Here is a 144,179-nt window from a genome sequence, read left to right on the forward strand (position 1 = left end):
CACACTCAGTTAGATAGTCATGAAACTCATGGCTAAGGTATTCTCCACCTCGATTTGATCGAAGTATCTTAATACTCTTGCCAAGCTGGTTTTGTACTTCATTCTTGAATTCTTTGAACTTTTCAAAGGATTCTGACTTATGTGTTATTGGATACACATAACCATATCTACTGAAGTCATCAGTAAATGTAATGAAGTACCTATAACCTCCTCTGGCAGCGACATTGAAAGCGCCACATACATCGCTATGTATAAATCCTAACAAGTCAGTCGCTCTCTCGCTGTGTCCACTAAAGGGAGTCTTGGTCATCTTGCCCAGTAGGCATGACTCGCATGTCTCATATGATTCAAAATCAAATGAGTCTTGGTGTGTCCACTAAAGGGAGTCAGTCACTCTCTCGCTGTGTCCACTAAAGGGAGTCTTGGTCATCTTGCCCAGTAGGCATGACTCGCATGTCTCATATGATTCAAAATCAAATGAGTCCAGCAAATCATCTTTATAGAGCTGGGATAAGCGTTTGTCATTTATATGACCTAAGCGACAGTGCCAGATATATGTTTGGTTCATGTCATTTGACTTAAACCTCTTGGTACTAATGTTATAGATAGGATTCTCTAAGTCTAGAATATAGAGTCCGTTCATTAGAGGTGCACTATAATAGAACATATCATTTAAATAAACTGAACAATATTTGTTCTTTATTATAAATGAAAAACCTTTCTTGTCTAAACAAGAAACTAATATAATGTTCTTAGTAAGAGCAGGCACATAAAAACAATCATCTAATTCTAGTACAAGACCAGAGGGCAGAGATAGAGAATAAGTCCCTACAGCAACATCAGCAACCCGTGCTCCATTGCATACGCGTAGGTCCACCTCGCCCTTCGTCAATGCTCTGCTATTTCTCAGCGCCTGCACATTAGTACAAATGTGAGAAGCACATCCGGTATCTAATACCCATGATGAAGAAATAGATAGATTGACTTCTATAACATATATACCTAAAATGGAAGTCTCACTTCTCTTCTTCTTAAGATCTTCCAGGTACACTTTGCAGTTCCTCTTCCAGTGCTCGGTCTGACCGCAGTGGAAGCAGGTAGCATCCTTGGCTACCCCTCCTTTGGGTTTCAGTGTCTTGCCTTTGTCCTTGGCTTGGAACTTTCCCTTACCTTTAGGCTTGCCCTTGCCCTTATGTTTCTGTACCATCAGAATGGAGTTGGGCTTAACCTTCTTAAGGTTGAGCTCAGCAGTTCTCAACATGCTAAGCAGCTCGGGCAGTGGCTTGTCAATTTCGTTCATGTTGTAATTCATGACAAATTGATTGTAACTCTCCGGCAAGGATTGCAAGATCAAGTCAGTGGCCAGCTCTTGGCCAAGGGGAAATCCCAATCTCTGTAGGTTTTCTATGTACCCAATCATCTTGAGTACATATGGACCTAAGGGAGTCCCGTCTTGCATCTTGCACTGAAACAGTGCCTTAGAGATCTCGAATCTCTCGTGCCTAGCTTGTCCTTGATATAGTTGACGGAGATGTTCAACCATATCATAAGCACCCATCGACTCGTGTTGCTTCTGAAGCTCAGAGTTCATGGTCGCGAGCATAAGACAGGACACATCTAATGCGTCATCTTGATGCTTCTTATAAGCATCACGGTTAGCTCGTGTGGCAGTGGCAGGAGGTGCCTCGGGAATGAGCTGCTCCAGGACGTACAGTTTCCTTTCCTGAGTGAGAACAATTCTCAAGTTCCTGTACCAGTCCAGGAAGTTAGCTTCATTGAGCTTGTCCTTATCAAGGACAGAACGCAGGGAGAAGGTGTTCATGTTTGACGACATGGCAATCTACAATAGAAAAATGCAAAAAAATAAATATCATATTCCACTAATCATTTAATTAGGCCTTTAACTAAATGATGCTCCCACTGAATTATAGAACTTTTGTAGAATCAAGTTATGGATGTGGTCAAACCACACTTACTAGATTCTAACCAACTAGCTATAATTCTTATGGGACAAGATCCACATCATACTGTGCCTTGAGTTAGCTTTGGCTAAATCGCCCAAGACTTAGTATGATCGGTAGATAACTAATTACCAATTACATCTCTATGCAACTTTTGTTTATAGGATCAAGATCCGCATTTATATTAAAACGTGAGTTAGCTTTGGCTAAATTGCCCAAGAGTTAATATAAATGTGATTTTATCCTATTTACCGACCATTGGAAAATACCTATAGTTAAACCCGATCCAATTGAGTTTAACTAGTTTTACTCAATCTAATTGAGTTTGTACTCACTCATGCGTTGATAGGCGGGACCAAGATTGTCTCTCCGTACCCTACCAAGATAATATGTGTTGCTCTGCTTTGGCAGATTCAACAACAACATGTGATCGAGGTAGTGATGGGTATCACGGCATAGTAGGCATTTCGAGTTGTCGCGATTAAGGTCTAATCTAATCACTGATGTGTATCATATACGCAATTTAGATCTAATCTAATCGTGGTGCATCATATACGCGATTTAGATCTAATCTAATCATTAAAGCACTAATTAATTACTCTACACTAGCATGCATCACATACACACACAAGCAATTAATTAAATTTTGTTAGGTCATGGCCCTACTACGATCTTCTCAAGCCAATGAGAAGATCGGACAGTCAACCTAGGGTCAACAGCTTCTCGAAGCTCCTCCCTTTGACCGCCATGTGTTGCTCGCACCCTCCTCGTAACTCCTCCTCGAGTGGACCTTCCACCGCTTCAATTTTTGTACATTACAAATTTGAAACTCGAGTTACATTCGAGTCTAAACTATTTACAACAGGAATATAAAATAAAGGAAGGCACGACGCGTAGGTCGCGATCATATACAACACGCACAAACACACAAAATGGCACGCAGGCCATATTATGAATTACAACATAATTTTTTTAATCTAATTGGGGTTTTGGGCCATGACCATCACAAAATTATACATAATACTAAATTATGTATTTTCCATAAATTTCTATAATTTTTACTACTATTTTTACAATTTTATGAGTCAAAATTTTTCGACGGTCCCGTTTAGCGATTTTCGGGCGTGATCGCGGGACAATGCCCCTTGCGGGGTTAGGGGTGTTAGCTAGAGCCCTAGAGCCAATCATTTGATGATTGTATTTTTAAACTTATTGTATCATATTCTATATAAATAAAGGCATTTGGATTTTGGTTATTATACTTACTTGTATTAGTGCCAAATAAACTAAGTATAATAATGTCCTTGAGTAGATGGTTCTCACCTATATCAATCGATTAGTTGAACCGATAGTGAGATGATATAGGGAACACTACTCAATCATTCCTAGTCGAGTATTAACATTCAGGGACAATGTTAATGCAATAAGACTAACATGTAGGTCAACTCGATGACTTGATCTCACAAGTCATGGATATAGAGATATCAAGTTGACACATGGGTATACATTAGAGAATGTATACTGAATGACCCGCCATGAGAAAGTATCATGGATCGTTATATGAGTGTCATATACTTTCTCATGTGGCTATTAGTATGACTACTAGTCCTTAGACCTGAAGTCACCATAGATCCCTACATAAGGAGTTATGTACTTTGGTTTCGTCAAACGTCACCCGTAACTGGGTGGACTATAAAGGCGATTACTGGGTATATATCAAATTATGCAAAGGGATGTGAGTGATGTAGATGAGATCTATCCCTCCTATATGACGGGAGAGACATCGGTATTTTTGATAGAGTGAGACCACGAAGTGCATGGCCATGCCCAAATGAGTCAATATAGGATATTGAGCTCATTTGATTTAGTGAGTCTACTTGGAGTTCAAGATTTAGATTGGTCAGAGGATGACACGGTGTATGTCTCACAATGATCAATCTAGATGTCTAGGATAGAAGGACACTTGTCATATATTGTGAGGAGTCACAATTAGTAGTCACAAGGTGATGTCGGATCTCGACATTCTTGTAACTTGGGTACTAATGATGTGTTGCTAGATACCGCTCATTACTTATGCTCCTAAATGGGTTTAGGGCATTGCCAACGTTACAAGAACCTATAGGGTCACACACTAAGGACAATTAGATGGAGATTAGGTTCATATGATGAACCAAGAGGATTAGATTCATTTGATAAATCAAATTGGATTAAGAGTAATCCTAATTGGGCTAACTTGAGTTGGACTCAAGTTGATTCATGTGTTCAATGAGTCTAATTTAGATTATGACTCATTGAATCAATTTAATTTAATGAATTAGATTCATTATATATTAAATTGGCTTGAATCAAATGGTTAGATTAGATCAACCATGGAAGAGATTTGGTCAAGTTTGACTTGACTTGAGAGGAAGATTAAAAGTCTAGTTTGACTTGACTTTATGACACCTCATTGGTGAGTTGGCATTGATGTGGACTAATGATGTTACTCCACATCATCATGGTTGCCACCTCATCGGAGTTACTAGTGAGTGCCACCTCATGGAGGTTACATTCTCTCCTTGATGACAACTTAATGCATTAATGAGGGGAGTTACACATGAGAAAGGTGGTCGGCCACATTTTGAATGGGGTGTGAATTGATTTTCAAAATTCATTCAAGTGTGGAATTTTGCATCTTCTTCCTCTCAAGCTCTCCCTCTCCTCCTTCCTTGGCCGAACCACATAGGTGCTAGCACACCTTGGTTTTTGGTCACCTCCACCTAGTGTGTTCGTGTGGATACGTGTAGAGAGTTGTCTACATTGACAACTTCGAGATCCGGCGTACCGAGGACGAGCGGGATACGCAAAAGGGCACGCAACAAGGGTAAAGATCTTCATCATGTAGATCTAGAAGTTTTGTAACTCGTACTTGTATGTTTTCGAATTTTTCTTCGCACGAGATCCGTTGGCTAGGGTGATTCGGGATTTCCGCGACGCGAAAAAGCGATTTTCGCCGCCCGAAAAACCCAACAAGGGGTAGCGCCCCTTCTCGTAAAATGAATATCACGAGTGTCCTACGACGATCTTACAAACCTTAAGCCACTGTCCCAAAACGATTTGGACGAAACCTTGTCGTTTCGGAAAGGTTTTCTCGGTAGTCGAAACCTACAAGTGTCCAAACAGTTGTTGCTTCAACTATACGAGAAAAATACCCATAAAATCTATAAAAATTGTAAATATACAGAAATTTACATATCTGAATGTTTTTTATAAAAACAAAATTGAAACTCGTACACGCTTCGCACGTGGCTCTGATACCACTGTTGGGATTTTCGAGCCACAAAACCGCTTTTTGCGTTGCGGAAACCCCGAAATCTCATGCCATCGGATCCGTGCGAATATTAAATTTTACATGTACAAGTTTTCTAATCCTAGATCTACACTAGATCTACATGGTAAAAAAGTTATACCTTTGATGCGAAGCCCTTCGCTTATCCCGCTCGTCCAAGGTTCGCCGGATCTCAAGGGTGTCAAGTGAACACCCCTCTATGTGTATCCACACGAACAAAAAGGTGGAGAAAAATACCTAGAGTGTGCTAGCACTCTTGGATGTTTCGGCCAAGGAGGAGAGGGAGAGAAGAAGAATCAAGGAGGAATAATGATGATCGATCATGAAAATAAGAGTAAAAAGGGGCTTAAGTATTTTTATCTAATGAAAATACTTAATGCTCATTAACACCATTAATGAGCCTCATTAATGAGCCTTAATGAGTATTTAATATTCTTCATTAAATGATCATTTTGAAACTCATTCGAAATTTGAATCTAAAATTCAAATTGAATTCCATTTATCATTGAATTCAAAATTCAATGAATATCATCATTAAGCCTCACTTGAGTCTAACTCAAGTCTAGCCTCACTTAAGTCTAACCTCACTTGAGTCTAACTCAAGTCTAACCTCACTTGAGTCTAACTCAAGTCTAACCTCACTTGAGTCTAACTCAAGTCTAACTCAATCGAGTCTTACTCAATTAATTTAATTTGGATTACTCTTAATCCAATTCGGTAAATCACATGAACCTAATCCTCTAAGTACATTAAATGAACCTAATCTCCATCTAATTGCCCTTTATGTGTGATCCTATAGGTTCTTGTAACGTTGGCAATGCTCCTAAACTCATTTAGAAGCATAAGTAATGAGCGGTATCTAGCAACATATCATTACTACCCAAGTTACAAGAATGTTGAGATCCAACATCACCTTGTGACTACTAATTGTGACTCTTTACAATATATGACAAGTGTCCTTCTATCCTTGACATCTAGATTGATCAATTTGAGGCATAGACAGTGTCATCCTCTGATCAATCTAAATCTTGAACTCCAAGTAGACTCACTCTAATCAAATGAGCTCAATATCTCATATTGACTCATTTGGGCATGACCATGCACTTAGTGGTCTCACTCTATCAAGAATAACGATGTCACTCCCGTTATATAGGAGGGATAGATCACATCTACATCACTCACATCCCTCCGTATAATTTGTTACATACCCAGTAATCGTCTTTATAGTCCACCCAGTTACGAGTGACGTTTGACGAAGCCAAAGTATATAACTCCTTATGTAGGGAATCATGGTGACTTCAGGTCCAAGGACTAATAGTCATACTAATAGCCACATGAGAAAGTATATGACACTCATATAACGATCCATGATACTTTCTCATGGCGGGTCATTCAGTATACATTCTCCAATGCATACCCATGTGTCAACTTGATATCTCTATATCCATGATTTGTGAGATCAAGTCATCGAGTTGACCTACATGCTAGTCTCATCGCATTAACATTGTCCCTAAATGTTAATACTTGACTAGGAATCATTAAGAGTAGTGTTCTCTATATCATCTCACTATCGATTCAACCAATCGATTGATATAGATAAGAACCATCTACTCAAGGACGCTATTATACTTAGTTATTTGACACCAATACAAGTAAGTATAATAACCATAAAGAAATGCCTTTATAAGTATATAGGAATATGATACATCGAGTCCATACAACAATCATCATATGATTGACTCTAGGACTCTAACTAACAACATATACATATATGCCAATTGGGACTATGATGCCTACACATATGCATATTGAAAGAAATTTTATTTACAACACAACAATCAAATTAGTGTTGATTTTAATTTGTAAATTAATGGCATTTGGCTTTTAAGAATTCTTACACTTTCTATGATCACTATAGGACCGTGATATGTTAGAGAAGTTTCATGGAGAAAATCAAGCATCTACTCTTTATTTCCAAGATTATACAAATGCTCGAAGATCTGTATTTGAGTGGTACATGCAACGATTACTCTTTTTATAATTTGTTAATTTTATAACAAGAAGATAAAAAATAAAATATAAGATCACTTCATTTAGTGTGCATCCAATGTTGGAGGTGAAATTTTTTGGTGTTGCTTTTTCTTCCACCTCCTTTTATGCTTTCTTTGGTTGAGAAGTGCTTTGCTTTCACTAACCTCATGTGAAATGCCCATTCATTGTCGTGTGGTACTTGTGCTATTCTCTATAGTCACTAATACTTTTTGGTTTTATGAGAGACATAAAGATAGTTTGTTGTATAAATATTTTCCACTAATGGATGTTTGGTTTTTTCCCGTCTTGGATCATTTTAGAAGAAATAATCATGGGTTTTAATATCTCATCAATCACAAGTTCATCACAAAATCTTTATGTTTGGCAAAAGGAGTCCTGAAACAGTAAAGTACAAAAAAGGCATTCTTATTAGTTTCATTCAAAATGATTGCATTCCATCACATTGCATTGCTGAGTTATTCCATCCTTGTGAGGCGACATATCAACTTTTGTTGTCTCAGTTCTGGAAACATTTCAGAATTTAAACATGTACAAATCAACTAATTAATTATTATCGTGGACTCCAGTTTCAAAATATTTTTTGGTGTGTCATTGTACAGATTTTTCATCACCATCCTTAATATTACAGGTGGAAAATTGTACTAATAGATTTATGAGATTTATTAGAACACTTATACTTCTTTCTATTGTTTAGTGAATGGATCAATGAAATTGTATGTAGAATTATGCACACAACCCTGATTTCTTAGCTTTGGTTCTACATATTTCCGACTGAGTTACTGAGGAAATTAAGAATAGAGTGCCTTGCCATGCAAAATCATAAAGTACGTTAATTTAAACTATATGATCTTTATTCTCTTCTTCTAAGAATGGTCATTTTATTTTAAATTATTTTTTAGGATGTTAGACACAGACGTGTCACCAAACACAAAGTGAGAGGACTTTATTTTTCAACAGAAGAAAGCTAGCGATGAGAATTCGCAAGGTGAAAGACTTGTGGTGAGAGGTAATCAGGAGCATGGTAGGAGCAAGACTTGATATGAGTCGGGTAGCGATAATAAGACCTAATCTAAATCGAGAAGGAAGAAGGAGATCACATGCTATAAGTATGGAGTAAAGGCTCACTTCAAGAGAGAGTGTCTAGAGAGAAAGAAAGTCAATGCAGAGAGTAAAGATGATTCATCGAAGTTTGCAAACATAGTGGAGGAAGAAAATTTAGAGAGTGGCGCTGGTGATATGCTTTTTGTCTTGTCTAGTTCAGAGCAATTAACAGATTTTTGGATCCTGGATTCAACATTCTTATCACATAATGTCTAACAAGGTGTAGTTCGATACCTACAGGTTGGTTAATTCTAGTTCTGTTTTGATGGGCAACGATGCATCCTGCAAGTCTTTGGAATAGAGGATGTCATAATCAAGATATTTGATGGTGTGGTCAGAATGTTATGTGATGTTAGACGTGCACCGGCTCTGAGGAAGAATTTGATTTCATTGGGCATGCTGAACGGTAACGGTTGTTGTTACAAATCTATGAGCAAAGTAATAAAAGTTAATAAAGGTGCTTTGACGGTAATGAAAGAGCTGAAATTAGTAGGAATATTATAGATTGCTCGACACCACAATTGTAGATGGAGCGGCTGTCGTAGAATCTGAATTTGATAATACAATCTTGTGGTATATGCGGCTGAGTCATTTGAGTGAGCTCTGAATGTTGTAGCTTCATAAAAGAGGTTTATTCAAGGGTGTCAAAGCATGCAAACTCGACTTCTGCGAGTATTGTGTTCTTGGAAAATAAAGTAGAGTGTAGTTCAAAATAGTCACACACAAGATGGAGGAAATTATGGACTATGTTCATATAGATCTTTAGGGACTAACCAGGGTAGCATCATGAGGTGGGCATTTGTATTTTGTGAGTTTCATCAATAATTACTCACGAAAAGTATGGGTGTACTTCATGTGTCAGAAGTCAAAATCCTTTTCGAAGTTCAAGATGTGGAAAATTGAAATAGAGAATCAGATGGGAAGGAAACTTATATGTCTGAGATCAGATAATGAGATTGAATACACAGATTCAAAGTTCTTTTGTAAGCAACATGGTATCAAGAGACATTTCATGGTTCGCAGGACACTACAACAAAACGATGTAGCAGAAAGGATGAACATGACAATAATTGAGAGAGCTCGATCTCTCAGATTAAATCCAGGCTTGCAAAGAAATTCTAGGCAGAGGGTAAACATGATGTGCTTCTTGATTAATTGATTACCGAGGACAACACTAGATGACAAAATATCAGAGGAGTATGAACTGAAAATTCGATTGATTACTCTAGTTTGAGAGTGTTTGAATGTCCAGTCTATATGCATGTTTCTAGTGAAGACAAATCAAAGCTGGATGTGAAATCAATATACTGTATTTTTCTGGGTTTTCAAAAAAGAGTGAAAGACTTCAAGGTTTGGGATCTGAAGGCAAACAAAGTGATGATCAACAAAGATATGGTATTTGATGAAAGAGCCATGTTACAACGTTCTCGGGGGAAGAGAAACAAATACTAGAAAACCGCGACAACAATAAGCATATTATGCACGTGGAGCTAGAAACACATGGTTTTGATGGTGGTAGCTCAAAGGACATGGAGCATTGGACTATAGCCGGAGAATGGACCAAATGCTCAATCAAACCACCTACTCAGTATGGTTTTGAAGACGTGATTTCTTTTTCACTTGTCACTAGTAGCGAAGATCTTAATACTTTTTAAGAGGCAGTACACAGCAAAGAGAATGACAAGTGGATGAGTGTTATGACAAAGGAGATAGAGTCATTACATAAGAACCAAACGTGGGATCCGATGGAACTTCTTGAAGGAAAGAGAGCTATAGGATGCAAGTGAATATCTAAGAAGAAAGAAGTCATCTCAGAAAGGGAGGAGGTAAAGTTCAAGGCTAACAAAAGGGTTACTGGAAGGAGTTTGACTACGATGAGATATTTTTTTCGATGGTCAAACATACATCTATCAAAGCTATATTGGCTTTGGTAGCATATCATGATTTGCAATTGGAGCAAATTAAGTGATTTGGAGGAGCATATTTACATGTCACAACCACAAGTTTTAGTCGGCTCGGGCAAGAGCACTTAGTTGGTAAATCGAAGAAGTCACTTTATAGGCTAAAACAATCTCTAAGATAGTGGTACAAGCGTTTTAACTCTTACATGCTTTAGAACGGATACAGAACATAAGAGTATGATTGCTGCATTTATGTGAAGTGCCTTGACGATGATTCACTTATCTTCTTGTTGCTATATGTGGATGATATGTTGATTGCTGCAAAGAGCATGAAGGAGGTCAATAAGTTAAAGATGCTATTGAGCAAGGAATTTGACATGAAAGATTTGGATGCGATAAAAAAGATTCTTTGGATGAAGATACATAGAGACAAAATCTCTAGAATACTATGATGGCGGAGTTATGTTGAGAAGGTCTTAAACAAATTCAACATGGGAAATGTGAAGTCTGTAAGTACATCTACGATGCATCATTTCAAATTATCTCTACATAGTGTCCAAGGACGGATGAGGAGATCCAAGACATGCCAAAGGTTTTATATGCTAGTGCAGTTAGTTATCTGATGTATGTCATGGTTTGCACAAGGCCTGATTTGACGCAAGTTGTAAGCATGGTGAGCAAGTTTCTTTTAAATCCTGGTCAACAACATTAGGACGTGGTCAAGTGGATTTTCAGATACTTGAGAAATACTATAGACCAAGGAAGCGTTGTGACTTGCATGGTTAGGTGTTCAACAAGGTGAAGTTGAGTTATATTGCTATAGCTAGAGTGCTATTTATTTGACGAATAATCAGATGTATTATGTGAGGACCAAGCATATTGAAGTGATGCTTCGCAAGATCAGGGAGCTGATACAGAGAAGTTCAAGCATTGCTTGAACTTGATCCATTTCTTTAGTTGCTAAAGGGAGGTAGCCCGAACTCGACGTCTAGGTGGAGTTTTCACAGATGGTCGTATTTCTCCTAAGGGATGGATATTCGCCAAGGTGAAGATTATTAGAGCATGACTCATATAATGAGGATGTTGGACACGGGCGTGCCATTGGACATAGCAAACCCGTGCTTGCTACTTGAACATGGCGAGAGTGTGACATGGCCATGCTTATAATTATCCAGAGCATGTGATGGAGAGTGTCCAACGGTGAGAGTGTGACACGACTATGCTTGGAAGTCACTGTTGGCTTGGGCATACCCGTGGCACTGGTGTGCCACTGAACATGGCCTGGCCATGTCCGAGTATGTTGGTCGTGCTTGGTGTTGAAGACGTCGAGAGTTATAGGATTTATGGTATTACTTGATATTTTTGGTCCAAAATACTATGTATTGTCTGAACTGTATAAATAGAATCATTGTAATTCTAAATCTATTTTTTAATAGAAAGTTCTTGGTCGTTCGGTGGAGTAGGCACATAGCCAAACCACAGTAATTTCTCATCTTCTCTACTCTCTCGATTCTTTTTCTTTTTCGTTTTCTCCTTTACGATTCTTCACTATTGTTGTGGTGCAATCTTAACCTAGGATCTTGGGAAAAAAAAAAGAAGGTATATATTACTGTACTTTTAGTTATTTCATCCAATTTTATCCTATTTGAAATGTTCACTGTTTCAAGAGCTTTTCTTTCTACTATATTGATAATCTCACTATTTATTGCACTTCTGTATCCCCTGTTTGGGAGGAGGTGAGGGAAGGGGAAGGAAGAGGAAATAAGGGGAAGGGAAACTTTGAACCTTGTTTGGGAAGGAGTGAGGAAAGGGAAGGAAAGGTAAGGTAAGGAAGGGTAAGCTTTAACCTTCGTTACCTATGGAAAGAGAGATTTTCTTACACCCCAAATTGGGGTCTAAGGAAGGGGAAGAGAAAAAAAAAAAAACTATTACAATTTTATCCCTATTCTTAATAGTTTAAGAAATATTCCAATTTCTAATTTTTCTATATCGTTGGAGTCCAATTTCCTCACCTTCTTCATAGCTCGCTTGCTGCCAAATCATTAGAGGGGATCTGACATGTCTTCTAACTGAATTGAAAAGAGAAATCATTTTTATCGTCAAAATTTAAGAGGATATCTACTATTTTTTAATTTTTCCATCAAAATTTAATAAGTTTTTAAAGAATAAGAATTCTCGTTATCAAGCGTTATCTTTTAAATTTTTTTATTTAAGGTTTTTAAAATCATTATTTTCATTATTTCTCATTTAATTAGTTGATTATCGATAATTCATTATTTATTATGAATAGTATAAAAAAGATTAGTTTTTATTAAAAAATAATTAATTTAAATGATAATATAAAAAAATTAATTTTATTATTAAAAATATCTAATTTATATTTATAAAAAAATATTAATATTATGGAAAATGTCTAATTTAAAAAGTGAGAATATTTTTATAACTTTATCTATTTAACCTCCATTCCCCTTCCTTTCCTCCCAAACAAAGTAACACATATTACGTTAATGAACCTTCCCTTCCTCCCAAACAAGGAGAAGTTAAATACTTTACTTCCCCTCCCTTCCTCTTCCGTTAATGAACCTTCTCTCACTCCATCCAAACAGAGGGTAAGTTACATATATAGGCTGATCACTCCATTTTTGCAGCCTAACATTTCTTTTTTGTGTTGAACTCTTGCAATTATTGCAAGTTTGGCATATCGCCAAAAAAATTTCTAGGTAATGCCGCACTCTCAAGCTTTTTCAGAATTCTGACAACATCGAAGGATGAAAACGGTAAGGTACCATAATGTGTCATATGCTTCTGCTGGAAGGCGTAACATATTTGACATCTATGCCGACACATATTGATTTCTTACAATGAACTTTTGTCCCTTTAACTTTTTACAAGTTTAGGTTTACGTTTCAACTGTTCAAGCTTATAACTATCCTGTAACTGACTTCCAGTGGCATCCAGAGGTAATCATAATCACCACGCCAATTTTCTTCGTATCATCAACATGCAGTTTCTATCCCAATGTATTGATTTTCCATATGAACTTTTTAGAATCAAACTTCTACTTCTGATTCTTATAATTTACTCTTCAATATTTATAAATTCAGGCAAAACATTGGGTCATCTTTCTTCCTTCATATATCATTAAACCTTAGTACAGGAAACAGATTACGAGTATAACTAAACATTTGGATTCCTGCAGAAAAATGCTTTTGAGTGGGGATTGTCGATGATTCCCCATAGTGAGGATGCAGTGCAGGTAACTCAACATGTTGCAACTACTTCATCAGGTTCTGATTGATTCAACACTGTTTCATTCCCTATTATTGCAACTACTTCATCAGGTTCAAAATTATCCTACAATGCTCTATGGAAGTTTGGTGGTAGATTTAAAGTGTATGGAGCCCAACAACGCAAGGAACAGCCGAAGAAAACTGTCAAGTAATAGCACTAAGAAGGAAGCAAGAAAGAAGAAGGTTAATCAATTTATATGAAAAATGCATGAAGATGAATGATAGGATGCCTGAGCCACACAAACCATGCCGATGCCATCGTCTCGCTTTCTTGGTGAGAGAGATGGATGGGGGCGGGACACTCGTGACGTGTCTCGGGACACTTGTGTCGTGTCTGTTGTCGTGTTGCTAGTCCACAGCACGTGCGACCTGCGACTGCTCCACATGGACGTAGTGGTCAAATCGAATTAGCCGACATGCATTCTAATTCCGGAGGACAATTTTGTTTTTATCTAATTGAATGATATATATATATATCTTAATTTTTTATGAAGTATAATATTTATTAATAACTTCTTATTTTAAAAATAAAATAAAATGAGTCAATTAAGAAGGCTAATGAGTTGAACTTATCAACCTAATTAATGAATTAGGTAAAAAGTAGGTTGAGCATAGTAAATAGATTGAATTAGTTAGACTAGTTAGGCTTGTGATAGGATCAATATGGGGTTAGGATTGAATTGGTAGGATCGAATCTAATTTTTAGGATCTAGGGCTTTTGGATTAAAAAAAAAAGACCACAAGATAATTCAGTCAAGGTCAATTGTCAAAGAAAACCATTATTAATTTATTCGAATTCATATATGAATATGAATATCAAAAATAATCTTTTAAAATATTTTTATTCAATTAAAAATAAAAAATATATATCCAAAATATATAATTTTGGAGAAAGAATGAAAAAAAAAAATTTTTTGATGATAGTTAAATATCAACTAAATAAATATTTTAAATAATCCCAAAATTTTAACTATGTAAAAGATGGAAATAACTTTAAATATCAAGTATGAACTTTTAAAAAGATTTTAAACGATATTTTTTATATTCAAGACTGGTTGTTAAGAGTTATGACCTCTTAATGTGTTAAGTTTCGATTCTACTAATCTTAATTGATCCTATTGAGACTTTATTAAAAAAAAATAATTCCAAACGCACCTAGATCATTTTGGTGTTTTCGGATTGTATGATCTTACAATCTGAATATCGTGATTTTATGAATCATGTCTCAATAGACTAGCCAACATGGTTAGGTTGGGAGTAAATCGATCAAAACGATCATGAGTAGACAAATTACCTGAACCAAGCTAGTTAGTTGAGCTAACATATCAATTGAACATACCGTGTCAACAATATTCATCCAGCTATCCTATCACTTGAACCATAAACCAATCACCAATTTGATTGGAACGCTTGGATTGTCTAAGAGGAACACATCGATTAAATTATCATCCACTCATTGGTTCAAAGATTGTATTTGATTCCAAGTCAACCATTGTGAGCGTTTCTAAGTTTGGTGGAAAATTTTTGTGAGATTGAATTGGTCATTTTCAGAATTAATCGGTATAAATTGGATATCTATCTTAATTATAAATAAATAAATAAATAGAATATTCTATTTGATTAAATAATTAGTGGCATAATGATTGAATAATATTTTTGGCCAAATCAATATGAAAACCTTGATATTTTTGCTTTATGTGCCACCCAATTAATTAACTAGTTGATGGACTGCGTGGCATATGTGATATGTGTTGTGGCCAAAGCCATAGCTTTTTGCCTTTCCTTCGCGGTGATCGCATTGACTCACCTCCAGTACTTTTCCTCGTCATAATGCAAACTTTTGTATTGAAAAGTTGAGTGTCGATAGAGATGGGCACACACACGCCACACCATATGTTAGTTAGATGGGGATCGTCTTTTCCTATCCAATTTAATGCTTAAAAATTACATCTTTATCACTTTAACTTATCTTAAGAGTTTGTTTCTCATCTTTAATTGGAAAATGTCCCTAAGCAATATTAGAGACAAGAGTAATATTGTCATACACATTTAAATCTTTTACCTTTACTAGGGAGGATAATGGATCGGATTCGAATATGATTTTATATCCTTTATCTCCATACTTATCGGATATCAAATATACATTCTCACACTCATACCTATTACAGGATCATATATTTTCTATACTAATAATTTTTCTTCTTTCCCTCCAACTATTATTTTTTAACAAAAACATGATAGAATTAACATCACATTTTATATATATTTATATAGCCTACTCGACAAAAATAGTTAGTAATTTTTTATAAAATATTTTTTTAATATATATATATATAATCTGGTATTCGGATCCAGGGGCGGATCCAATGGGCCCGTCGCCCCCCCCCCCCCTCTATCGGCGGTGGAACCCCTAGTATTATAGGGTTCCATTGGTGGAGATGGAGGATACCGTTCTTTGTTCCGTGTAAAAATCACCCCTTCAATCTTAAATTGTTAGATCCGCCACTGTTCGGGTCTAATATCAGATATTAGTAGTCCCTCTATGTTCTTCTCCATTTGAGTCAGATATCAAATTCTCCGTCGAATTCGGAAAAAATTATCATCCCTAAAGAGAATGTCCTCTTATTCTAACTCACTACTAGATTAAACAACTATTGTTAGTTTGGTCCTAAGATTTTGAATCAACCATTCATCAAGAGTTTCATGAACCTTGTCGTCCTCAAGGTGTAGCGCAGACGATAGATACATGACTTCTCTAGCGTAATGGTTAGAGGTCGATTCTCATGAACTGATGACATGAGATTTACCCCATCATGTGCCTCTGGCCTGTGTACCTACATATACATCCCTTCATATTCATGAGACCGACACTAGAAGGACCTCTAAAGTAAAGGATTTACTTTTTTTTTAATGAACCTTACTACGAGAGTGAGGTTGCTCGAGTTGATTTGCATCGATTAATTTAAATGATTTTGTTAAAGCTATTTATTGAGGGTTGTGTAGTTTCTTGAGATGATTGTTGGCTATAAAATTAAAGCAACCTATAGTCATCTTCGACTAAATATATTCCTCCTTTCAATGTATCTACACATTTAGACATTTTTGTGGGTAACTTTCCATTGAATATGTCCTTTATCATCCATTAATCATAAGTTAGGTCTCCCATCTCTTTTAATGCATTAATACTCAAATCATAATGCTAATAAAGATCAATGATGTCCTAACTAATTCACTAATTATTATTAGAGCTATGCTAATTGGCTCGTTTAACATCTTTTCCTTCTCTTAGTGGAGGTTGCTCACCCTTATGACTTAATGATTGATGAGTATGAAAGGCATTTTTTTTTAAAAAAAATAAATATATAAATTGTAGGGCACTCATCCCATGATCATTGTCTAATAACTTGCTTAGACAAACATCTAAATGAATCAATAGAAAATTGTATTGATGTAGTTTGAAATCTATTTAATTTATATATAGCTTATTATGTGTTTTTTATTAAGCACGTTGGGTAAATCTTCTATTTTTTAAGTAAATTTAAATTAGTAATTTTTTTAAAAGTAAATGGCGCTTAAGATAATTTATTAATTTAGAAATTGTAAATGGTATATTTGTGATTGCATACCAAAAAAAATAAATCATATTAGTCTATATCAAATAGTTATAATAGGCAACACGTATTTATGATTTTTTGATTGTGTTCATCAATTAGAGTGCGTTGATTTAGAATTATATCTTTTTTTTCTTTTTATAAAAATATATTTCGGTGATATGTCTATTTCGGTTTGGAGTAGAATGTCAACGCATTATTTTGAATCTAATTCGATTTCATTTTCCATATATTTTATGCCTTCTCACTTTAAAATTATATATATATTTTTTAAGAAATAATTTTTATTCCATATCAATTAGGTTAACTTAATCACGTCGTTGATTACAAGTCAACGTAGTCAACGTTGCCCGCGCGGCGGCCGCGAATTCCGCGGCGTGGCATCGCCGCCGTCGCCGCCGGTCGCCAAAACGGAGACCGTGGAATTGGAATTTGACCGGGTCGGTTCATTTTTTTAAACCGGACCAGATCAACGTGCGCTATTTCGAATTTATTTGTTATTTACCCACGCAAAGCTTGCCAAGCTGGCCGGGGGCTCCACAAGACGTGTGGCCACGACCGCCACGTTCTCCACCGGGCGACGAGTCGGGTATGGCAGTGGGTGGGTTTGGAACCGCGTGAATCCAGCTCACGTCCGCCGACCTTATCCTGCTTCCTTGCACCCACCCGCTCCTATATACTTATCCATTGTCCATCCCTCGCCTTTAACTTTTCCCCTTCCGTTCCTTCCCCGATTGGATTCTTTTCTTTTGCCTTCTTCCTCGTCTCGACGCCGCCACATCTGCGATCCAAAGGGAGCGCCGTTTCCTTCTTGATCTTCTTTGATTCATTTCTTAGACGGATTGTACGCTTACCTGATTGGTTTCTGTCCTTGCATTGGTTCCTGGTAAGGATTCTTGTTTATTCGATCGGGCGAGTGCGGAGTTGATTTTGATTGGGGTGTTTTGTTCTTTAGGAAAGATGATGTCGAGATCGTATGCGAACCTTCTGGATCTGGCGTCCGGGAACTTCGCGGCGTTGGGGATGGGCGGGGAGCGGGCGGCGCGGCGGATGCCGCGGGTGATGACGGTGCCGGGGACGCTGGCGGACCTGCAGGAGGAGGAGGATCGGGCCAGCAGCGTGGCGTCGGACGTGCAGTCGTCGCCGGCGCAGGAGCGGATCATCATCGTGGCGAACCAGTTGCCGATACGCGCCCGGCGGCGGCCGGATGGGCGCGGGTGGTCCTTCGGGTGGGATGATGACTCGCTGCTGCTCCAGCTCAAGGACGGGCTGCCGGAGGACATGGAGGTGCTCTATGTCGGCTCGCTGAGGGTCGATGTGGAGGCGCACGAGCAGGAAGACGTCGCGCAGACGCTGCTTGAGCGGTTCAAGTGCGTGCCTGCGTTCCTGCCGCCGGATCTCCATGACCGGTTCTACCAAGGCTTCTGCAAGGCCAACATCTGGCCGCTTTTCCACTACATGCTCCCCTTCTCCGCCGACCACGGCGGCGCCGGTGGCCGCCGGTTTGACCGTGGTCTTTGGCAGGCCTACGTGCTGGCCAATAAGTACTTCTTCCAGAAGATCATCGAGGTGATCAACCCCGAGGATGACTACGTGTGGATCCATGACTATCATCTGATGGCTCTCCCCAACTTCCTCCGCCGCCGGTTCAATCGCCTCCGCATGGGCTTCTTTCTCCACACCCCCTTCCCCTCTTCCGAGATCTACCGCACCTTCCCTGTACGCGAGGAGATACTCAAAGCACTCCTCAACTGCGACCTCATTGGCTTCCACACATTTGACTACGCCCGCCACTTCCTCTCCTGCTGCAGTCGCATGCTCGGCCTCGAGTACCAGTCCAAGCGCGGTTACATCGGCCTTGAATACTTTGGCCGCACTGTAGGCATCAAGATCATGCCCGTTGGCATCCACATGGGTCAGCTCCACTCTGTTCTTCGCCTCCCCGACCTTGAGTGGCGGGTCAACGAGCTCCACCAGCAGTTTCAAGGTAAGACCATCCTCCTTGGCATCGACGACATGGACATCTTCAAGGGGATCAACCTCAAGCTTCTCGCTTTTGAGCACATGCTTAAGGTCCATCCCAAATGGCAGGGTCAGGCTATCCTAATCCAGATAGCCAATCCAGCTAGGGGCCATGGAAGGGACCTCAATGAGATCGAAGGTGAAATTAAGGAGAGCCGTGACAGAATCAATAGTGCCTTCAGCAGTGACGGTTACACCCCAGTCATCTTCATCGACCGCACTGTGTCCGTCGTTGAACGGATTGCTTACTACACTATTGCAGAATGTGTTGTGGTTACAGCCGTCAGGGACGGGATGAACCTCATACCGTATGAGTATATTGTATGCAAGCAGGGGATACCCAAGGGTGATGCTGTCAAGCTTGATAGCCCAAAGAAGAGTATGCTGGTGGTCTCGGAGTTCATTGGTTGTTCGCCTTCACTGAGCGGTGCCATTCGTGTGAATCCGTGGAACATAGAGACTACAGGTGAAGCAATGAATGAAGCCATATCTATCTCTGATGGGGAGAAGCAACTGAGGCATGAGAAGCATTATCGATATGTCAGCACACATGATGTTGCCTATTGGTCAAGAAGTTTCATGCAAGATTTGGAGAGGTCTTGCAAGGACCATTTCAAGAGAAATTGTTGGGGAACCGGCTTAGGATTTGGATTCCTAGTGGTGGCACTCGATCCTAATTTTAGGAAGCTTCATATTGATGGGATTGTCTCTGCATATGAGAAGGCGGAGAGTAGGGCAATCTTGCTGGATTATGATGGAACATTGGTTCCACAGACGTCTCTCAACAAAAAACCCACCGCAGAGGTTATCAGGATCATTAAAACTCTATGTGCAGACAAGAAAAATGTTGTGTTTATTGTTAGCGGGAGAGGGCGTGAAGGTTTGGAGGAGTGGTTTATGCCTTGTGAAAATCTCGGACTTGCAGCAGAACATGGTTATTTCATTAGGTATGATTCTTCTACTTGCTTTTCCTTCTTGCTTTTCCTTTGCAATATTTGTTGGGCAAATTCTGTGAATTAGATCGACAGACAGCAATGCCTTACAAGATATGATGTTAAATACATATGGTTGTAGTTTTTCTACATTTGTTTTGTAAATAGAGTTTATTACAATATATGATATGCCAGCAAAAACACTGTCAAATGTTCAGGAATAAGCAATCTGATTAATTCAAATAGTTGTTATTGTGTATATCTTAGAAGAGAGCTGAGTCTTCCATTTGTGAATCATCAGTGAATTAGATCAAGAGAACAAATATGATGGTCTGGTTTTTAATTTACAGGTGGAAGAGAGACCAAGAATGGGAAACCTGCCACCAGAGCACTGATTTTGAATGGATGCAAATTGTTGAACCAGTTATGAAATTATATACTGAGTCCACGGATGGGTCTTATATAGAAACTAAAAAGAGTGCCTTAGTTTGGCATCATCAAGATGCAGACCCTGGCTTTGGCTCTACTCAGTCTAAGGAAATGCTCGATCATCTCGAAAGTGTACTTGCAAATGAACCAGTATCAGTGAAGAGTGGTAATTTCATTGTGGAAGTTAAACCTCAGGTATGTTTTTCTTTTTGTGTTGATTTATTTATTTATTTTTGAATGCCACAGTATCCTAGATGCTTCTTGTTTGTTCATCTGGTATCTCTTAAGACAAACAACTTGTGTGACGACAGAAGCCACATTAATAGCTTGTGGCATAATAAGCCCTATTGCAGTTATGAAGTTTGAACACTGTACTGGCTATATGATGAATTTCTTGTCCAGTTAAAAAAGATCTTGTCTTGTTCCAATCTAACTTGCTCTTCTTGCTTTTACAGGGAGTCAGCAAAGGTCTAGTTGTGGAGAAGATTTTATCCTCAATGATGGAGAATGGCAGACAAGCTGATTTCGTGTTATGCATTGGCGACGATAGGTCTGACGAGGACATGTTTGAAGACGTCGCAAGCATAGTATCGAAGAATCTAGTAGCTCGTCGCTCATCGATATTCGGCTGCACTGTGGGGCAGAAGCCAAGCAAGGCGAGGTATTATCTGGACGACATAACAGATGTCATACACATGCTTGGAGCACTTGCAGATGCCTCAGAGGACTCACCCTCCTTCCCTGATGCTCCCGATGTCTCTGACAAGCCTACACTGTCTCTCGAGTACTGATCCATTCGTAGGTCGAAACGTAATGGATGGATCATGGATCATCCGCTCTAACAGCATGCTTTTGGTCAACCAACACCGATGATTCTTTGATGGTTTCTCGACTCCGTTGTAGATACTCCGAGCAAAGTTTCAGTCATGAAGTAGAATTGTCGAGGGAAGCCATCTGCTTCTTCCTACAAATTTTTTTGGTGGTTTATATCTTATACATCTTTAAGTAGTTTAATGTCACTGATAAAAGAAGATTGTCTCTGCCAAAAATCAAATTTCTTTCAATCTTTTACATCAATTTTCGTCATCAGTTGTCATTGCACGTGAGATCAGATGTTTTTATTATTTATTTTGAAAAAAATTATATATATTTCTAAAAGGAAATCTATGGATGACTGGATGAATGCAACCATGGAATTCTCTAAAATTGTATCAATGTTTGACTTCATTAAAACTTTCTCAACTTTAAAATGTTGCTACAAAGAGTTCTTGGTTTAGATTATTAAAATTAGAGTTGTCAATTCGATTATGTTAAAACAAATATTTTATTAAAAAAAAAATCTGAATTAAGTCTGCACATAACTCAAAAATCTTAAATCTGAATAACTGAATTAAAAAAAGTTTTTTTAAAAATAATTCATCACTTTTATTTCAAAAGGTTAGATTGATGGGTCAGATTTATTCTTAACCCGTAATTGAAATCTGAATTGTTTGCAATCAAATCTATATAAAAATCAATAATTTTTTTATAAACATTTAACATATTAAAAAAATCATTTCAATTGCAAAAAATAAAAAAAAAATTAAGATTTAGTTTGGATAAAGTAATCTTGTAATCTCTATTCACCAAAAAGTTTAAATTTATAAAAATAACTTTATGAACTAAAATAATTATAATAGTAAATTTTAACTTATAAAATATAATTTTATAGTTTTAATAAAGTAAAAAATAATAATTATGTCGAGTTAACTTAGAAATAATTTGGAAAAAAAATCTTGATTTAAAACGCCCTAAGAAAAATTTAAGAATAAACAATTTTTTTAAAAAATAGAAAGATCTTTTTGATTTTTACTTAAAATTAAAGGAAGATTTCATATTAAAACTAAGATATAATTTTGAAAAAAGATGTTGGAGTTTCTTTTAATAAGAGGAAAAAATTAATTGCAAACTTAAAATAAAAAAATAATTAATTAAAAATTTGAAATCCAATAATAAAGAAAAATCAATTAAACAATAAAACCAAGTAAAATAAATATTATTTATATTTTATGTATAAGTTAGTAAACTCATGATATCAAAGAATTATTTCTAAATTTAAATAAAAGAAGAGAAGAAAAAAAAACTACTTGCAAATTTTAAAATCTCATAATTTAAGGAGAGAATCAATTGTAAATTCAACACAAAAGGAAAACAAATTGGAATAAGAGGAAATTAATGATTCGAAATAAAAAGGAAAGAACTGATTGCAAATTTAAAATTTAAATAAAAGAGAGGTAAAGGATAAATTGTAAACTTGACATGTAATAATTAATTAAAAGAGAAAATTAAAACGGAATTAAGTAAATCCAAAAGAGAGTTAATTAAAAATTAAATTAAAATGTTCACAAAGTAATTAAACAATCCCTAGTTTGTCATTAGTACTTAGCACTTTATTACTTGGATTTCGGTCAAAGACATCATTAACGTTAACAATAATGATTAGGCCATAGGACAGTGTCAAACGAGAAGGAACATATTCACATTCCACAATTTCATTTTGCCCCTTATAACTCACTGTTTTTATAAATAACCTCGAAGATTATTATTATGTTTTACTAAATTAGTGTTTGAACATGATTATAAATAAAATCCAACGGGCAAACATCAAAAGACACCTCTTATTTTCATTATCATAAAAAAAACATCTTATATTGCAAACAATGTCAAAAAAAATATTTCATCCTAATTTGTTTCTAAATTATTATATTTTTTATTCTTAATTCGTTAAGCAATGTTGTAGTATTTTGGATAAAAACTATTATAATATTGAGGAATTTTAAAATTTTAGTTAAAAATATTCTAACATTGGTTAAAATTACTCGTATTAAATTGAAATTATTTAATCAATATTAGAGTAATTTTAATTAATATGAGAGTAGTATTTGTCCATGTCAAAGCAATTTTATTTATGTTAGTATAGTTTTGACTAATGCTGAAGTAATTTTCATAGGTGTTAGAACAATTTAAATTAGTATTAGAGCATTTTTAGCTAAAATTAACAGTGTTGGACTAGCTTAGTAAAAAGAGATATTTTGAGATGGAAAATTAGGATGGAATTTTTTTGTGATAATTTTTCAATATACAATTTCCTTTTTGATGATCATAAAATTAAAGGTGTTTTTTTAAAATTTTATCCAAACTTAAAACATAGGGGCAAAGTAAAAATTTCCCCAAACATCAACAAGCAATCTAAAATTGGATGATAATTGTATTAATTGGTATGCAATAATTAAAAAAATTCTTTAATTAAAAAAAACTTTTTTAATTGGAAATAGATAAAAATAAGAGGTTGGAACTTGGGAACCGACTTTTTTTTTTGAATATTTTATTTAATGAAAGAAATAGAAAAGGCATGCAATTGAGACCTCTCTATTTTAAAAAATTACATGGAAGGACCTCATTTGGAACCATGCCAGCACGTGACGCGCAGACTCACAGAGCTCGAGACGCACGCGCTTCGATGTGAGTTTCATGCACCAACAAAAATGACCGAGAAAATTGCATTTCACCCCCTTTACTTTCTTGGGATTTCAACGCTGAGTGCATATTGTCGAAACATCATCTTTTGTAATTTCAGCATTGTCTGGGCACTTTTGTCGAAGATTGCAAGGTGCGTGGTGGAATAGTTACCGGGACCACGGTTCGGGGATTCTGTCCAATAAATGGGAGCCACGCATTCAATTCACGAAAGAGAGCTGAGATTTGGATGCCTCTTCCTATAATTGGCAAGCATTTATGGATTTATCCCAAAAAAACATTGGCATTTAAGGCAAATTACATTTGTAGGGTGCGGTCTAATTATCAATCATTAAACTCACTGGACTGATAAGATACCCTTTCAACCCGATCCAAGATCCCAAGATCCATGATCCAATAGGGGACGGAATTTACACTACTAACAATCCGAGACCCAATAGGCCGTTAGAGTTTAAGAGTGCATCTTTAATACAGCTAGAGATGATAAAAGTATAAAAGGGGTTATGTATCAAACCATAACTTTGTCTTTTTTATATATATAATTATTTAGACTTGACTTAGGCATAAGACCTCCTCTAATAATAGCTCCGGTCCTTCTACAAAAGGGGTCCGAGGTAAAAAAAATAAAGTCCAAAATAAATTTAGGCCTCAACTATTTAAGGTCCCAATTACATATCTAAAAAGATAAAAGTAAAAGACAATATCATAAGATTCTGAAATATGAATTTGGATCCAACTATTCAAGACCATAATTACATGCTTATAATATATAATACTAAAAAAAAAAAAAACTAGACCCTCTCAAATTATGGGCCCAGGGTCATCGTTCAGTGTCGTCCCTCCTCCAAGATCGGCCTTGTCTAATAACTTTCGATGAGCCCAAAAAAGACTTTGGTCATTTGATATAAGTAATAGATTCCACAACCACATTTAACTTAACATATTCAATAGAAAAATATTATATGAAAGGATTTTAAGACAAATATAAAACGAAGGATAGGGAAAGGAGGAGAAACGAGGGACCTACTATGATGTGGTACATGTTTAACATGTTGGAAAGGAATTTAGAGTAACATATATATCTAAAGAGAAGATAGCGAAAGAGGGAGAAAGAATGCCTGCTTGTCGTTGAATAGTCAGTACATATTAAGATATTTCAATTAATAATGATTATTGCTGTTCATAATAACAGTAATTATCCTAAAATTTTTAATAGCCTCAGTCCTTGCATTGGAAAAAATTTATTCCTACTCCCTCCATATAAACTCCCTTTTAACTATGCACATTGATTTACCTAATTATCTTTATTTTTTTAAGTGCACAAAGTTTAAAATAAAATATAATTTCTTCTAAATGTAATACATTTAAACTAAACACATAGTATTTTTTTCTATCCAATTGAACTTATTCTTTTTCCTCATAATTAATTGATTGATACACTTGATTTTAGTTAAATGATGCTAAATTTAGAATAAATTGTACATCATTTTAGATTTTTTGTACCTATAAAAAATAATAGAACACTACAAAAATAGTTGGCCTGTCGCGAGCAGTGCCCTGTCGCGGCCAGCCTGCGACAGGCAGCCTGCCGCGAGCAGCGCCAGCGGTGGCCGACCTACCGAGAGCAGGCGCCTGCGGCAGCTGGCTTGCCGCGAGCAGACGCCTGCGACGGCTGGCTTGCCGCGAGCAAGCGCTTGCAGTGGCCGACTTGCCGCGAGTAGGCGCTTACAGCGGTCGCCCTGCCGTGAGAAGCCGCCTAGGGTGGCGGGTCGGCCATGAGCAGGCCCTGCGATGGTCGCGCGTGTGCGTGAAATGGAAGAGACGAGGGATGAGCAACGACGGATGCAGGGGGGGCGCGAGGGGGGTGCGGAAGCACCCCCTTGCTTTTGACAAAAAATTAAATTAGCATGCAGATTAAGAAAATCAAGAAAAGATTGTTCTTAGCACGGAAAAAGATGATCTTGGTGTGGAAAAAGACGATCTTGGAACAACGGCGCAAGATATCACCCCAAACCAAAAATGAAAAGGAAGAGGCTAATACCTCTTGCTAAAGAGAGAGGCCAAATGAAAAAAACTAATGAATTTAAAAATAAAAGGGAAGTATTTGGCCGAATAAAAGGGAGGATAAAATTGAGAGGCATGTCTCCTTGAAAAGGTGCGTAAAACATGAGTAACTGTGACAACTTTATCAGATTTCAATTAATGGAAGCACAGATTTTAAACAAAAATTAAAGAAGAAATGACCTATTGCTGTATTATTAAATTCCATTATTGCTAGTGGCAAATACAACAAAATTGTGTAACCACAGCCAACGTTGTCAAAACATATAGCCAGTCAACATTACCAAAACAGAACAATAGGGTAAAAGTGGAGAAGCAATTGAACTAACAAAAAAACCAGATCAAACAAAAACAAACTCGTGCCTATACAAGTAACTCCATTTTTTTAGTTTCTTCTTTGAGCACCCCTCTAAATATTTGTCTAGATCCGTCATTGGGGATGAGAAAAGCTTGCTTGAGTCACCGGTTGCCGATCGTTGAGAACGGGAGAGGACACGAGGTTGCTGGACATGGAGTGCTAGACGCGGAGAGCATGGAGGGGAGAGGATCGTCGAGAAAGCCGAAAGTTCGCGCGGAGAGAAAAGGGAGGTCGCATACCCTAATTCTAATCGAGGTTATCGACGGAAATGTAATTCCATCAGTACGTATCGATGGAATTTTAATTCCGTCGGTAATTTGTTCAACCCAAACCCGTTTACCCCCTGAACTCGTAAACTAAAGGCATTTAGGGTTTATAATTACCGACGGAATAATGATTCAGTCAGTAATCCCCTTAACCCGTTAACCCAGAACTTCTAAACCCGTTTGCCAAATTGTCGATTACCGATTGATATTTTTTTCCGTCGGGAATTACCAATGTAAATTGTTATTTAGTTGATAATTATCGACTGATACAATTTCCGTCTGAGAATATCGACGGAATTGAAATCTATTAGTAATTACTGACTAAATTTTATTTAGTTGAGGATTTCGGCATTATTTGTAATATTTTTTGTAGTGAAAATTCTGTTTATAAAAATAGTAGTATAATTCATCCTAAATTCAGCACCATTTAACTAGAATAGAATATATTAATCAATTTATGACGAAAAAAGAGTCATACTCAATTTGATAAAAAATATATTAGATTATAATTTAAATGTGCTAAATTTATGAGGAATTATATCTTATTTTAAATTTGTTTATATAAAAAATAGGACAATTAAGTAAATTAGAAAGTTGAAACAAATAAAAATAATTTTTACGAGGAATAGATTTTTTTTGACATAGGGACACGTAGGAAGTTAAGTTTATATAGAGGGAGTTTAGGATAATTTACTCTCCTAATAATGCTTAGGCGATGGTAAATCAATAAAATCAAATTAAGCTTTTAACTAACTCAAATCTAAAATTAACTAAGCTACTAAAATAGTTGTTGGAAATTATTTTTTTCGTTTGATTGTTTGAAGAACAGGACTTTTTAATTAGGGATGTAAACGAGTCGAATCGAGCCGAACAGTATTAGGCTCGAGCTCGAATCGAGCTTTTATCACAAGGCTTGAGCTCAATTCGTTAGAGAATTATCAAGCTCGTGAACAGTTCGAGCTTGGCTCGTTACGAGCTCGATTATCAAAGTTAACGAGCCTAACTCGTTAAGCGAGCTCAGACGCGTTTTCGGACTCGTTAGAGTTCGTTTTTGGCTCGTTTTAAAGCTCGTTTTTTTTGCTCATTTTAAAGTTTATTTTAAAGCTTGTTTTAGAACTTATTTTTTGGCTCATTTTAGAGTTTATTTTTTGGCTCGGTTTAAGGCTTGTTTTAAGGCTCGTTTTAAGACTGATTTTTTTTTTGTCTCGCGAGCCTATAAACAAACATGTTCGCAAGCTCACAAGTCGAATATCCTTAAACTCGAGCTCGGCTCGATAAAATAAACGAATGAACTCGAACGAATTTTTTATCGAATCGAGCTCCGAATAGCTCGTGAACCGTTTGGTTCATTTACATTTCTATTTTTAATTATATTAAAAATTATTGGAGAGTTATTTGAAAATAATATTTTTGAAAATGAGTCCTTCCATAATGCTAAATTAATTAATGCGGTTACGGATCGGGGCGTTATCTATTTCTCGATGCGGCTCTTTAAATTATTCATTGATGTAATGATTCCCACTAAACGACACGTCACTCTCCAAGCCGAAAAACTGTCCCCGATGTTTTCAACCCACCCCCGAGAGTTTCTCCGTTGTCATAATGCTCCCTGAGCTATTAAAGAATCGAGGGGCATCGGGATGAGAATTCTAATAGTAGGAGTGTCGCTCTGAGAACTGAGCACCTTAGGAGCTGTGCGAACTGCGGGGCGAAATGTAAATATGATTTTGTCGTTTTCTCCTTGTATTTATTAATTATTTATTTGTCGTCCTAATAATTTACTGCTAGTACAAAGAGCACTGTACGGGGACTGCTCTCGCCTCGGAGGCGCTCACCGCGCTCATACAAAACGACGCCACCGTCTGCGGCCGCAACGGTTCTTTCCACCCTTCCACTTCTCTCTCTCTCTCTCTCTTTCTCTCTCGATCTGCTTCTCGTTGCTACGAGGAGATCGGGTGCGAGGTTCATGTGACGGGGGTATGGAAGCGGCGGAGATCCCGTTCTGCGGTTGTTGGGTCGCTCGATCGGGTCACGTGTGTCGGTTCTCATTCCCCACCGTTTCTCCCGGCGTTGGATCTCGGGATCGACTCGAAGTAGGGGACTTACTGGGTTAGTCCTCGCACTTGGAAGTCCTGCGTGTGGAAAAAAGTGTGGACGGGTAGGGAACTAAGGTCGCCGGAGGCATCGAGTGGTGGTTGCTTCTTAGGGTTCTATGTTTGCTTCCGACTACGGGTGAGGTTTCGTCTTTTCTCCTTGCATTTCTGGTATATTTTGTTTCACTTTTTTGGCTATACGCTTATTAAAAGGATATTTCTGGGGTTAACTTGAAACCGCTTGAGTTTGAATTCTAACTCACCTTCGTTTGCCTTTTCATTTTCTCCTCATTTTAAAAAAAAAAGAATATTGTTTATTGAGTGTTTGCTTGTTTACCATTTCAGGTGAAATCTGTACCTCGCTTTATGCTGATATGGGGATTGTGTAAAAGATGGATTTTTTTCTCCGGCACTAGGGTTTATTTGGTTGTAATCAACTGGGCATTATGCCCTAGAATCATCTTCCAGCTATTGGTGATGTGAAGCATTTGTTCATGTCTTTTTTTGCAAATACAAGATTTGGTTAGTCTTTGATCATGACTAAGGCCATCCATAGAATTTCCATTAAAGATGAAACAGGTAGCAATATTAGCAGCCATCTAAAGGAAGAGTATGGTGCCATCAGCGATCATCTTCGCAACCATGTACATCTGACCAACTGCATACATTTGAAGAACCACATGCACCGTCACAGCCCCAACTCAGCAGAGAGGTCCCTGATGAGGGATCTCATCGTCTTCCAGAAGTCGAGGTCGCTGAGAGACCCCTCAACTAGCCCTCGTTCACAGATTTCCCCTTATGTTGTTGGAGGTTTTGCTAGGAAAATTACAAAGGATGGTTCTACCAATAGCAGGAGGAGGTCAACAGAGGAGATGAGGGGATGAGGTTGTCCATAAGTTCACCACTTATAGGAAATACAGCAACAGCAAAGGTTACTGCATTGGAAGCGTTTGATGTTTATGATTTAGATGAGAGAGGTAAGTATAAGGAAGTAGATAAAGGAGAAGAGCTTAGTAGAAAAAGTCACAGAAGTGATAGATTGTCCATGAAACATGCTGCTTTTAATGATACGTTGGAGAAAGTGGATACTCAATCAATGGTTGGTCAAAGTACTAATGAAGAGATTGCTCGACCTAAGAAAGTCGTAGAACAAACTGAAGGAGTTCAAAAAGATTCTAATTATCTTGAGCATGGTAAAGGGAGGAATGAACCAGTAGAAAGCATTCACGAGCAAAATCGTCGATCATTCAAAGGGAAGAAGCGCAAGCTGAAAGGATCAAGGCGAGCACGCGGCCCTGTTTGTACTCACAATAATTTCCCTATATCAAATTCAGTAGCACAAGTATCAAAGAAAAAGAAATGCCATCTGGAGAATGTTAAAGAAGAAACTGAGCTGGAGGTTTCACAGAATCATAGAAATGTATGTGGAATCCCTTGGAATTGGTCAAGGATTCATCATCGAGGTAAGTCATTTCTTGATATAGCTGGGAGGAGTCTGTCCTGTGGGCTATCTGATTCTAGAATGAAAAAGGCTGAAGGCCCTGTTCCACAAAGAGAAGGAAATAGTTCGAATGTAGCCACTGCATCCAATCACCTTACTCCATCAACAAGCTCAGATTCTGAAGTTTTACCATTGCTAGTTGAGGGACCAGAATCTCGGTACAATGGTGCTGTCCATTTATCACCAGCGGATTATTCAGGAGAGCTTGAAATTTTCTCCAATCATAGTTTGAGGCATGACAGAGACTCTGACCTTGCATCTGAATCAAGATCAGGACACCATAGACCTAGACGGTTAAACCATTTAAGGCACAAAAGCCTAACACAGAAGTACATGCCAAAAACATTCAAAGATCTTGTGGGACAGAACTTGGTCATTCAAGCTCTTTCCAATGCCATTTTGAGAAGAAAAGTTGGGTTGATTTATGTATTTTATGGACCTCATGGGACAGGGAAGACATCTTGTGCTCGTATTTTTGCTAAAGCTTTGAATTGCCTTTCTGTGGAGGTTCCAAAACCTTGTGATGTTTGTAGTTCCTGCATTTCAAGTAATCTAGGCAAGAGCAGAGATATATTGGAAGTGGGACCATTTGGTAATTTTGATTTTGAGAGCATTAAAGATGCCTTTGATGTGATGTTGTTACCAAGGTCATCAGTTTATAGGGTTTTCATTCTGGATGATTGCGATAGTTTGCATTCTAATTTATGGAGCACCATCTCAAGAGTTATTGATCGGGTATCACGGCATGTAGTTTTTGTACTTATCTGTTCAAATCTTGATTGTTTACCTCATATCATCGTATCTAGGTGCCAAAAGTTCTTTTTCCCGAAAGTGAAAGACTCTGATATCATATCTACTTTACAATGGATTGCAACCAGCGAAGGCCTTGAAATTGAACAGGAAGCTTTGAAACTTATAGCATCAAGATCTGATGGTTCTTTAAGAGATGCTGAAATGACTCTTGATCAGTTAAGTTTACTTGGGAAGAAAATTTCTGTTCCGCTTGTGCAGGAGCTAGTAAGTTTCCATCACCTTGGTGCTCGAGTGATGAATGCTGAGTAATTTATTTTTGTTTATAATGAGATGTAACTCTTGAATTTGTGATGCTTAACCCTTATGAATGAAGACACGGTTGGAGAATATCTGTCATTGTCTAGTTCTGGGATATTTTTTTCTAATTAACCATATGATCTTACTGCAATGGTCAATGCCATTATACATTTGATCTTCTGTTAAGAGTTGAAAATTTGAAAGGTGAATGAATCAGAAGTCATGTTTTCTGTTCATCCCAAATATAAATTTCAGATTACTGAGTGTTAGTTTTCTAGTTTCTTCAACCCTTCCTTATTATTATTATTATTAGCTGTTTTCAGCCTTTTGTTAGCATGTTATGCAAACAATGATATGCAATTATACCTTTTTGAACTTGGAAATTTTAGCAGTGCATAGAACATGCGGTCCTTTGATATAATAATTTATTCATGCGCCCGATGTAACACCTGACATTTATGCAATAACTATCCAGGTTGGTTTGGTGTCTGATGAAAAACTGGTGGATTTGCTTGATTTGGCATTATCTGCAGACACTGTGAAAACTGTCAAGAGCTTAAGAGGGATTATGGAAACTGGGGTAGATCCTCTTGCATTAATGTCACAGCTTGCAACTATAATTACTGATATTCTTGCTGGTAGTTATGTCTTCACAAGAGAACGATTGCGGAGAAAATTTTTCCGCCAGCCAACTTGTGAGTAAAACCTCTCTATGCATTTGGTATCACCTAGTTATGTGACCTGATCAAGAGAATTGACATTGTATAGTAGATTGTTATTTTTGTTAGGAAAAGAACTTGTACCAGGTCATATGAATTTGCTTCCATTGTGAAACACCTAGTTCTGGTTTGTGGTCATTGAAAATCATTAGCAGTAACTCAACCATATTTCTGTGTTATTTATTATTTATTGGTTTCAGTATCCAAGGAAGACATGGAGAGGCTACGTCAGGCCCTCAGGGCACTGTCTGAAGCTGAAAAACAGCTAAGGGCATCAAGTGATAAACTGACATGGCTAACTGCTGCTCTTCTTCAACTTGCTCCTGATCAGCAATACTTGCTTCCTAGTTCTTCGACAGACAGAAGTCTAAATCACAGTCCAGTGGTGCTAAATAATCAATCCATGAGAGAGAGATATAGGGACTCTACGAACAAGCAGGGAGATATGCAACTTGTGCACAGGAATTTTTCACAAGGTGTTCGTCAAGGATACACCAATGACGAATGTGCTAATGATGCAAAACAACATATGTCAGTTACTGATGTAAACTGGCAGCATGGTGATCAGGCCTCACATAATATAATACAGTCCAGTGATGCTATTAAGAAAAGTGACATATATAGCACCATGAAAAGAGACAGAGATACTCAAAAGATATGGCGAGCAGTACTAGATCATATCCCAACAGACACATTAAAGCAGTTCTTGTACCATGAAGGGAAATTAATTTCAGTTAGCTTAGGTGCTGGTAAGTTAAAGCCCAATTTTTAGTATACCAAATAGCAAAGTTTTACTATAATATTCTTGATGTTCTTATACAAAAAAAGTCTTTCTAAAGTTTGAATTGCACCTTTAGCATTGCTTTTTACCATTATATGATATGCATGAATCATATCAACACTTGCACAGGTTATGTGCCTCCATTGACCATCTCACAAAGAGAAGGGAGTTGTAGAAAATTAAACATCTTAATAAAAACTTGAATGAATGAAACAATAGTAGGTCTCTTTATAGACCCTATGATAGCCTAGTCTTGGTTTAGCTTTTGCTGAGTTTCCTAGAACTAGTAAAACAACAACAACAACGTCTTATCCTACTAGGTGGGATCGACTATATAGATTCTTTTACGCCATTAGGCTCTATCCTTTATTATATCATCATCTATATTTAAATACATTTTATTTTATTTTATTATTGCTAACAAGTTTTTTTTGTCTTCTTCCTCATTTGATGTGCATATTTGTCATAGTTTCACATCGCCGGAGCATTTATTGGTCGTCTAAGTACATGCCCGTACCATCTTACTTATCTTATCCATCCTCGTATGCCCACACATTCACCTTAACATCTTTATCTTTGCAACTCTCATCTTTTGTCATAGCGATCGCATGGAACACCACACCTTATGCTCTCCTCTATTTAAATCATCTTTTTTGTATTTAATGTAAGACCTCTCTCTCAATTTCTCCATCTTTTTGCAAAAAAGATCCTAAATACTTTAAGCTCTTAGTTCTACATAATTCATCATCTCCTATTTTAACAATTGTCTCATTATGTTTAATATTGCTAAACTTAAATTCAATATATTTTGTCTCTACTCTACTAAGTCTAAAACTATTCACTATTAGTATCTCTCACTAAGATTTGAGTTTAATATTTACTCTTTTACTTGTCTCATATAACAAAACAATATTATCTACAAACAATATGCACCATGGTACCCTGCCGTGGTAACTAAATGCTTTTATTAAATTTGAACAAATGAAGCAATTGTAGAGGATCTCTTGATAAACCCTATATTAGGCTAGTCTCCTAAGAATTGGTCTACCTTTTACTAGGTTTCCTACAACTAGTAGAATGAAAACGAGGGTAATTTTCAAAATGGCCTTACAAAGTTTAACGAATTTTTCAAAATGGGCCTTAAGAAATGTCAAAAGCTCCCCTAACACTTTCATTTTGTTGTCAAAATATCCTTGGTTTGTTTAGAAGGGCAAAAGAAGTATCTTCTAGAGAAGGGGCATTTTGACATCAAAATAATAAACATCAGCGAGTGTTCTGACATTAACGAAACCATGGGGGATTTTGAAAAAACTATTAAACCTCAGGGTATTAAGGCATCCTACATGACTAGCATTTTGAGTAATCTAGAAAATGTCTGTAGAGTTAGTTGCTGATATTTTATGGTATTCACATTCAAGTCCCCAGGTCCATAATAGATGATAATCTTATACTGCTAATGATTTAACAATCTTTTCCATCATTTAACTGTATCAGCGTTAAAATTGAATTTCTTTGAGAATGTTCAATGTGGAGGTGGTATACAAATGGAATTTGTCCGGCATGCTGCTTCTTTGTGATTTATGGGTTATGACTCCTTTAATAGTGCTTGTTTCTGTTAGAAATCTCAACACTTGGAGATTATTGCCCAATAAGTGTATGAAATTGAATTTCTTTGAGAATGTTCAATATGGAGGTGGTATAGAAGTCGAATTTGTCTGGTTTGCTGCTTTTCTATGATTTATGGGCTTATTATTCATTTAAAAATGTTTGTGATGGTTTGAAATTCTCAGCACAGAGAATATTGCCTAATAAGTGTTAAAAATGATGCTTATTAGGCTATAACTCGTTTATAAGTTCTTGTTTCTTCTAGAAACCTCAACATCTGGAGATTTTACCCAATAAGGGTGTGTCAGTGTGAAATTGTACTTTGAGAATGTTCAATGTGGAGACATACAAGTGGAATTTGTCTGATATGCTGTTTTTCTGTATCGGCTTGTTACTCATTTATAAAATGCTTGTGTTTAGAATTTGTAAGCTTGAACTACTAGACTACCCATGTTTGAATTGATGGTTGCCATACATTTATGTTTGAAAGAAGAATTCTCATCTAAATAGGGTCTTAGGTTTCTTTAGCAAAATAATTTATTTGACTGATGTTATTCCATTCTCCCAATGTAGCTCCTACAGTGCAGTTGGCATTCAGCTCAAATGCAAATAGATCAAGAGCCGAAAAGTTCAGAGGGCAGATTTTACAAGCCTTCGAATCTGTTCTTGCCTCTCCTGTAATACTTGAGCTCAGATGTAAATATGAGAACAAATTTAGGCCAGCTGCCCAAACTGCTCCTCTTTTGCCTGATTTGGAGAGTGGTTCTTCTAAGATGCCAGCAAAGAAGAAGTATGTGAAAAATCAAGCTACTGTTTATTCAGGCCCTGCAAATCTTACTGAGAAGCTTATAGAAGAAAGTGTTCTTAGGAGGGTTGGCTCAAGTCATTCTAGATGGCTGCACACTGGTCCCCATGTCATGACAGAGGATGATATAATTGAAGTTGGACCTCATGAACATGAGCCAACAAGGAAGTCTGTGGGATCAAAGGAAAAGGGAATTGAACATATATGGGAAGAAGCATCCACTTCCCAACAACAAAATAATTTGGTTCCGTTCTCTGGAAGGAATCAAGATGACCAAAATCGAAGAAAAAGCTTAGTTCGAGGAAAGGTATCTCTTGCACATGTTATTCAACGGGCAGAAGGTCATTCTCAGCAAGGTGGATGGTCAAGACGCAAAGCAATCTCAATAGCTGATAAACTTGAACAGGAGAACTTGTGAGTAATATGTCTTTCTTCCTAGTGCTTTTACCTGTTTGTTCTTGTAGCACAGTCTACTATAATAGAGATGTTTCTCCGATATAGGAACCATTGTACACTTTGATTGTCTATGTTTCACATATACAAGTAGTAGTTTTCAAGACATTAGCTTACAGCTCCATGCATTTGTTTTAAGATCCATGTTTCGAACACAGGAAGTAATTGATCAGTGAGGTTGGAGCAATGGAAATCAGTTCACTAGTATCCGTTCCTGCATTTATAAACATGCGGCACGAATATTAATCACAAGCAGTTCATTCACAAATCTGCCTATAGTTGTAATGCATGCAAATATATTAACCTGAGTATATTTGTTAACTTTGTTTGCCATAATCATTGGTTAGGCAAGATTCAAGTTGTTTTTTGACATGGAATTTTTAAGGCAAAGTTTCCAAAGCACACATTGAAAGTTGAAAATTGATCGCCAGATGCACCTAGATGACCTAATGAGCACACCTCTCTAGAATAAAATCCCAAAATAGCTTCTCCCATTTCACCTAGTTATCTCATTACACGCTAGGTACCATCTATTTCAATTGAATAAACATGTTGACATAAATTTTTATATGGTGAAATGATCATTTTCACCTAGATGGACCTGCATAGGTCTAAATTCAGAAACCATTTCACTTTGATGGACTTATAATGGCCAAAATGAAAGTTTTAAGGGTATAGATGAGTTCCTAGGACCTCCAGGAGTATATTGGTACTTTCATACTTGCATTTCAACCTATGCATGCCCATCAAGGTGAAATGATCAATTAGTTCTTGGAGCTTTCAGGAGCATAGTACTAGTTTCATACTTGCATTTAGAGTTTTAGACCATTATGGATTGATCAAGGTGAAATGGACCATTTCACCTTGATAGACATGATATGATGGGCATGCACTAGTGGTTTCATACTTGCATTTTTAGTAGTAGAGGTTCATTAAAGTGATGAACGTACACTACACCGCTCAAAAAGCAAGTGTTAAGAGCATGTATAAGTTCCTAGGAACTCCAAAAGTACAATGATGGTCTTAGGTTTCATCCTGATGGACTTATGATAGTTTAAATGAAAATGTGAGGACATGAATGAGTTCTTGGGAGTTTCAAGAGCACAATGATACTCTCAATCTTGCATTTTGACCAATGGATGATTATCATTTCACCTTGATGGACATCAACAAATTGAAGTGGAAGCGCAAGACCACCTTGATAGATGTTTATAGGTCATATTTACTCAAGGAAGGTGCACTCATTGGACATTTATGAAATTAGGCGTGCCTAATATCCAATTCCCAACTTTGCCTAGTTTGAAAAGTTTAACAATTTTCCAATCATTCCATGAACTTACCTGTATATATGTAGCTTCAACAGGTATCATCCAAATATTGAATATGCTTAGTGTTCGTCTCTGTACTTGTTTGCATGGCAATATTTTGCAACAAATTTCTCAAATTTAATTCAAGAATCTCCTTTATCCTGCAGGAGATTGGAGCCTAGATCAAGAAGCTTGCTTTGTTGGAAAGCTTCTAGGACACCCCGAACCCAGGTAATACTAATTTGTGAACTGTTCAGCATCTGCGGTTGAGAGAACTGGCATGGTGATTGTTACTTTCAAGCTTCAGATTTCTGCTCCCTAAAGAAATAACTATTTTCCCTAAAACCTTTTGTTTTGTTTTTTACCTGGAACAGATATATTTCATTTCCATTTAGTTCAGTTATGGTTCCTTGTATCTTAAACAACCTCTTTGCAGCTGCTCAACGTCAAGAAGAAGACAAGGAAATCCCGGTCTCTGTCGAAGCTAGTGAGCTGTGGAAAGTGCCTGCGCAACAAATGATCCAAGCAAACTCCTTCAAGAGCTACCTACGGCCAGCCGGTTAGATTGTTTTAAGGCGTTACAAGATTTGCCAATGTTTCTCTTTTCTAAGTTAGCATTCTTATGAAGGAAGCATTGTATATTGTTCAACAAGAATCTCATATAAGTCTCGCATTCTTTCTGCGTCATGTTTGCTTCCTGAATTATTGCCGTCGAGTTACATGCACATGAGACATGCAGTTATTTTTTCAGTAAATAAATTGGATATTTTTTAAAAAAGATTTGATTGATTATGTGCCATTGTATATTTTATTGAGGCTGATACAGAGTTCTTTTAAACACTAATTATTGTACTTAATAAAAACTTGATTGAGACCATTAGTAACTGATGCGGTTATAAGTTATAAGGAGGGACTCATCTTGGGAAAAGGTTTTTGTCACAATGGATGTCAAAGTTAAGACGGTCAATCAATGTTCCTATCACTGATCGGACGGGTGAGTGGTTCGTCAGAGGCCCGATCCGATATCATCACTAGTTCGACCACTAGCTGGTTAAGACGCTCAAGACAGGAATGAACGTCAAGTGTCTGCAAAAGCAAGCTGAGCGACTATCTCGATCGGCCTTACATCAATGCCCAGATCAACGGAGTAGAGTCATGGTCGAGCGGCTATCCCATTCGATCTAGATACACGTGCAACAATCAGACAGTGAAAGTATCGATCGAGCGGCTACCCCGCTCGACCAAGTAGTAGATTCATCAACCAGACAACGAACTCCAGACGAACGACCATCCCGCTCGGCCCAGTAAGGGACGACACTGGGACAGGGGACTTTTAGCCGAACGTCCATTCCGCTCGGCTGAGCAACAAACACAGCAGGATATCCTTCGACATTTTTTTGGGAGTTAGTGCCGCCGACGGGCGGCTTGGTCAGACAGAAGATCATACGGCGGAAGTTTCCACTGTCATTTCAGAGATATGCTTGGCCTATTAAGGTACTGTGTCAGGGACACTTTAATGACATGTCTCTTCAGGGAAAGCTTGGGATGACGTGTCCGTTTTAAGAAGTGTGCACACACACACTACAGTAACCTATATAAAGGGGGGGGGGGGGTCCATGCATCAGCGGAGTTATGCTTTTCTCGCGATCTCTACAGTTGCACTACAGTTCTCTTTGCTTATTGTTTCGCCGGAGACTGACTTGAGCGCCGGAGGACCATCGTCGGGGATCCCTTCTTTGGCTCGGCATTAACGTTGCTTGTGTTGCAGACGAGCGCAAAGTCCCTCGAAGGTCAACAAGAGCGCTATGTCGCAACATCCACCTCCTCGACTTTCGAACAGAGTCAACTATTAATATCATGCAAATTCTAACTTGATGTTGTGAATTATGTTTATATTAAGTTGTAAATGAAGTAAATGATTGTAAGTAAGTCAATTAAATAAATAAATTTAAACAATTTATTAAATTAAATGGATAAATTTGATATTCAATTCATTAATATTCATAAAAAAAATTAATTTGTGAATAATATCAAACAACAATTTTAAAATATTAAACTTAGTAAAATTTCAAATAATCAATAAATTTGAATTGGATTTAAATAAATGAAGTACAAACTAAATTTGAATCAAGTTCAAACTTATAAAAACAGAGAAATCTAGACAAATTTGAAGAATTTGTTTTGACATATTAGTTCATTTTAAACTAGCCTGACTATATTTTTTCATTGAAGAAGTTTGCATAGTATAAATTTTGACTGATTCGTTTATCTTAATAGTTTAGAGAAATGTCTTCTAATCTTTGCACTTTATCATCCTTCAATCTCTTTTTTGTATTATCTTTTGCTTCATTAACAAACAAATATCAAATCTATTTCTAACAAATAATTAAGTAATTTGTCAAATATCAATATGAAATTTTAGGTGTATATTTGTTAATACTGGAAGCTCAAACTTATTATTATTAATACTTTTAATTTTGACGGAGAATTAATCCGTTGTATTTACGGTTAATCTGGTCCAATTATTTATTGGGTTTGGATTTGGTCGAATAAAAGGATGAAAAGACCGCTGTGCCCCCTCGCCATGTCCTGTGGTTCACTGCCTCGCCCGCACCACCACCACCTCCGTCCGCGCATCTCCTCCCCCCTCTCGCCATCGCTTGCCGGTACGCTCCTCCTCCTCCTCCCTCTCCTCCCTCTCCTCCCTCTCTCGATTCTTCTCCCTTCCCTTCATCTCGTTGTTGTTCTATTCCGTATCCCTTCCCGTCGCGCGCCTCAGCGGTGGCTCCTGGAGGAGGGTGATCAATATGCCGACTCTTCACCATCTCATGGGACCATCTCGATTGACTTGTGATTGAGGAGCGAGTTGAGGCGCTAGTTTTTTTGCGTGCCGGGTCGCTGCCCGCCTTTGTTTGGTCTAACCCTAAAAATGTTATGTTTTTCCTGATGTTGTATTACCTTGCTCGTTTCTTTTTGCTCCATTTAATATTCAATAAATAAGGTCTGATATAAATCTTAGGTCCCGTTTGTTAGCTGTTTCTAGTTGTCCAGTTGTCATGCTGATTTGACGTCTTTATGGAATTTTATTGCTATAGAATCTGTGTGTTATCTTTTCCATGTTATTAACATTTCGATAACTCATCTATCTTTGATTTCATCGTGCTGTTTAATTATAGGGCTTGGAATACATTATACTCTCTTTACTGGATTTTGAGGATGTTTATATGGTCTTCGGTGCTATAGTTAAGTTTCTAGGTATTTGAGGATGACCTTGTTAGTTAGGTATTGAAGATAATATTTCATCATTGGTGCAAAAGAAGACTTTTTTTTTTTTTTTTAACATTATCACCTGCTTTAGGTGAGTTAACTTGAGAGATTCCCTGGTATTTGCATGAATTATTGTCCAAATTTAGATTAGTAGCTGGGTTCCTGATTGTTTCTTGTTGAAATGTCAAAATTTCCCAACCTCTTTTAGAGGATGCCTTATACCATGCACTGGAAATTATGTGTGGGATTCTGTTGTTCACTGGTTTTGCATATGCTATTTGTTAGGTTGCAGTATTTTTTTTTTAAATTTTAAATTATGGCGCCTCATTGGTAAAAGTAGTTATAGTGGGTTTGATTATCAGTTGTTTATACATCCAAGTCATTCTAATATTTTCTCAGCGTTTAACTTATGATGGTTCCATGTGTTTAGGTTGTTTCAATATAAATTGATTTTTCTGGTTGGTTACAAGAATCAAAATTCAGAGAATGAGGTTAGTAACACTGAATTGATAGCAACCTGTGTTGTGTTGATTCTTTGCTGTTTATGTTAAATTCCTTGGTCGCCTTCCAGATATGGATACACTATTTATGCGACGCCAGCAGTCTTCACATACCAAATTCTGACAAAGATAACCTGTAAAAATTGATATCAAGAATCCTACTTGAGCGTGATGGTTAGAACATAACTGCCTTTAATTATAGATAACACATAGTGCCCTACTATTTAATGGTTTTTGCGGCTACTCAAACTAGGGATTGAGATCAAATAAACATTTTAATCTCTTGAAGTTATCATTATTGTTTCTCTAAGCTTTAAGCATAATTACTATTATTTTTTCAGCTTTGATCAAGAATTAAGATATTATTGATAGTCTGGTTAATATTATTAAATTAGTGATCTGGAACCATAAAAGCTTGCCATAGTGAGTCATCGTATGGGAAAGCTATAGCAGGCTGCAGGGAGAGGTTAAGAGGAAGCTTTAGCCCGGGGTACTGGATATGGAGAGGAAGCAACTTGAACACTTTCCCAACCCGAACTACTGAATCTTCATGGCATGTAGCCTCAAACAAAATTCCCGGCGAGTACTTATTTCATAGTTTCATCCAGGTTAGGTTCATCCTGTAGGAACTTTCGAGCCGTAAAAATCGCTTTTTGCGTTGCGAAAACCCTGAAATTCTTAGCCACTGGATCCGTGCGAAGACAAAAATTTCATGTACATAGTTTTCTACTCTAGATCTACTTTAGATCTACATGATAAGGAGTATACCTTTGAAGCGAAGCCCTTCGCAAATCCCGCTCGTTCAAGGTCCTTCGGATCTCAAGTGTGTTCAAGCGTACACACCTCTAGTAGTATCCACACGAACAAGAAGTGATTCTCAAACCACTCTACATGGAGAAAAGAGCACCACAAGTGTGCTAGCACTCCCAAGGGCTCTCGGATGGGATTGGAAGAAGAAAGGAGAAAAGAAGAAGAGAGAATAAATCTCATACACTTCTCTAAAGCCCTCTATGTGACTTTCACTTACCCTTTCTTCTTTTGAATTAAACTCACTCACCTTCACCTTTCTTGCGTGGAACTCTCGGCCAAGAGAAGATGGGGAACAAGAAAGAGCTAAGGAGGAAGAAGACATTCATCACACCCAAATCAATGCCAATGAATCTCTTATTCATTTTTAGCCGACCACACATGGAATGCCAAGGGTCTTTGGCTCTTGGCATTCCATGCCTCTTGCTCTCCCTAGATGATGTGGAGATGATGTGGCAAGGATGTATTGGTTAGTCATGCCATGTAGAATGAGTCAACCTTCATCAAGTGGCATTTGGTCAAGTCAAACTTGATGTTTCAACTTCCCATTTGGTCAAGTCAAAATTGGCCACTTCTCTTCCTTGTTGAGTTAAATTCAACCTTTGATTCAAGTCAATTTCAATTTAATGAATCTTAATTCATTAATATAAATTGACTCAATGAATCAACTTTAAATTAGACTTGTTCAACAATTGAATCTAATTGAGTCTAACTCAATAAGTCTAATTTGAATTAATCCTAATCCAATCTTTGATGCATCACATGAACCTGATCCAATTGGTTTATCATATGAACCTAATCTCCATCCACTTGTTCTTTGTGTGTGACCCAATAGGTTCTTGCAACGTTGGCAATGTTTCTAATCCTATTTAGAAACATAAGCAATGAGCGGCATCTAGCAATATATCATTGCTACCCAAGTTACAAGAATGTTGAGATTCAACATAACCTTTGTGACTACTAATTGTGACTCTTACAATATGTGACAATGTCCTTCTATCCTTGACATCTAGATCGATCAATTGAGACATAGACCATGTCATCCTCTAATCAATCTATATCTTGAACTCCAAGTAGACTCACTCCAATCAAATGAGCTCAATATCTCATATTGACTCATTTGGGCATGACCATGCACTTAGTGGTCTCACTCTATCAAGAATCATGATGTCACTCCCGTCATATAAGAGGGATAGATCCCATCTACATCACTCACATCTCTCCGCATAATTTGTTACATACCCAGTAATCGCCTTTATAGTCCACCCAGTTACGAGTGACGTTTGACGAAGTCAAAGTATGCAACTCCTTATGTAGGGAACCATGGTGACTTCAGGTCCAAGGACTGATAGTCATACTAATAGTCACATAGAAAGTATATGACACTCATATAACGATCCATGATACTTTCTCATGGCGGGTCATTCAGTATACATTCTCCAATGCATACCCATGTGTCAACTTGATATCTCTATATCCATGACTTGTGAGATCAAGTCATCGAGTTGACCTACATGCTAGTCTCATCGCATTAACATTGTCCCTAAATATTAATACTTGTCATTAAGAGTAGTGTTCTCTATATCATCTCACTATCGATTCAACCAATCGATTGATATAGATAAGAACCATCTACTCAAGGACGCTATTATACTTAGTTATTTGACACCAATACAAGTAAGTATAATAACCATAAAGAAATGCCTTTATAAGTATATAGGAATATGATACATCGAGTCCATACAACAATCATCATATGATTGGCTCTAGGGCTCTAACTAACACATCCAAATTCAATTAATTAGCAGGTGCTGATGCGGGTGAAGGAGACAAAACCTCACTTTTCCATTACGATGCCTAGTCTTCTTCTTTGCCACACATGCAACTGATAGTTATCTCTGCTCACAAACATCTACTGAAGAGGACACCCCACTATCCAACATATTAGATCCAATCGATTCCCAAGCAGCTCAGTTTTTATACCTTCACTGCACCACTTTGACGTAAAAACAATTAAAACTCATCATAGTTACCTACTAATCCTACTTGTTGATTGGATTCATTGCCCATTTACAACTTCAGAGTACACTACAGCCTAGAGCAACTCTCTGCAAGTCTATGATTTCCATTTCATATAGAGTCCATTGCATAGAACAAGGTCAGGAACCTGCATCATATGCAGAACTGATCATTCAACCATTGAATCCTCTAAAATTAAATTGATCTGGGTCTTCAATCTCAGAGGACCTGCACATGGATAGCATGATTCATCAGCTCTAAAGATTTGGAACCATCATCAGCATCAAAATTCTATGAACACATTTGCATCTGTCCTCAGGCCCATAGATCTAGACACAGAAGTTAACATATATAAAGAGCTCAATTGTTGCTGTAGGCGCCAATCTATATTTGATTGATTGACCAGCCATGATGAAGATCCAGTCCTGACACCACCACCCATTAGTTTTTTTTCATTACTCATTAAAATTTTCCTTTGCTACTATAGCTCGAGGGCAGCATCGCTCTCGTCTAAGAGTTTCAACCCACTAGGTCACAGATGCTCTGCTGACATCATCCAAACACGTACATCTAAGTAGCATGGATCTACCTCGACAACATAAGGATGCACCTAATGATATCTAGCTGTTTCTGTCAACTAGAAACGTGAGGAGGAAAGACTCACATAAGAGGGGATTTCGTTGAACATCGCTGCTGCAGTATAATGTCGCTCTTTTTCCATGAAAAATTGATCTCTATAATGACATGGTTATTGCCTAGACCATGATAAATGGAAAAGTGTTGCAATAGGAGATCAAACTGTTGCCTCCACTTGCTGAGATTGCCACTGGAGAAATGACACCAAGCACTCGAAGAGGGAAGGTCATACAAGGATTGGAGATAAGAGAACATTGGAGGAGAAGGAGAAGTAGATAAGTGTGGCTTTAAGTTGAAGAGAGCAGGGGCTTTGAGGGGTTTAAAATTCTAGGGAAAAGAAAGAGTTGAAAATGAGGTGAGTGGTATATCAATTTGGAAGGGAGGTGGGGGTAATCAGATGAATCAGTTTGGTTCAAACATAATGGCATGTGTTTCCTTTCCAAAATAACTGAAAGTTAGTATGATTTAGTTGACATAATTTCTGCTCTTTAGTTGTTTTACTTGCTCATGCAGGATAACAAAGTGAGACTCAATGATAAAAAAACACTTTCATGAATAACATCCCTCTATATTTATCCTTTTACATATTCTTTCCTTGTATTGCTAATATATGTGCAGTACTTCCTGAAAACGAATTCAGTTATGTTCCTGACGTATGAATTCATCAAATGACCACACCATTTTGTTTTGTTTTGTTATTTCCATTCTAGAAAGGGTAGGGTTAGATGGAATCAAGAAAACTTGGATGACATTGAAGCAAATAAACCAGTGAGGCAAAAAATTACTGAACCCAAGACACCTTTCCACCATATGATTGATGACGATGGTATATATTAAACATTTAATTAAATTTTATAATCTCTTATATTTCTTTTGTAGTGTTCGTTGAGTAGTAGCTTGGGTGAAATGTTTTGATTTGTAGGTTCTCTTTCACCAAAACGAGCCTTTGATGAATGCATGGATAATTCTGCCCATGCAGAAGCTCTCACTACTGCTTTGAATGATGTAGCTTCTTCAAGCAGAAGCTCAAATGGGGATTGGACCTCTTCTGAAGAAGAAACTGATGCCATGGAAGAAGATGATGGTTGGAATTTTACTTCTTTATCCTGTCTTTTATTTTATCTTTTCATACTTCTTTTACAAATTGGTCTTATTTCTTCAAAAATGTGAATGCCTGACTACCTGAGTCTTCAAAATAATGGCCTGTTGGAAAACCATAAGCCAAAACGAAAAAGGGTCAGAAAATACAGATACCGACCTCCAAGGTTACAAAAGGGAAAAAAATCCCACAAACTGAAGATTAAACTCCAGAGTATAAAGTGAAACAGATTTGATAAATAAATATGCATCACAAATTTCTCCCAAAAAATATCAAAGGCTTGGCGAACACACAAACATGAAACTGCCAAACATGAAAGTCAGACCCATTAATCAATAAAAGGATGAATCCAACTTGTCCCAGAAGCTTATCACCATTGTTATGCCCATATTCATGATCGAGGTGGGGTTGTGGTGGGTGGTGAAATAGAGGGATTAAGGCTAAGAGGATCCCAAAAACTGCAAAATTTTCATCTATGAGAAAGCTATGTGTCCTAAAATCTGCAAAAGTTCACTAGACAAACTTGCAAAGGTAAAATACTAGGTAAATTATTTTAATTAATGTCTAATATTCCCCTCATCTAATCTTTATTCCATAAAAAATATAAATCCGGCTATAGAGGGGAAGGTGCACGTTGTTACACTCATCAAACTCAATTATATCTTACACCATATAGACGAGTACAATATCAATTCTCTAGACATGCATGCCTTATATGCCATGATAATACATCTCAGTGGAACAGGGATAATCTCTAAGCATGCATAGATAGAATTTCAAAGCATGATAAATAAAGTAAGCATATCATAACATATACATATTAAAGATCTAAAATCATAAGAAACGACTCAAGAAGATTAGCAAAATGGGAAAAAGCGTGCCAAACTCAAAGGCAACCCATAACCTATGACTCTAGAAGCCAAAACCATCTTGACACTAAATAAGGTAAACACTACCCATGACCTTTCTTTGGATTTTGACACAAATTGCCCTCTTGAAATTCTTTAGTGGAAAGGTTAAAATCTTTAGCACTTTTACCTATACCATGAAACTTATACATCTTCCTCTTGTTGGCTATTGAAAGGAGGATCCCTCTCTCCTTATTCTCCACCTTTGCTCGCCGGTATTGGAAAGAGAAGAGGAGATTGATGACTGAGGGGAAATTATTAAATCCATTATGATTTTTTTTGTCATTTTATCTTTGTTTGAAGTTTTTTTTTAAAAAAAATTCTTCCCCTCTATCAATCTTCTCTATTTTCTGCCTGCCTTGGAAAAATATTGCCTACAAGTCGTCATGATGCTTGCTTGCTCGCTCTTGTTTATTTTAGACCACTCTCCTACTGAACTAAAGCACCAAATTAAGGTAAAACTGACTTTAACTGATTTAATTTATTCTTATTTTGGGTAACACTGATCTTCTTTAATCTTTGTTCATCCTTTTTATCTTTAAATAAATAAGAGGGATCTATCTTTCCCTACATTTGAATCTTCCTTGGGAAATATGGCACATAAGTTATCATGATGCAGCACCTGCTCTGTGCATGAGACTTTGCCTGCTAAACAGGGTGCTTGTCATGCAGCGCAAAAGTAAACATAATGTTGATTCTGATGATAAATAATTTGATCCCTCGACACTTGCAACTGGCTCCGTTATATATCTTTTAGCTTTTACCTTTCAAAGATAGTAGTTTTTCTTTAACATCATATTTTTATCTTTATATCATTGAAAACAAGTCCTTTTTACTAAAGAATGGTTATGATTTGCCTACTAAGTTCGCAAATGCATATTGTTGTAAATATTCTTTGCCTAGTTTGCATTTGAGCCTGCATTAAATATATGCATCTACAAAGTGATATATGCTTCATTAAGCATTGCATATGTTCTCCTGTAGAATATGTTTGATATGCAGCCATTTACCTGCACACCTTGCATTTTTTTTTTTTTTTGAAGAAAAGAAGATATGGTAGAAAAGTGTCAATACTAAAAGAACTATTGGTACCAGTATACGATTGTGAACAACCCAAGACAAGAATAGGGGATCTTTTAAAATAAACTCCTCTGGATACACTCAATTAACTGCCCAAAATTTGAGTTGAGTAAATACTAAAAGAAGCAAGAGTAAGGTTGCTTTGAAAGAGGATGATAATAGATTTGTACTTTTTTGGTTTTGCAGTGTTCTTGGATAAAGCATTTGCAATTCTACATCCTCAGTAGGTTGTGCGATTTGTGCTTGCCTCCGACAATTTGTTTCAATTGTCTATGTATCCGTTAGTCTCACAAGGGTTTCATATTACTGATACCAATCTACAGATGCTTATGCATTTATGATTTTTACATAATTATTTGTGTGCACCACGATGCATAGATGAAGCAAATTCTCTTTTCCTCGCTAGAAGATTTGTTAATATGTTACATATGACCAGATCCTCTAATCTGCATAGCACTATCTATCAGATTCTGAAGCAGATGCTCCAAGGCTAAGTTTCAACGACCACCGGAAAGCTCACTATGACGAATTCCATAAGGTCAAAGAACTCTTGAGAGCAGGATCTTTCGCACAGGATGACGAAGAAGACGCTGGTGAAGCTAATGGTAGCCTGGACAATGACAACGAGAGAGACCATTCAACTTCTAGCCAACACACCCCCCCAAATTCCATGCCAAACAAACACGCCTAATGGATTATGGATGCTGCTCCCCCTGAAAATAATTGCATGTGAGAACTCGAGTGAGATGCCTTCCTCATTGATTTCTACTGAAACAAAATTCATGACTCCATAGTCTGTTGCATTCCAAGTTTGTATAAAATATGTTGACATCTCTCTTTCTCGTCCTCTCTAATAACTGTTTTTTTTTTCTGTTATGTTTCAATTTTCTTCCATGAACTTCAATTTTATCATTCTTTCATGAATCAACTTCCCATTTGCTAATTAGACTGCCAGGAAGCAACTTGTCCATGACGTCATGGCAAACAGATGCAGTCAAAAACAGGACAATCAATCCCAAAGACCGAGGCAAGTCTGCCAAAGTGAAATCCCCTCCTGATCATCCATCATTCAAAGATGGATTTCATCAACCAACCCTAACCCTCAGAGAGGAGCAATGAAAGAAAGATGGTGTTTGTGATGTGTGCTCTGGTTCCGAGAAGGATGTGTTGTTGGGGTAAAGGGAGGCAGTGGGGATCCTCTTTGTGGATTCTTTTGGATCCTCCATGATCTCTGTTCCTCCCATCTTTTGTTATCTTGTCTGCGGCAGAATCCTTGAGTCAGTGGTCAGAGGATCTACTCCGTGGTCACGCAGATGGTGATGCTTAGATTTTTTTCCCCCATGCTTTATCTGTTGAAATCTAATTCAGCTATCGTTTTGTTTAGGTGCAGAGGGTCGTGACTGTTCCTTTGTTGGGGGAAACATGATCAAAAGCAAACGTTAGTAGAAGTGTACTGAACAAGGTGAGTATTGCACCTGATATCTATCTGTTCAGTTTTGTGCCCATTGGGTTAGGCCTCTCTCTCTCTCTCTCTGCTGGTCTCACTGTGTGTGGGTCCCGAATGACCTGACCTGACCGTTCGACGACGATTGGGATCAGATTGACACATTGACTGCCTTAGCTAAGTTCAAATTGAACCTAACCAATTTAGTTCAGATTTTCTTTTCCACCAAAGGAAAAAAAAAATGAAGGATGTGAATATTTGTTATGCAATTTTGTGCCACATAACATGATTTAGTGCCTAATTTGTCATGAGTTGCACATAATTAAGATAATTAATGTGGCGAATTTTGAATTCGTCCACAATTGTCATTGATGATAAGACTTTGGCTTGATTTTGTTAGCCTAGAGATTACCTGAGAAATGTGGAAATTTAGTTACTAGATGACAAAGGCCTCACAAGTCACTTCCAAATATCTTAACCTAACTTGTCCCATCTTAAATGGGTTGATCAAATATCTTCGTATGGCTTTGGTAATTGTAAATGTTTGTTCCACGATGGAAAAGAGCACTAGTAATGAGTTACCTGTTTTATTTACCCTTCTAAGAAAAGTTAATTTACCTTTTTTTCCTTCATAGCACCACTAGTGGGTTCAATATGTCATTCTTTCCTTATGAGAGATAAATCATTGTATTTGATGTATATTTATACATCTGTTGATCTTTGAGATTGAGTATAGGTTGCTGGGTTATGAAATCCTCACTAATTGAGAAGCAAAGCATGAATGATGGTTTTGACAACCACAACTATGGACAATAATCTCATGGTTGTAGCTGGGGGCAATGGTAGGATTCGAATTCTCATTTAGACGAATTAATAGATGAATTTTTTTAATGGGCAGTTGACCTAAGAACATTAGGTTGATAGGTCTCCGGTTGTGGCACTTTTTGATTTATTTTGATGGTAGATGGAAAATTTTTATAGGATCCGAGTCGGTCATTTCAGGATTAATCGATGTAAACTAGGCATTTAATATCAACTACAAAAAAATAAATCTCATGATTGCAATATATAAATGTTTTTTTGTCATACCACCAAGAATAAAAGGGGATCTCTATGTGGTGAGTGTGCTTCAAATAATGGAGTATGATAATCACTCAAAGTTCTTAGAATGATTTGAGATTTTCTATGACTTTTTGCACAAAGTTGTAGCTAAACTCAACCCATTCAATGATATCACAATCCTCTGGTCAATGTAGCACTAATCACCTTCTTTGTAATTCTAGAGATTCAATTGTTTTCTTCAATAATTATGAAAATTTGAACAATGCTAAGAAGATTCTTAATAAATAATAATAATATTGTTATTTCAACCAAGATTCTACTCTAATTCTCTAAATTCTTGAGCTAGCATATGTGAAATTTTTATAATGGTAGTCCTCAAGCGCGTGTCCCTACCGAACTACTAAATATATACATCGAGATAGAGAAGAGAGTTATCTAATAGGGTATCAATCCAACGGCGGGGACTCCTCGTCCTCGACAACACTAACACCCACCACTTTATTCTATATGGTTAAAGCCTAAAGCCATGCTATCATTAACTTTTTTTTGTGTTTATTATTATTAAACAATATCCTTGCATATATATTTAATTATCAGTTTATTTTCCTATATAAATATATATGGGTGTTATTTATTTTGTTATTTTAAAAAATATAGATAATTATACATTATCTTTAAATCATTAACACATGTGCAAATATAAGTCTTAATTCAAAAGGGAATGGTCAAATTTAGAGAAAGAAGTTTGGTGGCTTTGCACATAGGATTTGTTCATCTTAGTTAATCTCTTATAGTCGACATTGTTTTCTTTTGTTCTTAAGTTTAACATGGATGATATAGCTAGTTAGAGAATGTTTGATTTACAATCTAATTAAATATTATTTTTATTTCTTTCTTTTTTTTGGTGGGAGGCAAGAATTAGTGAGTCGATGAGCATGGGTAACATGTTTGAAGCATGTAATGTGTTAGGTCGCATAAAATCTCCCCATGCTTGCCATTTATGTTCACATGTGGGACCTCAAACATTTTGTTTGTTCCATGGCCATCTTATCATCGAATTAATATTTCTATTATCATGTTTTAGTTGAAGGAAGGTTGTCCAAATAATTATCATATTTAATCTTACACATTTGCATATTGAATGATATAGTGTTGGGTTATATTAAATTAAACATTTCAATTATATTATTGTGGTAGAAAATTAAGTTCATACATGAGAGAACATATAACTTGATTGGATCAAACATGGGCCACTTACCTCGAATAGGTCTTGGTTAACCTAGTTGCAAATGACCTTGACTATAAGTAGATTGCGACAGCAAACACTTCATAGTAGGTATTCTCCTCCTTGGGAGGAGTTGAGCGACTTAGAGATTGGCTAGGGAGGTCCTAACTTTGTGAGGCGACAACAATAGTGAAGGAGGAATAAGTTGGCTTGTCTTAGAGGAATCTACTGAGATTAAGCTCGATCTAGATCCCATCAAAGAGAGCGAAGGACAAAGAGACACCGGAGGCTATAAAGAAATTAGATGATAAAATATTTTTTTATTATAATTTTAAATAACTATATCTATGTTTATCATTAAGAATGAGGATCTCCTTTTACACATGAAGAAAAGAATAAAGTTATTATGCATAGGTCAACACCTACCTTAAAAAATTTATAGCTAACTATAAGATTGTAAAGAAGCTAAGTTTTATAGTGTTTAAATTTGTTTGATAAAGTAACTCATTTAAATTGAGCTGAGCTTAAAATCAATCAAACCGTTAAAATTATTGTTCAAATTTGACTTAGTTTCTTTTTTATAATCTTGAGCTTGGTTCGTTTGGATGTTATGGAGCTCTTAATTCAAGTTTGTATGATTGTTTGAAACTTTTAAATTTTAAGATTATTTGATTAGTTATTAAGTTTGATAATATAAATTTATTTGTTTATTTTAAAACATTTTTTTATTTATTTAGCAAGTTGAAAATTTTTTTATTGATGAACTTGGTTTACGACGTTGTTCATGAACATTATTCATGGATGTTGTTCGCAAACGTCATTCACGAATATGTTCATGAATATTATTTATGAACGTTAATGAGTTGAACACATGTGTTCAAGTTTGTTCGTTTAGTTAAATGAATTGTTCAAGCTTGTTCATTCAATTGATCTTGTGTATATTGAACAAATATAAATAAATTCTTATCAAGTTGAATATCAAGTTTATTCACGAATGTTAGATTCATTTACTGTCTTAGCTAAACATGCTTGTTGCTTGAAAATCATTATTAGTTTAGTAAATTTGATTCATTATTATCTATAAACAAATTTACAAATTTTAGTTTATTTTTATGTTTTAATTCACATATGAAAATATAATATTCGTATTTATAATACTATTTGTATTTATCATATAATGTGTTGAAAATACAACTAAAATAATTTAAAAGATTAGTTTATAAACTCTTCTAATAAACCCTCATTATTATGCACTAATCCCCATTTCGTTATTATTATTAAAATAATAAACTATTGTGTGTCACTTTCATTCGTCTTTTTTAAAAGAAGAAAAATATAGAGATGGCAATTTACTTTTCCACTAAAGAAAAAGTTTTTAGGGCTGTACAACACAATTCAAAAACACGCAAATTAAATCAATGATGAGCGATTAATCCACTAAACTAAAAAGAAGATATTAATCGATCAACATCAATTTAAAATGTGTTTAATTAATTATATTAAATGGATTAAATACTTTGCTTGGTTGCTAAGGTAGCAAATGCAATGGTCAAAACATAATTAATCTTAAATTATTTTATTAATTAATATTAAAGTCATGCATGCACGAGAGCCCACTTTATGCACCGTACAAAGTTGGTCCAATATATTTTTTTGAAGAAAAAAATAATAATCAATTAATTAATTATTTAATGCACATGAGCTCATGAGAACTTGTGGAAAGGCTAATTATTATAAATTAATTAAATGAAATAAAATGATTATTTTAATTATTTCTTGGTGATTAATTGATGAAAAAAAATAATTTTATTTAATTTAATTTTTTTGGGGCGATGGCAAAAGATGCTCAACTAGGGAAAGTGGCTTTTTGAACAAAAAATTGTTCATAAAAAGAAGGCATATATGCTTTCTCAATGCAACAAAAAAAATGTGGATTAAAAATTTTGAGTTTATGATCTGTTCTACACTATCTTTCAGAATAATTCAAAGTAATTTCGACTAATCTAATTCGATATTGATTGTAAAACAATGTAGTATCATCTCTTCTTTTTTTTTGTTAATTATAAGTATAATGTGTTTAGAACTTAATCCTTAAACAAGCTCAATATATGCCGCAATATTAAGGATTCTCTAGGCCCAATACGATATACTTTATGATCTTTTGGATACAAAAAGATTGAGGAAAAAGACCTTGTTGAATGTGGACCAAATGTTCATGAAAAAGAATAAAAATGAGATCTCTTCTCCTTTAACCAAATCTTTTTTGTTGGGCTAAACTCGCAAACACAAGGAACCTCTTCCTCCTTTAATTTCTCTATTCTTATCCTTGGTCTTTCCTTCATTTTCTTTTCTTTTCTTTTACCCGTCAAATATATGCAAAGGATTCATTAATAATTGGGAGATTATATTGCAATCCAATAAATTTATTTTTACCTAGTTTGTGGTGGTACTTTTCTCCTTTTTGCCTTTGGAACCCATTTTGCTTAGTTATAATTTTATTAGGTCTTTTACCACATTCCTTTTACATTGATAGCAAAGAGATCACACAAACGAAGGAGATAACCTCCTTATAATATTAAAATTTGTTTATGTCGTTGTAGTCTCGGGTTGTTTAGTTTAGCTGTAAGTTAGTTATTATATCTCGGTGACTTTTCGTTTAGAGTCAATTATATATAACTCGATATCAAGGAGAGATCAATAGGGTGAGAAGGCGATATAAAGTGTACATAACAATTCGGGTCACTCTATGACAATTCATGAACAACATGGAAGCCATTCAAAACCCTAAAATTCCAAGTCCCGTTAGTTCGCATCACCTACCTTTTTTAAGTTTGCTCCATCATCCAAATATGAGTTTGATCAGCACTTAAATTGAAAGAACAAAGTTAAACCTTCATTTTAAAACCAAGTACATTTATTGTTTGTAGCTCGATCGATCGTTACTAGGGTTTGGGCATCACATTCCTACCCTTTTGGCATTGAATCGATAGCGGCTCGTTGTCTGATCTAGATAGCGTAGATGTCTTCATCAGGGTTGGAATTTTCTTTTTCATGTCGCATCTCGACATTGGAGCTATGGTTTAGATGAAGATGATGATAAGAATTGCACAAAATATGTGAGGAATATGCTTGTTGCTATCTCTTTCTTCCTTATATTCCAAAGCCATTTGCATATGTCACAGTGAGAGCTTTAGGAATATGGAGGAGCGATCGTAAGCCTTGCAATCGCTTTGTGGTGTGCTTTTATTTAACGAAAAGCTAGACACCCTGCCATGCATATCCTTTTAGTTTTGGGCTAATATTAATGTTTTTGGAATCGACAAATCGGGACCGGGGTTGGACCGAATTAGACCGTTAGGGTTCACGAGAGTTTTCTTTTGTAAACCCGATAAGTCATCGCCCGTCTAGTAACACTTCATCCCATGTTCTATGGGGTATTCTCATTGTATGGTAAAGAGAAATTTTCAGAGATGAAATTTGCCCACCAAAAATAATTCAAAACAATCTTAGTTGATAGAGAGACAAAGTGCCTCAAATTAACAACTAGATATTAAACCCTTAACCTTATTAATAGTGTTATTATTCAATATAATACATTAATTAGTGTTTAGATGAATGATTGATTTTGTAGATTGAAATTAATTATTTATATAAAAAAATATAAATAGTTAAAAAGAGTAATTACATTTACTTTAAGTATGTTATTAATTGGCTCCTTATATTTCCTTTCATTGTTTACTCTTTCTGTATGGGAAAGATTATATATATATATATTGAAGATTACCCCTTAAAATTGAATGATTCTAAAATATGACCTTGTTGGATAAAAGTGTAATGGGTCGAGGGTAAAGTTATTATCGCTTCTAAATTGTGAGATTATTTTAAAATTTAGGGGTAGAATAAAAGTTTCCTAAAGAATATATAGAGATGTATATAAATTAGAGTAGGATCGTGTCGAGACACGAGTGACTCTTGCATGCTCTTGTCCGCAGCGCTGCCACGGTATAAAAAGGGGGTTCAAGGATCGGTGTCACTCGATCAGTTCTCTTCTCGCGCAAGGGCGAGGCGGGAGGCGGGAGGCGACGAGAGCGGGAAGAAGAAGTAGGAGGAGAAGGCAACGAGAAAGCGGTATTGGAATCTACCTCTCTTTTTTGGTATGTATGTATGTATGGATGGATGGATGTTGTGTATGTGTCTTTGTTATGGTTCCCTCGTCGATCGTGGCTTAGGGCTGGCTGTAAATCTGCAACTGTGGCGCGTGGGTTTCGATCGCCATGAATGACCATTGATTTGTGTGATTTGGTGCCAACGAGTTGCATGCGCTCAGTGCGTGGTCGAATAGAACAGGTGAGGTTGGAGGGGTGAGTTTCACGAGGGACCACCGCGCTCCGCACCACCACTGTTGGCCCAAACTCGTTTAATCTCGCTTTCTTTATGGATTTTTTTTTTTTTTTTTTTTTTTTTGCAATCACATAGCCTGGACTAGGAATAGTACCAGGCCGAGGAGGAAAAATGAGACCTTGCGATGAGTGAGGGGGTAATCTGCGGCTGACCGGAGTGTGTGGTAATGGGACCACCCAAAGGCGGCATCTTTGCGTGACAGGCCGATCGCCGGGGTTCACCTGTCGCCGGATGATTTGTTTGTTCGCCGGCTAATGGGCCTTATCACTGTTCCAATGCAGGGCGGTAGCAATCTGACTGTATGAAACCGGTGTCCGAGGAGTCGCCTGAGGAGCAACACAACATGCATGGGGGAAAGTATGGCGGCGGCCGTAACCCTACCACTCGGGTCGAGCGGCTGCTCCGCGACAGAGAACTCAGGAAGATCAAGAGAGCGATCGTTCAGGACGAGGCAGGAAGCAGCGGCGATGGCGGCGAGGAGGCGGAGCCACCTGAGCATCCGTCGGAGAACGGAACTGGGAAGGAAGCCGGCGGCGAGCCCGATGATGAGATTGTGTATGGGCCTTCTACTCCGGTAACCATGATTGGAGCGAGAAGCAGGAGCAACAGGGGAAAGCCCATGAAACAGCGGTTGCTGGTAGTGGCGAATAGGTTGCCCGTATCTGCAGTTCGCAGGGGGGAGGATTCCTGGTTTTTGGAGATCAGTGCTGGTGGGCTCGTCAGCGCTCTGCTTGGTGTGTTCTCTGCTTCCAAATGCTTTCTGGCATATTAATATTTGCCCTGAAACGATCTCCTGTTTGCTGCTGCTTCTTAAGAGCATTTCTTGGACTTATGTTGTAATATGCTAGTGTGGACATATGAATCATGCTAGTCTCACAAAATTTCCATCCATATTCAGTTTGAGTAGTAATATTAGTATTCTTTCATTTATCTTCTTGATCATGCATGCAAATAAGAATCGTGATCAACATGTCTGTTAGATGCACTATTTCATACAATACATGTTCAGCAGACAGGGAAAGATTATTTTACTAGCTTCTTTGTTGATGTAGGTGTAAAGGATGTTGATGCCAGGTGGATTGGATGGGCTGGTGTCAATGTACCAGATGAAGTTGGCCAGAGGGCTCTTACTAAGGCATTAGCTGAGAAGGTCCATTTATGTTCTTCGACATTTTCCGTGTCTTTTGACACCTTGATAATTCATTCCTTAAGAATCTACAATAAAAAAATGGATTTTACTTAATTGGATCATCATGAAGAATGCTAATGTTTTCTTTTGGGCATATTGAATGTTGTGTTTTTTCCTTGATAAAGGAAGAATGTATCTCTGCCATAACAAGTTGTTTATCTCAAGCAGAGATGCATTCCGGTTTTCCTTGATGAAGAAATCGTACATCTATATTACAATGGCTACTGCAACAACATGCTCTGGCCTCTCTTTCATTATCTTGGGCTTCCACAAGAAGATCGGTTGGCAACCACTCGCAGCTTCCAATCTCAGTTTGATGCATACAAGCGTGCCAACCAGATGTTTGCTGATGTTGTGAATAAGCACTACCAAGAAGGCGATGTTGTTTGGTGCCATGATTACCATCTAATGTTTCTTCCTAAATGTCTTAAGGAGCATAATAGCAAGATGAAAGTTGGTTGGTTCCTTCACACACCTTTCCCTTCTTCAGAAATCCACAGGACCCTTCCATCTCGGTCTGAATTACTAAGATCAGTTCTTGCTGCTGATCTTGTTGGGTAAGCATACTTTTCATTTCTATTATTTGGAGACACATGTGGAACATACTTAGTCACTTTCATACGTTTTGTGCTACATAACTCCCACAATGATGTCATAAGATATTTTGAGACATCAAGTGTGTTTTCTCTCTGTCTCTTTTTGTTTTATTATGTTAGGATGTCTAGATGTATATTCTTTTATGGTCAGTTTGTAAATAACTTTTGTATCACTGTATTCAGTGTTGGTGTTGGAATCCACTATGCTGTGACAATGCATAAAATTGCAATTAAATAATATATGAAAAATTTGCTAAAGCTTTTAAGTTTTGAAAGCTTATGCATGTAGGAAGCCTTCAGGTCTTCAAGGTGCATATAGAGCTATAAAAATATAATTGTTAAGACCTTATTCTTGATAAAATACATAAAAGATAATTTATGCTCATCGTGTAATGATTGAAAAATACAAATAATAAATTTCTAACAATTATAGATGTAGGTATTTATAACTTGTAAGTTATGGTTGTCATTATCATCATCATGCCATGGTAGTCCCAACTCCCAACTATTTGTAAAATGTAAAATTGCAAAAAGCTCTTTTTTGTTTCATATCATTACATAACTATTGCTTTTATACAGCAGCTTATTTAGTAATGATTCTTCTTTGGATTAGATTACAAATAAACCAGATAGCTATCTTCTAGTCTACACTTTTCTTATGTATTAAAGTTTGATCTAGTCATGTAGTTAAGTAAGTTGAAGATTAAAGAAACTCACAACTGTGTATGAATATGAGGCCATATACAAATGACTGGATGAGCTTATCTTCATGCAGTGATCTGATCATTTAAATGCCTACTGTAGGTTTCATACATATGATTATGCAAGACATTTTGTTAGTGCCTGCACTCGCATTCTTGGACTTGAGGGTACACCTGAAGGGGTGGAAGACCAAGGAAGGCTTACTAGGGTGGCTGCGGTATCATCTAAATGCTCATTTCTAATATCATTCTCATCATCATTATTATACATTATTTTTATCTATTTCTATTTTCATGGTTAACCTTTATCTTTTCTTTTCTTTTCATTTTTTTAAGAAAAGGAGAAAGGTGATGCATCAAAATTGTTGCCAATCTTTCTTACCTTATTTTTTCTTTTTGTTCTCAGTTTCCTATCGGAATAGATGCAGATCGATTTAAACGAGCACTTGACCTTCCTGCTGTCAAAGAGCACATCAATGAGTTGACGAAAAGATTTGCAGGCCGAAAGGTAGGTAGCAAACTCTCTTCATTAATGTAGCTTTGTAATATTGCTGTTGCTTCATTTTATTAATCAATCATTTGATGATAGGTAATGCTGGGTGTAGATAGGCTTGACATGATCAAAGGTATTCCCCAAAAGATTTTGGCATTTGAAAAGTTCCTAGAGGAAAATTCAGCATGGCGTGACAAAGTAGTCTTGCTGCAAATAGCTGTTCCGACAAGAACTGATGTCCCTGAATGTATGTATCCTGTCCATACCTAGTGTTTTTTTGTCAGTTTTTGATAATGTGATTCATTAAACTCTTTATTATTGGTAGCACTAGCAGACCATCTGACACCTCTATTGATTAAGATTTTTTTTTTTTTTTTCAGAAATAGCTTCATCATAGATTTAATCTCACCTATGTCTAATGCTTTTTTTCTTTTACATTCTTGGCAAAATTTGTGTAAATGCAACTTAGTATCAACTTGTTCACAAGAATGGGAATTTATGTGTTTGTATTTTAGTAATTTGTGAAGATGCCTGAATCAATCATTTGTGAATTCCATACAAAAGACCAGTTATAGGTCAATGGTTTTAGTTCAGAAACTGGCTAATGCATCACATACTTCTTTGTGCATTTGGTTCTTCAAAGTTTAAAGCACAACTGAGTTTATGATGCTTCCATCTTGTTTTAGCCAGATTTCAGCGAAAGGATTAGCTCTACTCTAACCTTGCCCCATAGTAACGTTATTTGTTGAATTTTTATACTGTTCGCTCAATTAAATACTTTTACATGTCATTCTCACGATGGCACATAAATGTCTGCCATTTCCATCTTGCTTGCAATGTCATTGGATATCTGCTAATTGATTGTTAATTCAACAAAGGGAAAACAATTAATTTCTCTGTCTACCTTTTCCAATATAAAATATTCTTCCACTATGCTTAGTGTAATTGTTTTTCTATATTGATATCTACCTTGTTGTCACAATAAAACATTAGACAACAATGAAATACTGAGGTTGTGGCTCCATTAAGTTGCACTTGATAAACAACCATCTTTGCTATAGCACCTCTTTTTCCATGTCCTCCCACTTCTGTGCATTGGATGTAGACAGATGTTATTGAAAACATGCTCTGCCAGATTTTTTTTTTAATGATTTGATAGGTTTTCTTTTATTAAAATAAATTTAAATAAAATAGGTATTGTTGTGAATTAATTTTGCTTTCATATAAAAAAGTAAGCATTAAAGAAGGATATTTTCCTCGTGTGTCTTTTCTTTTACCAGTTGCTAATGTAGATAAAACATTATCTTGTGTTAATTAGAAGAGAAGCTACTTTATTGATTGATGAAACAAATTGATTAAATTCTAATTTTACTCCCTTATTTTTCATAGATCAAAAGCTTACTAGCCAGGTTCATGAGATTGTGGGTCGTATAAATGGTCGATTTGGAACACTTACAGCTGTTCCAATCCATCATCTGGTCTGTCTCAACTGACCATCCTTGTAGTTTTCACTATCTCATTTTTGTGCAATCTTCTCATACAATTTAACTTTGGCAGAAGCACAAGTGTTTCAATAGCATAAACACTTAACACATATGCTAAATATTTTTTGTTTTTGCTTACTGCTGTAGCTGATAGCTGTTAATAAGAGTTCACTTGATGCTAGATTTCTTGTTGATTAAAAGCCAAAAATGCCAATTATAAAATTGGTTGACAACTTTTAAGAACTAGTAAAATTATTTCGTCAATGACATGATATGCCATCTGGTCTTGAAATGCATGATAGTACAACAAAAGAATCAATGAAGAGTATCCATGGGGATGCACTTTGGATGACTATGCAGCTATATGTTATGCCATCAAATACCATGGGCTTCTCAGAAATTTGATCAAAATTCATTCTAGCAATCCAAGCAAATAAAGGGTACATGTTACCAATCTCAAGTATATAGCATGTGATTTTCAAAGATAACTCATTTGCAACTTATCACTTACGTGATATTCAAACTTTTTTTTATGTATAGAAACCTTTGATTATGAAGCTATTTGTTGGTCATGATAGTAAAATGAGATGAGCAATAAGCAATTCATATTCTGTTATTGATGATAAACTTTGTTTAGAAGCTTATTCTGCACAAAACATAAAAGGTTGCTGCCTGTTTTATGTTCTACAGATAGATAAATACTGCATTTATAGATAGTGTCATCACATTATTTTAAGATTTTTAGGTAGTGACATCACAATATTTTAAAATTGTTATTCTCATATCCAACAGTTGACTTGTTCCTGTTAGTAGTTAGATATCAGAGGCTAAGACTGGGTAGCCTAATTAGTCATGACAAATTTTTTGATTGATATAGCAAGGATACTTGACATTAATTGGAGTTGACTATCAGAGAGGTAGATTCCCCAAGGAAACCAGATTATGATTTAACAAGCACTAAATTTTATTGGCTGGAACTTGTGAATTTCTGAATTATACATAAAGACTTTTGCAAAGGCTTTGAATTTATGTTTATATAAAATATTTAGATTTGCATTATAGTGCAAACTGTGGAGATTTGCTGTCATGCTAAGTAATTCAGGTTGGCCCATCTCTCCAGTTTAAGAAGATAAAAGATGCAAACTGCAATGTCTTGAACAATTCTTGATCATACATGAGTGATGTTCCTTTATATGCATATTAAACATTTTTCTCTTAAATTTTGTTCATAGTTATTAGCTTCTTTGCATTGTAAAAATATCAAATCTTCTAATGGAAGTTACCTTCTTGCAGGATCGGTCCCTTGATTTTCATGCATTATGTGCTCTATATGCAGTACTGGTGATTGTTTTTGCTCTTCTGTTCTGTTTATTCTTCAAATCATTTTATTGTTCTCATAAACTATGAAGGATGGATAAGAATATCATGCTGATGCTAATCAAACATTTATACTAAATCACATTAATTCTGACATAAGTTCACATTTCATTTTAAAACTACTTACCATGCATTTTTTTTGTTGGAATAGCTGAAATAAATTTACTTTATATTAACAAAATTAATTATGTCCAGCCATTGGTCTGGCTTTGAACCATTAACATACTAGTGATGCTTAAAATTAAGTAGACGTGTATGACTAGCAAGAGCACTAACTATATTATTTCCTTGGCTCGTAGTTCCTTTTGCTATTCACCATGATGTGGGTTGGACACATCATGAATTTTCTTCCTCCATTTTGCTTTAGATGAGGCCAAATAGTTGTAATACCTACATTTGGATGATATAGTTTCTTTACTCTCTCTTTATCCTGCTCTCCTTTCCCAGACCTTCAACTCTAATAAACTTGTCTACGTATGTAATGTATCAGTTGTTTTTGAGCAATTTAACTTCTTATGTTTCTACACAGCTACACCCAATTGTGGATGGGAAAAAAAATCTTTGGCTTCACTATTACCTTTTTCTAATTCCAACCAAACTAAGTGACCTTAATTATTTTCTGCTGTTCCTTTTTTTTTCATTTAAGCCCATTTGACCTTTTTCTCATTTGTGTTTCTTTTCCTCACTTCAGATGTGGCTTTAGTAACATCATTGCGAGATGGAATGAATCTTGTAAGCTATGAGTTTGTAGCATGTCAAGGAGAAAAGAAAGGAGTTCTCATTTTAAGCGAAGTAATTTCTTATCTTGTCTGTCTAATGTTAAAGTGAATATATGATAGTTTATTTGGCTCGTTCCATTTTAATTTATTATGTAAGTTCAAGCAATAGAATCACTGTTTTGTGTGTCTTTTACATGCCTCGTGCCTTTTTTTTTCTTCTAACATTTGCAACCAACTGAAACTACATTCAAATTTTATTAACAATGCATCATTATGGTCACAAAAACTTGGTTGAGCATTTATATTTTAAGTTTCCAAGTCTAGAATACAAGTACTAAGACATCAAAAACACAACTCATTCACATGTTATCATTTTTAATCTTTGTGGATTGATACTTTTTTCTTCCGTGAATGCAAAATATGTTTCATATTGCACGATTTATTTCCTTAGATTCAATGTATATGTTAACTATGATTAATTTTTCCTTCTTGTTCTCTTTATCCAGTTTGCAGGAGCTGCCCAGTCACTTGGGGCTGGTGCTCTTTTAGTTAACCCATGGAACATCGCAGAGGTTTCTGCTTCTATTGGATATGCATTGAACATGTCTCCTGATGAGAGGGAAAAACGGCACAGGCACAACTACGCACATGTGACTACACACACTGCCCAAGATTGGGCAGAAACCTTTGTGAGGTGCCGTTCAGACTAACTTTTAAACTCTTACTACTTGTTTTGGTGGCATAAAAATATTACATAATGAAGTAACTTAAGGACAAGCATGCTAGTTCTAACTCAAAGTAAATCTAACAGGCTTCCATTGCCATGACTACAAGTTAAAGTATATGATTATAACTAAGAAAGAAAAAAAAAGATTGTTGTATATTATGAACTCCTTGATTTAGTTAACATGATGTTCTAGAAGATATTGGTACAATGTAATAACATCTTTCCTACATTAACTTGTAGGTTACTTTCGAAATCAGAATGTTCCACGGGTAATTTGAAATTTTTAATATTTTTACCATAGTAGCTTCATCAGCACTACTGATTTGAAAGAACTAGTGGAAAGGAAACTTGTCCAATGTGATGTGATCATATGATTTATCTATAAATTTTTGGTTTATTCATGCATGCAAAACCTATGATTCTCTGTAAGCTTGATCTAGAACAAGCGGTTAATACATGCATGGTTAATGCACGGGGACTACTGTGATGCAGGCATCATACCTAGTTTGCCCAAGGCCTGTTTTTATGTGAATTAAATCCATTGCTTTCTTAACTAGGGTTCTAACGAAAGAATCATATTGTATCATTTTTTGACAGACTGATTGTTGTTCTCTTGCTATAATGTTCTATAGCATTGATTTTCTTCAGTTGCTAAGGTAGATGGAGTTAAATATACACCTTGAGTTATTTTGACCATTTCCTTTTATGATATAGTGAACTCAATGATACTGTTGTCGAAGCTCAACTTAGAACAAGACAAGTTCCTCCTATGCTTCCTACAAATATAGCTGTGGACCGGTATTTACAGTCTATGAATCGATTGGTTATACTGGTATTCTTCTTCTTGAAACAAATAATATGCTTGTAAACTATTTTTCTGCTTTTGTCCCTGTATTTCTATACATTGACTATCGATTCATTTTGCTCTATGCTTGTTATTTTATGAATTTTTCTGGTTACAAAAATGCATCCATTAAGTGTTAATAAGGATCATTGAAGATTCTCAAGTGTAAAAGTTATGAAGTTTCATTGTCCTTCTCATGGAACAATGAAACAATTAGCTCCACCATGTGTATGCCATGATTAGTTTTCGTTAATAAAATCGTTTGTTTATTTGTTTCTGTTCCTTTGATGTTCTCCGTTGCATCATTAAACAGTTTGTTTGTATGATTTGGCGGTACTTAGGGATTCAATGCGACATTAACTGAATCAGTCGAGTCTACTGGAAGGAGAGGAGGTGACCAGATCAAAGAAATGGAGCTCAAGTTGCATCCGGAGTTGAAAGTGTCACTGACAGCTCTGTGTAACGACACACGAACAACAGTAGTTGTCCTCAGCGGAAGTGACAGAAGTGTCTTAGATGATGTGAGGAAGCTAAAGTTGTCTCATATTTCAATTAATCAATTTTATAGATGTCTTTCTTCGCAGAACTTTGGAGAGTACAATATGTGGCTTGCTGCTGAAAATGGTATGTTTCTGCGCCACACGGGTGGAGACTGGATGACGACAATGCCAGAGCATCTTAATATGGACTGGGTAGACAGCGTAAAGGTAGTCATACTGATCGAGTTTCTGTTTCTTGCTGTGCATTTTTGATGTTCGATTGGATGCTAACTGAAATTTTACAGCATGTCTTCGAATATTTTACCGAGAGAACGCCTAGGTCTCATTTTGAGCATCGTGAGACATCTCTCGTTTGGAACTATAAATATGCAGGTTGTTACTCAGCATAACTTCTGATAACCAAAACATGAAACTTCTTGTTGTTTTGTTTGATTTATTTACACGTCCTTGATGTTTTGGCCAGATGTTGAATTTGGAAGGCTTCAAGCGCGAGATATGTTGCAGCATTTGTGGACAGGTCCTATATCAAATGCAGCTGTTGATGTTGTCCAAGGTAGCAGATCGGTCGAGGTTCGATCTGTTGGAGTTACCAAGGTATGAATCGATAGATACCTATTCTTGTTGAAGGGCTCGTACCGACATTTCTGGGTGCACTTTTGTAGGGTGCTGCGATTGATCGAATATTGGGAGAAATAGTTCATAGCAAAAGCATGGTTACACCGATTGACTATGTTTTGTGCGTTGGGCATTTCCTCGGAAAGGTAAGAATTTCTTGAATTCTTAGAATTTGTCGAACACTACCAAACTTGAAGATGCTCAAACTACAAGGACTTTCTATTGCAGGATGAGGATATCTACACTTTCTTCGAGCCAGAACTTCCATCTGAGCCTGCAAATTCCTCGAGAATGAAACTATCTGAAGCCAGCAAACCGACCCCGGACAAGAGACTCACCGGAAGATCATCGAGTATCAAGAACAACTCGAGGGGATCACATGTAAAATCTCAGAGGGTTCCTGTTGGATCTGAAAAGAAGATGTCTGCAAACCATAACATCCCTGCCGGTTGGCGATCTCCTCAAGAGGCAATGTCATGGCGCGAGGGGTCTTCAGTGCTGGATCTCAAGGGCGACAACTACTTCTCTTGTGCAGTCGGGAGGAAACGTTCGAATGCAAGGTATCTGCTCAACACATCTGATGAGGTGGTGGCGTTCCTCAGGAAGTTGGCTGAGGCAGCTTCTCTAGGATTCGCGGGGAATTCTGATACTCTTTAGGTGATACATTTCAGTCGATCAGTTAGGTAGCTGTTGGTATGTGCGATCTCTCTCCCTGTCTATATTGTTCTTCTTTCAAATCCTATCCATGTAATTCATGTGCTAAGTTATCCTCGCGGAAAGCATTTGTACATGATATTTATTCATATAATTGGAACTCAAGGAGAGATAGAATAACGGGCTGTTCATCGACAAATTCTTGCGGTTTCGTGTATATTTTGGTGCTCAAGATGTAGTGTCATGCTAAAATGATCGTCGACTCAATTGTCATGCTCGCTCGAGAAGGAGAAAGCTACCATTTCAACTCGAGTGAGTATAGTAGTTAGTTACTCAAAGTAGAAGAAAGGAAGCGAAGATTCTATTTCTATATATCGAGTGAGTCATGCTTGCCATGAGGCTTCAATTTATAGCAATTTTAATTAATAAAAAGGGTAAATTAATTTAATTATATAATATATAGAGCATTCTTAATCTTCTAATCACTTAGTTATAAACTAAACAAAGAAAAAAATCATCTAAATTGTTAAAAGAATTACCTTGTTATTGACAAATATTTTGGGCAAATATCCAAATTAATGCCACCTTTTAAAAATATTAAAGTAAAATTTCTCTATATTTTATTTTTTTAAATTAAATAAGAGGGTTTAATTTGTGTATTTTCAAAAAGAGAAGAGCAAACTTAATATGAGATTTTTTTTAAAAATATAATGAAGAGGCCGATTTAGATAATGACACACACAATATTATTATTCATGAAATGCGATAAATATAGACAATTTGATGACTAATTATTTTACATATTATTTAGTTGAAATATTTTAGGATAACAAGTTATCACTCTTTTTTAGGCTTTCTAATTCCACGGGCACGACAAATCGGAGACGGATCGCGCAGAATTTAAATCAAGATTTCCATACAAATCCAACCAATTAGATTCCGCCACGTAGATGAGTTCGATTCCGTGCCGGCCGATAAATAGTGGAAGCGGAGTTGCATCGACGGCGGAAGACGACGGTGAGGCGACTTGCGATCGAGGAGAGGGAGATGAGCTCTTGAGGGGAGACAGCGGCGGAGTTCGCCGAGGGGCGGAGTCGGAGTTGGGCGCCGCCGCACGTGGTGGCGTCGAGGCGGTGGGCGGTGGCCCGGCTCTCCGGCGAGAGGCGGAGGCTGAAGGGGAGGGATATGCGGCACGTGCCGCGACGGGTCCTGCGCGTGGCCGAGGTTTTTTTGAAGGCGAGTTGGCGTGCAGCAGCACCGCGCCAATTATCAATTAATTTTAAAAATAAAAATAAAAATAATTTGCGAACGGAATACTTGAGAGTCAATCTACAAATACTCGTATACGAGTGTTCTTTTGGTGAATTTAAAAGTTTAAAGGAGTATTTTTGAAAAAATTGAATTCCTGATAATTAATAAAATTAAGTTCCTTGTTTTCAGATGCTGCTCAGCATTTTCTGGAAGAAGTCCAGTGCAACATATTTGATCTTGATCATGACCATGCAAATTTAAAATTTTGATAGCTAACCAACAGTGACAGAATAGTTCGTTGTAAAATGATGATTTTCATAAAAAAAAACACAAAAAAAAAATTCGTCGTTTTCTAACTTTGTGAACCAAGTCAATACCTTGTCTGATCCCTCACTATAATAAAATTGTCCATTAGCGATCAAATTTAAACTCGGTCGCTAAAGGCGTCTTTATATGTCCATCAGTGATCCTCGATGAAAGGTTGACCACCGGCGAGATGCCTTTAAAATTGACTAAAAAAGACTTGGAAGGAGAATAATCTCAAGGGGATCACCTGCAAGATCACACAATATGGATGAGGAAGAGTGTTAGTAAGTAGACCAAGGGACCCTTGACACAATCAATTTGACGCTCAAATTAGTGAAGTGGAGAAAAATATGGAAGATGGATAGTAGAAGAATATGAGATGCGTGCGAAACAAAAGACATATTTGTGCCTTGCGGAGGCGGGACCCTTTTATAATATCTTTGTGATCCCTCCGTATTAATTAAATGTCAACTCAAAATAAAAGATACGTCAAATCCGTGTATCTTTGTTATATTGTACAGTTCCATCATTCATATGTTACTTGTATCTTGTATTTTGTATAAAGATATGGTATCACGTGTCTCTGACAATTCCACACGTAATATTAATTATGAAATGAACTCCTGAGTTGAAAGACCCATTGGGCTTTCTAGGTCTAACCCAAATAGTGGAATAATGGATTAGTAAAAAGGGGAGGGGGGCCTAATCTTGGTGGCCAATCTCTGTTCATGTGCTGACGGGTCTACTTATATGTCTGTCAATCTTATAGGGAGTTGAAAGGTGCTGAGCCCCAGTAGTTGAACATTCGACCGGGACGATGTAGGGGAGCAGAGCTTCGTGGGTTGGAGATCCGATCAGGACAATATAGGGGAGCAGAGTCCTGTGAGTCGGAGATCCGATCAGGACGATGTATGGGAGAAGAGCCTTGTGAGTCGGAGATCCACTTGGGATGATGTAGGGGAGTAAACCCTGTGAACTAAGGATCCTCTAAGCTAGCAAAGTGAAGTACGGAGGGAGAGAGGGAGTATGACCTGTGGGATTAGGGTTGTTCGATCGGATGGTGGTGTGCGGTAGTGAGGTCGGCTACAGAGGTGGCTATCACGTGGACCACAGAGCTGTACCAACAGTTGGGTTTGAAGAGAGGAGATCTGAGGGCAGCTGATAGCTAGGGAGTAGATCTAGTAATAGTCGACAGCTAGGGAGCAGATCCAGCTGAGATTTGGCACCGACGCCATCAAGAAAAGGTGACGACAACAGCGGGAGAGGGGAGTTGTCATCAGCGCTCATGCATGGATGAGGATTGGCGAAGGTGGGATGTGTTGGCGTGAAGAAATGGAGAAGAAGAGGGGTCGGCGAGAGGAGTCCCTCACGTGAGGGGGCTAGTGGCCGGGCACAAGAGAGGAGCCAACAATCTGCCTGACAATGTGGGAGGAAGGTGTAGGATCGTATAGAACGTAAGAGGGGGGGGGGGGATGTTGAATCACGTTTTTTAAAAAAACTTTCTTTTTCCGATTTGAAAATCAATGCATAGCGAAAAAATAGAATAAGAAAAAGAATCGTAGGAATTAGAACACAGTTGGTTTTACTTGCTTCAAAGCCTTTGACAACTCCTACTTCAAGGCCCATGCCCCTTTGGGATATATCAGATGGGTAATCCACTAAACAATTGAATTTCGATTACAAAAGAAAGTGTAATAAGCTACACTTTCTTATACAAGAATTATAGTATTTAACCCAAAAAAACATTACCAACACTTGTAAAGTGTGAAGACTGTAGCTCGAGGTTGGTGTTTCTCTAACTGCAACAATTGGGCATAGTAAAGTCATAGCAGAGCAGAAACACAGAGATGGTGCAACAAAAAGAGCTTGGAAGCTTGTTAGAAAGTGATATTAAAGAGCTAGATGAATCCTCATTATATAGGTCATCGGAAGCGCCTTTAATATCCACCAAGGCGCCTCCATCAAATCTGATTTGATCCCCGAGTTTCATCATTTATCCATTTGGAGGTGCTTCTAATCATTTGAAGGCACCTCCAGCGTTTCAACCTGAGGAGCCTCTAGTAACCTGAGGTGTCTCCAGCACTAAATCTTTATCCCCCTAGCTTATCTGCTCTGGGGCGCCTCCAGCCATCCGAGGTGCCTCCAGTCCCTTACTCAGGGAGCCTCTAATCAACTGAGGCGCCTCAAGCACTATTGATCTAAATTTCAATTTTACTCTTATCTCCTACAATACATGTTAGTCCAAACTAAAAGAAAAATAATTGCGATACAGAGTTAATACAAATAATAAAATTATAAATTACATTATGTCTGACACGACCATGATCTAGTCTTGATCTCAACTTAGATTTCTAAAATAAATCTAAGTTAGACTAGCACTTACAATCCCACTAGGACAGTTCCTCACTGGATTTTTCTCCTCCAGTGACTTACCTTTCTTACTACAACCATGTGGCTTGTCGTTTGATCCACTAGGTCTTCCTGTCAGATGCTCTATCGGGACTTCAGCCAGTTGTCAGGTCCTTTAGACCCAACTGGACTTCCTACTAGCTATCAAGTCCTCTTTTGACCTATCTAAGCTTCTGCCAGCAATCAGGTCCTACTGACTGTTAGAGTGTATACTAAAAGCTTAGCTTTTGTAAATATTTATTTTTGAAATAAAAGAATCACATTGGTCAAATGTCTATATTTATTTGTTGAATATAGTTGTTCAATTAATTTATAAAGTAGATAACATGGTGTATGGTGTCACACACAGAAGATCATGTTATCGGTTCTTTATAAATTATAAACAGTTGCTCACGATTAAGATGGAAAGGAACAAATCATCGGAATAGTCGTAGTGTAATTAAGTATTAGTTTATCTTGATTAATAAATTACACTGGTACACTCTAAGTGTATTGAGTAGGACCATTTAGGTAAATTCTTTTTGTACTGACTTAATAAAATAACTAGACCTTAGTTATTATGGAAGTGTGTGCTCTTAATCCTAATATAATAACAAGCACATATATTTAATATTTATTTCTTTGACTTATCAAAAGGGTGAGGTTTAGCTCGATAAATCAATATGCCCGATAAGTTGGGAAATGATATTACTTATAGTGTGTGTTGTTGATTATAGAAGGAATCTGTGTCCTAGTTATCTAGGTTGAGAATGTTCCTAAGAGGAGCTCATAAGGATTGTCATGTTAAATCCTGCAGGTGGACTTAGTCCGACATGACAATAAGGTTGAGTGATACTACTCTTGGAGCTAGATATTAATTAAGTGAGTTGTCAGTAACTTACTTAATTAGTGGACATTTGTTATTTTAAATACAGGGAGATTAACACACTCATGATAAGAAGGAGCCCATAATGTAATTTGGGATTGGTGCGGTAGTGCGGTAATAACTCTCTAGTGGAATGAGTTATTATTGATGAACTTGAGTTGTGTGTTCGGGGCGAGCACGGGATACTCAAGCTCATCGGAAGGCCAAAACCAATTTCTCCTCTAGGTCCTTGTCGTAGCCTCATTAAAGCCTCAAGTCCATCCAAATATAAGCCCATCTTGTGTCCAAGAAGGGGGTCGGTCCATTGCTTGGTGACCAAGCAATGACCGGCCACATCCTCTTCTATAGGGGCCGACCCTATTGCTTGGTGATCAAGCTAGTAGGGGCTGGCCACAATAATTCAAACAAGGAGGGGTGTTTTGAATTTTTGAAATATTCTCTTTGTAGAAAACTATAAGTTTTAAAAGAGAGATTTTAATTTCAAAAACTTTCCTTATTTGAATTAGGCCACATGTTTTAAAAGAAAGTTTAAAAGTTTTTAAAACTTTCCTTTTTTAACCATCCTCATGGTTTAAGAAAAAAAGGAAGATAAGTTTTAAAATTTAAATTTTCTATCACCATGTTAAAAAAGGAAATTTTATAAGAGAAGTTTTAAATTTTAAAACATGGTTTTAATTTTTAGAACTTTCCTTTTTTAACTCCTACTTTAGGAAAGAGAGCTTGTAAAATTTTATAAGAGTTTTTCTTCTTGTAAAATTTTATAAAAAATAAAATTCCTTTCCTCTTATGGGGGCCGAGCAAGGTGACCGGCCATGTTTAAAAAAATAAAATCATCAAATTTATTTTTGGCGATTGATTCAATCAAGAGGAAAGAAAAGGAAAATTAAAAGGGAAAAAGAAAAGCTAGAGGAAGATTTTAATTTTTGTAAAAATTCTTCCCTTATTTGCCTTGGGCAAGTATTATAAAAGAAGGGGTGAGGAGGCTTCATGAGACACAACAACTCTTATTCTCTTGCTTGGAGATCTCTTGGTGGCCGACCCTCTCTCTTCTCCCTTTCCCTTTGCTCTCTTCTCCTTGGTGGTGGTGGTGGCCGGATTTTAGAGGAAGAGGAAGAAAACTTTTGGGTGGTGTTCATCTTAGAGGATCGTAGCCCACACGACATCCAAGGCGAGGCGAGGAATACGGCAGAAGATCTCGAGGTCATTAGTTTACAAAGAGAAGGTATAATTAGCAATTATTTTCCGCATCATGCTAGTTATTTCTTTTTGTATGAATTCCAAACACAAGAGGCATTAGATCTAGTTTTTCGAATTAGTTTTTCGAGTTTGTGTTTTCTTCTTTTTCAAATTTGTGATTCAATTGTTTTTTTTGGTTAACCTAGAGTTATTTAAGGAAATTAAATATTAGCTTTCCTTAAAAGGCTTTGTCTAGGCGGTGGTGGTTGCTCCCATATCCAAGAAGGCCATGTGCCTCGCCATGCAGTCCTGGAAGCTAATTTTGAAAATTAATATTTAATGGAATTAATAACATAGGTGGATTTGAATCAATAGTGTTAAGTTTCGCTTGCGATTCAAATCTAAACCATTAAGAACAGATAAGTTAAATTTGGAATCAATAATGTTAAGTTCCGTCTGCGATTCCTAATTTAACTTCTAAAGAATACAATAGGTTATTTAAGGAAAGGTTCGACACTTGTACAAAATTTTTGTACAGTTGAACCGGTACGTTTTCCTAGGACTAACCAACACTGACTAAATTATACTTTAGCTTGGTATCAGGTGTTGGTTGCTACTCGGAAAACCTAACGGTTCCACTGTACAAAAATTTTGTACAAAGGTCTGAACCTTTCCTAGCTACCATGTGCTCTTTTAAATTAAACTTGGATCGCCTGCGGAACTTAACACGTTTGATCCAAAGTTTAATTTACTTGTTCTTTTAGGTTTAGACTTGGATCTCCTGCGGAACTTAACACGTTCGATCCAAATCACCTAGGTTATTAATTCCATTAAATATTAATTTCTAGAATTGGCTTCCAAGACTGCATGGCGAGGCACATGACCTTCTTGGATATGGGAACAACCACCACCGCCTAGGCAAAGCCTTTTAAGGAAAGCTAATATTTAATTTCCTTAAATAACTTTAGGTCAACCAAAAATAACAATCAAATCACAAGGAAAAGAAAAATAAAAGAACACAACATCGAAAACTAATTCGAAATACTAGAATCGCATGCCTCTTGTATTTGGTATTTTTACATGAAGATAAAACTAGTATGATGCGAAAATTAAATACTAGTATACCTTTTCTTTTGTAAGCAAAAACCTCTAGGTCTTCTACCGTATTCCTTTTCTAATCTCGGACGTTGTGTGGGCAACGATCTTCCGAGATGAGATACCACCAAAGCACCTACTTCTTCTCCTTGCAAGGTTCGGCCACAACAAGAGCACCTCCAAGGATGAAGAGATTCCACCAACCAAGCTCCAAGGGATGCAAGCTTTCTCTCTTTCTTCTCCAAGCTAGAATCCGGCCACCACTTGATCTCCAAGAGTGAAGGGAGTTTCGGCCACAAGGATGGAGAGAAGAGAAAGGGAAGTGCCGGCCACACCAAGGAAGAAAAGAGGGAGAAAATAATAGAGGTTGTTCACCTTGAAGGCTCCCAAAACCCCCTCTTTTATAATCCTTAGCTTTGGCAAATAAGGAAATTTAATTATAATAAAATTTCCTTAACTTTCCTTGACATGAATTAATTAAGAAAAATTAAATAAAATTTCCTATTAAATCATATCATGGCCGGCCACCTCATGGAGAGCAAACAAGGCAATTTTCAATCAACAATTAAAATTTCTTATTTGTTCAGAAATTTTAAAAAATAAAATTTCCCTTTAAAATCCCTTCATGGTTGATAAAAAGAAATTTCTATAATTTTAATTTTTCAACATGTGAATAATTTATAAAGAAGAAAAATAAAATATCCTTCCAATCTACAAATAAGGAAAGAGATTTAATCTCTTTCTTTAATCTTTTGTAGAAACTTATAAAAGAGATATTTTAATTTTTAATCTCTCCAATAAATTATATCTTCCACATAAGAAAAATTTAAAATTAAAATTCTATTCTAATTTAATAGGGCTAGCCACCTAAGCTTGGGTTCAAGCTAGGGCCGACCACCCATGGATCAAGGCTTGGCCGGCCCTAGCTTGGTCCTCAAGCTAGCTTTGCCGGCCCCCTACAACCTGGGTATGAAGGTGGGTATAGGTGGGTATAGTACTCTATAAATAAGAGTCTACGATAGGGACAGAGAGGAGAAATTGATTTTGGTCTCCCGATAAAATTAAGCATCCCGTGTTCACCCCGAACACACAACTTAATTTTATCAATAACAATTCATTCCACTAGAGAACTATTATTAAACTACCGCACCAATCCCAAATTATATTTTTGAGCTCCTTCTTATTATGAGTGTGTTAGTCTCCCTGCGTTTAAGATATCGAATGTCCACTAATTAAGTGAGTTACTGACGACTCATTTAATTAATATCTTAGTCCAAGAGTAGTACCACTCAACCTTATCGTCATGTCGGACTAAGTCCACCTGCAGGGTTTAACATGACAATCCTTATGAGCTCCTCTTGGGGACATTATCAACCTAGATTACTAGGACACAGTTTCCTTCTATAATCAACAACACACACTATAAGTGATATCATTTCCCAACTTATCGGGCTTATTGATTTATCAAACTAAATCTCACCCATTGATAAATTAAAGAAATAAATATCAAATATATATGCTTGTTATTATATTAGGATTAAGAGCACATACTTCCATAATAACTGAGGTCTTTGTTCCTTTATAAAGTCAGTATAAAAGAAATGACCTCTGATGGTCCTACTCAATACACTCTAAGTGTACTAGTGTAATTATATAGTTAAGATAAACTAATACCTAATTACACTATGACCTTCCAATGGTTTGTTCCTTTCCATTTTGGTCGTGAGCTACTGTTTATAATTTATAAGGTACTGATAACATTATCTTCTGTATGTGACACCACATACTATGTTATCTACAATATAAATTAATTGAACAACTACAAACAAATGTAGATAATTTGACCAAATGTGATTCTTTATAAATGTTTACAAAAGCTTAGGCTTTCAGTATACACTCTAACATCAGGTCCTTTAAACCCATCAAGTCCTTTACTCTGTATACTTTGTAAATACATTATATAACACATAATTTAACTTTAACCTTTTGTCATGTATCAAAACCTGAGTTTGATTATTATGTTGGTTGCTACTCGGAAAGCCTAGAGGTTCCACTGTACAAAAATTTTGTACAAAGGTCTGAACCTTTTCCTAGCTACCATGTGTTCTTTTAAATTAAATTTTGGATCGCCTGCGGAACTTAACACGTTTGATCCAAAACTTAATCTATTTGTTCTTTTAGGTTTTGACTTGGGTCTCCTGCGGAACTTAACACGTTCAACCCAAATCACCATAAGTTATTAATTCCATTAAATATTATTTTCCATAATTGGTTCCCAGTACTGACGTGGCGAGGCACACGACCTTCTTGGATATGGGAGCAACCACCACCGACTAGACAAAACCTTTTATGGAAAGCTAATATTTAATTTCCTAAAATAACTTTAGGTTAACCGAAAAGAATAATCAAATCACAAGGAAAAAATAAAACAAAAGAACACAACTTCGAAAAAACATATTCGAAATACTAGAACGTAAGCCTCTTGTATTTGATATTATTTCCATAAATAACTAGTATGATGCAGAAAAGGAAAAACTACTAGTTATACCTTCTAGAAAGACCTCTTGATCTTCTACCGTATTCCTCTTCTAACCTCGGACGTTGTGTGGGCAACGATCTTCCGAGATGAGAAACCACCAACCACCTTCTTCTCCTCCAAGCTAGGTTCGGCCACAATAAGGAAGCTTCACCAAGGAAGAAAATCAAAACACCAACCAAGCTCCAAGAGATGCTAGCTTTCTTTCCTTCTTCTTCTTCTTCTCCAAGTAGTATCCGGCCACCACGAGAGCTCCAAGGGGAGAGAGAGGTTCGGCCACCACAAGAGGAAGAGAGGGAGAGGATGATGATGACCGGCCACACCAAGGAACAAAAGAGGGAGAGAAATAATTGAGGTTCACCTCATGAAGGCACCCCCACCTCTTCTTTTATATTCCTTGGCCTAGGTAAATTAGGAAATTTAATTACAATAAAATTTCCTTAATTTTCTTGACATGATTTAATTGAGAAAAATAAAATAAAATTTCCCAAATTAAACTATATTGGCCGGTCACCACATGGAGAAATAAATTAGACAAGTTTTAATCAACAAATTAAAACTTCCTAATTTGTTTCCGGAAATTTTAAAAATAAAATTTCTCTTCAAAAATCTCTTCATGGTTAATAAAAAGAAATTTCTATAATTTTAATTTTAACAATATGTGAATAATTTTTAAAGAGAAAATAAAATATCTCACCAATCTACAAATAAGGAAAGAGATCTAATCTCTTTCTTTAATCTTTTGTAGATCTTTTACAAGAGAGATATTTTTAATTTTAATTCTCTTTAATAAATTATATCTTCCACATAATAAAAATTTAAATTAAAATCCTTTTTAATTTAATATGGCCGGCCCCTCTAGCTTGGGTTCAAGCTAGGGCCGGCCACACCAATCATGCTTAGGCCGGCCCTAGCTTGATTCCAAGCTAGCTTGGCCGGCCCCTTTAGGTGGGTATAGAAGGTGGGTATAGGTGGGTATAGTACTCTATAAATAAGAGGCTACGATAGGGACCGAGAGGAGGAATTGGTTTTGGTCTCCCGATAAAATTAAGCATCCTGTATTCGCCCCGAACACACAACTTAATTTTATCAATAATAATTCATTCCACTAGAGAACTATTATTGAACTATCGCACCAATCCCAAATTATATTTTTGGGCTCCTTCTTATTATGAGTGTGTTAGTCTCCCTGTGTTTAAGATGTCGAATGCCCACTAATTAAGTGAGTTACTGACAACTCATTTAATTAATATCTTAATCCAAGAGTAGTACCACTCAACCTTATCATCATGTCGGACTAAGTCCACCTGCAGGGTTTAACATGACAATCCTTATGAGCTCCTTTTGGGGGACATTATCAACCTAGTATCTCTAGGACACAGTTTCCTTCTATAATCAACAACACACACTATAAGTGATATCATTTCCCAACTTATCGGGTTTATTGATTCATCGAACTAAATCTCACCCATTGATAAATTAAAGAAATAAATATCAAATATATGTGCTTGTTATTATATTAGGATTAAGAGCACACACTTCCATAATAACTGAGGTCTTTGTTTCTTTATAAAGTCAATATAAAAGAAATGACCTCTAATGGTCCTACTCAATACACTCTAAGTGTACTAGTGTAATTATATAGTTAAGATAAACTAATTCCTAATTACACTACAACCTTACAATGGTTTGTTCCTTTCCATTTTGGTCATGAGCTACTGTTTATAATTTATAAGATACTGATAACATGATCCTCTGTGTGTGACACCACACACCATATTATCTACAATATAAATTAATTGAACAACTACATTTATCATAAATGTAGACATTTGACCAATGTGATTCTTATTTCTAGATAAATGTTTATATCAAAAGCTAGGCTTTTAGTATACATCCTAACATATTAATGTTGACTGCACCAATAGAAGGGGTCTCCGACCTCCTCCGATATAGGAAAAAAGAACCAAGGAAAAAAAAGGGCTTGCGACGTCGCCATGGGTGGACATGGTGTGAGGGAAGCAGCTCCGTCGAAACCTGTTGGTGCAATTTCTCCTGGGTCAAGTTGACCAGATTAACTAAGCTTGAGTTAGCTTAAGCTTGAGTATTGATGGTTGACTTTTTGATGTTTAACAATGTATGGAGATTGCAAGTACAATTATCCAATGGGGATATTGATAGTCAAAGGTTGATCAGAAGAGTCAAGTAGGTCAAGGTTGACCGGATACTTGACTGAAAAATTTTAACCGGAGGTTAGGTAAGGGCAAGACTAACGGGAAGGTTGGAAGATGAAGAAAATCCAAGTAGGTCGGTGACCGGATACTTGGTGTGAAAAGTCCTGGTGAGTGAAGCTAGACATATTGAAAAGTCCTAGTGAGTGAAGCCAGATAGCTGGAAAGTTTTGGTGAGTGAAGCCAGGCAGTTGAAAAGCCTTAGCGAGTGAAGCTAAGCAGTAGGAAAGTCTTAGTGAGTGAAACCAGATAATTGGAAAGCCCTAGTGAGTGAAGCTAGGTAGTAAGAAAAGTCCTGATGAGTGAAGCCAGTTGAAAAGCTCTAGCGAGTGAAGTTAGGTTGTGGAAAAAGTCTTGATGAGTGAAGTCAAGTGAAAAGTCCTAGTGAGTGAAGCTAAGCAGAGGGAAATTTTGGTGAGTAAAGCCAGGTGGTGAAAAACCTTGGTGAGTGAAGCCAAGCATGTGGAAATCTAGGTGGGTCAAGACTGATTGGACATATGGTGTTTAGAAATGTTGAGAATCTTGGGCAGGCTAGAAGAATAAGCGTTTACCCCAATCGTTCACTTCCTACGTATTCATTAGTACATACCAGAAAATAAACAAATAAATACGAAATACGAAAGCTAAACAACAAACACAAAAAGAGAAAACCACAACATATTCGTTTATGTGGTTCGGAGATTAGGACTCTTACTCCAGGTTATCCATAAGGTGGACGATCCGTATCCCTTGGTGGATTAATCCCCGGAACCTCTGGCTAACTCAAGCTTCTTTGTTGGGGGAGAAACCTCACAACAACTCGATCAAGATGCTTGGATCACACGAGAACTTGGAGACTCTAATTAAGTATAGCCACCCAAGCTCTACTATATAGAGCCTGGGGGAAACCTTAGGATGATTTTCCCATTACTAGTCGACTGATGTTTCCATTAGTCAACTGGTGTACCGTTGGACACATCCGACGACACTCCATAGAATCCGTGATTCTGCCAATGACTCCTTACTAGACGATTGGTCCTTGCACCATTCGACCGATGTCTTAGCTGTCGGGAATAGAAACATTCTGTTCCCTGACCTAGTTGACTAGTCCTTGTATTAGTCTACTGGTAAAATCCTAAACCTAGGATTTCCCTTCCTGAGTACATTTCTCTCGTACTCAGACTCTCACAACTCACTTGACACTTCTTCATAGCCTTGACCTCTTGCCATCAAGCATCCTTCATTTGGCTTTTGTCCCTTAGATGCATTCAAGCCCCCGGCTTGTCCCAATGTCATCCTTCGCGTATGCCTCAAAGTGTGCTTCTCTCAGCTTGTCCTTGCTGCGTTATCCATGGTCCCTTGGATGTTCCATCCTTCACCAGACTCGAAGCCATCAAGCTAAGTTATATGTATATTCTGCAAACCTACATAACTCAAATACACATATCAAATACCATGGTAAAGCTAACTCAAACCCTGTGTCTAAACATCAAAACTCATGGTCACACCAGACCCTCAAGATTGCTTTCAACAATCTTTCCCTTTTTGATGTTTGACAATACATTTAAGTTAGGGAAAATGTAATAGCAATCAACCATGCCAAGTCACACTTGGACTTACGTTACCAAGGTTATACATTTGGACATACACCGCTAAGAAAATATACAACATGCATTGGAACCTATCACAAGGCTCCCCCTACACCTAAGTGATAGGATCTTTGCATTAGGCTAGAGGGAGGGGGGGGGGGGATGGGGTTAATAGCCTTTCTTCCAATTTGTGACCTACATTTTTTAGCAAAAGCACAAAAAGGAATGAAATTGAAAGATAATAAGAAGACAAGGCTAACTCCTCGATTTATTTGGTCTCCATCTCCTTGAGGTGACTAATCCAAGGCACGCACACACCCAATCAAGCTTCACTAAGAACTTCTCCTTTTCGATCTAAGAACGAAGGTGGAGAAACCTTTACATGATGATCTCTTCTTCTCACAAGATTTAGAATGAGCTTAGGAAGAAGAGAATGAGAGTTTTTCAGACTTGGGGTCGCTTGGAGAGCTTAACAGTATTTTTGCATGAGTTGCTTTTTGTCTCTCCAAGCTTCTAACCTTATATACAGGTTGCTGAAAAACGCGATACCAGTCGACTGCTGAAACATGCAGTCGACTGGTAGCACGCAACGACTACTGTTCTCGTCCAAATCTACGAGGATTCTGTGCATCATCATCCTAACGGTATTATACCAGTCAACTGGTAAAACATGCAATCGACTGGTATCCGTAAGTGAATAGAATGTTTCACACTCCTACACATCCTCTCCGGAGTTTTCCTTGAAGCCTTCCTCCTCAGCCCTTGTCTCTCAGATGCACTCAAGCCTATAACTCTTCTTCGTGCAATCCTTCACGTTGTCTTGAGGTTTACTTCCCTTCACTCCGTTGCTCCTTGTCCGTGGTCCCTCGGATGCACCATCCTTCACCAATCTTCAAGGACCTGAGCCATAGGATGAGACTTTCCAAGCTTGTGTAATTTTACCAATTCCTGCACCACTTAAGTACATATTAGAACCAATATAAAACCTAACTTAAATTCTTTGACACACACATCAAAAACAATGATCGCCCAATTAATCCTAGGTTGATTGTATCAACGCTAAGCTCCCCATTGAGGTAGGAGTTTTACCGCAAAGGTATTTAAGGTTTTCCACTTAAACTTTACTTCTCCCCCTTTACCTAATATCAAAAAGCTTTCAACAATATCCTAATTATCAAAATTTATCATCCAAACTAACCCTAAACTCATGTATTTATCCTCAAAGGATCTCATACACCTATACGAGTTGTCCCGATCAAACTCATTGTTGAAAAACAGTTTCAGACTTATACCAGTCGAGTGCCTTAGACCCCAGTCAAGTGGCCTAGACTCTAGTCGACTACCCTTATCGAAATATCCATACAAAATCATTATGTGCTCGATGAACACTGTTACCAGTCGACTGGTAACTGAGCCAGTCGACTGACACCCTATTTTTAGCCCAAGCAATATTTCTGACCCAACTTTAGAAATGCACTAAAAGTTTAATAGACATCCAAATTTTTTTAAATTTTGTGGAGAGGTCAGTTTTACCCGTGTCTATTTGAGAAAAATATATTCAAAAATATATCTATCATGGATTATAAGATTGATATAAAATCTAAAACTATCTAAATAGTTCAATTGAACCTTTGATCAAAAGTCCTAGTTTTGACTTTCTCTTGATGTATCTGCCTATACTAAATCATAATGTATCCCTATCATTAGTTTATATGACATCTATATGCCTAAAATTAATTTTCAAATAATATGTACCCAATTTCATATTTCCATGCATGAAACACATCCCATATGTGCCAATTCTCTAAGTTTGAGACTCAAGTTTATCTCCAAACCACTTAGGCACATTTGACCTACCTAGAATCCCAAGCAATGCCCACTTGAGATCTATTGTACATAGGTCCCAAATTGACTCTTTGAGCTCATTCTAGAGCGCTTAATCTTAGTCACCTCCCTAAGTCACTCATACACTATGGTTAGGCCATATCGATGTTAGTTAGAGCCCTAGAGCCAAGCATATGATGATTGTTGTATGGATTCGATGTATCATATTCCTATATATTAATAAAGGTATTTATTTATGGTTATTATACTTACTAGTATTGATGCCAAATAACTAAGTATAATAGCGTCATTGAGTAGGAGGTTCTTATCTATATCAATCAATTGGTTGAATTGATAGTGAGATGATATAGAGAACACTACTCTTAATCATTCCTAGTCAAGTATTAACATTCAGGGACAATGTTAATGCGATGAGACTAGCATGTAGGTCAACTCGATGACTTGATCTCACAAGTCATGGATATAGAGATATCAAGTTGACACATGAGTATGCATTGGAGAATATATACTGAATGACCCGCCATGAGAAAGTATCATGGATCGTTATATGAGTGTCATATACTTTCTCATGTGATTATTAGTATGACTATTAGTCCTTGGACCTGAAGTCACCATGGTTCCCTACATAAGGAGTTGCATACTTTGGCTTCGTCAAACGTCACCCGTAACTGGGTGGACTATAAAGGCGATTACTGGGTATGTAACAAATTATGCGAAGGGATGTGAGTGATGTAGATGAGATCTATCCCTCCTATATGATGGGAGTGATATCATGATTCTTGATAGAGTGAGACCACTAAGTGCTTGACCATGCCCAAATGAGTCAATATGAGATATTGAGCTCATTTGTTTAGAGTGAGTCTACTTGGAGTTCAAGACATAGATTGATTAGAGGATGACACGGTCTATGTCTCAATTGATCAATCTAGATGTCAAGAATAGAAGGACATTGTCACATATTGTGAGAGTCACAATTAGTAGTCACAATGGTGATGTTGGATCTCAACATTCTTGTAACTTGGGTAATAATGATGTGTTGCTTGATACCGCTCATTGCTTATGTTTCTAAATGGGTTTAGGAGCATTGTCAACGTTACAAGAACCTATAGGGTCACACACAAAGGGCAGTTAGATGGAGATTAGGTTCATATGATGGACCAAGAGGATTAGGTTCATGTGATGGACCAAATTGGATTAAGAGCAATCCAAATTAGATTAATTGAGTAAGACTCGATTGAGTTAGACTCAAGTGAGACTAGACTTGAGTTAGACTCAAGTGAGGCTTAATGTTGATATTCATTGAATTTTGAATTCAATGATAAATGGTGACATTCATTGAATTATGAATTCAATTTGAATATTAGATTCAAATTTTGATTCAAATTATGAAGAGAAGAGGAGTTTTAAAATGACCATTTAATAAAGAATGAATATTCATTAAATACTCATTAAGACTTATTAATGAGGCTCATTAATGGAGTTAATGAGCATTAAGTATTTTCATTAGATGAAAATACTTAAGCCATTTTATTCTTATTTTTCATAATAAATGAATCATCATTATTCTACCTCTTTTCTAGCTCTCTCTCCCTCTCCTCCATTGCCGAGCCACCCAAGAGTGCTAGCACACTCTAAGTGGTTCTTCTCCACCTATTGTCCATGTGGATACGTATAGAGGAGTGTACGCTTGACACTCTCGAGATCTGGCAATCTTTTGGACGAGCGGGATAAGCGAAGGGCTTCGCAACAAGGGTAACGCTTCTTATTCATGTAGATCTAAGGTAGATCTAGGTTAGAAATATGTACATGATTTATTTTTATATATCTTTGCACGGATCCGCGGCAAGACTTCGAGTTTTCCGCAATGAAAAAAATGGTTTTTGTGGCTCGAAAGTCCCAATAGTGGTATTAGAGCCACGTACGAAGCATGTACAAGTTTGTGTTTTATTTTTGTGAAAATATTTTAGATCTGTAAGTTTCTATAAGTTTGCTATTTTTATAGATTTTGTGAGTATTTTTTCTCGTAGAAGCAAAGTAACAAGTGCTTGGACACTTGTAGGCTTCGACTATCGAGAAAAACCTTCCGAAACGGCAAGGTCTCGCCCAAATCATTTTGGGACAGCAGCTTAAGGCGCTGTTAGATCAAGATGGGACACTAGCGATATTCATTTAGGGAGAAGGGGCGCTGCCCCTAACCCCGCAAGGGGCATTGTCCCGCGATCGCGCCCGAAAACTGCTAAATGGGACCGCCGGGAAGTTGTGACTCATAAAATCGATAAAATCAGTAGTAAAATTATAGAAATTTATATAAAATGTATAATTTAGAATTATGTGTGATTTTGTGATGGTCATGGCCCAAAAACCCTAATATGATTGGTTAAAATGTGTTGTAATTCATAATATGGCATGCGCGCCATTTTTGTGTTGTGCGTGTTGTATTGATATGCGGCCTGCGCGTCGTACCTTCTCTTTTATATTCTTGATGTAAATAGAATTTAGACTTGAATGTAACTCGAGTTTCACATTTGTAATGTACAAAATGAAGCGGTGGAAGGTCCACTCAAGAAGGAGTTACGAGGAGGGTGATTTCAACACATGGCGGTCAAAGGGAGGCGCTTGAAGAAGTCGTTGACCCTAGGTTGACCATCCGATTTTTTTATTGGCTTGAAAAGATCGTAGTAGGGCCATGACCTCATCACAAAATAATTAGTTATCTATCATTGCTTGTGTATGTGATGCATGATAATGTAGGATAATTAGTGCCTTGATGCGTATAAGATACGAATCCATAATTAGATTAGATCTTAATCAAGTCAACTCGATATGCCTACCAAGTTTTGATACCCATCACTACCTCAATCATTTGTTGTTGTTGAATCTGCCAAAGCAGAGCAACGCATATTATCTTGGTAGGGTGTGGAGGGACAACCTTGGTCCCGCCTATCAAAGCTTGGGTGAGTACAAACTCAATTAGATTGAGCATAACTAGTTAACTCAATTGGATTGGGTAAAACTATAGGCATTTTCCAACGGTTGGACGATAGGATAAAAATCACATTTATACTAAATTGCCCAAGATTTAACCAAAGCTAACTCAAGTTTTAATATAAATGAGATTTTTGATCCTATAAACAAGAGTTGCATAGAGATGTAATTAATAATTAGTTATCTACCGATCATACTAAATCCTGGGCATTTTAGCCAAAGCTAACTCAAGTTATAGTATGATGTGGATCTTGTCCCACGAAAATTATAGCTAATTGGTAAGAAACTAGTAGTGTGGTTTGACCACATCCATGACTTGATTCTACAAAAGCTCTATAATTTAGTGGGAGCATTATTTAGTTAAAGGCCTAATTAAATGATTAAAGGAATATGATATTTACTTTCTACATTATTTCTGTTGAAGATTGCCACGTCGACAAACACGAACACCTTCTCCCTGCGTTCTGTCCTTGACAAGGACAAGCTCAATGGAGCTAATTTCCTGGACTGGTACAGGAATTTAAGAATTGTTCTCACACAAGAAATAAAACTGTACGTCCTGGAGCAGCCCATTCCGGAGGCACCTCCTGCCACTGCCACGCGAGCTGACCGAGATGCTTATAAGAAGCATCAAGATGACGCATTAGATGTGTCATGCCTCATGCTCGCAACCATGAACTCTGAGCTTCAGAAGCAACACGAGTTGATGACTGCTTATGACATAGTTGAACATCTTCGTCAACTATATCAAGGACAAGCAGGGCATTGGAAGAGGAATTGCAAAGGATACCTGGAAGATCTTAAGAAGAAGAGAAATATGATTTCTACTTCAGGTATACATGTTATAGAAGTCAATCTCTCTATTTCTTCATCGTGGGTATTAGATACCGGATGTGCTTCTCACATTTGTACTAATGTACAGGCGCTGAGAAATAGTAGGACATTGACGAAGGGCGAGATAGACCTACGAGTAGGCAATGGAGCACGGGTTGCTGCTGTTGCTGTAGGAACTTACTTTCTATCTCTGCCCTCTGGGCTTGTACTAGAATTAGATAAATGTTGTTATGTGCCTGCTCTTACAAAGAACATCATTTCAGTCTCTTGTTTGGACAAGAAAGGCTTTTCTTTTGTAATCAAGAACAAATGTTGTTCTGTTTATTTAAAAGATATGTTCTACTGTAGTGCGCCTCTGATGAATGGACTCTACATTCTAGACTTAGAGAACCCCATCTATAACATAAGTACCAAAAGGTTCAAGTCAAATGAAATGAACCAAACCTATCTCTGGCATTGTCGCTCAGGTCATATAAATGAGAATCGCTTATCTCAGCTCCATAAAGATGGTTTGCTGGACTCATTTGATTTTGAATCATATGAGACATGCGAGTCATGCCTACTAGGCAAGATGACTAAGACTCCCTTTAGTGGACACAACGAAAGAGCGACTGACTTGTTAGGACTTATACATAGTGATGTATGTGGCCCTTTCAATGTCACTGCCAGAGGTGGTTATAGGTACTTCATTACATTTACTGATGACTTTAGTAGATATGATTATGTGTATCTCATGACACATAAATCACAATCCTTTGAAAAGTTCAAAGAATTCAAGAATGAAGTACAAAACCAGCAAGACAAGTGTATTAAAATACTTCGATCAGATCGAGGTGGTGAATACCTTAGCCATGAGTTTCATGACTATCTAGCTGAGTGTGGGATTATATCCCAACTCACTCCTCCTGGAACACCACAGTGGAATGGTGTATCTGAAAGGAGGAATCATACCCTATTAGATATGGTACGATCTATGATGAGTCACACAGATCTTCCTATATCCTTTTGGGGATATGCTCTAGATACAACAGCCTTCACACTTAACCGTGTTTCATCCAAGGCTGTGATAAAGACACCATATAGGATATGGACTGGGAGAGATGCCCAGGTGTCTTTTATGAGGATTTGGGGTTGTGAGGCTTATGTTCGACGTCAAGTCTCGGACAAACTGGGACCCAAATCAGATAAGTGCTATTTTATAGGATATCCCAAGGAAACGAAGGGATATTACTTCTACATTCCTAGTCAACACAAAGTGTTTGTGGCTAAGACTAGGGTATTTCTAGAAAGGGACTTTGTTTCTAGAAAAACTAGTGGGAGTACGTTCAATCTTGAAGAAGTTCAAGATATGGCCCATAGCACTGAAACCTTGATGGAAGTTAAACTGGAACCACAAAGTGTTGTGGATGATGAGATTGTTCCACAAGGAGTTGAGGAACAACAACCAGTTCAGGTAGACCTACCTTTTCGCAGGTCTGATAGGGTACGTCGTCAGCCTGAGAGATACTCATTTCTCTTGTCTGACCATGATGACGTTATGATCGTTGAGAATGAACCTACCTCCTATCAGGAAGCTGCGATGAGCCCAGATTCTGAGAAATGGCTAGAGGCCATGAGATCCGAGATGGAATCCATGTACACCAACCAAGTATGGACTTTGGTTGATCCACCTGAAGGGGTCAAACTCATTGGGTGTAAGTGGGTCTTTAAGAGAAAGACTGACATAGATGGACTTATATATAAGGGTTGTCTGGTAGCTAAAGCTTTCAAGAAAATTCATGGTATTGACTATGATGAAACTTTTTCTCCAGTAGTGATGTTTAAGTCCATTCGGATCATGCTTGCTATTGCAGCATACCATGATTATGAGATCTAGCAGATGGATGTCAAAACCGCGTTTCTGAATGGAAACTTGCTCGAGGATGTGTACATGACACAACCTGAGGGTTTTGTAGATCCATAACATACTGGCAGAGTATGCAAGCTGCATAAGTCCATTTATGGACTAAAGCAAGCTTCTCAGAGCTAGAATCTTTGATTCGATGATGCAATCAAACAGTTTGGTTTCATTAAGAATGAAGATGAACCCTGTGTCTACAAGAAGGTTGTTGGGAACATAGTTATCTTCCTTGTATTGTATGTGGATGACATACTACTCATTGGGAATGACATCCCTTTGCTGCAGTCTATAAAGACTTGGCTGAGGAATTGTTTCTCAATGAAGGACTTAGGTGAAGCAGCCTGTATTCTAGGCATAAAGATCTATAGAGATAGATCTAAGAGGTTGCTTGGCCTAAGTCAAAGTACATATATTGACACGGTATTACTATGATTTGCTATGCAGAATTCCAAGAAAGGATTTCTGCCGATGTCACATGGTGTGAGTCTTTTGAAGACTCAAAGTCCCTCTTCTAGAGAGGAGAGAGACCGCATGGATAAGATCCATTATGCTTCAGCTATAGGGTCTATCATGTATGCCATGCTATGTACTCGTCCTGATATTTCGTATGCTTTAAGCATGACGAGCAGATACCAGTCAGATCCAGGTGAGTGTCACTGGATAGCAGTTAAGAATATTCTTAAGTACTTAAGAAGGACTAAAGAATATTTCTTGATATTTGGAGGCGATGACGAGCTAGCTGTAAAGGGTTACAGTGATGCCAACTTCCAAACTGACCAGGATGATTATAGATCGCAGTCTGTGTAAAATAAGACAACAAAATAATAATTAAAAAAATAGGGTTATTTGACAAATAATCTTATTGGAATTTTTTAGAATTTTTAGAAATTTTTCTGGAATTAATCAGAGCTCGTACGACATATTTAATGGGGATGCATTACTGGGCTTAAGGAAAACTTGTTTGGAATATTATTTATTAGGGAGTTGATTATTCCAATTAACCTAAGGTTTATATTAGCCACCCTAAGTTTATTACCGTACCCTAAGTCCTCCCTCGCCGCCGAACTCCATCTTCCCCCTCTTCACCGCCGAAACCCCTTCTTTCCCTGATCTCGCCGAAGTTCCTCCTCCCTTTTCCCTCTTGCGATTTTTCCCTCGGTAGATCACTGATCACTGCTCTTCTCTCGATCTCGTTCGCAACCTCTCGAGCCGCACACCGCCGGCTCTCCTCCTAACGCAAGCACCACAGGTCGCCGTCCTTGTGCCCTAGCATTGAAGCCGCAGAGCCGTCGCACGGAGCAGCGCCGATGCCTTACAGCCGTTGCCCTTGACGTCACTAGGGTGAGCCGCCGGTTTCCCCTCAACCTTGATGCTGCTCCATCCCTCTTTGCCCTAGCGCCGGCCGCCCGATCCACTACCACCTCCGGCCACAACGAGAGCTGGCCAGCAGGTACATCTTGTATTGGTTACATTCTATTTGAAAGGGATTCGGGATGTGTAGATAGGTTCCGGTTTCATTGATCTTGTGTTGTTTTATTTGTGAGGCTTTTGTACTCTTGGATGTTGATCAGATTTGGGTTTAGATGCGATGTAGGTCTTGTTCTTCTTCTGGTTAGCGATAGTTTTGGTAGATGGCAGATTGGTTTCAATGTTGTGTGGTTTCTTCGTGGTGTTTTTGATTCTTCCTCATGATGTTTTTGCTTCGGTTGGTGGCTTTTTGCACGAAATCGGGGCAGTAGGGTTTATTTGAGGTAACTTGTTTTTAAATGGGTGCGATATGATGGTTTCCTCTTGGATGATTTTGAGCGATTCATGGGTTTTCTTCCGGGTTTCGACACGGAATTAAGGCATTGCATTAAATCAAGAATTGGTCAGGGTTCTTCACAGGGGTGTAAGATTTTACTATGTAGTTTGGTTTTCTTGCTTCATTGGAAAAGATTTTTGGTCTTGGATTGGTTCTAACCTGATGGATTTAGGGTTTGACTGCGACTGATATGTTGTTCTATTCATGGATTCGCTATGGGTTTTTCGTGGATGCACTTCGATAACGTTTCACTACTGTAGGTAGCAATGAAATTCTGCACGATTCCTTTTGATGAGATTCTATTATGTAGGCAGTTGCAGATTTTACGTGATTTCAAATTGACGTTGTCGAGGTTCAGATTCTTTGGTTGGTTTGAATTCAAACTGATGTGGTTGGCTGCTTGTATAATCGATGCGATGACGATCCTGGAGTTTTGGTTTGTTTTCCCCGGAGTCCTCTTGCCTTTTCTGGAGTTAGAAGTGACATTGTTTGAAATGAATTATCTTAGTGTTGTTTCTGCATGTGTTGGCTGTTGTAATCCTAGATAAAATTGAAGTGGTTTAAAATGGTTGTCATTGTGTTTTACCACTAGTGTTGGCTGTGAAGTTCTGGACAGATTCAAAGGGATAGGATTTAGTGTGGTTAGGTGGATGTGTCTACAATGTTTTCTTAAGAAACCTAAGTTAGGTTTGGGTTTAGCTAGATGTTGTTTATGGAATTAGCTAAATTGTATATCATGTGATTTACAGGACGTTGATTCGAGTTGAGCACTTTGACGTGAGCTAGTTTAGCACGATCAACAGAAAAAGGCGGGTACTTCTTGCTTTGTTTCTCTTAGTGCTTTGACCTTGGTGCATGAACTATTTTAGATAAGAAACTATTTTACCTTGAATCCACTCTTATTTTTCCTGCGCTTGATACTTCCACGTGATCTTTGAGATATTCATTTCCATATCGATACAGTCTCTTGTTGTTGTCCATGATTAGTAGCAGATACTAGATACCATGTTTGTATGTTTTAACTATTGTTTGTTTATGTACCGTATTGAGCATGCTGACTTCATGTAGCATACCTGCTTCTGCTTATATATATATAATGACTGTTGCATTGTTTGCATCATGTCATTGCATGCATGCCGCATCCTCGGCCACTCGAGAGAGTGGTAGCTGGAGTTGATGCCGCTTGTCCTGTCGTGCCGCACTCGGCCACTCGTGTGAGTGGTAGCTGGAGTACGAGCAGCAGGGACCCCGTCACAGATGTAGCTAGTTAGCTACTATGCAACTGTCCCCTCGGCCACTCGTGTGAGTGGTAGCTGGAGTGGTGTACAGTCTGTCACTGACCTGGCCTCTCGACCATACAGGGGTCATGGTGCAGAGAGGTGGGCGGGAGTGACCATCTGTGCATACGCTGTTTATTATTATATTTGCTATGGCTGCTGCTGTTTATATATACTGTTATTGCTTACTTACTACTGTTGTTCGCATATGCTGATATGCTTACTTGTGGTGAGATATATTCTTGTGGTTGATGTTTAGTCATTGGAAATTTGTATATACCTTGCTTATTACCTCTGTAGTTATGAACAGTAATGTAGCAGATTAGTACCAGTTCTGACATACTATACCTAGCCTAGGATATGGTTTCAGGTATGAGCATTTGTTTTGGTTCTTTTGTAGTATCTGCTATTTCTGTATGAGACTGTATACTCTTGGCTCACTTTCTAGTTATATGTTATGTTCATGCACTATCTCTTTCCTTACCCGCTGAGTTCCAATACTCACCACCCCGCAAAATGATTTTATTTCGCCAGGTAACAGGTAGATGAGTCATGGATACTTGGAGAGTCCCAGCTGCCAGTCCCACGACACACTCGAGGATAGTTTCTTTTTTCGGTTTTGGTTGCTAACGCTATTTATGTTTTGGTTTTGTGAACTTGGTATTGTATGCTTCGATATGGATTTTGGAGTCTCGTCTGGTGGTTGCAGGTAATTTTGTTAGTGCCATTGTTAGTTTTACGTTCTTATTATTTGTGTCTTCCGCTGTGCATGTTTCCAGTCGTGTGGGTTGTTGTTAACTGTGTGGTTGTTTTTATTCATTTATGTCCAGCCAGGTAGGCTGTGTATATTAATTGCGTGTTTGTGTTATTTCTATATTGTTATCTATTCCAGCCGCATGTGGCTGAGGTATATGGTGATGTAGTAATGCTTCAGATTGTCCGCCGTACAGGGGAGATGCTGTCGAAATTTCTTCGGACAGGGACTCCTCCGGGGCGTGACAGTCTGCGTTCGTGTTTTGCTTGAATGGTGGTGCTGTGAGCTGGAAGAGTTCTAAGCTGGACATAGTTGCTGATTCTACAACAGAGGCCGAGTATATTGCTACATCAGAAGCAGCAAAGGAGGCAGTTTGGATCCGCAAGTTCATTATTGAGCTTGGGGTGGTTCCTAGCATAACCAATCCTATAGAGCTCTATTGTGACAACAATGGAGCAATTGCACAGGCTAAGGAACCTCGCTCACACCAGCGGACCAAACACATACTACGACGCTTCCATCTCATTCGAGAGATCATCGATAGAGGAGATGTGAAGATTTGCAGAGTACCCACAGAGGCGAACATCGCTGATCCCTTGACCAAGGCTTTGGCACAGAGAAAGCATGATGGTCACACTAGGTCATTGGGCCTTAGAGCCTACACTAGTGCTAGTGGGAGATTGTTAGTTAGAGCCCTAGAGCCAAGCATATGATAATTGTTGTATGGACTCGATGTATTATATTCCTATATATTAATAAAGACATTTCTTTATGGTTATTATACTTACTTGTATTGGTGCCAAATAACTAAGTATAATAGCGCCCTTGAGTAGAAGGTTCTTATCTATATCAATCAATTGGTTGAATTGATAGTGAGATGATATAGAGAACACTACTCTTAATCATTCCTAGTCAAGTATTAACATTCAGGGACAATGTTAATGCGATGAGACTAGCATGTAGGTTAACTCGATGACTTGATCTCACAAGTCATGGATATAGAGATATCAAGTTGACACATGGGTATGCATTGGAGAATGTATACTGAATGACCCGCCATGAAAAAGTATCATAGATCGTTATATGAGTGTCATATACTTTCTCATGTGACTATTAGTATGACTATCAGTCCTTGGACCTGAAGTCCCCATGATTTCCTACATAAGGAGTTGCATACTTTGGCTTCGTCAAACGTCACCCATAACTGGGTGGCTATAAAGGCGATTACTGGGTATGTAACAAATTATGCGAAGGGATGTGAGTGATGTAGATGGGATCTATCCCTCCTATATGACGGGAGTGACATCATGATTCTTGATAGAGTGAGACCACTAAGTGCATGACCATACCCAAATGAGTCAATATGAGATATTGAGCTCATTTGTTTAGAGTGAGTCTACTTGGAGTTCAAGACATAGATTGATTAGAGGATGACACGGTCTATACCTCAATTGATCAATCTAGATGTCAAGGATAGAAGGACATTGTCACATATTGTGAGAGTCACAATTAGTAGTCATAATGGTGATGTTGGATCTCAACATTCTTGTAACTTGGGTAGTAATGATGTGTTGCTTGATACCGCTCATTGCTTATGTTTCTAAATGGGTTTAGGAGCATTGCCAACGTTACAAAAACCTATAGGGTCACACATAAAGGGCAGTTAGATGGAGATTAGGTTCATATGATGGACCAAGAGGATTAGGTTCATGTGATGGACCAAATTGGATTAAGAGTAATCCAAATTAGATTAATTGAGTAAGACTCGATTGAGTTAGACTTGAGTTAGACTCAAGTGAGGCTAGACTTGAGTTAGACTTAAGTGAGGTTTAATGATGATATTCATTGAATTTTGAATTCAATGATAAATGGTGACATTCATTGAATTATGAATTCAATTTGAATATTAGATTCAAATTTCGATTCAAATTATGAAGAGAAGAGGAGTTTTAAAATGACCATTTAATGAAGAATGAATATTCATTAAATACTCATTAAGACTCATTAATGGAGTTAATGAGCATTAAGTATTTTCATTAGATGAAAATATTTAAGCCATTTTACTCTTATTTTTCATAATAAATGAATCATCATTATTCTTTCTCTTTTCTAGCTCTCTCTCCCTCTCCTCCATTGCCGAGCCACCCAAGAGTGATAGCACACTCTAAGTGGTTCTTTTCCACCTATTGCCCGTGTGGATACGTATAGAGGAGTGTACGCTTGACACTCTCGAGATATGACAACCTTTTGGACGAGCAGGATAAGCGAAGGGCTTCGCAACAAGGGTAACGCTTCTTATTCATGTAGATCTAAGGTAGATCTAGGTTAGAAACATGTACATGATTTATTTTTATATATCTTCGCATGGATCCGTGGCAAGACTTCGAGGTTTCCGCAACGCAAAAAGCGATTTTTGTGGCTCGAAAGCCCTAACAACCGGTGCACCTCCGGTAACACTTGACCTTCTTAACATTAGATATTTTGTATTTGGTTAATTTCTTCTTATCCTTAATCTTGGACACCTCATCGTTACCATAATTATATGCAACCTTACATATTTCTTCTCATTGGCCTTGGATGACTCTCCCTTGCCATTGGTTGCTCTTCCCTTGCAATTATCATGTGCCACCCTACCATATAATCTCCTTTTGGTATGAGGGACTAGATCGGTATCTCAAAGTCGATATATTATTATTGGATCTTTGACTACCCAATACTATACCTAATTGTTTAGATCCAACATTGAATCTCTATAGAATTTTCTCCAAATTATCAAGCTTTATCTCAAAGATTGATTTTTCTTTTCTAGATTCCTAATTCTAGACTCTTGTTGTCCATCTTGGACATTTCTAGACCTACCAATCTTTCTAGGCTTGTGCCTCTCCTTCTTGGGATTTTTGCCTAGGTTCTTCATTACCTTCTTCTCCTTAGGTAATGAGAATCTAACTTGTCTAGATTTTTCATGCATAGGTACCTTAGGATTAATTCAGAAATTTACCCTACTTCTATCATGATACTTAAACTGAAATTTTTCATTGCTACATGATGATAATCATTATCCATCCTAGCATGCATGAGAAAATAATAATTTAAATTACAATTCAAATTAGGGTATACCTCCCCTACCCTCGAAGCTCCTCCTAGACTTGAGCTTCTCTTCTTCTCCCATTTATTCAAGTGCACTAGCTTCTTGATTTCCCTCTTCTTAGGGAACTTTATGTAGTAGTGACCTTTTTCCCCACACATGAACCACACAATGCGCATTCTCCTCCTCTTGGCTTCTTCATTCCTACAACCCACATTAGCATCTAAAATAATTTGAATGAGTTTAAGATTGACCTTCTTCTTACTATTTGGACACCTCCTCTTGTAGTGTCTCTTCTCATTGCATCCGAAGCAAATAATGTAGTTCTTTGACTTCACTTCGATGGAGGTGCTAGCTAGGTTGACTACTTCCAAGACCTCTTCATCCATCTTGGCTTATTCTTCAACCTTTGATGATATTTCCTCATTCATACTTGTGGATGACATTTCCTCATAATTCTCCTTCTCGGATGTTTAACATGAGTCAACTTCCAGTTGCTCCACCTCCACTTGAGCCACTATGTTCCTTTCCTCGAACTTCTCTTCTTCATGTGTTGGCATTGGTTCTTCCCCTAGAACCATCTTTAGCTTGCTCCATAACTCATGAGCATTCTCATACTCACCTACACTTTTTATAACATCATTAGGCAAAATATCACTTAATATTGATATTGCCTTTCCATTTGCCTTTGATCATGAGGCTTTCTCTTCCGTCCAAAAACGTGATCGGAGTTTCTTTTCTTTCTTGTCTCTTGGGACTTCAAATGGCTCCTCGATGACCATCAAGGTGCCCCAATACGACTCGAAGAAAGCCTTCATTTTCATCATTCAAAAGGTGATATCCCATAGACTTCCCCCTTTATACTTCAGTGGAACAATCAAGTCAGCCATCCTTAGCTTTCTCAATGGTTAGTTTGAGAGAGAGCGTCCTCGCTCTGATACCACTTGTTGAAGATCTTGACCCAGCTAGAAAAGAGGTTGAATAGACATTTACCCCAATCGTTTGCTTCTTACATATTCATTAGAGAATAGCGGAAAACAAATAAACAAATACGAATTCGGAAGCTAAACTACAAAGACAAGAAAAGAGCAAACCACTACACACTCATTTACGTGGTTCGGAGATTAGGGCTCCTACTCCACGGTTGTCCGTAAGATGGATGATCTATATCCGTCAGTGGACTAGTCCCCGGAACCTCCGACTAGCTCAAACCTCCTGTTAATAGAGAAACCTCACAACAACTCGATCAAGATAGTTGGATCACATGGGAATTTGGATACTCTAATTAGGTTTAACCAAGTCTAATTTTGTTACCCACGCCAGCCAATTCAAGCTCCAATATATAGAGATTGGGAAAATCCATAGGCTAATTTTCTCATTACCTGTCGACTTATGTCTCCATCAGTTGACTGGTGTACCGTTTGACACACCCAATGACATTCCACAGAATCTATGATTCTACCAACGACTCCTTATTAGTCAACTAGTCCTTGCACAAATCGACTAATGTCTCATCTGTCGGGTACATAAATATTCTGTGCTCGGTCCTAGTCGATTGGTCCTTGTACCAATCGACTTGCAAAATCCTAAACTTAGTGTTTCCCTTCTTGAGTACATTTCCTTCGCACTCGGACCCTCATGATTCACTTGACTCTTCTTCGTAGCCTTGACCTCTTATTTTCAAGTCTCCTTCTTTTGGCTTTCGTCCCTCGGATGCATTCAAGCCCGCGACTTGTCCCAATGCCATCCATCGCATATGCCTCGAAGTGCACTTCCCTCAGCTTGTCCTTGTTTCCTTGTCCACGGGCCTCGGATGCTCTATCCTTCACCAAATCTGAAATCATCAAGCTCAGTTATATGTGTATCATGCAAACCTGTACAACTAAAATACACATATCAAATACAATGTTAAACCTAACTCAAACCTTTTATCCAAACATCAAAACTCATGGTCACACCGGACTCTCTAGATTACTTCCAACAATCTTCCCCTTTTTGATGTTTGATAATACGTTTAAGTTAGGGAAAACATAATAACAATCAACCATGCTAAGTCACACTTAGACTTATGTTGCTAAAACTACACACTTGGACTTACACTACCAAGGAAATATGCAACATGATTGGAACCTATCACAAGGCTCCCCCTATACCTAAGCTGCCCATTGAGTTAGGAATTTTACCGCAAAGGTATTTAAGGTTTTCCACTTAAACCTTCTTTCCCTTTGCCTAATATCAAAAAATTTTCAATAATATCCCAGTTATAAAAACTTATCATCCAAACTGACCTTAAACTCGTGTATTTACTCCCCAAGGATCTCATACACCTATACAAGTTGTCCCGGCCAAATCCAATGTTGAATAATAATTTCAAACTTGTACCAGTAGACTGCCCTAGACCCGAGTTGACTGCCCTTATTGAAATAACCTCACAGAACCATTATGTTCTCAATAAACACTGTTACCAGTCGACTGGTAACTGAGCAAGTGGACTAGCATCCTGTTTTTAGGCCAAACAATATTTCTGACCTAATTTCAAAAATACATTAAAAATTTTACAGATATCTAAAAATTTCTATATTTTATGGAGAGGTTTATTTTACTCATATCTATTTGTGAAAACTATATTAAAAAAATATATCTGTCACGAATCTCAAGAGTGACACAAAATCTAAAACTGTCTAAATTATTTAATTGAACCTTAACCTAAAGTTCTAGTTTTGGCTTCCTCTTAATGTATCTATCCATATTAAACTATAATGCATCCCTAGCATTAGTTTATATGACATCTATTCACCTAAAACTAATTTGGTGTTATTGCCTAAGTTGCTATTTACCTTCCTAACCTTAGGTGTGGTAAATCTAGCATGAGGAGGAATATATTTATCCTTAGTGCCATCATGCTTCCTACTTTCATGATAATTAGCATTAAAATGATAAGAATTATTTCTAGCATGCTTTTTATCTTGTCTCAAAGGAATAGATTCATTAAATGATACTTTGGTTTTTACCTTGGAAGCTCCCCCTAGACTTGTGCTTCCTCCTTTGACTTTGGTGGACTTCCTCTCTTTAGGACATTGACTTCGGTAATGTCCTCTTTGTTTGTATGAGAAGCACATAATATGCTCCTTGCTTTTGTGTTCCGTGGGACCAACCACTTTAGGCTTCTCCTTAGCCTTGGTTGCCACTTGGCCCTTCTTCTTGGCCAATTTTGGACACTTGCTCTTATAGTGTCCATGTTCCCTACACTTAAAGCAAATGATATGATTTTTATTATTTACAATCGAAATTTCTATACCTTTGCTTGTAGGGGTGGCACTTGATCCTCCATTTGATTTATCTTGCATTGTGGAGGTTGCATCATCTTCTTCTTCTTCTCCTCTTGAAGGTGTGGGTGCTTCCACCTCTTCAACTCTTGAGGATGTGGATACTTCCACCTCATCCTCTCTTGAAGATGTAGAAGATCTCTCATCTTTTTCCTTCTCCTCCTCTTCCTTCTTCTCCTCGAATGTTGACCTTATGTCAACATCGGATTGGTCCTTCTCTTCTTGGACCAATGAGCCATTCTCCTTAGGCTCATCCACTCCTTGAAATTGAGTGGGGTTCTCATGATAGGCAATGACCTTTTTCCAAAGATCACTTGCACTCGTGCATTCACCTACACTCAAAATTATGTTAGAGGGTAATAGATTTAACAAAATTTTTGTTACCTCCTTATCCGCCTCTGCTTTCTCCCTTTGTTCCTCGGTCCAATGTCGAGGTTGGAGGCGCTTCCCCTTTTTGTCCTTAGGAGCTTCAAATGGGTCTTCCAATGCAACCCATTGGTTCTAATTCATTTGAAACCAAGTTTCCAACCTCGTCCTCCAATAGTTGAAATCTTCTTTGTCATACGGAGGTGGAATTCGGATATCCCATCCGAGCGGCCCTTCGGACTCCATCTTCTTCCTCTAGCTTCTTGCTATCTTGGCGGTTAGTCCGTAGAAGAGCAACCTTGTTCTGATACCAATTGTTGGGACCGATGTGCCCACTAGAGGGGGGGTGAATAGAGTCTCGTCGCGCCCTTGTCGGTTGCGTCTTGATGATTATATGCAGCGGAAATAAAATACAAGACTTACACAACGCTAACAAGTAGATTTACTTGGTATCCACCTCAAGAAGAGGTGACTAATCCAAGGATCCACACATGACACGCTCCTCCACTATGAAAACCCTCCTTCTCGGTCGTAGCCAAAGGTGGAGAAGCCTTGTACAAATTCTCACACACACAAACAACTCACACAAGAAGAAGAAATACAAATACAAGTAAAATCACTCTCTTTTTGCTTACTTGTTGCTTGTTATTGCCTCTTGAACCTTGAGAGAACACTCTCAAGAGCCTTCAAGAACTAGCGGTGAAAGTCGGAGAAGCTCGTTGAATATCGCAGTAAAATCGCAGGAAGAAATCGTAAAGATCTGGCGAAGAAAACATTCCGCCCAGGCTATATACAGTGCCTCCAATCGATTGAAATCAACCCCAATCGATTGCCACGTTAGCACCGCTCCATGGCAGTTGTCCATCATCTGCATCCTGCGCAACGGTCGAATCCCAATCGATCGACCAATCGATTGGGACAGTCTGAATCGATCCACCGATCGATTCAGATGCTTTCTGTGTTCTCGCGATCGCGCGAGAACTCCCAGCTCGAATCGATCGACCGATCGATTGGAGATTCCCAATCGATTTCCCGATCAATTGGGAAGGCCTCTGTGCTCGCGACTTATGCTCCCAATCGATCGACCAATCGATTGGGCCATTTCTTCCTTCGCAGCACACTCCAATCGATCGATTGATCGATTGGACCCTGGTTCAATCGATTTCTCAATCGATTGACCATCCTGGACTTGACTCAATCTCAAGTTCAAAGTCTCCAACCCACTCCTGGTCAACCGTGACTTGTTGGGTCTCCATGCCTAGCATTTGGCCACACCCGACCAACCTCGAACTAGCCTTCTAGCCTCCTCCATCAGCCTTGCGTCCCTCGAATATCTCCCCATCCTTCACTCATTGCCTTCAGGAGCTTCCTTCGACCTCATCCTAGTTGTTGGGTCTTCCTTGCCAAGTCATACCAGGACTTACCTTGCCAAGACCACATGCTTGGACTTACACCCTTTGCCAAGATCACACTTGGACTTTCCAATTGCCTGGCTCCTCACCAGGACTTTCTCCTTTGCCAAGATCACACTTGGACTTTCCAATTGCCTGGCTCCTCACCAGGACTTTCTCCTGCCTAGCTCCTCACTAGGACTTTCCCGTTGTCTGGCTCCTCACCAGGACTTTCTCCTGCCTAACTCCTCATTAGGACTTTTCCGTTGCCTGGCTCCTCACCAGGACTTTCCCCTGCCTAGCTCCTCACTAGGACTTTCCAAATGCCTAACATCCAGTTAGGACTTTCCCAGTCAAGTCTCCTGTCAACCTTGACCTACTTGACTTGTATTCTCATCAACCTGGTCAACCCTTTGACCATCTCCATAACCGGACGATTGCTCCAGCAATCTCCTTATATTGTTAAACATCAAAACTCAAATTCTGACTCAAGCTTGACTCAACTCAAGCTTAGTCAAACTGGTCAAACTTGACCTAGGGAAATTGCCCCAACAATGGTCACACCGGACTCTCTAGATTACTTCCAACAATCTTCCCCTTTTTGATGTTTGATAATACGTTTAAGTTAGGGAAAACATAATAACAATCAATCATGCTAAGTCACACTTAGACTTATGTTCCTAAAACTACACACTTGGACTTACACTGCCAAGGAAATATGCAACATGCATTGAAACCTATCATAAGGCTCCCCCTATACCTAAGCTACCCATTGAGTTAGGAATTTTACTGCAAAGGTATTTAATGTTTTCCACTTAAACCTTACTTCTTTCCCTTTGCCTAATATCAAAAAGTTTTCAATAATATCCCAGTTATAAAAACTTATCATCCAAATTGACCCTAAACTCGTGTATTTACTCCCCAAGGTTCTCATACACCTATACAACTTGTCCCGGTCAAATCCAATGCTGAATAATAATTTCAAATTTGTACTAGTCGACTGCCCTAGACCTGAGTTGATTGCCCTTATTGAAATAACCTCACAGAACCATTATGTTCTCAATCAACACTCTTACCAGTCGACTGGTAACTGAGCAAGTGGACTAGCATCCTGTTTTCAGGCCAAATAGTATTTCTGACCTAATTTCAAAAATACATTAAAAATTCTATAGATATCTAAAAATTTCTATATTTTATGGAGAGGTCTATTTTACTCGTATCTATTTGTGAAAACTATATTAAAAAAATATATCTATCACGAATCTCAAGAGTGACATAAAATCTAAGACTATCTAAATTATTTAATTGAACCTTAACATAAAGTTTTAGTTTTGGCTTCCTCTTAATGTATCTATCCATATTAAACTATAATGCATCCCTAGCATTAGTTTATATGACATCTATACACCTAAAACTAATTTTCATATAATATGAACCCAATTGCATATTTCCATGCATGAAATACATCACATATGTGCCAATTCCCTAGTTTGAGACTCAAATCCATCTCCAAACCATTTTGCACATTTCATGACCCTTCTAGAATCTCAAGAAATATCCACTTGAGATCTATTATCCATGGGTCTCAAATTGACTCTTTTAGCTCCCCTTAAAGCTCTTAACCTTCGCCACCTCCCTAGGTGACTCATATACTATGGCTAGGCCATATTAGTGCACCTCCAGTGACACTTGACCTACAAACTTGACCTTCTTAACCTTAGATATATTTTCTTTGGTTAATTTCTTCTTGTCCTTAACCTTGGACACCTTATCCTTATTATAATTATATGCAACCTTTGCATATTTCTTCTCATTGACCTTGGATGACTCTCCCTTGCCATTAGTTGCTCCTCCCTTGCTATTATTATGTGCCACCTTAGTATATGATATCTTTTTGTCCTTGGAGGGACTAGATCGGTATCCCAAACCCGACTTATCATTATTGGGTCTTTGGCTACCCAACACCATGCCTAATCCTTTAGATCTACCATTGAATCTCTTTAGGGTTTTCTTTAAATTATCAAGTTTTTCTTTCAAAACTTGATTTTCCTTTTCTAGATTCCTAATTCTAGACTCTTGTTGTCCACCTTGGACATTTCTAGACCTACCCATCTTTCTAAGCATGTGCCTCCCCTTCTTGGAATTTTTACATAGGTTCTCCATTATTTTCTTCTCCTTAGGTAATGAGAATCTTGTTGGATCCCGTGGTAGTTTTGATGTGATCAACCAAGTTAGTTAGGTCCTGCGTTATGTCTGTACCCTGTGTCTGAGTGTGCAGGAACTTAGGAGCACAGGAAGTCGAGCGGAAGACGCAACTAGCGAGAAGGACGGCACGGGAAGGGAGCCGACGGGCTCGGTGCGTCTGAAGGACGAGAGAGCTGCAGAAGAGTACTCCGGTGGAGCGAGAAGAACGTGCGCGGCGTTCGAGGGACGAGAAGTCGGACGGAAGCCTGCTCGAGGAGAAGGCCGGGAATTGGGTTCGGGTGAGCCCTATTCCGGTAGGCCGGAATCACCCAAGAAGCCGAACCAGAAACAAGTCAACTGGAAGTTGACTTGTCAATGGTTCGGTCGACCGAACTCCTTGATCGGTCGACCGAACCCTTCTTTATCCGAAGCCAGCTGTTGGTGACACGTCAGAAGCCACGTCAAGCAGCCAACCGTTGGGGGAGCTGATCGGTCGACCGAACCTTTGATCGGTCGACCGAACCGAAGTCTATCCAGAGACCAAGTCGAGCAAACTGATCGGGCTAACTCAGCAGAAGACTGTTGGCAGATCGGTCGACCGAACAAAAGGATCGGTCGACCGAACCCAAGCTCGATCCACAGAGACTGCACTTGGACGCGAAGCTATGCAGGTACAGCAGGTTCGGTCGACCGAACCTGGGGATCGGTCGACCGATCCCTCTCGAGTCAAACTTGATCCCGAAGGATCAGGTGAACTGATAAGCTCGAGTACCCCTATATAAAGAGGGTCTCGGGTAGCTCTTGAGATATCGAAAACAGTGAACGAATACGAACAATCTTGAAATACAACTCCTGTACTCTCATTTCCTAAGCAACAGTTCTGTGCTCTTCAAGTGTAAAAGGCTACTCCGCCTTCAAAGAAGGAGACTTCTTTTAGTGCACTCTTTTACTGTCTTGGATTAACAACCTTCTTGGTTGTAACCAAGTAAATAGCTGCGTCTTATATTTCTGTTTATGTTAGTTCTGGTGAATTTCATAACTGTTGCTTTATTATTTAAGTTGAAAGCCTTGAGGAGGGTTTAGTTTTTATTGCAGGCAATTCACCCCCCTCTTGCCGGTCTCCGCTACACCAACAAGTGGTATCAGAGCCCAACAGCCTCAGAGGGACTAACCGCCATCTGAAGCACAAAAGATCAGAAAAATGGCCGGCGCAAACATCCATCCCCTGAAGTTCGACGGAGATTTCGCTACATGGAAGCGAAAAATGGAGGTATTCTTTAAAACATATTTTGATATTTTAATTACTATGAAATATGGTTTTGCAGCTCCTAAAGACAAAGAAGAAAACACGTGGAGCAAGAAGGAGCAAGCCGACTTCGTTGCCAACGAAAAAGCGAAATTCCACCTCCTAAGTGTTCTGCCACCTCAGGAGGTAAGCCGAATCGGAAGTTACGACTCCGCGAAAGATCTCTAGGAGAAATTCCTAGAGCTTCACGAGGGTACATCCGAAGCGAAGCTAGCTAGGCGCGACATCCTCCGGAACCAGTTGACCAACCTCCGAATGAACCAAGGCGAGAAGGTAGCGCAGCTCCAAGCAAGGATCAAAGAACTGATCACGCAACTAACCAACCTTGGAGAAGAAGTAACGAACCGGGATTCCATCCGATACGCGCTCAACGCCTTCCCGAGGACTCCAGAATGGGCATCCTTAGTAGATGCGTACTACATCTCTAAGGATCTTGAGGTAAGTAGTTTAGAAAATTTGTTTTCAACTTTTGAACTTCACGAATCTCGAATTACAGAAAATCAAGTAGAAAAGTTGAACCTCAACATTGCCCTACGAGGTGAATAGGACGATCCTGACTCCGAAGCGACGATTGACGAAAATGAAGCTGCGTTAATGGTAAAATGATTTAACAAGTTTTTTAAATCTAACCAATTTAGATCGCAGCCAAGTAAACATCGTCAAAAGAGAAGGACAGTCCGTTGCTACAATTGCAACGAAGATGGGCATATCAAGGAGGATTGCCCAAAATTGAAGTGCAAGCAAAAGGAGAAGACAAAGACCAATTACAAGAAACCAAATTCCTCCAAGCACAAAAATCTGAAGGCGACATGGGATGACTCTTCATCCTCCGAGTCAGAAGTTGAAGAATTCTCGGGACTAGCATTGGTGGCCAACCACCTCTTTGAAGATAACTCAGGCTCAGAGATGAGCATTGATCAAGGGGGAGAGACAGAAGAGGAAAGCTGCGATGAAGGGGGAGCTACCGACAAACAGGTAAGTAAGGTACGTGCCCTAAACCCTAAACAATCTTTTGAGTTTATTAAAGCTTTATCTAAAGATCTATTCAAATCAGAAAAAGAAATTGCCAATTTAAAAATAAGTTTGGAAAATTTAAATTTGGAAAATGAGTTTTTGCAATTAGAAAATACAAAATTAAAAAATGAAATTGAAAAATTGAAAAGTGATGCATGTTTAAAGAAATTTCCAAAATCAAAAGTTAGAATTTATGGAAAATTGAATTGGTACATTAAACAACATCAGGGTCAACTTAGGAAAATTCCTAAAAGTTATATACCCCCTATGTTTTTAAAGAATCCCGTAGGAAGGAACCTTTACTGGGTTCCAAAATCTGTACTTGATTAATTTTTCAAAAATTAAAAGCTTACAGTGAGATAATTAAACTTTAAGTTTCTTTATGGAAGCTTTGTCTAAGGAAGTGGTTGTTGCTCCAATAACCAAGAAGGCCTAGTGCCTCGCCACGACCTGGAAGCCAAAATATCGAAATAAAAATGTTTAATTAACTTTCTGAAAAAGCATTAAAAGTAAAATTAAAATGCTTTGAAAGTGCATAAACATTTTTTTACTTTTCTAAATTTCGGATATTTTTTACTTAAAAAAAATAGATTTTTATTCTTTTTGAAAATTCTAAGAAATCATATTAAAAATTTTTTTCCCCGTTTTTGCTGTGATCAAAGGGGGAGAGAAAAGTACAAGTTTAAGGGGAGTTAGAAAAAATTTAAAAAGTTTAAATTTTTAATTCAGTACAAGTTTAGGGGGAGTTAGGAAAATTTTAAAAATTTAAATTTTTAATTCTTTTATAATGTTGCAATTTTACTTATTGCAAAACTTATGCTTAATATGCTAGTTTAGTAATTTTTTCTTTAAAATTACCTTTTGTGTCTATTTTACCCTAACTTGAACTTGGGTTGATGCACATCAAAAAGGGGGAGATTGTTGGACCCCGTGGTAGTTTTGATGTGATCAACCAAGTTAGTTAGGTCTTGTGTTATGTATGTACCCTGTGTCTGAGTGTGCAGGAACTTAGGAGCATAGGAAGTCGAGCGGAAGACGCAGCTAGCGAGAAGGATGACACGGGAAGGGAGCCGACGGGCTCGGTGCGTCCGAAGGACGAGAGAGCTGCGGAAGAGTACTCCGGTGGAGCGAGAAGAACGTGCATGGCGTTCGAGGGATGAGAAGCCGGACGAAAGCTTGCTCGAGGAGAAGGCCAGGAATTGGGTTCCGGTGAGCCCTATTCCGGTAGGCCGGAATCACCCAAGAAGTCGAACCAGAAACAAGTCAACTGGAAGTTGACTTGTCAATGGTTCGGTCGACCAAACTCCTTGATCGGTCGACCGAACCCTTCTTTATCCGAAGCCAGCTGTTGGTGACACGTCAGAAGCCATGTCAAGCAGCCAACCGTTGGGGAGTTGATCGGTCGACCGAACCTTTGATCAGTCGACCGAACCGAAGTCTATCCAGAGACCAAGTCGAGCAAACTGATCGGTCCAACTCAGCAGAAGACCGTTGGCAGATCGGTCGACCGAATAAAAGGATCGGTCGACCGAACCCAATCTCGATCCACAGAGACTGCACTTGGACGCGAAGCTGTGCAGGTATAGCAGGTTCGGTCGACCGAACCTGGGGATCGGTTGACCGATCCCTCTCGAGTCAAACTTGATCCCGAAGGATCAGGTGAACTGATAAGCTCGAGTACCCCTATATAAAGAGGGTCTCGGGTAGCTCTTGAGATATCGAAAATAGTGAACGAATACGAACAATCTTGAAATACAACTCCTGTACTCTCATTTCCTAAGCAACAGTTCTGTGCTCTTCAAGTGTAAAAGGCTACTCCGCCTTCAGAGAAGGAGACTTCTTTTAGTGCACTCTTTTACTGTCTTGGATTAACAACCTTCTTGGTTGTAACCAAGTAAATAGCTGCGTCTTATATTTCTGTTTATGTTAGTTCTGTTGAATTTCATAACTGTTGCTTTATTATTTAAGTTGAAAGCCTTGAGGAGGGTTTAGTTTTTATTGCAGGCAATTCACCCCCCTCTTGCCGGTCTTCGCTGCACCAACAAATCTTACATGTCTAGATTTATCATGCATAGGTACCTTAGGGTTAATTTCAAAATTTATCGTACTTCTATCATGATACTTAAAGACAAAATTTTTCATTGCTACATGATGATAATCATTATCCATCCTAGCATGTATGGGAAAATCACAATTTAAATTACAATTAACATTAGGATATACCTCTCTTACCCTCGAAACCCCCCCTTGACTTGAGCTTCTCTTCTTCTTCTTTTTTTTTTTTTTTTCAAATGTGCTAGCTTCTTGATTTACCTCTTCTTAGGGAACTTTGTGTGGTAGTGACCTTTCTCTCCACATATGAAGCACACAATGCGCATTCTCCTCATATGAAGCACACAATGCGCATTCTCCTCCTCTTGGCGTCTTATTCCTACAACCTGCATTAGCATCTAAAATAATTTGAATGAGTTTAGGATTGACCTTCTGCTTACCATTTGGACACCTACTCTTATAGTGTCTCTTCTCATTGCATCCAAAGCAAATAATGTGGTTCTTTGACTTCACTTCGGTGGAGGTGCTAGCTACGTTGACTACTTCCAAGACCTCTTCTTCATCCGTCTTGGCTTATTCTTCAACCTTTGATGACATTTCCTCATCCATACTTGTGGATGGTATTTCCTCATCCTTTTCCTCCTCGGATGTTGAACATGAGTCAACTTCTGGTTGCTTCACCTCCACTTGAGCCACTACGTCCCTTTCCTCGAACTTCTTCTCTTCGTGTGTAGGCATAGGTTCTTTCCCTACAACCATCTTTAGTTTGCTCCATAACTTATGAGCATTCTTATACTTACCTACATTTTTCGTAACATCATTAGGTAAAATATCACTTAATATTGATATTGCCTTTCCATTTACCTTTGATCGTGAGGCTTGCTCTTCCATCCAAAAATGTGATCGGAGTTTCTTCCCTTTCTTGTCTCTTGGAACTTTCAATGACTCCTCGACGACTATGTTGGTCTTGGTGGGCCGACAAGGGGGGGGGGGGGGGGGGAATTGCCTGTTAAAAAAAAATGAACCTTTCCCGACTTTCAACTAAGATTAGTAGCAATAGTATAATTATAACAAGTAAATTAAACAACTAAAAAATGAAAAAAGAGGCAAAAAAATTTACTTGGTTACAACCTAGGTGGTTGCCAATCCAAGATAAATGAAAAGCACTAAAAGTCTCCTTCGATTAAGGTGGAGAAGCCTCTTACACTCGTTAAATGCTCAGACAGTTGCTAGAAAATGAATATAAGAGTTGATGCCTATTTTTTAGCTATAGGAGTCTTTTTATAGCTCCTGGAAAATTCTATCTGAGGCCGGAAGGCACCTCCGACAAGTTGGATGGCGCCTCCAGTGAGGCAGGCGAGGATAAGACTTTATCCTCGCCAACGACCATTTTTTGCCCAGTCTAAGACGCCTTCAAGTGATTGAAGGTGCCTTCCATGAAGGCTTGATGGTGCCTTTAATAGCTTAAAGGCGCCTTCCACCAGAAAGGCGTGAGGGTGCCTCTAGTAGTGTTGGAGGCACCTCTAGCAGCTCCGTTTTACTCTTCCACTACTCCGTTCGCTTGGGTGATTTCGGCCAACCGGAATAGGGCTCATCCGAACCCATTTTCCAGCCTTCTCCTCGAGCAGCCTTCCTCCCCGACTTCTCTTCCCTCGAACCATCGTGTGAGTCCTTCTCGTCCGCCGGTGTATTCTTCCGGAGCACCTCGTCCCTTGGATGCACCGAGCCCATCGGCCCTCTTCACATGCCATCCTTCTCGCTAGCTGCGTCTTCCGCTCGACTTATTGTGTTCCTAAGCTCCAGCACACTTAGACACAAGGATCAAATATACAGGACCTAACTTAACTTGGTTGACCACATCAAAACTACCACGGGGTACTAACAATCTCCCTCTTTTTGATGTGCATCAACCCAAGTTAAAGTTAGAGTCTAATAGAATAATAACAATTTATAATTTTTTTTTTTTTGCAATATAGAGAATTAACCAAGCTAACAAAAATGATAAAAATTTGAACACAAATAGTAAAAATGTTCTTACTCCCCCTTAACTTATACTTATCTCCCCCTTTGATCACATCAAAAAAATCTAAAATATTTTTCTAGGGGTATCTTAAAAAATTTATAAGCATTAACCATCTTAACAGTTAGATAATTAGATATTAATTTCAATAATTAACTTCCAGGCCATGGCGAGGCACTAGACCTTCTTGGGTATTGGAACAACAACCACTTCTAGCCAAAATATTTTAAAGAAAATAAATATTTAATTTTATTTCTGAGACTTTTTTTTTAAAAAAATTGAATGATAACACTTTACTCTAAGTATGATCTTAGAACCCAGTACATGTTCATACCTACTGGATTTACTAAAAATTTGGGAGGTATGTAACTTCTGGAGATTTTTCTAATTTGTTCCTGGTGTTTTTAATGTACTAGTTTAGCCTACCATACTTTCTACATTTTAGTTTTTGAAAGTTATTCAGTTTCAAACATGTATGTTCATTTTTTAAACTTTGGATTTGTATTTTTAATTTATCATTTTCTAATTTTAAATTATTAAACAAATCTAAGGGGCATGCATTGACTAATTATCTTTTCAAGTCTATATTTTATTTTTCTAATTTTACTAAATCCTTGGAAAGATCATAATAAATTGAAATGACTTTTCAGGAGATAAGGCACGTATCTAACTTACCTCGTATTCTGATGCTCCCCCTTCATCGCAGCTTTTCTTTAATGATCATCCCCCTTCATCAATGCTGATCTCTGAGTTGTTTTCATCTTCCTTTTGATTGTTTGCTATTAGGGCTAGTCCGACATATGCTTCAACTTCGTATTTTGATGATGATGTTTCATCCCACGTCGCCTTCAGGGTTTTGAGCTTAGATTTCGTTGATCTTTTTCCCTTGTCCTTCTCCTTTTTCTTTAATTCTGGGCAGTCGTCTTTGATGTGCCCTTCTCCTTGGCAGTTGTAACACCAGACCTTCCTTTTGCTTCGAGTTTGTTCTTTACCTATGACTTATTAAATTTATTAGATTTAATAAATTTATTGAATTTTCTTACCATTAGGGCTGCTTCATCTTCATCGATTGATGCTTCGGAGTCTGGATCTTCCTTCTTGGCTTTCAAGGCAAGATTGTTGTTCAACTTTTCGATTTTTTTAGGATATGCACATTGAGTTTCATGAAGTTCAAAAGTAGAAACAAATTTTCTAGTGTACTTACCTTAAAGTCCTTAGAGATGTAGTATGCATCTACTAAGGATGACCATTCTGGAGTTCTTGGGAAGGCGTTGAGCCGCACCGGATTGAATCTTGATTCGTTATCGATTCTCTGAGATTGTTGAGCTGGGTGATGAGTTCTTTGATCCATGGTTGGAGTTGCACTACCTTTTCTCCATGGTTCATCCGTAGGTTTGTTACCTCGGTTCGGAAGATGTCTCACCTTGCTAACTTTGCTTCCGAAGTACCTTTTGTGGAGTTTCAGGAATTTCTCCCAGAGTACTTTGGCGGATTTGTAGCTACCGATTTGATGACCTCCTAGGGCGAAAGGGCGCTCAGCAGATGGAACTCTGCTTTATCATTCACCACGAAGTCAAGCTTATTCTTTCTTCATTCATAAACACTCTTATTTTCCAGCTCCATGTTGGTCTTTGGGGGCTACAAAATCATATTTCATAATTAACAGGATCTCAAAGTCTATTTTAAAAAATACCTTCATACGACGTTTCCATTATGCGAAGTCTCCCTCGAACTTCGGTGGATGAATGCTTGCAATGACCATCATTTTGTTGCTTCAGTGGTGGCTAGTCCTTTCTGAAGCGATCTTGCTATGATACCACTTGTTGGTCCTAGTGGGCCGGCACGAGGGGGGTGAATTACCTATTAAAAAAAATGAACCTTTCCCGACTTTCAACTCAGATTAGTAGCAACAATATAATTATAGCAAGTAAATTAAACAACTATAAAATGAAAGAAGAGGCAAAGAAATTTCATTGGTTACAACCTAGGTGGTTGTTAATCCAAGACAAATGAAAAGCACTAAAAGTCTCCTTCGATGAAGGCGGAGAAGCCTCTTACACTCGTTGAATGCTCAAACAGTTGCTAGAAAATGACAGTTGCTAGAAAATGAATACAAGAGTTTATGTCTATTTTTTTAGCTCCAAGGGTTTTTTTATAACCCCTGAAAAATTCTATCCGAGGCTGGAAGGTGCCTCCAATAAGCTGGAAGGTGCATCCAGTGAGGCAGGCGAGGATAAGACTTTATCCTCACTTAAGGCACCTTCAAGTGATTGAAGGCGCCTTCCATGAAGGCTTCAAGGCGCCTTTAATAGCTTGAAGGCGCCTTCCACCAGAAAGGCACGAGGGCGCCTCCAGCAGCGTTGGAGGTACCTCCAGCAGCTCTAATAGCTTCATTTTGCTCTTCCGCTGCTTTGTTCGCTTGAGTGATTTCGGCTAACTGGAATAGGACTCACCCGAACCTATTTTTCGACCTTCTCCTCGAGTAGCCTTCCTCCCCGGCTTCTCATCCCTCGGACTGCCGCGCGCGTCCTTCTCATCCGCCGGTGTACTCTTTCACAGCACCTCGTCCCTCGGATGCACCGAGCTCATCGGTTCCCTTTGCGCACCATCCTTCTCACTAACTGCGTCTTCCGCTCGACTTCTTGTATTCCTAAGCTCCTACACACTTAGACATAAGGATCAAATACATAGGACCTAACTTAACTTGATTAACCACATCAAAACTACCACAAGGTACTAACATACCATCAAGGTGCCCCAATATGACACAAAGACAACCTTTATTTTCACCATCAAAAAGGTGATATCCCATAAACATCCCCCTTCATACTTCGGCGGTACAATCAAGTTGGCCATCCTTAGATTCCTCAATGGTTAGTCTGATTGAGATCACCCTTGCTCTGATACCACTGGTTGAGGATCTTAGCCCGACTAGAAGGGGGGTTGAATAGACGTTTATCCCAATTGTTCACTTCCTACATATTCATTAGTGCACAGCAGAAAACAAATAAACAACTACGAATACGAAAGCTAAACTGCAAAGACAAAAAAAGAGCAAACCACTACGTGTTCATTTATGTAGTTCGGAGATTAGGATTCCTACTCCACTGTTGTCCATAAGGTGGACGATCCCTATCCGTCGATTGTTTAGTCCCCTGAACCTCTGGCTAGATAAAGCCTCTTTGTCAGTGGAGAATCCTCACCCCAACTCGATCAAGACAATTGGGTTACACTAGAACTTGGAGACTCAAATTAGGCCTTAACAAAGTCTAATTTCATCACTCAAGTCAGCCACCCCAAGCTCCAATATATAGAGCCTGGGGAAAACCCATAGGCTGATTTTCCCTTTGCCAGTCAACTGGTGTACTGTTGGACACACCTAACGACACTCCACAGAATTTGTGATTTTGTCAATGGCTCCTTACCAGTCGATTGATGTCTCAGTTGTAGGGCACAAAAACATTCTGTGCCCTGCCCCAATCTATTAGTCATTGTACTTGTCAACTGGTAAAATGGTAAACCCAAAGTTTCCCTTTCTGAGTATATTTCTCTTGCACTCGGACCCTCACGACTCACTTGACTCTTCTTCACAGCCTTGACCTCCTGCCTTCAAGTGTCATTCCTTTGGTTTTCGTCTCACTGATACATTCAAGATTGCAGGTTGTCCCAATGTCATCCTTCACGTATGCCTCGAAGTGCGCTTCCCTCGGCTTGTCCTTGTTGTCTTGTCCACGGTCCCTTGTATGTTCCATCCTTCACTGGACTCGAAACCATCAAGTTAAGTTATATATATCCTGCAAACCTGTAGAACTTAAATATACATATCAAATACAAGGGTAAACCTAACTTAAATCCTTTGCCCAAACATCAAAACTCATGGTCACAACGGACCCTCAAGATTGCTTCTAACAATTTTTCCCTTTTGATGTTTAACAATACGTATAAGTTAGGAAAAACATAATAGCAATCAACCATGTCAAATCACATTTGGACTTACGTTGCCAAAGCTACACATTTGAACTTACACCTCCAAGAAAATATGTAACATGCATTGGAATCTATCACAATGCTCCCACTACACCTAAGCTCCCCATTGAGCTGGAATATTACTGCAAAGGTATTTATGGTTTTCCACTTAAACCTTACTTTTCTCCCTTTGCCTAATATCAAAAATCTTTTAACAATATCCCAATTGTCGGAACTTATTATCCGAACTGACTTTAAACTAGTGTATTTATCCCCCAAGGATCTCATACACCTATACGAGTTATCTTGGTCAAATCCAATACTGAAAAATAAATTCAGACTTGTACTAGTCTACTGCCCTAGACCAGTCGACTGCTCTTATCAAAATAACCTCACAAAACCATTATGTGCTTGATGAACACTATACCAGTCGATTGGTAACTGAGCTAGTCGACTCACACTCTATTTTCAGCCCAAACAACATTTCTAACCCAAATTCAAAATTGCACTAAAAAATCTACAGAGATCTAAAAATTTCCAAATTTTATGGAAAGCTTTGTTTTACTGGTGTCTATTTAGGAAATATATATATATATATATATTATGGATCCCAAGATTGATATAAAATCTAAAATTATCTAAATGGTTCAATTGAACCTTGACCTAAAGTTATAGTTTTAGCTTCCTATTGATGTATCTGCCTATACTAAAACATAAAGCATCCCTAGCATTAATTTATATGGAATCTATACACGTAAAACTATTTTTCAGGCAAGATGAACCCAATTTCATATTTTCATGCATAGAACACATTCTATATGTGTTAATTCCCTAGGTTTAAGACTCAAGTCCATCTCCAAACTACTTTGACACATTTCATGACTCATCTAGAATCCCAAGCAATGTCCACTTAAGATCCATTGTTCATGAGTCCCAAATTGACTCTTTGAGCTCCTTCTAGAGCTCTTAATCTTAGCCACCTCCCTAAGTGACTCATACACTATGGCTAGGTCATATCGGCGCATCTCCGGTGACACTTGACCTACAAACTTGACCTTCTTAATATTAGACATCTTATCTTTGGTTAATTTCTTCTTGTCCTTAATCTTGGACACCTCATCCTTGCCATAATTATTTGTCATCCTTGCATATTTCTTCTTATTGACCTTGGATGACTCTTCTTTGCCATTGGTTGCTTTTCCCTTGCTATTATCATGTGCCACCCTAGTATATGATCTCTTTTTGACCTTGGAAGGACTAGATTAGTATCCCAAACCCGATATATCATTATTGGGTCTTTGGCTACCTAACACCATACTTAATTCTTTAGATCCAACATTGAATCTCTCTAGGATTTTCTCTAAATTATCAAGCTTTGCCTTTAAAGCTTGATTTTCCTTTTCTAGATTCTTAATTCTAGACTCTTGTTATTCACCATGGACATTTCTAAACTTACCTATCTTTCTAGGCATGCGCCTCCTTTTCTTAAATTTTTTTACCTAGGTTCTCCATTACATTCTTCTCCATAGGTAATGAGAATCTGACTTATCTAGGTTTTTCATGCATAGGTACCTTAGGGTTAATTTCAAAATTTACCCTATTTCTATCATGATACTTAAAGATAAAATTTTTCATTGCTACATGATGATTATCATTATCAATCCTAGCATGCATGGAAAAATAATAATTTGAATTACAATTCAAATTAGGGTATACTTCCCTTACCCTCGAAACTCCCCTTTGATTTGAGCTTCTCTTCTCCTCCCATTTCTTCAAATGTGCTAGCTTCTTGATTTTTCTCTTCTTAAGCCACTTTGTGTGGTAGTGACCATTCTCCCCACACATGAACTACACAATGCACATTCTTCTCCTCTTGGCTTCTTCATTCCTACAACCCACATTAGCATCTAAAACAACTTGAATGAGTTTAAGATTTAACTTCTTCTTACCATTTGGACGCCTACTCTTATAGTGGCCCTTTTCATTACACCCAAAGCAAACAATGTGGTCCTTTGACTTCACTTCGGTGGAGGAGCCGGCTAGGTTGACTACTTCCAAGACCTCTTCTTCATCCGTCTTGGCTTCTTCTTAAACCTTTGATGATATTACCTCATCGAAACTTGTGGATGACATTTCCTCATCCTTCTCCTCCTCGGATGTTGAACACGAGTTAATTTCGGTTGCTCCACCTCCACTTGAGCCACTACGTCCCTTTCCTCGTACTTCTCCTCTTTGTGTGTAGACATAGGATCTTTCCCTAGAACCATCTTTACCTTGCTCCATAACTCATGAGCATTCTCGTACTCATCTACACTTTTCATCACATTATTAGGTAAAATATCACTTAATATTGATATTATCTTTCCATTTGCCTTTAATAGTAAGGATTGATCTTCTGCCCAATAATGTGGTCAGAGTTTCTTCCCTTTCTTATCTCTTGGGACTTCAAATGGCTCCTTGATGACCATCATGGTGTCCCAATACGTCTTGAATAAAGCCTTCATTCTCACCATCCAAAAGGTGATATCCTATAGACCCCCATTCATACTTTGGCAGAATAATTAAGTCGACCATCCTTAGCTTCCTCGGTGGTTAGTCTGATAGAGAACACCCTCACTCTGATACCACTTATTAAGAATCTTGGTTGGCTAAAAGGAGGTTGAATAGACGTTTACCCCAATCGTTCACTTCCTACGTATTCATTAGTCTACAGCGAAAAACAAACAAACAAATATGAATACGAAAGATAAACTACAAAGACAAGAAGAGGAGACCACTACACGTTCGTTTACGTGGTTCAGAGATTAGGGCTCTTTCTCCACAGCTGTTCATAAGGTGGACGATCCCTATCCATTGGTGGATTAGTCCCTAGAACCTCAGGCTAGCTAAAGCCTCCTTATCAGTTGGAGGGTCGCTTCAAGTTATCTGACGACCAGTTTAGGGAGGTACAGGATCATTTTCAGTCCACTAGGGACTTCTATAGTCACGTGATAGGGTTTGTTCAGGACTATGATGTTGACCAGGAAAGAATGAAAAATTTTATGGATGATATGGATATCACTAGATAGTAAGTAGATGCCCTATATCAATATCAACAACACCTTGGCCATCTTCCTGGTATGCCTAGATTCCCCCCTGACACACATCGGGGACCCCCTTATCCCCCACCCTCCCATCGTATTGATTTCATCGGGACGATGAAAAGTCTAAGTCTGGGGGGTGTTGTGTCTGTCTGCACAACCTAAGTCGAGTCGAGTTTTCTTTTCTTTTTGTATTTTATTTTTGCTTTGCATATTTTATTTTTATTAGTTTGTTTTGTTTATTTGCATTTTTCTAGTTTCATGTTTTTATTTGCATCTCATTTTCACTTTGCTTTGTTTATTTGAGAACATCAAACCTTCTACTTTTTCTACTACTTGTCCAATAGCAAAATGATTAGCATTTTTTTAGTTTATGTGGTGTCAAGATAGTGTTAGTATATTTGGTGTATCTCCTTTCTCTATCTCTAGTAGCATGAAATAAGCTAAGTATTGTACGGAGTTTGGTATAAGTTTTGGCCAAACCTTAAGGATCTTATTTACACTACACTTAAGTACTTGCGCTTGAATAGTAGAAATACTTTTGGAATAGTTACAATTCATCCAAATTGTTTAGTACTGTTGTTCCTATAGTGATTTTTTATTTACATTTTGGTTACTGGATGACATCGGATCATGAAAGATCATTTGGAAAAATCTAGATCCCAACATATGCATCTCGCATGTGTGATTAGTGCTACACTATAACACAAAAAAAAAAGAATAAGGGATAAAAAAATAGTTGTCATGAGTGGAAACTAACAATTCACCCCTATGAGATCGAGTTAGGTTACTGGGGAAATGAATGTTATGTTTCTCTTGATTCCGAAAAATATCTTTTGAGACCTTGTGTAACTTAAGAAAAATGAACCAAGTGTATGGCAAGTAAGTGCCTATCACCGGGAACATTAGGAACTCAATTGTATGATGACTTAACTAGGACAAAGAATTGAAACTTGAAGAGTTTGAGCTACTTATTACACCGAACACAAAGTGTTAGTGCAAGTTGCACCAGAATCAAACCTGAGTTTTGATGTTGTCAAAGGTTCAAGTTAAGTCTTGTTGTGATCTAACAAGTCGATTGAGTGTGCAGGATGTTTACTCAACCAATAAAGCCCTAGCTGGAGGCTAGGTGGAGAAATCTTAGCAGATCGTGGAACCCAGGTGCAAGTCCAAGTGGGTCGAGGGGACCAGATGCTTGGTGGTGTGATTGAGAGGTCTGGAGGATCGAAGATCAAAGGAAAAGTCCTGGGGAGCCGATAAAGGCTGAGTAAAAAGTCCAAACTAGATCTGGAGGATCTAAGTTTGTCAGGTAGGTTGAGGTAAACAACTGAAGGAGCGACAGTGAGGTCGAGTTCCCGAAGGGAACAACCTTAGGTCGCTGATCCAACTGAAGAAACCGGGAATGTTTCAAAAGTTGAGATCAAGACAGTCCTACTGTCTTGCATATTATTCCTGCTTTATATTATTCCTCTAACATCTATTTTACAGGAGACATTTTGTCTAATACTGTTTTGTAGATTTGAGCTGATCGATCGACCGAATAGTAGGATCGGTCAACCGAACCAAGCAGAATCAACACAGAAATCAGATCAGATCAGAACTGAGTCCAAGTCGGATCAAAGCCTGATCGATCGACCAAACCGTAAGATCGATCGATCGAACCATAGTGACTCAGCACAAGATAGATCATCAACACCGATCAGCAGCAAAGGAAATAAGCTGATCGGTCGACCGAACTTGGAGATCGGTCGACTGATCCAATCAGCATTAAATGATGATCTTGGCAAAATCACGACGAACAGGGAAGGAAGCTGTTCGGTCGACCGAAAGGAATGATCGGTCAATCGAACCATTAAAGACCAGTAAATGCAAAAGATCGAGCCAGCTTCGAACTTCAACCAGGAAGGAAGGGAGCGGGTTCTGTCGACCGAACAGTGGGATCGGTCGACCGAACCTCCAGTACACCTATAAAAACATGCTCGAAGATAGAGGCCAGATAGAACTTTCTGATCATCTTCAAGTCTTCTCTCTGTGTAAGGATTGTGCTACAAGTCATCCACTCTGCAAATCTACTCCGTCCAGAAGTGCCGACCGAGCTTCAACCTACACACATAATTGTCGGTATATTTTCATATTGCATTTAATTTCAATAAGATAGTAGGATTGTTACTATCTTATTCTATTTGTACTTGTACGATTTGCTTCTCTCCGAGGATTTCGGAGAGAAGGGTTATAGTGATTTGCCCATCGGTGCGGTCAAGGACCGCGGGCCTTCGAGTAGGAGTCGAGCTAGGCTCCGAACGAAGTAAAAGAACATGTCTCTTTGTTTAATTTCCGCTGCTTAACTTCGTTTCTAAAAAGGATAAAGAAAAGTTTTAAAAACCGATATCCCCCCCCCCCTCTATCGCAAGTTTCCGATCTATCAATTAGTATCAGAGCCGGTTAGCTCTGAAATTTATTAACCGATTTTCAAAGCAATTTTTTAAAAACTTTTCTCTCTTCTTTTAGAAACATTTTTTTAATTTTCTTCTCAAGCACTAGTAATCCAAAGACGAAAGTCTTGGAAATATTTTTCTCTTAATTTTTTTCTTGCAAGGATGTCGAACTCCTATCAAGAAGGTTACAACACCGTAAGACCTCCACTGTTCAAAGGAGAGAACTTTAGTTATTGGAAAAATAGAATGGAGTGCTACTTGAAGTCCGACATCGAGCTCTGGTTCACAATCCTAAAAGGTTACACTCTACCGACGAATGATGGAACAACTTTAGAACCAGAAGAATGAACTCCTCAAATGATCAAGAATGCTCAACTGAATTACAAGGCGATCAACACCATTCAGTGCGGGCTCACAATAGAGGAGTTGAACCGAGTCGGTCCCTACGACAACGACAAAGAATTGTGGGACTCACTAGTCAAACTATACGAAGGAACCGACGACTCGAAGGTAAACAAAAGGGATTTATTTTAAAAAATTTATTTAATATAAAAATATTTCCTGGAGAGACAGACTCGCAACTACATGCTCGTCTGAAGGACATACTCAATGGCCTCCACCTAATCAGACACAACCTGGAAAACTGCGACACGATAAGGTACGCTCTGAATGCCTTTCCGAGGAATGCTTTGTGGGCATCAATTGTAGATGTATACAAAGTTTCCAAAGATCTTTCAATTCTTAAGTTAGACGAGTTATTTTGTGATTGGAATTACACGAACAGTCTAACACAGGCCATGTCGAGAAAGGTGTAGCGTTGTATGAAGGTTCAAGCAAGGAAACAAAATAAAAAATGAAGATCGAGTCAGAAAGCAAACCAGACTCTAACTCAACGAACGAAGAAGAATTAGTCAACATGGTCCGAAGGTTGTTGACTAAGAAGAAGTTTAGAAGAAGCACTAAAAAGACCCCACCGAACCAGATCCAAAATAAATCAGAAGTGATTTGTTATGGATGCAACAAGAAGGGGCATTTCAAAAATGAATGCCCAAATCGGAAAGAAGAAAGACCCAAATCAACAAGACGAAAATAGGCTCTTCAAGCGACATGGGACGAAACTTCTTCCGACGAATCCGACGTGGAGCAAATGAAGCACTTGAGCCATCTTGCATTTATGGCAAGAAGCGAAGATTCTGGGTCCGAGTCCGACGAAGAGTACGAATCCGAGATCGACATCGAGTCCGACAAAAGCAACGGATCAGAAGATCCAAATATGGTAATGATTTATTTCAAGTCTAATTTACTTAAAGTAGTTAAATGTTTGTTTAAAAAATTATCAAAATCTGAAAAATAAAATAACTTATTACTTAAGGAAATAGACCACCTTAAGCAACAAGTTAACTTGAGTGAATCGACTAACCGAGTTCAAGTCGGAACTTCAACTCAAGTTGAAAAACTTGAGGAAGAAAATTCCGATTTGAAAGGTCAAGTCGAGCAACTCAAGAAAACGTTGGAAAGGTTCGAAATGGGATCCAAGTGTCTAAATATGGTACTTGGATCACAACGAGCCATGTACAACAAATCAGGACTTGGTTACAAACCCAAACAAACAAACAAATCATACTTATCCTTAATCAGTCAAAATACTAGAAGGCAAGTCCAAGCATGGGTTCAAACAAAACTTTTAACCAAACAAATTGAACCAACTCTATACTTGGTCCCTAGGAGTTAAATTCATTACTTAGATAGACCTTATCTAAGCTATGACTCAGGGGGAGCAAGTAGAAAAATAATACAACCAACTTGATTAACCAAATTCAATACTTAGGATTAGGTTTATTTTCTGCTTAGAACGGTTAGATGAAAAAGGTTTACCAAACCCTACAACATAGCATCGGAATGGATTGGGATGATAGTACGTCAAGAAAACTTTGTCGAAGGCATGTCTAGGCTGAATATGGAATTCTACCTGGTGCACTAGACTTAGTGGATCTGACCGAAGCTACCCCAGTCAAACATAGGCTAGTTAGACCAAAATTTAGTATTAAGTTTTTTGGGCGGGAACAGTTTGGAAGTCTTCAGCAAGTGGTCCACTGTTGATACACAAGAAGGCCATAAGCCTCGCCACTGAACTAAAAGCTTATCCTTATGAAGCCTGCTTGATTAACCCAAATCTAAGTTTGAATCTAACATGAGTTCAATAACCTTTTCCAAACCTAATTAAATTCAAACTTAAATTCAAACTAAAATTCAAGCTTAATTTTCAAACCTAATTAAATTCAAATTAAAATTTAAACTAAAATTCAAACTTAATTAAATTCAAACTAAAATTCAAATTTACTTAAATTCAAATAAAAATTCAAACTTAATTATCAAACCTAATTAAATTCAAACTTAAATTCAAACTTAATTATCAAACCTAATTAAATTCAAACTAAAATTCAAACTTAATTATCAAAAATTATTTTAAAACTTAATTAAAAACTTATTAAAAATTATTTTAAAACTTAATTAAAAACTTATTAAAAATTATTTTAAAACTTAATTTAAAACTTTTTTAAAATTATTTTAAAAATTAATTAAAAACTTATTAAAAATTATTTTAAAAATTAATTAAAAACTTATTAAAACTTATTTTAAAACTTAATAAAAAACTTATTAAAAATTATTTTAAAACTTAATTGAAAACTTATTAAAAATTATTTTAAAACTTAATTAAAAACCTATTAAAAATTATTTTAAAAATTAATTAAAAACTTTTTAAAAAATTAATTGAAACCTTTTAAAAATTATTTTAAAATTTATTTAAAATATTTTTAAAAAAATTATTTTAAAACTTAATTAAAAACTTATTAAAAATTATTTTAAAACTTAATTTAAAACTTATTAAAAATTATTTAAAAAACTTTTTTTTAAAAAAAATTATTTTAAAACTTAATTAAAAACTTATTAAAAATTATTTTAAAAACTTAATTAAAACCTTTTAAAAATTATTTAAAAAATTCTTAAATTTTTTTTTAAAACTTAATTAAAACCTTTTAAAAAATTATTTTAATTTTTTTTAAAAAAATTATTATTTAAAAAATTAATTTAAAACTATTTAAAATTATTTTAAAATTTAATTAAAAATTTATAAAAAATTATTTTAAAAACTTAGTTAAAAACTTTTTAAAAATTATTTTAAAACTTAATTAAAACTTTTTAATTTTTTTAAAAACCTAATTTAAAACCTTTTTAAAAATTATTTTAAATCTTAATTATTTTAAAACTTAATTAAAACTTTTATAAAATTATTTTCAAACTTAATTAAAAAACAACTTATTAAAAATTTGTTCAAATTTATTAAAAACCTATTTAAAACTTAATCACTTTACTTGACTCGAACATTAAATAATAAATATTGAATTTATTTCAATCAACAAAATTTCAGAACAACTTACTCACTTAATCCTTTAACCACACTTTGGTTTCATCCTACATTTTGTAGGAATCCAAAGCTCTAGATAAATGGATCTTGGATAGCGGCTGCTCCAGACACATGACTGGGGATCAACACAAATTTACCAACATTGAATTCAAAAACTTAGGGTCAGTTGCCTTTGGAAACAATGGCAAGCTAAAGGTAATTAGTACATGTGAAATTCAATTACAACCCAACATTTCAATTAAAAAGGTTTTACTTGTTGAACATTTTAATTATAATTTGCTTAGTATAAGTCAACTTTGTGATTCAGAATTTAAGGTTAAATTTTTATCTTCTGAATGCTTAATAAGTTACAATGACTCAACTAATATATTACTAAAAGGCTTTAGAGATAAAAATATATACTCTATTCATCTACCTAAAACAATTTCCAAATGGTTTCTAACAAATAATGATGAAACTTGGTTATGACATAGGAGATTAGCTCATACTCACCTTAGAAATTTATTAAAATTAAGCAAACATGGTTTAGTAAAAGGTTTGCCAAAATTAGGGAGTCCTATAAATAAATTTTGTAGTTCTTGTCAACATGGAAAACAAATTAAAACAACTCATAAACTTACAAATCAAAATAGAACAAATAGAATACTTGAACTAATACATTTAGACTTATTTGATTCTCATGGAATAAAATCCTTGAATGGAAATCTTTATTGTTTGGTAATCATTGATGACTACTCTAAATATACTTGGGTAAAATTCCTATCTAATAAAAGTGAAACCTTTGAAACATTTAAACATTTTTACTAAACAAGTAGAAAATGATAAAGAAATTAAAATTAAAAAAAAAGAAGTGATAATGGAGGAGAATTCAAAAATCAAAACTTTAACATTTTTTGCCTAGAAAATGGCTATCACCATGAGTTTTCATGCCCTAAAACTCCACAACAAAATGGCTTAGTTGAACGTAAGAATAGAACCTTACAAGAAGCTGCCCGAACAATGTTGAATGAATATAATATACCAAAATATTTTTGGGCTGAAGCTGTTAATACAACTTGTTATGTCCAAAATCGAATTATAATTAATACAAATCACAATAAAACATCTTATGAAATTTATTTTAATAAAATACCTAACATAAAATATTTTAAAATTTTTGGTTGTAAAGTTCACATTTTAAATCTTAAAGATGACTTGGGCAAATTTACTTCAAAAACTAATCAAGGAATTTTTCTTGGGTATTCATCTACAAGTAGGGCCTATAGAGTTTACAATAAATCTACTTTGAAAATTGAGGAAACAACAAATGTAACCTTTAACGAAAATGATCACATTTCAATTAATGAACATGATTCAAATCGTAATCATACAGTTAATCAAGAAGAAGAAGAGGAATTAACAAACCCCAAACAACCTGATAATTCTAATCCAAGAATAATAAAATCTAACCCTAATCATCCAGTTTACCAAATCATAGGAAATCCTGAATTAAGGGTTCAAACAAGATGTACTTTTAGAAATCTAAGTCAAATAGCATTAATATCTAAAATTAAACCTAAAAACATAAGTGATGCATTTACTGAACCTGACTGAATAATTGCAATGCAAGAAGAATTAAATCAATTTGAAAGGAACCAAGTTTGAGATCTAGTAACTCCACCAAAAGGAAAAACAATTATAGACGCCAAATGGATATTTAGGAATAAATTAAACGATCAAGGTGAAATCATAAGGAATAAAGCTCGTCTAGTTGCCAAGGGGTTTAGTCAAGTCAAAGGACTAGATTACGATGAGACTTATGCCCCGGTAGCCAGACTTGAATCAATTAGAATGTTGCTCACTTATACAGCATTTAAAGGTTTCAAATTATACCAAATGGATGTTAAATCCACTTTTTTAAATGGATACATTAAGGAAGAAGTCTATGTAAGTCAACCACCCAGTTTTGAGGATATATTAAACCCAACCTATGTCTTTAAGCTAAAAAAGGTATTATATGGGCTAAAATAAGCACCTAGGGCTTGGTATGAAAGACTATCTAGCTTCTTAAAATCTAAAGGGTTTAAAGAAGGACAAATTGTGTTGGTTGCTACTCGGAAAACCTATAGGTTCCACTGTACAAAAATTTTGTACAAAGGTCTGAACCTTTTCCTAGCTACCATGTGTTCTTTTAAATTAAATTTTGGATCGCCTGCGGAACTTAACACGTTTGATCCAAAACTTAATTTATTTGTTCTTTTAGGTTTTGACTTGGATCTCCTGCGGAACTTAACACGTTCGACCCAAGTCTCCTTAAGTTATTAATTCCATTAAATATTAATTTCCATAAAAGGTTCCCAGTACTGACGTGGCGAGGCACATGACCTTCTTGGATATGGGAGCAACCACCACCGACTAGACAAAACCTTTAATAGAAAGCTAATATTTAATTTCCTAAAATAACTTTAGGTTAACCAAAAAGAATAATCAAATCACAAGGAAAAGAAAGAAACAAAAGAACACAACTTCGAAAAACATATTCGAAATTCTAGAACGTAAGCCTCTTGTATTTGGTATTATTTCCATAAATAACTAGCATGATGCGGAAAAGGAAAAACTACTAGTTATACCTTCTAGAAAGACCTCTTGATCTTCTACCGTATTCCTCTTCTAACCTCGAACGTTGTGTGGGCAACGATCTTCCGAGATGAGAAACCACCAACCACCTTCTTCTCCTCCTAGCTAGGTTCGGCCAACAAAGAGAAAGCTTCACCAAGGAAGAAAATCAAAACACTAACCAAGCTCCAAGAGATGCTAGCTTTTTCTCCTTCTTCTTCTTCTTCTCCGAGTAGTATCCGGCCACCACAAGAGCTCCAAGGGAGAGGGAGAGGTTCGGCCACCACAAGAAGAAGAGAGGGAAAGGGTGTTGGCCGGCCACACCAAAGAATAAGAGAGGAAGAGAAATAATAAGGGTTATCCCATGAAGGCACCCTCACCCCTTCTTTTATATTCCTTGGCCTAGGTAAATTAGGAAATTTAATTACAATAAAATTTCCTCAATTTCCTTGACATGATTTAATTTAGAAAAATAAAATAAATTTTCCAAATCAAACTTCAATGGCCGGCCACATCATTGGAGAACAAATTGGACAAGTTTTAATCAACAATTAAAACTTCCTAATTTATTTCCGGAAATTTTAAAAAATAAAATTTCTCTTTAAAATCTCTTCATGGTTGATAAAAGGAAATTTCTATAATTTTAATTTTATCAACATGTGAATAATTTTTAAAGAGAAAATAAAACATCTCTCCAATCTACAAATAAGGAAAGAGATCTAATCTCTTTCTTTAATCTTTTGTAGATCTTTTACAAGAGAGATATTTTATTTTTAATTCTCTTTAAATTATATCTTCCACATAATAATAAAAATTAAAATTAAATTTCTTTTTAATTTAATTTGGCCGGCCCTACTAGCTTGGGTTCAAGCTAGGGCCGGCCACCCAATTTTATACCTAGGCCGGCCCTAGCTTGGTTCCCAAGCTAGCTTGGCCGGCCCCCTATTGGCGGGTATAGAAGGTGGGTATAGGTGGGTATAGAACTCTATAAATAAGAGGCTACGATAGGGACCGAGAGGAGGAATTGGTTTTGGTCTCCCGATAAAATTAAGCATCCCGTGTTCGCCCCGAACACACAACTTAATTTTATCAATGATAATTCATTCCACTAGAGAACTATCATTGAACTACCGCACCAATCCCAAATTATATTTTTGGGCTCCTTCTTATTATGAGTGTGTTAGTCTCCCTGTGTTTAAGATATCGAATGTCCACTAATTAAGTGAGTTACTGACAACTCATTTAATTAATGTCTAAGTCCAAGAGTAGTACCACTCAACCTTATCGTCATGTCGGACTAAGTCCACCTGCAGGGTTTAACATGACAATCCTTATGAGCTCCTCTTGGGGACATTATCAACCTAGTATCTCTAGGACACAGTTTCCTTCTATAATCAACAACACACACTATAAGTGATATCATTTCCCAATTTATCGGGCTTATTGATTCATCGAACTAAATCTCACCAATTGATAAATTAAAGAAATAAATATCAAATATATGTGCTTGTTATTATATTAGGATTAAGAGCACACACTTCCATAATAACCGAGGTCTTTGTTCCTTTATAAAGTCAGTATAAAAGAAACGACCTCAAATGGTCCTACTCAATACACTCTGAGTGTACTAGTGTAATTATATAGTCAAGATAAACTAATACCTAATTACACTACGACCTTCTAATGGTTTGTTCCTTTCCATTCTGGTCGTGAGCTACTGTTTATAATTTATAAGGTACTGATAACATCATCTTCTGTATGTGACACCACATACTATGTTATCTACAATATAAATTAAATGAATAACTACAAACAAATGTAGATAATTAGACCAAATGTGATTCTTTATTCATAATGAATGTTTACAAAGTTTAGGCTTTCAGTATACACTCCAACAAATTGATCCTACACTATTTATAAAAATCTTTAATTTAGACATTTTCATAGCACAAGTTTATGTTGATGATATTGTGTTCGGTTTAGCTAACTCACAATTCTTAAATGAATTTGTAACCTTAATGGAAAATGAATTTGAAATGAGTTTAGTTGGTGAATTAAATTGTGAGATATTGGAAAATTTAATTAATAAGGTTATTTGGGAAATAGCGTTATAGAATTTTTCCGGAATTTTTAGAAATTTTCTGGGAATTTTTCGGAGCTTGTACGGAGGGTTTTGAGGGGATCGATCGGTGGGTTCGGATAAAGCCTGTTTGGGATATCCGTTTAAGTGAGGAAATGTTTTTAATTATAAATTCCCTTTTTCCTTTTTCTTTCCCCCAAAAAAATGCCGATCCACCCACTTGCCCCGACCTTCTTCCCTACTCTTCTTTGTTCTCTCTCGCGGACGAGCGAGGGCGACGGGAGCAAGGCTCCAGCTCCGACGATCCTTCCTCTGCCGGCATCGACACCTTAAGCTCAGATCCGATCGGTGTTTCTCCTCTCCAGACTGTAATCGGCCGAGGAGTTTCTGTTTGGCGGATCTTGCGGTCGAACGCCGAAGGTGCTGCGGCTAGGGCACGGTGAAGGACCAGATCTCGCGTCGACTCCCAACCAATCGTCTACCAAAGCTTGGAGTGGTGCCCTAGTCCGGATTTGTGCCATTCGATCGCCGGTGTGGGTAAGCTAGCCTTAACCGAAAACCCCTCTTCCCGATTTCCTCTTGATTCATCACTGGATCCTTGATGATTAAAGGGTTTAGCTAGATTAGGGTTCTTCTTTTGGAATTGACTCTTCTTGTGCTGGATTCTTTCCCTGATCGGATTGGTCATCTTCTTGTGGTTGGTTTAGGTTTCGGTTGAAGATGATGGGATCAATTGAGTTGCTGGGCAGAGGCTAGAAGGTTTGGGCTTGATCAACTTGATTCCTTCTTGATCCAGTGAGGTAGGTTCTGTGATCGTGAGGTGAATCCATCAGTGAGGATCGGTTCTGTGGTGTTCTTGATCCAGCTCACCTTGTTCCGTCAGTAACAATCACCTTAATCCAGCATCAACAGTAGGTTTGATCTGCTCTGTTCTATTTGTGAACTTCTGGTTTCGGCAGTAAACCATCCAGCAGCAACAGCAACTGGAATTAAGGTAAGGTGAAAGAGTTGTTCTCTATGTATTGAATTAGGGTTAGGTTTGAATTGAATTTTGGTTAGAACATGTTATAGATCATGTTTCGATTTTGGATATTTTTAGATGATCATGTGTTAGATGATTAGGTATGATCTTGATACCTATTGATAATTTATTCATCATTAGGTTGTGTAGATTAATTAGGTTATATGGATTTAGGTTTTGGATTTCTATCTAAAGGGTTGTTTGGGGTTAAGGTAATTAACCCTAATTAACCATTAGAAAGGTTGAGGGATATGGTTTAGGGTTTATCCCTAAATTTCTATTTAGGATTTATTTAGCTATTTGTTTGTATTCTAGCTAAATAAAAGTAAATGTATTTGTTTACACAGGACTCTGATTCGATACGGGCGTCTTGACGTCGATTTGGATTGACTTGATACTACTTGCTATTTGAGGCGGGTACCCTTTGACTTATCTTTTTGATAATGTCTTATGATATGTGTAGTTTATATATAATTACTAGTGGTAGATGGTAGATTATCTCTTCCCTGGTCTTGGCTTAGTTGATACCTATCACATGCTTCTTCTGTTAGCTGCTTTACTTTAGAACTGGATGCCTTTATCTTTTGCCATGTGTATATATGTTCATAGAGATGGATATTTATAATGCTTATCTACACTTGATTAGTTGCTGGGGATACTTGTTATATGTTGTTGGATTTGCGTTGCTTATATCATTGTTATACACATGCGTTTGTTTTATTGGCACCTACGCATATGGAGGAGGATATGTTTAGGTATGACATATTGTAGCCGCACGCACCATATCGCATGATTACATGCTGGGCGATTGACGACTCCATTGTTGTTGAGCTCGTCGGCTTGCTACATGAGGGCCTGCACACAGCGTGACCACTGCATGGGTAGTGGCACAACACTCAGGGTGTGTATGGCAGGTTGCTCGGTGGTGCACTGCCGGGGTGCTCATGGGTAGCACGATGCAGCGGGGTAGCACGCCGGGGTCCCTCCCCGTCACTGCGTACCAGGAGATGAGAGCGTTACACTCCCTCACTTTGATTTGAGGTAGGAGGATAGGTGTACTCTAACAGCATCCCGTCCACTCGGTCACTCTTCAGGGGTAGTGACGGCAGAGTGCACGGTGTCACAGCCCTACCCACTCGGTCTCACCATTGTGTGTGAGATGGCTGACTGGTGTCAGGGGTGACCATGTCATATTGCATCATATGCACAGATTATGTAACAACCCAATTTTCCCTATTTCAAGTTCTAAAAGTCCATAAAAATATTTGGAAATACTTTTAAAATATTCTAGAGATTTTTAGGAATTTTTAGAATATTTTTATGTAATTTTTGGAGGTCGTTTAGTAGGGTTACAAAAAGAAAGAAATTTAAAAAAAAAAAAACGTTGAAGGTGAGATTCGAACCCACAACCTCGGGTCGGACGGACCCAAGCAAAACCGGCCCAACCAGCTGAGCTACACGGTTTTGTTAACTTTATATGGTGAGAAATAAGTTTATAGCATAGTTAATGATTAGGGAATAAATTTGGAAAAAAATGCGCGGCTGAGGGATTGAAGCCGAGACCTCTTGCTTCGGTTAAAAGCCGATTAACCAGCTGTGCCAGCGAGTTTTGTTAATTAAGGAAAGAACGAATTATACTTAAGGTATAGTTTCGTTTAAACCCTAGTATAAGAAAAGGAATTTAGGTTTCTTATCGGAAAATCAAAAACTTCTCTCAAAAATCTCCTTCTCTTCTCACGCGGCGACGCCGTTCTTCTCTCGGGCGGAAACACGAAGGAGCTAGGGTTTTCACCCTCCGGCGGCCGGCGAAGGCTCTTTCTGGCCGATCTTCACCCGTATGTGACCACCTCGACACGGGGAGCTCGGAAACAAAAAGGAGCCGCGGGATTTGAAGTTTCTCCGAATCTTTGAAGCGATTTCTTTGGTTGTAAGTCCAAGCAAATCACAGTGAGTTGCTTCTCACCTGCAGTAGGAGTAGTTCCCTTCGATTGGTTTTCGATTGGTTTGGTTTCTTGCCACGATTGTGGATTTTCCATGTAGCCTTGCCATGTTGTTCCCTTTTTGGTTAGGGTTCTGTTTTGTTGAAGTTTTAGAAGCATGCGTTTTTGTTTTCCTTGCTTTTAAATTCTGTAGTAGCAAGAATTAGTATCCTGTTGCTAGATATGAGATTTGATTTTATTCTGTGATGTTCTTGAAGTAACTCAAGGTTTCTGTGCTTGATTCGGTTGAGATCTTAGAGTAGATTTTGTTAAGTGTATAATGCAGATTTAGTTAAGTGTATAATGCAGATTTGATTAAGATCACAAGTGCAGATTTTATAAGTTTAATATGCTGATTTTTGTTAAGTCTAGTATAGTGCAGATTTTTGATATTAGATGAGTGGGGAAACTGAGATAATTGAAATCAATTTGGAAGTTTAGATCTCCTCATAGTGCAGTTTTAAAAGATTATAGTGAAGTTTGATTAAGTCTTTAGAGTATACAGATTTGAGGTTCTTTAATCTGAACATGAGGTTTAGATAATTTGCTTATGTTAAATCTGAGCATGAGGTTTAGATAATTTGCTTACATTAAATCTGAGCATGAGGTTTAGATAAATTGCTTATGTTGAATCTGAGCTTGAGGTTTAGCTATGCTACTTTCATTCAAGTATATGGATAACATCTGTGCTTAGCTGATTCTAGAATTTTAAATGGAATACGAGTTATAATATCTTTATTGAGTGAATTCTAGATAAGCTATGTATTAGTCATATTATGGAAAGGAAGTTTGAGAGACGATGAAAATCTGTACTAGCTAGAATATGTTTTCTTTTGTTAAGTTTCTTTGCAGAATTTCTGTTAATCAAGTGCAGATTTTGTTAAGCTAGTATGCAGATTTCTGTTAAGCTATTATGCAGATTTTTATCAAGCTAGTATGCAGATTTTTGTTAAGCATTAGTATAGATTTTTGATAAGTATTGTATGTGTAGATTTCTTTTGTATTCTATGCATGATTATGTGTTACATAGTTAGTTTCATTCATAGATGCATACGAAAGATACCCCAACAGTATTTTGGGATAAAGAAAAGTATAAGAAAGATAAAGAAAAGTATAAGAAAGATAAAGAAAAGAAAGAAAAAGGCCAAGGCCTTAAGTAGATCCCAAAGTCAAGACTTTAGGGATTTTGGCACACGAGGTGCTTATTAAAATGCCAAGGCATTTAAAAAAGAAGTAAATAAGATAATAAGTATTTTACCTTTAAAGGGCATGTATCGGACACAAGGTCCAAGGGATGGGCTCCAAGTTGCCCCTAGGCACAAGGCCTAGAAGTATCTTAGTAGTTTCGGGATTAGCTACCTCGATTCTTATTAAGAATGCGCGCTAAGTGGTACAATGCCGGGCCCAAGAGAAGTTGATTATTATTTTAAAGTATTAAAGTATAAGTTTTGAAACAAATGAAACAAGCTTCAAATATGTTTAGAATTAGAAAGTTTAGTTTCTTGTTATTTGAAGCATGCAGTAGTAGTTTTATTTGTTTCTTGCTATTAGATTATTCAGCATGTTTAGCTTTATTTGCTCTCAGCATGCAGTTATAGTTTTATTGGTTTATGAGCATGATCAGCTATACATGTTTAGTATTTCAGTTAGTATGATTCCTTTATTGGATTTTGAGCATGAATAGCTATACATGTTTAGTATTTCGGTTAGTATGATTCCTTTATTGGATTATGAGCATGATTAGCTATACATGTTTAGTATTTCAGATAGTATGATTCCTTTGCTATTTATGAGCATGAGTAGCTTTACATGTTAGCATTCAGTTTTAGCATGTTTTTATTTATATACATGCATATCGAGTTTTTGTGAGTAGATAGCGCTCACTAAGCTTTATGCTTATAGACTGCACTTCCTCCTACTGCAGATAAAGGAAAGGAAAAGATTTAGCAAGGAAGGCGACAAGGTGGTGGTGATGAAGGTGTGTGATGGCTGGACTATGGGGAGATCAAGAGTTTGCTAAGGAATTGTTAAGACTTTTCTGTTTAGAGTTCTTTGGTTTTATTTAAATGCTATTATGAGTCAAGATTGTAATTAAGTTTATTCCGCATTTGTAGTTGAGTTCTATTGATGGAGTGATATTGTTGGTTGCTATTATTAGGGTAGTTTCCTTCTTTTATTTGTGATATTATACTGCGTGGTTGTGGAAATATATGTTCCAGCCGCCTGTGGCTGAGTATAGTTTGTTTGTATTGATGATTTAGTCATCGGTACAGGGGAGATTCTGCCAAAATTTTTCGGTAGAGATTCCTCGTGGTTTTTAATTATACCGGTTAAGTAGAGTTAGTAGTTAAGTAACGGCCACTCTTAGAGAGTAGTAGCAGTAGTAAGAAGGGTGGTCGTTACAGATTACATTTATAGTGGGTGTTGCATATTGGATGCTGCACTTGGGTGACTGCATATGATTGACATGCATACAGGATACATGCTTATTTGCTCTGACTATCTTTATCTGTGTATGTCTATAGTCATTTGCCCAAGCCTCGCAGGTGAGTACAGTTTATTTCAATTATGCATTTCTTATTATTCTTGCAGTAGATTGTATTACATGCTTAGTGTTGATTACTGCAGTTTATTCAGTTATGCATACCTGTTATACTGTTAGGAGACTGTACTATATGTTATACTGTTAGGATACTGCACTGTAGGATTGTTGCTGGTAGTTATATGTTGCTGTACATATCTATTGGATTACCTGCTGAGTTCTTTGGACTCACACCGTTATATTACTACCTTTCAGGTTGATGCCGTCGGGAGATATTCCAGTCGCTAGCCCCCTTTATCGCGAGGATTTTCCTATTGTCGGGATATGTTTTTCTTTTGCATCTTATATACTTGCGATGTGGGTTTTGTATTGTGGACTTTATATCGAACACTTGGGTTTACTACTTTTGGGTTTTCTGCTGCGAATATTTTCATTACTTCGTGGACTTCGTTTTCTTCATTGTAGTGGAATAGGAGGTTTTACATATATCTACGATGTGTCTTCCTTTATATAACTGCGTGGATTGTTCATATTATATCTATCTGGAATATTGAATATAACTACATGGATTGTTTACTATTTGTGTGTATTGTTCCGGCCGTGTGGGCCGATGGTTTAGATATATGTATTTCTAGATTCATATTGTCACCTGTACAGGGGAGATGCTGCCGAAATTTCTTCTGACAGGGATTACCTGGGGCATGACATAAATTATTTCTTAGGTCTTCAAATTATACAAATTAAAGATGGTAACTATGTACATCAAACTAAATATACAAAAGATCTTATTAAAAAATTTGGTATGGAAAATTCAAAAGAAAGTAAAACTCCTATGGCAAGTAACATTAACCTTGATAATGATGAAAATGGTAAACCTGTTGACTGAAAGATTTATAGAAGCATGATAGGAAGTTTACTTTACCTAATTGCAAGCCGACCCGACATTTTATTTGTAGTTAGTATGTGTGCCCGTTACCAAACTTGTGCGAAAGAGTCCCATTTGTCCTTGGTTAAACGAATTATTAAATATTTAAAAGGAACTATCAATGTAGGAATTTGGTACCCTAGAACTTCACATTTTGACCTAGTAGGATATTCTGATTCCGATTATGCCGGGTGTAAGTTGGATAGAAAGAGTACAAGTGGAGGATGTCAATTGCTAGGTTCATCTTTAGTTAATTGGTTTAGCCGTAAACAACAATGTGTTGCCTTATCAACCACTGAAGCCGAATACATAGCAATGGGCGAATGCGTAGCTCAATTGCTATGGATGTCACATACATTAAAAGATTTTAATCTAGATTATAAGAATGTAAAAACCTATATTGATAATATAAGTTCTATAAACCTAACTAAAAATCCAGTACATCATTCTAAACATATAGAGGTTAAACATCACTTTATTAGGGACCATGTGTCAAAAGGAAATATTGAACTAAATTATATAGAATCTAAATCTAACTTTACATACATTTTTACTAAACCATTACCTGAAGCAGAATTTAGTAATCTAAGATGACAATTAGGAATGCGCTTTATAGAATAGTTTTTCTTTCATTTTGAAAATTAATACTTAGTTTATTTTTTTTCAATATTATTTTTATAAAAATTCCTTTTTCAAAATTTTGGTTTTTCAAAATTCTTTCAAATTATTTTAAATTTTCTGGAGTAGCCTAGGTCTTATCGTAGAATTGCATGATCCTATAGTCCTAGGAGCCAGCATCTCACAAGCACAGAAGGATCCCTTGTTTCATAACTTAGATTGGGTGAGATGCTTAGGTCTTAGCCCTAGATTTTAGATGCTTATGCCAGTGCATCGATATAAATCTGGGCTTTAAACAACATATATGAATCAATTTGGGTTAACTAGCTAGTAAAAACCTAGTTAGTACTAAATACTCAAATTGACCAACCCGAGTCATCAGCTACTATCTTGTGGTAGTTAGCCTTGAACAAAGGTTGGACATTTCATCATAAGGACAAATTTTCCTTAGTTTTCCTACCCATGCTTGAACTTTTAGGAATTTTTCAATTTTAGGAGAAGCTTCAAAACAAGATTTTTAAGTTTATATCATTGTCATTTTTTTACTTAGTGACCAAATCATTTTCAAAATATAATTTTCAATATGTTTTTCAAAAATTCATTCTTTTCAAAATATAATTTTCAAAATGTTTTTCAAAATTTTTTTCATAAATTTTAACTTATTAAATCTTTCAAAATTTTCAAAATTATTAATATTTTTTAAAAAATTAATTCAAATTTTTTAGTATAAACTTCCTTAGTAATTTTTTCAAAATTATTTTGCTTCGTAAAGTTTTTTAAAATTTTATTCAAATATGTTTAAAATTTTTACTTAGTAAAATTTTCAATTTTCACAATCTACTTTACTTAGTAAAATTTTTCAAAATTTCATCATTTTTACTTAGCAAAACTTTAAGGTTAAAATTTTACTTGGTTTTTGAATCTACCCCTATTTTTGATGTGTGTCAAAGGGGGAGAGATAGTAAATTCAGGAGGAGTTGTTTAACTCAGGGGGAGGAAAGTTAAATTGTTTGTTTATTTACTTGTTGCATATGTTTAAACTTAACTTTGAACCTTGGTTGCCAAACATAAAAAAGAGGGAGATTGTTGGTGCAAGTTGCATCAGAATCAAACCTGAGTTTTGATGTTGCCAAAGGTTCAAATTAAGTCTTGTTGTGATCTAACAAGTTAACTGAGTGTGCAGGATGTTTCCTCAACCAATAAAGTCCTAGCTGGAGGCTAGGTGGAGAAATCTTAGCAGATTGTGGAACCCAGGTGCAAGTCCAAATGGGTCGAGGGCACCGGATGCTTGGCGGTGTGATCGAGAGGTCTGGAGGATCGAAGATCAAAGGAAAAGTCCTGGGGAGCCTATCAAGGCTGAGTGAAAAGTCCAAACTAGATATGGAGGATCTAAATTTGGCAGGTAGGTTGAGGTAAACAACTGGAGGAGCGACAGTGAGGTCGGGTTGCCGAAGGGAACAACCTTAGGTCGCTGATCCAACTGAAGAAACCGGGAAGGTTTCAAAAGTTGAGATCAAGACAGTCCTACTGTCTTGCATATTATTCATGCTTTATATTATTCCTCTAACATCTATTTTGCAGGAGACTTTTTGTCTAATACTGTTTTGTAGATCTGAGCTGATTGGTCGACCGAATAGTAGGATTGGTCGACCGAACCAAGCAGAATCAGCACAAAAATTAGATCAGAACTGAGTCCAAGTCGGATCAAAGCCTGATCGATCGATCAATCGAACCGTAAGATCGGTTGATTGAACCATAGTGACTCAGCATAGTACAGATCATCAGCACCAATCAGCAACAAAGGAAATAAGCTGATCGGTCAACCGAACCTGGGGATCGGTCGACTGATCCAATCAGCATTTATTCAGCATTAAATGATGATCTAGGTAAAATCACGACGAACAGGGAAGGAAGCTGTTCGGTCGACCGAAAGGCATGATCGGTCGACCGAACCATTAAAGACCAGTAAATGCAAAAGATCGAGCTAGCTTCAAACTTTAGCCAGGAAGGAAGGGAGCGGGTTTGGTCGACCAAATAGTGGGATCGATCGACCGAACCTTCAATACACCTATAAAAAGAGGCTCAAGGACAGAGGCCAGATAGAACTTTCTGATCATCTTCAAGTCTTCTCACTGTGTACAGATTGTGCTACAAGTCATCCACTCCGTAAATCTACTCCGTCCGGAAGTGCCGACCGAGCTTCAACCTACACACATAATTGTCGGTATATTTTCATATTGCATTTAATTTCAATAAGATAGTAGGATTGTTACTATCTTATTCTATTTGTACTTGTATGATCTGCTTCTCTCCGAGGATTTCAGAGAGAAGGGTTATAGTGATTTGCCCATCGGTGCGGTCAAGGACCGCGGGCCTTTGAGTATGAGTCGAGCTAGGCTCCGAACGAAGTAAAAGAATGTGTCTCTTTGTTTAATTTCCGCTGCTTAACTTCGTTTCTAAAAAGGATAAAGAAAAATTTTAAAAAGCGATATTCCCCCCCCCCCCCCCCCCCCTCTATCGCAAGTTTTTGATCTATCACAAAGAACTTATGCTTAGGCCATACTTAGGTAACTCCATAATCATGCTTGTCAATGAAATTAGTTGATAGAGTTAGGTGAATGCACTAAGGATTATGAAACTCTATCATGCGCTCATGAACATAGTTTGTAGCATTTTGCTTGAGGACACGCAAAGGTTCAAGTCTAGGGGTGTGATGTGCGTAAATATTATGATCGTTTATGCATGTTTTTACGAACATTCACTTGCTTTATATGTATATATTCTTTGTATGATCGCCTCTTTTATCATGTACTCATCATATATACTCTTTTGTACGGATATCTGCTCTTTGTTTGGTTTTGTGTTGACAGGGACAACTTTCGGAGCGAAAACAGTATTTGTTGACGCACCGGAGAGAGCCAGAGAATATGGCCGTGCAAACCTTGCATGACTGTATGGCCAAACAGAAGAGGAGAAGTGCACGGTCGTGCAACCCTTGCACGACCGTGCGACCAACCCAGAGGCGGATCAAAACACGGCCGTGCAACCCTGCACGGTGTTGCCCCTCATGACCGAGACCAAGTAGCACACAACCGTGCAACCCTGCACGACCGTGTCCCCAGAAGTCAAGTCCCAGCATCACACGGCCATGCCAATTGGCACGGCCGTGCAGCGCATCCGGAGCCAAGAAAGGGCATGGCCATGCTATCCTTGCACGGTCGTGCCGCTGCGCCGCGCCCTAGCCTATAAAAGGGGGGTTAACCCTTTTTCCAAGGGAGGGAGAGCCGGGAGGCGAGCCGTCAAGAGGAGAATCACTCTGGTGCCATTCCATGTCATCCAGGACATCGATTCAATGATCTTTCATTACCACATCAACTCCAGAAGCAAGGGATTGGATCCGAAGATCACTCATCGTCGTTGGATAAGCATACTTCTTCTTTCTCTCTTCGTGTTGAGAATTTGTATGTTTATCTATATCATGTCTTCGGGGTTTTCTCCAGTGTCTATGGAGTAGAGTCCTTGTTCTAGGATGAGGGAGTAATTGTGGATTGGTTTTGATGTAAAACTCATATTACGCTTATATTCATTGGATGATTTCACTTACTTTTTTTGACTACTCGATCTCTTTGTCGTGTTGATTGATTGTGTAGGAATTGCCAACCTCATAGAGGGAATACCTTAGATCGTACACCCGAGGGGCCCTAGTGACAGGGGTAACCCATTCACGGACATCTATGGTACTTCCTTGAAAGGAGAGGCGACTCCTCCACAAGGAAGTAAGAGACCAAACTAAGCTTCTTAATTCTATCTTTGATAACATCAATTAGAGTCGTGTCCTTGTGATCTACCAAGGCACCCTAGTGACAAGGGTTAACCGTAACAGGATTTCATAGGGATCGTCTTTGTTTGGTGCTTAAGGATAGTTGCTTTAGCTTCCGGTGAATGTATGCTGATGGACAATGAGTATAGGATAGTATGTGACACATCAATACCACCACAATGAAATCGAACTCCTAGAACTCTTCATTATCTAGGTTGATTTCTTCTCGTTGCTAGTTCTCATTCCCCGTTTTCTAATCTCTTTTCTTAAATTACTTACAACCATCATTAGTGTAGCTAATCCTAAGTGTGCCATCACTAGTGCTTATAACCAACCCTCGTGGGATCGATATTCTTTATTACTGACGACGAATCTGTGCACTTGCGGAATCGTAACAACAGACGCAAATGTTTCTCAGGGGGTGGAGAAGAGGCCCTCTTATCCCCGGTTTCCTTAGTCTCTAGGGCCTCAGTTTCCCTGGATGGTTGGGAAGAAGTCCCGGCTGTGGCACCAACTTGAGTGGTTTAAGGTACCTCAGAACTTCACAGAAGTTCTCCCCCCAGTTCCTTCAAAACGACATTGGGCAGCCTGGAGGAATCGATAGAGTATGCACGAAACATTGCGGCTTTTGCAAAATAACAAGGAGATACTTCAGTTAGCGAAGACCTGGAGCAAAAGACATGAGATCTTACCAAAAGGATCACCTATCGACGCCTAGACAGGGCTAGGCCTGAAGGCATATAGTAGGCTCTATCACAATATCACCGAAAGTTGAAGCCGGACTCCTTCTAGTTTCTCTGAAGATGGGAGGTAGGCAGACTAATGTTGGTGCTCCCGTAACTCGGAGGGTGAAGAAAGATTGTAGCGCCATTCAGTGGGCCAAGTTGTAGGCTCAGGTAGTTGGACATAGAAAAAATAGGACTTCTAGCCCTTATTGGAGGAGGGCATGTCAACGAAAAACTTGTATCCTATCCGGGATTGTACCATAAAGACACCCGGCTCTGAGCGCTTAAGGGCGTAGAAATAGTGGAAGACCTGAGGGGTTAGGGGAATCTGATATAAGCGACATAAGATCATCATGCAACACATAGCACGGAAAGTGTTGGGAGCAAACTGAGATAAGGAAATACCAAAGTACTGACTCAAAGATGAGAAGAATGGATGAATGGGAAAGCGGAGGCCACCTAGAAGCTGATCCTTGAAGAAGGTTACAAACCCAATGGGAGGGGAGGATGGATGATCATGAGGACCTGGAGGAAGGAGCTTGTAGGCATCAGAAAGTTTCAGGCTAGCACGAATCGACTCAAGGTCGCTTCTATCTAAGTCAGATAGAAAGTACGAGTACCAGGGCATTTCCTTCTCATTAGCCATTAAAGAAACGGAGAGGGGAGAAGCAGATGAGGAAGAAGGAGTACTTACAGCAAGGGGACACGAGGAAGAAGACGAACAATCAAGGGCAAAAGAGTGAAGAAGGGCTGAAAGAAGATGAAGCAGTAGGAAGTAATGACGGACAACCTTTAGGGTTTATAAATCAAATCCCTTAGAAAACATCGAAGACCGAGCCGGACAAACGAAACGACCCAACATGCGTCAATCGTCAGATTAAGAAACGAGAGCGACTTGGGGAAGCGTGTGAAAAAAGCATGCGTCATACGTTATGAAGAGTTAAGGTTGTGGGGCACGTGTCACCTCCCTATGAAAGGGCTTTTATGATGGAAGTGACAGCAAAATCATGCGAAAGGGTATGCGAGGAGGTGCGCCTTACCTCACGCTAACCATGCATCGGAGACTAGAGATTCCAGGCGGGGAGCCTAGGGAAACAAAGAAGATGACGATGGGAAAGTCGATCAAAATTCGGCGCCTTTACACTTCCTCAAAATCAGATTAAGGTTTAAATTTAATTAAAAGAAAAACCTTATATAACACACTTTATGACCGCAGGGATAAGGGGGTAAAACCAATAGCTCATCTTCTTCTAAGCCACAAGTGCTACCTCCAGATCAAATTCTGGGACAGATCTCCAGATCAATTCCTGGGAAGATCTCCAGATCAAGTTCCTGGGAAGATCTCCAGATCAAATTCATGAACAGATCTCTATATTAAATTCCTGGAAAGATCTTCAGATCAAATTCCTGGGCAGATCTCCAGATCAAGTTCCTGGGTGGATCTCTAGATCAAATTCCCGGACAGAACTCCAGATCAAGTTCCTGGGCAGATCTCCAGATCAAATTCCCAGATAGATCTCCAGATCAAATTCTCTCCAAATCAAATTCTCGAAAAAAATCTCTAGATCAAATTCCCGGGTAGATCTCCAGATCAAATTCCAGGATAGATCTCTAGATCAAATTCCCGGGCAGATCTCCAGATCAAGTTCCCGGGTGGATCTCTAGATCAAATTCCTGAATAGATCTCCAGATCAAATTCTCGGGCAGCTCTCCAGATCAAATTCCTAGACAGATCTCCAGATCAAATTCCCGGACAGATCTCCAGATCAAATTTTCAGATAGATCTCCAGATCAAATTCTCGGACAGATCTCCTGATCAAATTCCTAGGCAGATCTCCAGATCCAATTCCTGGACAGGTCTCCGGATCAAAATTCCTGGTCTGATCTCCAGATCTAATTCTTGGATAGATCTCTGGATCAAAATTCCTAGACTAATCTCTAGATCCAATTCCTGGGCAAATCTCTAGACTGGGTCCTAGTCAGACCTTTCGAGCCATTCCTAGTCAGGTCTCTGTATTGCTCCTCGATCGGAATTCCAGACTCTCGCCCCAGTCTGAATTATAAGTGAGCTTTCTCTCACGCCTCCAGACTCTCGCCCTAGTGCGAGTTATAAGTGAGCATGCTCTCATGACTAACGACCTCTCGGTCGGGATTCCAGACTCTCGCCCCAGTGCGAGTTATAAGTGAGCTTGCTCTCATGCCTCCAGACTCTCACCCCAGTGCGAGTTATAAGTGAGCATGCTCTCACGACTAATGACCTCTCGATTGGGATTCCAGACTCTCGTCCTAGTGCGAGTTATAAGTGAGCTTGCTCTCACGCCTCCAGACTCTCGCCCAGTGCTAGTTATAAGTGAGCATACTCTCACAACCAACGACCTCTCGGTCGGGGTTCCAGACTCTCACCCCAGTGCAAGTTATAAGTTGGCTTGCTCTCATGCCTCCAGACTCTCGCCCCAGTGCGAGTTATAAGTGAGCTTGCTCTCATGCCTCCAGACTCTCACCCCAGTGTGAGTTATAAGTGAGCATGCTCTCACGACCAATGACCTCTCGGTCAGGATTCCAGACTCTCGCCCCAGTACAAGTTATAAGTGAGCATGCTCTCATGATCAACGACCTCTCGGTTGGAATTCCAGACTCTCACCCCAATGCAAGTTATAAGTGAGCTTGCTCTCACGCCTCCAGACTCTCTCCCTACTGTGAGCTATAAGTGAGCATGCTCTCATGACCAACGACCTCTCGGTCAGGATTCCAGACTCTTGCCCCAGTGCGAGTTATAAGTGAGCTTGCTCTCACGCCTCCAGACTCTTGCGCCAGTGCGAGTTATAAGTGAGCATGCTCTCACGACCAACGACCTCTCGGTCGGGATTCCAGACTCTCGCCCCAGTGCGAGTTATAAGTGAGCTTGCTCTCATGCCTCTAGACTCTCGTCCCAGTGTGAGTTATAAGTGAGCATGCTCTCACGACCAATGACCTCTCGGTCGGGATTCCAGACTCTAGCCCCAGTGCGAGTTATAAGTGAGCTTGCTCTCATGCCTCCAGACTCTCGCCCCAGTGCGAGTTATAAGTGAGCTTGTTCTCACGCCTCTAAACTCTCGCCCTAGTACGAGTTATAAGTGACCATGCTCTCACGACCAATGACCTCTCGGTCGGAATTCCAGACTTTCGCCCCAGCGCGAGTTATTCACAAACAATGACTCTGCGGTCAAGCTTTTCAAACCCTTGTCTCAGCATAGGCTACAAGCAAGCATATTCTCATACTTAATAATTCATTGGTTCACATAAAGAGAGAAGTACCAAGGAGGGGAAGGAAACATAAGAGAAAAACATGAACAGAGACCCAAAACCTAGCCAGATCAGCATTTATTTGATAAAGTTTAAGAGGCATTTCTCAAAGTTCATAAGTTCATATCATCACACTGGAATATAAGTAGCCCTAACTCTATTTTAAATAGCAGTATTAGGTCGGCACCTTGGGCAAGATCAATCTGCCTGACTTGCCCGCTCCAAATGGGCTCGCACTTGGGTCAGCTTCGCCTTGATGTGCTGAATGGTGCGATGTTGCTAGGCAATGGTTTCATCTTTCATCCGACTTTCTTCTTGGAGAAGGGTTAGAGACGCATCATGTTTTACCTTCAAATAAGCAATAAAGTGAGTCTGGCTCTCCAGGTTTGAATGAGCCTTATGTTTTAAGGCTGCCTTAGCTCGAGTCCTAGACTTAGCGACTAGCCAGAGTTCTTCCATTTCTTGACGAAGGGAAGACTGAAGATCCCTGCTCTGCGTCATCTCGAATAAGGCCTCATCCTTCTGGGCAAGTAACTGAGTCAGATGAGTAAGCTGTTGGCACAAAGGTGACACCTCATTGGGCTCCACGATGGATTCCACGATATGCAGAAGTTAGCAAGAAAAACATAAGGGCATAAAAGGAGTCAACCATTTTAAAAGAGAAAGATGTGAAGAGTCGACCTCGAAGCATACAACAACAAATGGGGAACCGTGTCGCATTCAAGGGCAGGTTACTTATCCAAAGATCTGGGAACTGACACAGAGACACAGCCACTTAGGAAAGGACGTAGCATTTGAGAACGTGGTAAATGCCCGAAAACCTGGGGAAAAGGAGTAGTAGTTAAAGTCATAATGACAAGGCCAAGTAAAACCAGAGTTTGGGTCTAGTCAATCAGACCTAAGCCTCCTACGACTAAACATGGAGGGGAGGCTTGTGATACGGTGCATAATGGTAGGGTCCAGTTGTCAGAGGTCAAGGGGATGTGATAGTTAGAAGTCAAGGGGATGTGGCAGTTAGAAGTTAAGGGGACGTGGCAATCAGAGGTCAAGGGGATATGACAGTTAGAAGTCAAGGGGTTGTGGCAGTTAGAAGTCAAGGGGGGCGTGACAGTCAGAAGTCAATGGGATGTGGCAGTCAACATACGGAATAGGACCACCCAGGGCCATTCGACGTATAAAGCCAGGGTGGGGTCTACCGGTCAGGAAACCAAGTCTGCGGTAGGACGCGTGATTAGGGCGAAGCCTGACCTAGCTTTACCGGTCGGGTTTCCTCAAGCTAGCTCGCATAAGCAGACTTGTTATTTTCGGTCAGGTCTGAATCAGGATAGTAGGAAGAAAGGGACTCTCATCACACTCCTTCGTCCATCCAGTCTGTTCCTTAGCATTTGGCAGACTATGTTAGTTAGAGCCCTAGAGCCAATCATTTGATGATTGTATTATAGACTTGTTGTATCATATTCTTATATAAATAAAGGCATTTGTTTTGGTTATTATACTAACTTGTATTGGTGCCAAATAAACTAAGTATAATAGCGTCCTTGAGTAAAAGGTTCTCACCTATATCAATTGGTTAGTTGAATTGATAGTAAGATGATATAGGGAACACTACTCTTAATCATTCCTAGTCGAGTATTAACATTCAGGGACAATGTTAATGTAATAAGACTAGCATGTAGGTCAACTCGATGACTTGATCTCACAAGTCATGTATATAGAGATATCAAGTTGACACATGGGTATGCATTGGAGAATGTATACTGAATGACCCGCCATGAGAAAGTATCATGGATCGTTATATGAGTGTCATATACTTTCTCATGTGGCTATTAGTATGACTACTAGTACTTAGACCTAAAGTCACCATGGATCCCTACATAAGGAGTTATGTACTTTGGTTTCGTCAAACGTCACCCGTAACTGGGTGGACTATAAAGGCGATTACTGGGTATGTAACGAATTATGCAGAGGGATGTGAGTGATGTAGATGGGATCTATCCCTCCTATATGACGGGAGCGACATCGATATTCTTGATAGAGTGAGACCACGAAGTGCATGACCATGCCCAAATGAGTCAATATGAGATATTGAGCTCATTTGATTTAGTGAGTCTACTTGGAGATCAAGATTTAGATTGGTCAGAGGATGACACGGTCTATGCCTCACATTGATCAATCTAGATGTCTAGGATAGAAGGACACTTGTCATATATTGTGAGGAGTCACAATTAGTAGTAACAAGGTGATGTTGGATCTCAACATTCTTGTAACTTGGGTAGTAATGATGTGTTGCTAGATACCGCTCATTACTTATGCTCCTAAATGGGTTTAGGGGCATTGCCAACGTTACAAGAACCTATAGGGTCACACACAAAGGACAATTAGATGGAGATTAGGTTCATATGATGAACCAAGAGGATTAGATTCATTTGATGAATCTAATTGGATTAAGAGTAATCCTAATTGGGTTAATTGAGTTAGACTCAAGTTGATTCATGTATTCAATGAGTCTAATTTAGATTATGACTCATTGAATTAATTTAATTAAATGAATTAGATTCATTATATTAAATTGGCTTGAATTAAATGGTTAGATTAGATCAACCATGAGAGAGATTAAGTCAAGTTTGACTTGACTTGAGAGGAAGAGGAAGAGTCAAGTTTGTCTTGACTTTATGCCACATCATTTGTGACTTGGCATTAAGTGGCCAATGGACGAACGAGACTCGCGAAGGGCACGCAACGAGGGTAAAACTCTTTAACATGTAGTTCTAGTGTAGATCTATAGGTTAGTAAACTCATACTCATATTTTTCGAAAGTTTTATTCTTCGCACAGATCCGGTAGCGGGGTTTCGGGGTTTCCGCGACGCGGAAAAGCGATTTTCGCGGCCTGAAAAATCCAACAGTGGTATCAGAGCCACGTGCGAAGACTTGTACGAGTCTAGTTTGTATTTTTATGAAAAATATAGATTCTGTAACATTCTGTAATTTTAAGTATTTTATGGTTTTTATGGGTAATTTTCTCGTAGAAGCGAAGCACAAGTGTTTCGACACTTGTAGGCTTCGACTACCGAGAAGATTTTTCCGAAACGGCAAGGTTTCGCCCCAAAACTTTTTGGGACAGTGGGCTAAGGCACTGTAGGATCACGAAGGAACCCTAGCAATGGTTAGATCGTGGGTAGGGGCGCTGCCCCTGGCCCCGCAAGGGGATTCGTTCCGCGATTGCGCTCGAAAACCGCTAAATGGGACCGCTGGAAAATTTTACTCGTAAAATTGTAAAAAATTAGTATTAAAATTACAAAAAATTATGGAAATTACATAATTTAGAATTATGTATAATTTGTGATAGTCATGGACCAAAAAGACCCAATCTGATTGGATTTGTGTTGTAATTCATATTACAGCCTGCGCGCTGTCATTTGTGTTGTGTGTGCTGTATATTTGATACGTGACCTGCGCGTCGTGCCTTTCTCCATTTATTCTTGTTGTAAATTAGTTTAGACTCGAATTTAACTCTAGTTTAAAAATTGTAATGTACAAAATTGGAGCCGTGGAAGGTCCACTCGAGACGGAGTTACGAGGAGGGCGCGAGCAACACAAGGTGGTCAAAGGGAGGAGCTTGAGAAGCTGTTGACCCTAGGTTGACCATCCGATCTTCTCATTGGCTTGAGAAGATCGTAGTAGGGCCATGACTAATCACAAATTAATTTAATTAATTACTTATGTGTATGTGATGCATGATTAGTAATTAATTAGTGCCTAACGATTAAATTAGATCTAAATCGTGTACAAGATGCACCATCTCGATTAGATTATATCTCAATCACATCAACTCTAATGCCTACTGTGCCGTGATACCTATCACTACCTCGATCACATGTGTTGTTGAATCTGCCAAAGCAGAGCAACACATATTATCTTGGTAGGGTAGGGAGGGACAATCTTGGTCCCGCTTATCAACGCATGGGGGAGTACAAACTCAATTAGATTGAGTATTCCTAGTTAACTCAGTTGGACTGAGTACAACTATAAGCATTCTTCCAACGGTTGGAAAGATAGGGCATAAATAACATTTATATTAATTCTTGGTCGTATTAGCCAAAGCTAACTCAAGTTTTAATATAACTGCAGATAATGATCCTATAAACAAGAGTTGCATAGAGATGTAATTGGTAAATCATTACCTACCGATCATACTAAGTCTTGGGCGATTTAGCCAAAGCTAACTCAAGGGTTAGTATGATGTGGATCTTGTCCCACATGAATTATAGAATTCAGTGGGAGCATCATTTAGTTAAAGGCCTAATTAAATGATTTAAAAGAATATGATATTTATTTTCTACATTTTTTTTTTGTAGATAACCATGACGTCAAATATGAACTCTTTCTCCCTGCGTTCTGTCCTTGAGAAGGACAAGCTCAACAGAGCAAATTTCCTGGACTGGTACAGGAACTTAAGAATAGTTCTCACCCAAGAACGTAAACTGTACGTTCTGGAACAACCCATTCCGGAGGCTCCTCCTGCCATTGCCACGCGAGCTGACCGAGATGCTTACAAGAAGCATCAAGATGACGCATTAGATGTGTCCTGTCTAATGCTCGCGACCATGAACTCTG

At 37.9% G+C, this 144,179-nt stretch overlaps 4 protein-coding genes and 1 pseudogene across 7 annotated transcripts; all 5 read left to right on the forward strand.

Moving 5' to 3' along the window:
- Nucleotides 1-7,216: 7,216 nt before the first annotated feature.
- On the forward strand, nt 7,217-13,785 carry LOC122013957 (gamma-glutamyl hydrolase 2-like). The gene is made up of 7 exons (XM_042570164.1): nt 7,217-7,302; nt 7,970-7,979; nt 8,091-8,165; nt 13,036-13,125; nt 13,241-13,303; nt 13,543-13,630; nt 13,685-13,785. Exons 1-7 carry the CDS (start codon nt 7,217-7,219, stop codon nt 13,783-13,785), a joined length of 513 nt encoding a protein of 170 aa, XP_042426098.1.
- A 4,163-nt stretch (nt 13,786-17,948) lies between these two features.
- On the forward strand, nt 17,949-21,704 carry LOC122014580 (probable alpha,alpha-trehalose-phosphate synthase [UDP-forming] 7). Its single transcript, XM_042570859.1, has 4 exons — nt 17,949-18,130; nt 18,200-20,213; nt 20,549-20,822; nt 21,083-21,704. The coding sequence occupies exons 2-4, from the start codon at nt 18,205-18,207 to the stop codon at nt 21,416-21,418; spliced, it is 2,619 nt and encodes an 872-aa protein (XP_042426793.1). The 5' UTR covers nt 17,949-18,130; nt 18,200-18,204; the 3' UTR covers nt 21,419-21,704.
- A 6,922-nt stretch (nt 21,705-28,626) lies between these two features.
- Nucleotides 28,627-37,920, forward strand: LOC122014499 (annotated as a pseudogene).
- A 1,770-nt stretch (nt 37,921-39,690) lies between these two features.
- On the forward strand, nt 39,691-48,334 carry LOC122015351 (protein phosphatase inhibitor 2-like). 2 transcript variants are annotated; one of them, XM_042572197.1, is made up of 5 exons: nt 39,691-39,808; nt 40,840-40,900; nt 45,082-45,197; nt 45,294-45,455; nt 47,926-48,334. In XM_042572197.1, the coding sequence occupies exons 2-5, from the start codon at nt 40,896-40,898 to the stop codon at nt 48,147-48,149; spliced, it is 507 nt and encodes a 168-aa protein (XP_042428131.1). In that variant the 5' UTR covers nt 39,691-39,808; nt 40,840-40,895; the 3' UTR covers nt 48,150-48,334. The 2 variants fall into 2 exon arrangements, with proteins under 2 accessions (XP_042428131.1, XP_042428132.1); XM_042572198.1 differs by lacking the exon at nt 39,691-39,808 and adding an exon at nt 39,823-40,057.
- A 6,806-nt stretch (nt 48,335-55,140) lies between these two features.
- On the forward strand, nt 55,141-65,669 carry LOC122014748 (alpha,alpha-trehalose-phosphate synthase [UDP-forming] 1-like). 3 transcript variants are annotated; one of them, XM_042571148.1, is made up of 18 exons: nt 55,141-55,317; nt 55,872-56,324; nt 56,643-56,740; nt 56,948-57,336; nt 58,180-58,294; nt 58,483-58,584; nt 58,666-58,816; nt 59,959-60,047; nt 61,347-61,419; nt 62,122-62,222; nt 62,656-62,843; nt 63,591-63,708; nt 64,062-64,241; nt 64,305-64,427; nt 64,505-64,592; nt 64,684-64,814; nt 64,883-64,981; nt 65,064-65,669. In XM_042571148.1, the coding sequence occupies exons 2-18, from the start codon at nt 55,892-55,894 to the stop codon at nt 65,490-65,492; spliced, it is 2,907 nt and encodes a 968-aa protein (XP_042427082.1). In that variant the 5' UTR covers nt 55,141-55,317; nt 55,872-55,891; the 3' UTR covers nt 65,493-65,669. The 3 variants fall into 3 exon arrangements, with proteins under 3 accessions (XP_042427082.1, XP_042427081.1, XP_042427080.1); XM_042571147.1 differs by lacking the exon at nt 62,122-62,222 and having other exon boundaries at nt 55,141-55,343; nt 61,347-61,394; XM_042571146.1 differs by lacking the exon at nt 62,122-62,222 and having other exon boundaries at nt 61,347-61,394.
- Nucleotides 65,670-144,179: the final 78,510 nt, after the last annotated feature.

The sequence above is a fragment of the Zingiber officinale genome, chromosome 8B, assembly GCF_018446385.1.
Source record: "Zingiber officinale cultivar Zhangliang chromosome 8B, Zo_v1.1, whole genome shotgun sequence".
In the NCBI taxonomy this organism is placed as follows: Eukaryota; Viridiplantae; Streptophyta; class Magnoliopsida; order Zingiberales; family Zingiberaceae; genus Zingiber; species Zingiber officinale.

What these genes read in the sequence shown, in the direction of transcription:
- LOC122014748 (XM_042571148.1), top strand. Translation starts at nt 55,892, where the DNA reads ATGAAACCGGTGTCCGAGGAGTCGCCTGAGGAGCAACACAACATGCAT. An exon ending in ACAGAAGTGTCTTAGATGAT is followed by an intron (nt 64,242 to 64,304) that starts GTGAGGAAGCTA and finishes CTTTCTTCGCAG; the next exon opens with AACTTTGGAGAGTACAATAT. An exon ending in TTGGGCATTTCCTCGGAAAG is followed by an intron (nt 64,982 to 65,063) that starts GTAAGAATTTCT and finishes TTTCTATTGCAG; the next exon opens with GATGAGGATATCTACACTTT.
- LOC122013957 (XM_042570164.1), top strand. Translation starts at nt 7,217, where the DNA reads ATGTTAGAGAAGTTTCATGGAGAAAATCAAGCATCTACTCTTTATTTC. An exon ending in TTGCCATGCAAAATCATAAA is followed by an intron (nt 8,166 to 13,035) that starts GTACGTTAATTT and finishes AATTATTGCAAG; the next exon opens with TTTGGCATATCGCCAAAAAA. An exon ending in ACTTCCAGTGGCATCCAGAG is followed by an intron (nt 13,304 to 13,542) that starts GTAATCATAATC and finishes GGATTCCTGCAG; the next exon opens with AAAAATGCTTTTGAGTGGGG.
- LOC122015351 (XM_042572197.1), top strand. An exon ending in CCATATGATTGATGACGATG is followed by an intron (nt 45,198 to 45,293) that starts GTATATATTAAA and finishes TTTGATTTGTAG; the next exon opens with GTTCTCTTTCACCAAAACGA. An exon ending in TGCCATGGAAGAAGATGATG is followed by an intron (nt 45,456 to 47,925) that starts GTTGGAATTTTA and finishes ACTATCTATCAG; the next exon opens with ATTCTGAAGCAGATGCTCCA.
- LOC122014580 (XM_042570859.1), top strand. Translation starts at nt 18,205, where the DNA reads ATGATGTCGAGATCGTATGCGAACCTTCTGGATCTGGCGTCCGGGAAC. An exon ending in GAACATGGTTATTTCATTAG is followed by an intron (nt 20,214 to 20,548) that starts GTATGATTCTTC and finishes TTTAATTTACAG; the next exon opens with GTGGAAGAGAGACCAAGAAT. An exon ending in TTGTGGAAGTTAAACCTCAG is followed by an intron (nt 20,823 to 21,082) that starts GTATGTTTTTCT and finishes TTGCTTTTACAG; the next exon opens with GGAGTCAGCAAAGGTCTAGT.